Consider the following 144,179-nt stretch of genomic DNA (forward strand, 5'->3'; position numbering starts at 1 on the left):
TTTTTGATGATATTCTAATTCATTGAGAAGGACCTGTATACAACACCTCAACAAAGCTTAGTACATAAATACAGCACTAAAACCAAGCTCAGTACATATATACATCATAACAACCAAGCTCAAAACATACGTACATTTACGGAACTTGGTTTTGGTGTTGTATATATGTACTGAACTTGGTTCTAGTGCTGTATTTATATGCTGAGCTATGTTCTGATGCTGTATATATGTACTGAGCTTCTCTTTGGTGCTGTATATATGTATTGAGCTTCTCTTTGGTGCTGCATATATGTATTGAGCTTGGTTCTAGAGATGTATTTATGTACCGAGCTTGGATTTGGTACTGTATATATGTACGGAGCTTTGTCCTGGTGCTGTTTTTATGTAGGGAGCTTGGTTCTGGAGCTGTTTATATGTACTAAACTTGGTTCTGGTGTTGTATTTATGTACTGAGCTTTGCTCCGGTGCTGTATATATGTACGGAGCTTGGTTCTAGTGTTGTATTTAAGTACTAAGTTTGGTTCTAGTGTTGTGTTTATGTACTGAACTTGGTTCTAGTGTTGTATTTATGCACGGAGCTTGGTTCTGGTGCTGTATATATGTACTGAACTTTGTTCTGGCACTGTGTATATGTATTGAGCTTTGTTCTGGCACCGTATCTGTGCATTAGCCGGGAGATTTGTTGTGGCTTACTGTGCACGCTGCACTGTCCTCCACCCTTCTCACAGTGCACAGCCTAACTAAATAGGCTCAGCACGCTTACGATATTGAATGTGTGCATATACGTCTATACGCAATGGGTGAGTTCAAAATAATACGTGTGGGTAGGAAGGTACGGATGCTCATGTAATTATATACAAAGTGTGGAAATCCAGTTAAACATTCTGGACAGGGAATTTCTTTATTTAGAGTCCACTTTATAATAGGATGTATATTGAAATTGTTTTATCTGATTACTAGAATAATTTTCCATGTCGCCATAAATCGCAAACCCCCCCCCCCCCATCGTATATCTTTTTCAGCAAAACAGAGAAACTGTTGTAAAAGATTTGAATCCCACCCCAGGGGGAAAGGAGATGTCTGGAAAGAAGTTGGGGGGAGGGGGGAGCCAGACTGAATATTTGCCCAGGTGCAGGAGAACCTAGCTAAGCCTCTGTTAAACCAATTGCAAATTTGGAGAGGTTAAAGATTAAACATACTTTTTAAGGATGTGGTGGGATTTCATTATCCTACAAAACGGTCGACAAGCAAATGTTTTGTAGAATATGAAAATAAATAAATATACGTTTTTAGAATATGAAAAATTCCAACCACTTACATATTATGAACAGTTTATATTGGAATTGAACGAAATACTAATGGATTGTTCCCTTAAACTGATAAGACTGATCATCACTTATGAAGAAAACAAATTAAAAGACATCCAGATCCAGGAAACACAGAAATCAATTAAACAGTACACATTTTATCCACATTTTGAAGATTTAAATAAAAAAATTACAAGACGACATAAAAAAATTATGACACTATCATGCAAACCAAAAAAGACCTAAATTTAATACAGATTTACATTATTGCAACACAAATACAGAGTACACTCCGGACGTCAATACGGATTTTTCTGATATAGACTATACTTCCACAAGCCATGATCACCAGCGGAAATGATTGTATCAGCATAAAACTTTAACCACTTCCCGCATCCCAACATCCATTTACGTGATGGTGATCGCGCAGGCACTGAAGTCAATTAACCGCCTAAAAATCAATAGCTATTTCCTGCGGCATTTAAATGGTTTGACAAAAGGAGGGGATCTCCTTTTTCACCCATCGGCTGTTCGCGTTGCCATAACCGTCCATCGATGGGTTGCCATTGCAGCTGGGAGCCTAACAAAGGCCCCGGGGCATGTCACATGACTGTATGCCTTTCGTGCCATGCCAGAGGCACTTCCTGATGGAGTGCCTGTCAGTTTTACTCAGAATACCAAAGCATTATATAAATGATCAAAAGATTACGCTGTGAAGTCCCCTAGTGAAAGTTTAAAATTATATTAAATACAGTTAAAGAAAGTGTATTAAAAAAAATGCACAGTAAAAAAAAATGTAATAAAACCATTTTTAAAATAAGATAAAAATACACAAATATGGTATCACCGTGATCATACCGTAAAGTTAATATGCAATTTTTACCGCATGGTAAATGCCGTACAAAAAAAAAACCAGCAAAAAGACAACGGCGGAATTGCTTTCTTCTCCACCCACCACAAAAAATAATAAAATACATCTCATTACACAAAAATCTAGACCTCAAATGACTTTGTTGACAAAAAATAAATAAAAAACTGACTCTTGGAATGCGATGATGAAACAATTGAGGTCATTAAGGCCAAAATGAACCTAGTCATTAAGGGGTTAGGGATGTAACATATTTTTCGGACTATAGGACGCACAGGACCATAAGACGCAACCATAAATTGTAGCATAAAAGAGGAGAAACAAAAAGGTTTTGCCTTTAACTCTATATTTCCTGGGTAATATTGAGACAATAGGGTACCACAGTGCCCCAATACAATGCCAGCCACAGTTCCCCAATACAATGGCTGCCACAGTGCCCCATAACAATGCCAGCCACAATGCCCCATAACAATGCCAGTCACAGAAATACAAGATATTGGCAGCTATAGTGCTCTCACCCTCCCATGAACTCACCAGACAGAGATGTGGAGAGGCATGGGTTAATGGTCTTGAATCTGCTCTTCTTGCTCTGTACATAGGAGGGGGCGTGGCTAGAAGGTCCTTGCAGATCAGTACCTGCACAGATTTACTGTGCTGTGTATATTAATGTTTGTGTTATCTGCTCACTGAACAGTGAGATGACAGAATTCTGTGTTAGGCTTCGTTCACATATGCGCTAGGGCTCCGTTTTGACTGAGCTTTCCTTCGGAACGGAGCTCTGATAGACACAAACGGAAACCATAGGTTTCCGTTTCCATCACCATTGATTTCAACGGTGACGGATCCGGTGCCAATGTTTTCCGTTTGTCTCAGTTGTGCAAGGGTTTCGTTGTTTGACGGAATCAATACCGTAGCTGATTACGCTATTGATTCTGTCAAAACGACAGAACCCTTGCACAACTGAGACAAATGGAAACCATTGACACCGGATCCGTCGCCGTTGAAATCAATGGTGATGGAAACGGATACCTATGGTTTCCGTTTGTCAGTAAGGGCTCCGTTCCGACGGAAAGCTCCGATGGAACGTCAAAACTGAGCCTTAGCGCAGATGTGAACGAAGCTTAAGATGCGACTGTTCAGCAAGCAGATAACACAGAGTTGCATTACACACAGCACAGGACATGCAGCTTCCATTACAGCTTCTTCACACAGTGGCAGCTGTATGCCTTCAGGAGATAAGACGTAGCAGAAGATTACAGCCCAGATTCTAAGATAAAAACTGCGTCTTATAGTCCAAAAAATACAGTAAATAAATTTGTGTACCTTTGGACTATAAAAATATACTTTTATATTGGTTCTGATTCAAAAGATGTTTTTGCAATGCTTCAAGTCCAGCAGAAGCGGAGAATGTGTTTTTCAAATCGACAATTTGACGAACATCTATTTTAAACCTTATATTTACAAGACTGCCAACAAACAAGCGATGATGCTAATCATATACAGTCATTTCCCTAAGGAATAGAATTTCAAATCCAGCACTTCTATATACTTTCCCAACGGCTGTTGAACTAGATTTAAAGTCCCTTTACAAAGAAACAAGTAATGCCGGATACAATCTAGCAACAACAGCGCTTAAAGAACCGAGAAACAAACCAAACATGATCATACGTTTGACTAACAAAAGTGGCACGGTGATCATTTTGTATAAACTCCTTTATGAACAACCAATTATTGGGATGTTTGAGGATACGACTCGTCTCCTACACGAAGATGTACAATTAGGCGCACAGATGTAGCCAAGTTTATCTAGACTCTGATAACTTGCTGCAGCGTTATATCACACAACAAAATCCAGTGAAATGCAATTGAAAAAGTCAAGTTAAAGTTTCTTGCCACTGTGTATTTAATGTGTTAAAAGTCAATATAAAGATGGCTACATCTGTACTCACAGTAAACAACCTGAACATTCTTAAATTTATTTTCTAATATGTCCTATATTGCAGATTCTCAGAAAATCCACAAATCAACTTTCCTCTGCCAGTAATATCAGGGATGGGATCTCTGTCAGAAAGGCCATGTGCTTGCCTAAACCATTTGTTACAACCACTTATGGTTAAAACACCAGGCTTTATTAACCCCTTCCCGACATTTGTCGTAAGTATACGTCATGGAAAGCCAGTGATTCCCGCAAAATGACGTATACTTGCAACAAATGAATGGCACCGGCTCAGAAGGTAAGTCGGTGCCATCATCCCCGGATGTCAGCTGTAGTGGCGGGGACTGAAGTTAGCTTCGATCCCTGCCATTAACCCCTTAAATCCAGCGGTCAAATGCAATCGCTGCATTTAAGGTGTTTGCAGCTCATCGTCGCCCCAGCAATGAAATCGCTGGGGTGTCGGTGGCTGCAATGGCAACCAGAGACCTAATAGTGGCCTCCCGGTCTGCCTAGTATGGAAAACTTTCAGCCCCCACCCGGAGGCAGGGCCTGACAGGCTTTCGTAGCAAGATGGAAAGATGGCGCCGGCTCAGGAGATGAGCCGGTATCATCAGCAGGGGATGTCAGCTGTATGTTACAGCTGACATCCACCTGTAACGGCAGGAACCAGAGCTAGCTCTGATCCCTGCTATTAACCCCTTAGATGCAGCGATCGAACGCGATCGCTGCATATTTGTGGTTGTCAGCAAATCGGCAGCTGTGCCCTGCAATCACACGACTGCCACAATGGCAACAGGAGACCCAAAAATGGCCTCCTGCTCTGCCATTACGGAAGCCGATTAGGCCCCGCCCAGAGGCGAAGCCTAATCGGCTTGCTGTCAGTGAATGATTGACAGATCTAATACATTGCACTACATATGTAGTGCAATGTACTGGAAAAAAACATCTGACAGTTTGACCTTCAAGTCCCTTAGTTGTCAAAAAGTGTGAAAATAAAAGTTGTAAAAAATCTAATAAAAGTTTAAAGTAATAAAATAAAACACAATCGCCCTTTTTCACTTATCAAGTACTTTATGATTGAAAAAAATAAATAAACCATACAAATTAGGTATCGCCGCGACCGTAACGACCTAGACTATAAAAATATTATGCTATTTATTCCACGCAATGAATAGCATAAAAAAACCACATAAAAAACAATGCTAGATTTTCTGTTTTTTGGTCACTTTGCCCTACAGAAATGTAAATAAAAAGTGATCAAAAAGTCGCATGTATCCAAAAATGGTACCTATAAAATCTATATCTTGTCTCGCAAAAAACAAGCCAGCATACAGCTCCATCAACAAAAAAATTAAAAAGTTATGGTTCTCACAACATGGCGACAGAAAAAAATTGTGAAAAAAGTTGTAAAACATAAAAAAGTGCTATAAATTAGGTATCGCCGGAATCGTACTGACCCGCAGAATAAAGTTAACATGTAATTTATAACACATAGTGAACACTGTAGAAAAAAACTAAAAAAACTATGCCAGAATTGGTGTTTTTTTTATTTCCTTGCCTCCCAAAAAATAAGATAAAAAGTGATCAAAAAAGTCTACCAAGCAAAATCTACGCTTCAAAAGCCAAATGGCGCTCCCTCCCTTCTGAGCCCTATAGTGTGCCCAAACAGCAGTAACCTTCCAGATATATGGCACTGCGACACCCGGGAAAACCCTTTTAACAATTTTTGGGGTGTGTATCTCCAGCGGCATAAGCTGGGCATGACATATTTGCCACTGAATTGGCATAGCTGGGGAAAAGTTTACATTTTTACTTTGCACCATCCATAGCGCATTATTTTATGGAAAAGACCTGTGGGGTGAAAATGCTCACTAGACCCCTTAATAAATGCCTTGAGGTGTGTAGTTCCAAAATAGTAATTTCTCAGGGGTTTCTTTTTATTATTTCACATAAGAGCCCTGCAATTGTGAACCAATACTTTGTAAGTCGCCAAATTAGGCCTCAATTTCGCATTGTACTCTTCCATTCCTGAGCCCTGTCGAATGTCCAGGCAAATGATTAGTGCCACACGTAAGGTGATTCTAATACTGGGAAACACCACATAATAATTAGAGAGCTGTCTTGTTATGGTGGCACAAGCTGGGCACCACATATTGGCATATCTATGGAAAAAATCCCATGTTTACTCTACAACATAGAGTGCACACTAATTTCTGCAAAACACCTGCGGGGTTAACATGCTCACTACACCCCTAGGTGAATACCTTGAGGGGTGTAATTTCCAAAATGGGGTCACTTCTGTGGGATTTCCACTGTTTTGGTCCCATAGGGGCTTTGCAAATGCTACATAGCGACCAGAAACCAATCCAGCAAAATCTGAACTCCGAAAGCAAAATAGCACTCCGTTCCTTCTGAACCCTGCCGTGTGCCCAAAAAGCACTTTATAACCACATATTGTGTATTGCCATACTCGGGAGAAATTGCTTTAGAAATGCTGGGCTTCTTTTTCTCCTTTATTTCTTGAGAAAATGAAAAATTTTGCGCTAAAGTTATGTCTTATTGGAAAGAAATAGAATTTTTATTTTCACTGCCCAATTCAAAAAAAATCTATGAAACACCTGTGGGGTCAAAATGCTCACTACACCCATAGATTAATTCCTCAAGGGGTGTAGTATCCCAAATGGAGTCCCTTTTGGGTAGTTTCCACTGTACTGGTACCTTAGGGGCTTTGCAAAGGCGACATGGTGTCAAGAAACCAATCCAGCAAAATCTGTGCTCCAAAAGCCAAATGGCACTCCTTCTCTTCTATACTTTGTAAATCGCCAAATTAGGCCTCAATTTTACATGGTACTGTTTCACTCCTGAGCCTGGTCGAATGTCCAAGCAAAAGATTAGGGCCACATGTAGGGTGTATCTAAAACCGGGATTAGAGAACTGTCTTGTTATGGTGGCACAAGCTGGGCACCACATATTGGCATATCTATGGAAAAAATCCAATTTTCACTCTGCAACATCGAGTGCACACTAATTTCTACAAAACACCTGCAGGGTTAACATGCTTACTACACCACTAGGTAAATGCATTGAGGGGTGTTGTTTCCAAAATGTGGTCACTTCTGGGGGGTTTCCACTGTTTTGGTCCCACAGGCGCCCAGAAACCAATCCAGCAAAATCTGAACTCCAAATGGCGCTCCTTCCCTTCCGAGCCCTGCCGTTTGCCCAAACAGCAGTTTATGACCACATATGGGGTATTTCCATACCCCAGAGAAGTTGCTTTACAAATGTTGGGGCACTTTTTTTCTTTTATTTGTTGAGCTAAAGCTACATCTTATTGAAGAAGAATTGATTGGGCAGTGAAAATAAAAACAATTCTAATAAAACACCTGTGGGGTCAAAATACTCACTACATACCTAGATGAATTCCTCAAGGGGTTTAGTATCCTAAATGGAGTCACTTTTTGGCCGTCTTCACTGTTTTGGTCCCTCAGGTGCTTTGCAAATGCGACATGGCCTCCGCGAACCATTCCTCATAATTTTAGCTCCAAAAGCCAAATGGCGCCCTTTCCTTTCTAAGCCCTGACGTGTGTCCAAAGAGCCGTTTATGACCACAATGGGATATTGTTTTACTCGGGAGAAATTGCTTTACAAATTTTGTGGTGCTTTTTCTCCTTTAGTCCTTGTGGAAATGAGAAAAAAATAGCTAAACCTACATTTTCTTTGAAAGAATGTCGATTTTAATTTTCACGGCCTACTTCCAATAATTTCTGCAATAATTCTGTTGGGTCAAAATGCTCATTATATCCCTAGATCACTTCATTAAGGGGTGTAGTTTCTCAAATGGGGTCACTTTTGGTGGCTCTCCACTGTTTTGGCACCGCAAGAGCCCTTCAAACCTGACATGAGGCCTAAAATATATTCTAATAAAAAGGAGGCCTAAAATCCACTAGGTACTCCTTTGCTTCTGAGGCCTGTGATTCAGTCCAGTAGCACACTATAGCCCCATGTGGGATATTTCCTAAAACTTCAGAACCTGGGAAATAAATATTGAGTTTTGTTTCTCTGGTAAAACTTTGTGTTCCAAAAATAATGGATTAAAAATGAATTTCTGAAAAAAAAAAATGAAATGTGTAAATTTCACCTCTACTTTGCTTTAATTCCTGTGAAATGTCTAAAGGGTTAAGAAACTTTCTAAAAGCTGTTTTGAATACTTTGAGGGATGAAGTTTTTAAAATGGGATGACTTATGGGGGTTTCTAATATAGAACGCCCTAAAAGCCACTTCACAACTGAATTGGTCCCTAAAAAAATAGCCTTTTGAAATTTTCTTGAAAATGTGAGAAATTGCTGCTAAAGTTCTAAGCCTTGTAACGTCCTAGAAAAATATAAGGATGTTCAGAAAAACTATGCCAATCTAAATATGACATATGGGGGATGTTAATTAGCAACAATTTTGTGTGATATAACTGCCTGTCTTACAAGCAGATACATTTAAATTTAGAAAAATGCAAAGTGCAATTTTTCACAAAATGTTGGTGTTTTTCACAATTATATACTAAATGTACCAAGCAAATTTTGACAGTAACACAGAGTTTAATGTGTCACGAGAAAACAATTTCAGAATCGCTTGGATAGGTAAAAGCCTTCCGAAGTTATTACCAAATAAAGTGAAAAATTTCAGATTTGAAAAATGAGGCTCTGTCAGGAAGTTCAAAAGTGGCCAAAGCAGGAAGGGGTTAAGGACAGCAAGAAGTTCTAAAAATAAGGGAAAGTTTTGTCTGAAGAAACAGATACAATTTTTTTTAACATGTGACATCACAGACCTTTACACATACATTTCACAGAACAAAGACCTAGTGGTGCTGATATATCACCTAAAAAAAGACAGCATTTACTCTCCAGATTTAAAGGAATACATATCTTGTTAGTTACACAATTTTTGCTATCACATAACTTCCTTGCATCTTATGAGACATTTTATTTTCAAATACAGAGATGCCAAATTTTTACCATCATTGGCTAATCTTTATGTGGCTTGGTGCAGTGACTACTGTATATGACTAATAACACATACTACTGAAAATATTCAGTCGTATGGTCATTATATAGATGACCTTTACATAGTGCGGAAACATGACACAAAATATTTCAGATATGGCGGCTCTAAATTATAATCTGAAGTTCACTTTTCATTGTGACTCCTCTGATGTAATGTTTTTTGATATCCACTTATGAGTGATAAGTGATACTATGAACCCCAATGTAATAAACTATTTATATAGCAAACCCACCTCTGGAAAACAATACTTGCTGCTTTCAGTTGCCATCCACTACATACCATTAAAAATGTACCAATTAGAGAATACATTAAAGCAAAAAGAACATTTTCACAAGAAAAATGCTCCTATCAGCAATTTAAGATCATTGACAGCAGATTAAGGAAAAGAAAATGCCACGCATCTTTTAACAAAGGCAAAATATATCACAGATACCAAAATAAAGTATGAATATATTTTTTCCAGAAAAATAAAAAAAATACCAGTGACTTTAATTTTGTTACCCAGTACAATGATAACTATAATCAAATAATCCAAGTTATACAAAAATATCTATCTACACTATATCAAAAAGTCTGTCTAAAAAATATCCACAAAAATGGATGTAGTTCCTCTGCTTGGAAGTCATGCCCCTAGGTAATAAACTTTCTCCTAGCCTATACACAACCATATGTACAGAAAATTACTGGTTGAAATTCTAAGTTGTTTTCAAATATGTCATGAACAAATGTGGCCTATGTAAATATTTAATGAAAGCTATAGATTTTAAATCAGCGCATACGAATATCATATATCCTATAAAATCTTACTTGAATTATAAATGACTACGCCGATTGTAGTGTATGCAATACATAATGCAATTTGCAATATTTTATACTAAAATTTAAACTGAAAGATCATATAGCTGAAAACCATTTTGGGTCCAGTTGTTCTACAGACACATATCATAACATCTCAGGAGCTTTCATACACTTGCGGGATAAATACATGGGTAGTGGTACAACTGACACTTCAAAAGTTGTTGCCTTAGAGAGGGAAAATAAGCTAAAAAGAGGAGGAGAAGGACGACAAACTGGTTTCACCAGAGAAGCATTCTGGATTCTACTTTAGACACTAGAGAACCTTATGTTCTAAATCTCAAAACAGACTTGATGTTTTTGTTTCTTTTAAATTTTTTCTTTCTTAATATAAGTTGACGATATTTGCCTATTTATGATCTTGTAGTGTTTATATGATTGATGAGAGACCATGCTTCTTGAAAAGGGCAATAAGAGTTCCTACTGTATGATATCAGAAAAAGGGAAGGGGTGATTGTCCGCTACATGTAGCAGTAATGCATTGGCATTCTATGGTTGAGCCATATACGGCTTGAAACGCGTAAGCTATGTTTTTTTTTGTTTGGATGTGCTGAAATACATTTTGGATGTTTTTATTGAATTGGATGTTGGAAACCTATTTTCTCTAAATGTATATACATCCTTCAGAAGCGAAGAATGGCACCAAGTTGATGTCTTTTCCATATTTATCATCGATTTATTGTTTACCTAATACAGAAATGGATTCGAGTAAAAATGGGAGATGGAAGACATTCCTAAAAAGTTTCTCCTTATTTTGGTTAAAAGACAAATAGACTATTGGCCTGGGTACATGTGTCAACAAACAGATTTTAATCTTGGTTGCAGAGTCTGCACCGAGGTTCCATCACCAAAGTACAGTACAATGCAAATTAATGACGTTTTAACCCCATTCATAAACAACGTAAAAAACCTACAGTGGCATGCTGCAGATTTTCAAATCTAAAAACCAATCTGTTGTGGATTATACCCACTCCAATGCAATTAGTAAAATCTGCGACTAATCTGCGACTAATCTGCAACAAAACCTGCATTTACCACATGACCCCACATTTTAGATCCCAGAAATAAATTCAGACCACAACTGATGGAAAGTGGACACATGGTGCTGCAGGGTGGGGAATAAGTATTGTGGTTTCCAATGGGAAAACAAAACTCTCTCTCTAACTCCCTAAACCCTGTTAAATGGCGCAGATGCATGTGCAGTGCAAACTGGAAGCCTGCCACATAACTCTGGGCTTCTATAGAACCTAGTTTAGGAAATGCTAATCTACATAGACCTAAAGATTTGAAAAAAATTGTCTGCCCAACTGTTGTGGGGTTTTGCCACAGACTTCACCAATTCTGATGTAAATAGGTCAAATTTATGGTTAATCTGCCCCAAAATGTGAATAAAAAAATTGGCCCCAGACTTTAGACCCCAAAAATGAATTCAGTCCTCAACTGGAGGAGAGTAGACACAAGCTACTGCAGGTCAGAAAGGCAACGAGCCAGCCATTGGGAAAACAAATTTGTTGTTGAATGGCGCTAGGGCATGTGCAGTGAAAGCAAGAAGCCGCTACCAGGGATCAGATGACGTAAACCTGAGAGACTCTGCCACAGAACTTTGGGCTTTTATGGAACCCAGTTTAGGAAAAACTGAACTACATAGATTAAGCTTAAATGGGTTTTCCAGCCACTAAAAATTGAGGGCCCATCCTCAGGATAGGCCAGCAAAGGCTGATGGGTCGGGGTCTGACTCCCGGGACTCCTGCTGATTTAGCCGTTTTGAAGGGGCCGCAGCGCTCGTGCAAGCACTGCTTCCCTTCATTTCTTCTTGGTCACTGTGAATCTTCGACACCCATTCAGCAACTATTCACAAGTACTGCAGCCTATTCTCCCCATTACCCAATCACTTCAATTGGAGAAAAGGCTGCAATACCTGTGAAAAGCCGCTAAATGCGTGTCGAACATTCACAGTGACCAAGAAGAAATGAAGGGGAAACAGCGCTAGTATGAGCGATGCGGCCCCTCCAAAACAGACGATCAGCGGGGGTCCCTTGACTCTGACCCCGACCCATAAGCCTTTGAAGGCCTATCATGATAGGCCATCAATTTTTAGTGGCTGGAAAACCCTTTAAGCTTAACCTGTAGTACAGCCATCATTTTTTAGTGGCTGTAAAAATCCCTTGTGGTTGTAACAGATTTTTTTTTTTTTAAAGTAATTTTTTCCCAAAAATGACATTACGGTTTTCTGCGAGCAATGGCTGGTATTGCACCATTCATTTGTATGAGCCTGGGCTGCAATACCAGACATGGCTCATCAATAACAGTGACACGGTCTCAGAAAAAAATAAAAGAAACTTTTTTTTTCCCTCATACAACCCCTTTAAAAGCTGCCGTGTAACTATTGTTAATTTTCTACTGAGACGAAAATGTGTTTTAAAGTCAAATATATTGTATTTTTCCATTTTCTATACAATAAAGTTACCCAAACATAATATTTTTCAACGGTTCTGCTGATGCAATCATGGATAAATGTTATACACACACAATTATTACAGGGGAAAGTATGATTGCAACAGATGTAAACATTACACATTGCACAAATCCCATTAACATTTTTTAAGACCAGCTGGTAATGTATTTGTTGTGCCCAGCCGTAAATCCTAAAATTGTGATTTAGCAGTGCTAAAATTCAGATATCTTCAAGTACATCATTATTGTAAACGGTCACTGGGGATTGTCATGACATTTATTGTTTCTCCATATATCACCTGACAATTCCCTGTTCTATTATATTATCCTAAGCAGTTTCAATATGATATTTCAAACTGTATTCTGCAGAAGAAATCGGTTTAATAATAACAGCTTGTTGGCAGCAAGTAGACTTGGCTGGTGTATATTTAAGAAATCCTGTGACATGATGTTGCTCTTATATAAAAAGTAAGCAAAGTTAATTTCACTAAAATGAAGACTGATCTTAAATCATGATCTTACAGGAGATTAAATGTTATTTGTGATTTTACCTGTTGCGTATTGAAGACTATGACAATTGCATTCCTGTTGCCTGCCATTCCACTACCTAATCATTTTATGGGACTTTAGTAGACTGAATGCCAACTAATGAATCAATGAAGGTCATTTTGCTAGGAGTCTTAGGCTATGTTCACACGTAGTGGATTCGCGGCAGATTTTCTATCTGGATTTGCGGATGGAAAATCCATAGCGAAATCCAGTAGAAGAGCAGTGGGTGAGATGGTAACAAATCTCATCAACACGCTATTAAACATTTTCCGCAGAAATAGACATACGCTGCAGATTATTAAATCCGCACCATGTCAATTTATGCTATGGAACACGTACGGATTTGTTGCAGATTTTTATCAATGTACATCCACAGGGGTCATATTTGCAGCAAAAAACACACCAAAATGTGATGTGACGTCATTCAGGTACATTATGGGCCCATAGAAATTTCTATGGGTGTCATATTACAGATCCATACAACACAGATACACAATACGTAAAGAAGCGTAATTGCAGGAGGTCAGGTATACAGAGACTTGCCATAGTGAAAAATCTCCTACAAAATCATCACGATTTGGTGCTGATTTTCTTCAGCAAATCCAACCCCTGTAGACGTACCTTAGACCTCATGCACACGGCCAGATTGTGCATCTGTGTTGTAGGGTTCTGTGATACGGCACCCATAGAAATTTTTATGGGCCCATACTGTACCTTCATGTGCTTCAAATTTAGTTTTATCACATGCGTTACTACAGAGGTATTCTATGGTGCCGTACAGAGATGCCATACGCTGGCACAAGGAATGCCTACAGCTCCGTACAGAGATGTGGGGACTCCATTTGCTAATGTACAGTATCAAGGAACACGACTTTGACATGTACATTAGGCATAAGCCAATAACAAAGTAAGGGTATGTGCACACTACCTCTTTTCAGATGTAATGGAGGCGTTTTACGCCTCGAATTACGCCTGAAAAGACGGCTCCAATACGTCAGCAAACCTGCCCATTGCTTGCAATGGGTCTTACGATGTTCTGTGCAGACAAGCTGTCATTTTACGCGTCGCTGTCAAAATACGGCGCGTAAAATGACGGCTCTTCAAAAGAAGTGCAGGTCACTTCTTGGGACGTTTTTGGAGCCGTTTTCTCATAGACTCCAATGAAAATAGCTCCAAAAACGGCCGTAAAAGCGCCACAAAAACACTGTGAAAAACGCGAGTTGCTCAAAAAACGTCTGAAAATCAGGAGCCGTTTTTTGTTAAGCGTGTGAACATACCCTAACAGTCACCATCAAAATTGTAATTTACAAAAGATATAAGTTGTCATTTTAAAGTTCAATCTTCTATTACCTGAAGTGAAAATTATTCGGATACCTCTTGCATAATTTATATTTCCTGCCGAGATTCAATATTAAATGAGCTACACATTTTAATGAAAAGGGCAAAAGTAAAATAACACTAGTATTACGTTTCTAATACAGACATTGTAGTTGCAATTGGTTGTTTATATGCCTCATCTATATGCATGGAATATCTACACAGATAAATTGTGGACATATCCTATATATCTATGGACAAGCCTATGTAAAAAAAAAACTAAAAAAAAACTTGAAACAGACAATAGGGTGACAAATGTTACAGTCCACTGGCTAAGGAAAGATTTTATTTCATCAAGTGATCTGCATATATTCAATGACTCATCATTCCTATTGCATGTGGCCAAATATCATCGATCTTCATGTTTACTACATTGCCCAGTAAATATATTCTTTTTATTGTGGGGAGTAAAAACATTCTTACTTCAAGCAGCATTAAAGTATGTATAAAAGTGATCCAATAGAAATCGGCAACAGCACAGGGGAGCCAAACTCGGTGAACAGAAAGTATTGTTTACCCCCAACAACATGCAACAGCCAAAACGGCTGCACAAAGCCTTTTTTTCTTGAAAATGGCTCTGTATAGCTGAAATGTCACATATTGTAGGAATAAAGACAACGCTTTCTATTCACTGAATTTGGCTCCTGTGTGTTGAAACTGATTTCAATTTCAAAATGGAGAAGGCATTCCCTCTAGATTCATTCTTCAAGTCATAGACCCTTGAAGCATATCTAATTTTTTAGAATAAGCAGTCATGTGTGTGTACATGAGGTATAACACTATTTCTGGCCATTTTTTAACTTGTATTTGTCATTTTTTTTTAGCAGTTTTCTCCTCTGCAGGCTCTCTCTCTCTCTCTAATTCTCATTTTAAGCTAGTGGGTGGAATCAAACTGCTATCATGTTTTCTATACATTGCACCCAGAGAAGAGTAGAATCCTGCAGCAGCATGGAGGACATTATACAGCAGTAATGAGAAGTGTAGCTGATAATCCAGAGCTGGGGTGATATATAACTCTAATCAGCAGCCTGTATCTCCTCTCTGTTCCTGCTCCCTTCTCCTGCTCTCAGACTGTGCTGATGCCTGTAACATCAGCACAGTGAATGATTTCACAACTGGCAAAATCATTCTAAAGCACCGGGCCAGAAAAGGAGCTGGGGGGGTGAGTATTTTTTTTTTTTTAAAACACCACCCTATGGGAGGCCATTAATTACGAACGTCAGGAGACTGGACAGTTGCTTTAAATACGGATACTAATCCTACTGCTTTTTATTCTTAGAAATACCAATAACATATCTGCCTTGGTTTTTTTACCCCCTAATTTTCACACCATAGACATATGGGATTACTCATAAGGCAGTAACAAAAACAAAACAAAAAAAAAAACTGTTCAAAACCAATGAGGATGTTGACAAAGATACAGTAAGTCAGCAGTGAAAATGATATAAACACAAGCATTGCTTATACTCAGAATGTTTTTTGATTTATTTGAAAATATTTCTTTTAGAATTTTCACAAAAACTGTCAGTTTATATGTAGCACAACAAAAATGAAAGAATTATTATTTTGACTTTTAATCATGCTTTAGTGGCATCATTATATTGCCTCAGGTTTTTGGTATGACTCCAAGTGAATGATTTTACAGTGTCTCTAGAATTTCCTTAGCTTATTAAAATCACTTGAATGAGATGGTAGTGGATGTGCATGTTATGTCATTCTTTTGTCAGTAAACTGCATTTTACTTACCTGGGCTGCATGTCAATCCAGTATATTGACCATAAACAATAAGTTCTGAATGCAAAAGAGATCTCTCACCTCTAAAATGTAAAGAGAATCTGTTTAATGCGTCCACATACTTCAAGTCCTTTAACAATACATGTCAGTTGTTTGAAAGTTTATTTGGTTTGAAGGATGCATTTGAAGTTTGATGCAAGTATATTAAACATCCTTAGGTCAGCAATTTAAGATGTCTTCTTAAAGGTCTACGGACTTCACTACATCGGGCAAGTTAAGAGAATATTCTATAAAGGCAGCCGTCTATCATGAAATTTTAGAGCACTTCATGCTTCCTTCTGCTGACAAGCTTTATGGAGATGCGGATTTCATTTTCCAGCAGGACTTGGCACCTGCCCACACTGCCAAAAGTACCAATACCTGGTTTATTAACCACAGTATCACTGCGCTTGATTGGCCAGCCAACTTGCCTGACCTAAACCTCTAGAGAATCTATGGAGTATTGTCAAGAGGAAGATGAGAGACACCAGACCCAACAATGCAGACGAGCTGAAGGCCGCTATCAAAGCAACCTGGGCTTCCATAACACCTCAGCAGTGCCACAGGCTGATCGCCTACATGCCACGCCGCATTGATGCAGTAACTCATGCAAAAGGAGCCCCAAACAAGTATTGAATACATATACTGTACATACTTTTCAGCAGGCCTACATTTCAGTATTAAAAATCTGAGACACTAAATTTGGGGTTATCATTAACTGTTAGCCGTAATCCTCAACATAAAAAGAAAAAATATAGAAAAAACTAGAAAGGTTATCCAATTAGATCACCTAGACAAAATGCAAACATTATTATGCACGGTGCCGTCCAAATAGATAGTATGCAAAAACAAAAAAGAAAACAGATATTGGACATAAACCAGCACACTCTAGGTAGGATTTTGTATAAAAAAGTAAAAATTTATTAATTAATTTAAAGTTTGAGTCAAGTCAATTAACCATATAGCTACATAGCATAGTCAAAGGACAAGAGTCAAAGACATACAAAGAAAGAAATTATATCTAAAAAGTATCATTTAACAGGATCAGCCGAGAAAATAATCATATCATGAATTACTAAATCCGAATCCAAGACAGAATACACAGTACAATATAATTACATTAAGCAATCAATATGGAACTTATTTAACAATCCAGATATACTTATCTATTTTTTGTGTATTGTTGCAATCGAGGTGCCCCTTCGATATATAGGTTGTATGTTCAGCCAAATAGGTGTCCTCAATAAGGATATGGTGAGCCTGTGTCCATTTGTCGTTGTTAGAAACACAGAGTTTCCCAAGCAACACCTCCAGTTGTAAGAAAGAAATCTCTTTTCTTTAAAAGAGAGAAATTATCAATTCCTCGGATTCGACCAGCATGGTCCAGTTTCAGCCACCTGTGTAAGGCGGAGCTCCACTCCCGGCACGGAGTAAACGGTGAGTTCCCGATTTCGTGCTTTAGAACGGGATAGATGAGGGAAATATGTTCCCAGTATTCCTCACCCAGCAAGGTGATCCAGCACCACCTTCTTATTTTGTCGATCTGTGCCCGTATATAATGATTCAATTTGCGGCACTGGACCAGATAGTATTGACCCAGCATGGATCAACCTGGGATTAGCTCAAAAGCAGGTACACTGGGCGTGACGTCAAAACACCCACGTGTCCAGATAAATTGTCATTGGCTAACGCGTTTCATCCACTCAGGGACTTCATCAGAGCCGGTATCCACAACCATTTGTTACTTTCTTTATATAGTGTCCACTCAAAGTAGGTAGAATTAATCTTCACCTGGTACCAGTAAAATTTTTGTTAGAAACTTAGGAATTCCGTACCTCACAATACACTGATGTATATACAAATATATTCCGCACTTATTTATGTTTAATAATTTCATATATGAAATCATATGTACTTCCTTATTCAACAATGAAATATTTTTTATGTGGGTTAAAGAACCACCTAATGACTTACATATATTTTTAGGATCAGGTAATAAAGCATATTCCTAAACGTTATCTATTTCCATTTATTGGGACTTTCTAAAATACAATCCTACACGAATAATTATTAATATAGGGTAAAATTATCCCTCATATCATAAAGTTATCATTTTTATAGGTGAATAGATACTCCATAAAGAAAAAACATTAAACAAACATAACTAAAATATAAATAACAGAACAAAAACAGAGAAAGGAAGAGGAAAAGGAAAAATTAAATTAAATAAAATAACAAAAATCAATTAAATAAAAAAAAAAACAAAAAAAATAGATATAAATAAAAAAGAAAAAGAAAAAATGCTGGAAATAGATCACTCTGTGTGTAATGATTCTATATAATATAGGAGTTTCAATTTTTGCATTGAATTACTGAAGTAAATTAACTTTTTGATGATACTCTAATTCATTGAGAAGGACTAGTGTGTATTTATATATATATATATATATAGTAGAATTAAAAAAAATATTGAGTTTAAAAAAGCAAATAAAGCGCAAAATCATTATAGCTTTTATTTGCCTAAATGCAAATGCACAGGAAATACTACACATTCAATTCCAAATGAAAACAATAACAACTTTTATCCAGTTTGTTTTAACCCCTTAATGACCGGGCCTGTTTGGGCCTTAATGCCCAAGCCAGATTTGTTAAATCTGGTATGTGTGACTTTATCAGAGAATAACTCAGCGAAAGTTTTGAATATCCAAGTAATTCTGACATTGTTTTTTCGTCACATGTTGTACTTTATTTTTGTGGTAAAAGTAGACTGATACGATTTACGGAAATTAATAAAAAAATAGAAAAAATTAAGAAATTTTGTAAAAATTATCATTTTTCCCTATTTTTAACGGCAATATGTCACATATGTACATACATACAGTACAATTTTTTTTATTAAATATATATTTCCATCTCTTTACTCTATTTTGGTAGCACTTTTGGAAAAAAAACATTTTTTTGTGCAATTTAGAAGACTTACAAGTTTAGTAATAATTTTATACATTTTGAAGTACATTTGGTTTTCCTGCACCAAGCCAGGTTTTCAGAGGCTCATAGGTGTCAGAATGGTGGAAACCCCCACAAGTGACCCCATTTTGCAAACTACACCCCTTAAGGTATTTATTAAGGGGTGTTGTAAGTATTTTGACCCCACAGTTTTTTTGTAAGAATTCATGCAAAGCAGGCATAAAAAAATATAATCTCACTTTTTTCATAAAAGTATCAATTTGAAGACCGATTTCTGTGTAAAGCGACCATAAGAATGAAGAAACACACCCCAAAATCTATCACCCTGTTTCTCCTGTTTTCAAAAATGCCCCCATTGAGACTCTAATGCATTGCCTGGACACACAGCAGGGCTTGAAAGGAAGGGAGCACCCGGAGGCTTTCAGGACTCATATTTTGCTTGAAAATGTTTTAGGCCCCACTGTATATTTGGAGAGGTTTTGAACTACCAGAACGATAGAAACTCCCCATAAATTACCCCATTTAGAAAACTAGACCCCTTAAGGTATTTATCTAGGGGTATAGTAAGTATTTTGACCCCACAGTTTTTTGCTAAATTTAATGCATAGCAGGTGAAAAAAAATAAAAAATCACTTTTTTCATAAAAGTATCACTTTGAAGACCGATTTCTGTGTAAAGCGATCATGAAAATGAAGAAACACACCCCAAAATCAATCACCCGGTTTCTCCTGTTTTCAAAAATACTCTCATTGTTGCCCCAATCTGCTTATTAGACGTGTGGCTGGGCCAAAAAGAGAGGGAGAACCCTTTGGCTTTCAGGGCACAATTGAATAAATTCTAGGCCCCATATAATGCATTATAGAGGCATTGAGCAGACTGAACAAAAAAAAAAACCACGCAGAAATGACCCCATTTAAAAAACTAAACCCCTAAAGGTAGTCATCTAGTGGTGTAGTGGGCATGCGGACCAAAAATTTTTTAAAGGAGGAAATAATGGGTATCATTTCAGACACTATGGGTATATAATGTTTTCTTCAAATTCTTATTACGTTTCCAGATAAAATAGAGGAGACGTGGTAGAAGGTTATTTTGTTAGAAATATGCCACATTAATAAATTTGTGCGGCACAGAATAGAAGTGAAGCCGTGTATTCATAACGGATACATGTCGCTATAGACGTATTTGCCTGTACTTATGACTATGTCTTGCTGAAGAAGCAGTTGGTGCCATTATGATGTCATTGTGGACAGAATTCTGTCCTAATATAAAATCAGTCAGAGAGGAAAAAATAAACTGTACTGGAGTGACGGGCAATATCTTCAAACAAATGGAGGAAAATGTATCCAACTATGTTGCAAACTCGAGTCTGTTCACTAGATAGAAGAACACCTGCAGGGCTGTCAAGGCAAGGTTTTTTTTTTTCAGTGACTGGTTGTACAACGTCTCTTTAGCTCCATCCATCCTTATGAGGGACGAATGTGCCAAGTGACGCGGTACACCATAACAGGCCCCTGCCCGGCAAGGTAGGAACCGATATGTGCACAAAACAACCAATCACCTACAGAATATATAGAGGGGCAGTGTCCAAAACCATCTATAGAAACAGTAAAGGATCACTAATCCCCAAAATGATGTCAGTATTTCCAGAAGAACCGTAACAAAGCCCATGGTGTATTGATAAGGAACAGCTCGATTATTAGAGATCCTCCAAAAAAAAAATATCATGCCCGTATCACGGTACAGAATTAGGAATGTAACAGCTGTATGTGGCAGGACCTAGTCATAAGAAAAAGGAAATACATCCCCAATTTATTCTTGTAACCATTGCTAAAATGCACGACTTCCACAAATTCAGGGGCGGCACGGGCCGCAGGTGTTGGATTTATCTACTAATAAATGCAATGCCCACATTTATTTTTTATTTCAAGAACACTTGTGGGGTCCATGTTCTGAATAGACAGATGTGGGCTCCTGCACAATAAACTCTATTCATTTGTGAGTGATCAAGTCCTGTATTTAATTGTCCAAGAAATGTATAAAAAAAAAAATCAAAAAAGGGGAAAATTAGTTTTACAGTCTGAAATAAATACTTCACTTCCTCCCCATGAGAATCCCTCCCTCCCTTGGAAAGCTCAGAAACGAAAAATAAAATATAAATAAATGAAATTGACTCCCTAAAAAGAATCCCCCCCACCCCACCCTTTTTGGTGTTCCCTAAATTATAGATAAAATTAATAATTAGAAACGGTGTGGTAGGTCTCAAAACAGGGGTAGTTGCACAGGCCTGGATTTGAAGGGCACATGGGGCAGTAAAACCGGGTATCCCTCCTCCTTCCATGTTTACTGCACACCCGGCATCTCCTTTGGGGGTATTCCTTACTCTCAGTGGCAGGGACGGGGTGAAGGAAGTGGCGCTCAGTGAGCCTTTTGACATTCTCTGACTCAAAGGAGTCTCCAGGTGCGGGGGAGTCAAACAGGAGGTGCTCTATAATTTTCTCCTGATACTGGAGGAAACTGAGCATTCCCTGGGTCTTATAGAGCACATAACTGTTGTAAGTGGCCATCTGGATAAGGTAGATCGCTAACTTTTTATACCAGGCCCTAGTTTTGCGCTTGACCAGGTACGGTTGTAGGACCTGGTCAGATAGATCGACTCCCCCCATGAACTTGTTATAGTCCACCACGCAGACCGGTTTCCTCTTATCAGAGGTAGCGCCCCTCTCTCTTACTGCCACTGTGGTGTCCTCGTGCACGGTGGAGAGCATGTACACATCCTTTTTGTCACTCCATTTTATCGCGAGCAACTGGTCACTGGTGAATGAGAGTGACGCACCCCTTACTAGTCGCCTGGACACCAGCTGTTGAGGGAAGCCGACTCTATTTTTTCGTACCGTCCCACAGGCCCCTGTATTCGCAGCATGGAGGGACTTATACAGGGGGACACTGGTGTAGTAATTGTCGGTGTACACATGGTACCCTTTCTGTAGGAATGGCACCATGAGTTCCCAGACAATTTTCCCACGAATGCCAATATCCTCTGGGCATCCTGGGGGATTAAGGTGGCGGTCCCTGCCCTCATATATAAAAAAGGCACAGGTGTAGCCCGTTGTGCTCTCGCACACCTTATAGAGTTTCACTCCGTATCGGGCTCTTTTGGAGGGGATATATTGGCGAAACGATAGACGGCCCTTGAAGGCCATAAGGGACTCGTCTACCACTATTTTTTGGCCTGGGGTGTACAAATTCAGAAAATACTCAGATAGGAGGGAGATGAGGGGTCTCAACTTGTTGAGGCTATCATGGCCTGGGTCACTTCTTGGGGGAATTTGGGAGTTGTCCGAGAAGTGCATGAAGCGCATTAGCGTCTCATAGCGCGTTCGGGTCATGACAGCAGCAAATACAGGGGTGCTATGGATAGCGCTAGTAGCCCAGTAGGAGCGGATAGACGTTTTTTTTACTATCCCCATATTTAGGGTAATTCCCAAAAAATTTTTCATTTCACAGACGGTTGTGGGGATCCATCCTCTGGAATAGTAAGAACTGGGATTTTGGGTGACAAATTGCCTGGCGTATAAATTCGTCTCCTGGACGATTAGTTCCAGGACCTGATCGCCTATAAACAAATTAAAAAAATTATAGGGGGTAAAATTTGTGACATCAGAGTTGATGCCTGGAGTCGCTGTAAATGGCGGAATTTGGGGGGAGAAAGAAACTGCAGGATCCCACATGGCGGGAGGGACTGCAGTACTAGGCCCGGCTCCTGACGCCTCACCGGTGACCGCTGCGTCCACCACCATAGGGCTGGGGGGTCCAGTGGCAGAACCAGAACTTGTGTCGCTTTCTGAGCCAAGTTCTGCTTCTGACGCAGTGTCTGTATCACTGCCGGAACCGCTAGAGCACAGCATGGCGTATGCCTGCTCTGCAGAGAACATTCTGCGGCTTCTGCGGTTCATTATTTTATAACACTAAACTAACAAGTAAATTTTTTTTTTTTTGTATTTTACATTTTTTGGGGATTTTTTTTATTTTTTATATAATATAGACACAACACTAACGTAAAAAAATAAAAAAATACGGTAAACCGCAGTTAATTACAGCAACTAAAACTAATTCAGCGGGGAAAAAAAAGAATTACGGAGATAACAAGTAATTACGGGTAATCTGGCGTGATTACGGGTAATCTGGCGTGATTACGGGTAATCTGGGGTGATTACGGACAATATCGGAACACGGGCGAGTACGTATGTGGTGTATTTCACAGTATAATACAGCACAAGATTTCTATAGTATTTCTCTCTCTCCTCTCACAGATCAACTACAGTGAGAGGAGGGAGGGAAAGAGCACAAATCTTGTGCTGTATTGTGTAAATATGGGACTATGGTCACTGTGATAGGTATATCACAGTGACCATATGATCAGGGACCAATTATCAGGGTCCCTGATCAGTTTCTATGTACAGGCAGAATAGCTGCCTTATGTCACTGCGCATGCGTGCGCCATTTTCTTTTTTTTCCCCGGCAGTTAGGAACGGGGGGGGCACGGGGGGACGACGGGGGACACGATCGGAGGCAGCAGGGGGCCTAAGAAGCAGTTTTTTTTATCTCCTCTCACCAAACATACATGGTGAGAGGAGATAAAATCATAATTTGCTGAGGCACATTTATTGTAACGGCGGTCGCCGGTATTCGTTGAATACCGGCGATGGCCGGTATGGGGACCGCAAACAGCGGTCCCCAGTCACTGCTCCCAGCCCTCAGCTACCTCCGGCAGCTGAGAGCAGGGAGCTAAACCTCCCCCCGGCGGCGCTATTTTATTCCGATGCCGCGACGTAAAAAGTCTATGGCATCGGAATAAAGCCCGTTAGTGACCGACGTAGAAACACGATGGGTCGGTCACTAACGGGTTAAAGAAAAAAAAATTGCAGTGCCAGCATTTTTCTTTAAAAACTGAAAAATGTAATGTATAAACTGAAAACTTTTTTTTTTAGATTTCACTTTACTGAACTAATATTTTGCCTCATAAACCACATTTTTGATGTCACCCCACAAGTTCTCTATGGGATAGAGGTCAGGGGATTGGGCTGGCCACTCCATTACCTCAATCCTGTTTGTCTGCTTACTGGTGTGTTCTGGGTCATTGTCATGTTGAAACAAACACCCATTTCAAGGGCATTTCTTCTTCGGGATAGGGCAACATGATCTCCTCAAGTATTTTAATATATTCAAACGGATTCATGATCGCTTGTATGCGATAAATAGGATAAGCACCATGGTATGAGAATCATCCCCATATCATGATTTTTGCACCACCCTGTTTTACTGTCTTCACAGTGTACTGTGGCTTGAATTTAGTGCTCGGGGGTCATCTGACATACCGTCTGCGGCTACTAGACCCAAAAACAAAAAATTTTGCAGTCCACAAAATGTTGCGCCATTTCACTTTGGGCCAGTCAATGTGTTACTTGGCAAATTTTAACCTATTCAGGACACTTCATTTTTTCAACAACAGAACTTTGTGGGGAGTTCTTGCTGGTAACTTGGCTTCACTTAATCGTCTTCTGATTATAGCAGTACTCACTGGTAGCTTCAGATCTTCTTTGATCTTTCTGGAGGTGATCATTGGCTGAGCCTTTGCTATTTTGGCGATTCTTCGATCCATTCGAACAGTAATTCCCACTTCCTTCCGCATCTTTCAGGCTTTCGTTGCCACGTTAAGGCATTTGAGATCATTTTAGCTGAGTAGCCTATCATTTTCTGCACTTCTCTATATGTGTTCCCTCTCCAATCAAATTTTTAATCAAAGTAAGTTTTTCATCAAAACCATGTCTGGTACGACCCATTTTCCCCAGTATTTCAGAAAGAAATGTACTATAACCAACATGTGCAACAATTGCCATCCTCATACCTTAAATAAGGGCCTAAATTTACACTTGTTATTCCACAGAATGAATGACTTCACCAATTTAACTCCTCACTGTAATTATCTTTCAATTCCTCAGAATGAGCACCATGCATGTCCTAATTTTTGGCTCAGTTTTTTTTCTACTACACTTACAAGTAAATTATTTGCTATGTAGAAATATAATCTCTACCAAAAACATTGATATCAGGTTAATGATGTTGAACTGCTATTTTTTGAACATATAAAAAACATTAGGAGCCGCAGCTACAAGTAACACAGAATTTCTCTGTAAGTTTAAATGCATAAGTGAAATATAAGTCCTTGAGACATTCTATTCGGTCAAGTTGTGTCTTAAGCTCTGTTCACATCTACATTTTTCTATTGACAGAGTTCCGCCAAGTTGTTTTTTTACTGTGTGCATCTGTATAGGAATGTGCAATAGACTATGCTATCCTATACAGTTAAAACAAACTAAAGCTACTCTTTTGGCATATGCTGGGTGCATAGGGGTCAATGGATATGTCCAATGTGTGCGGTGGGAGCTTTCGCGGAACATACGCCGACCAAAATTAAAAAAACCAAAATGTGAACAGAGCCTTAATTGTTTATTTCTGAGAAAGTTGGATGAGAAAATAAAAAATTGTCAAATCCATTTTATGCCCCTTATCTGGCAAACGTATATATTCCTGTTTTGCTGCTTAACTAGGCAGATTTTCTATCTAGGAGTCTGGAGAACCTAGGCAAAATGCCCTCCGAATCTGTAAGGCCATATTCACACACAGTAGAATATTGTGTCACATTTAAATTTTACCAAAGGGTTCCCCCTTTGCATTACAATGAGTGAAATCAGCAACATATAGGGAATGCTGTGGATTTGAAAATCAGCAGTATGCCCTCCAATCCGCACAGATTTTTTTCTGCAGGGTGTGAACGGGGCTTAGTAAAACCCTTTTTACTTGCATTGTACTGAACTTTGGCACAACAAATATGCCACACATTAATATGACCATATATATCATCAAACAGCTTTCTTAGAAACAGATAAAACTTCTATTCAGCCATCTCTTAGTTAAAAATACTTCCCAGAAGACAACACAAGTACTTATTCTCAGAATGGAAATGTTCTTTGAGAAATAGATGTGAGTTGTGTTTCACATGCATGCACAAACTTATTAGCCCCATCGATATACACAGGTTTGCCCATAAAGAAAATAAGCTAGTTTACAAAAGTATAGTGAATATATGGATAGTAAGGCTGGGTTCACACAACCTATTTTCAGGCGTAAACGAGGCGTAATTACGCCTGAAAACACGGCTCAAATACGTCGGCAAACATCTGCCCATTCATTTCAATGGGTTTGCCGATGTACTGTGCCGACGACCTGTAATTTTACGTGTCGCTGTCAAAAGACAGCGCGTAAAATAGCAGCGTCGTCAAAGAAGTGCAGGACACTTCTTGGGACGTAATTTGAGCCGTTTTTCATTGGCTTCAATGAACAACAGCTCCAAATTACGGCCGTAATGGACGCCTCGCAAAACGCGGGTACGAGCAATTACGTCTGAAATTACGGAGCTGTTTTCTCCTGAAAAGAGCTCTGTAATTTCAGCCGTAATTGTTGTTATCGTGTGCACATACCCTAATGGTTAGAGTGGTAAATGAAAACAGAATTCCTTTCGAAGTGTTTCCCGATGGACTACGGATGTATTCACATGTGTAGCTGTAATGACGAGATAGGGTCACAGACAGGTGAGCCCTAATCTACCCGCCACTCAGTCCCTGCCTACTTGCACGGCCCCTCCTAGGCGACGGCGTACAACTGGGCGACGGTCCCTACGCTCAATATGTGCACGACAGACAAACAGACAAGGGTACACAGAAGCTAAGGGAAACGGGGCAGTTGCCCACGGCAACACCGTGAGCAACAAGAGTAGTGAACAAGCCGAGTCAAACCAGGAGTGTACGAGGTACCAAACGCAGAGCAGGAGAGTAGTCAGTAAAGCCAGGGTCAATATGAAGCAGAGGTCAATAGTACAAGCAGCAGAGCCAGGAAACAGGCAGAATCACAGGCAAAGGAGGAGCAGGAAATGAAGGTATAAATAGACAGAGGGCGGGAGCTAGCTCCGTCTGGCCAGGCTGTGATAGGCTCTCCCACTTCTCAGCCTCCCAGCCCGAGTGGTAGATGATCGAGTCACTCTATCAGACTTAGGAGCAGGTGCAGACTGATTAACCACGGGCGTCGACACAGAAGCTGTGTCTGGCAGATCCTTTACAGTAGCATTATAAGATTTTCTTACAATCTTGACCAATCAAGATTAATGAATAGATGGTTGGTGACAAATTATTTGATATATGCTCAACTAAACAGCTCTGGTCCCATGGTATAAAAGAAAGTTTGAAACAATTGTTAAAATATTAAAATTGTCAACACAATTACAGGTAAACCAATTCTACAGATGGAGATAGGAGGACTTTCAGTTTCTTGCCGCAGTGTCCATTCAGGGAAAAGGCTGCATTGTTGTACACCAGTTAAAGTGAATGTCCACATTTTAACACCTACGGGCAGACTAAAGGGGGTTTTACACAGGATAATTATCGGGCTGACTAATATAACGCTCGTTGTCAATAATTGCCATGTAACAAAACAGATAAAAACAAGGGGACATAACAAAAACATCGAAAAAAGGCCATACTTACAAATGGACACAGGTCAGAAACACTGATGAAGGAGAGTGAGCAGGTGCTTTAAATAATAATAGCCACTCAAACTAGTCTTGAGGGGAGTGGCGTGTAGTGCATGGGATGTGTAGTAAAGAATATAAATGAATAGTGTATGTGCAAGTGATAATAATAGGGGTGAAATATAGGGGGCAGTAATGAGTAAAGTGCATAAATAAAAATAAATGAATAATGGGGTGCCAGTGTGTGAAACATGGAGGGATAGTGTGTAGGTCATGAGGCGCAGCGTGTATATCCAGGTAGAAGCCTATTTGTGACACCTTGATAATTTATAGAGCGGGCTATCCTGCTTACTATGCCAAACAGCACACCATGCTCTCCCAGCATCAAAGACCCGGCTGTGTCCAAAAGAAGCAAATATAAGTAAGAATGAAAAATACCTGGGATATTAGTAATCATTTTGGCCAAAAGGATGCAAGCTCGCAATCCACGGCAAGGATCTCCAGTCTTGCCAGTCCCTAACTCACTAAATGGAACTAAATGTTCCTGATACACAAACAAAACAGATAAAAACAAGGGGATCTATAACACAAAAACACAGAAGAAAGGCCATACTTACAAATGGACACAGACAGGTCAGAAACGCAGATAATTGGCATGTGTAAACAGGGGAACGATCAGCAGATGAACGAGCATCTGCTGGTCGTATCATTTTAAAAAAGTAAAAGATTATCTTTGTCGGCAGCACATCTCCATGTAAACAGGGAGACGCGCTGCCGACATGATAATAATGTATGGAGACGAACGATCAGAGTAATGACGGCTCGTCCCCATCCATAGCTCCGTGTGACAGGAGCAAGCGAGCGCCGATCAACGATGTCTCGTTGATGGGCGCTCGCTGTACTGGCCAAGTGTCAGCCGGTGTAAAGGGCCTCAACTACTGTGTCTGGGTCTAGAAAGTGTCAAAAAAAAAAGAAAGAAAATTGCCAAATTGATGGTGCAATTTTGATGTTTGCACCACACTAGACACTTTTTAAAAAGGTTCAGAAAGGGAGCATGGTTTGGCAGGAAAGGGGTCATGGTGTGTCATTCGCTGGGGCAACCACTAGCCACTGATGATGACAGGCCTAGCAGCCTAATTAAAAGGGGAACCAGCCTGCCATTCCTTGCCTGCAGATCAAGGTACCTACTTTGCTTGGCTGCTGTTCCTATTGCAAATTGACTCTGATCATATGATTTAGTTGCACCCTTTTGGATTTGTCACTTGGTTCCTGTCATTCTACTCCTGTTATTACCTCCTGACATGACTCCTGACTACAGTTTCATTTTATCCACCGGCTTGCTACATCCTGATTGTTATTCAGTTGAGGATTCCAGGCTACATTTCTACTTCAGTACAGAGCAAGTGCAAGTGCAAAATTAGCTTTTCGGTTAAACTATTGTGAAAAGTAAAATTGTTCCTAAACCCTTCACGACTGCTATAGGGCTATACATGTTCCAACTGGCGATGCCCCGTGCAGTTGTCACGTATATTAATGTTGGCAGCCTGGAGCAGGGTTTAATGAGTGCAGTGCTGCTTCAGTGTGAGCAGCACTGCACTCTCATGCCTGATGGGGCTTTAAGAGCCCTGGAATGCACCCCCTACTGTAGATAGCGTCACACACAATGCCCGCAAAATGCTGTGTAGATAGTGCCACCTAAGCTCCCTCTAGGAGCGTAATCCCCGGCTATTTATCTATTTATGGACAGTGACGTCAGGGCTCTCTCTAGGAGCGGAATCCCCGGCCGACATTCTGACCGGAGATTCAGCTACTGGAGAAGCCCCAGGCATCATAATTCATATATGGACAGTGACGTCAGGGGCTACTTCTGGAGCAGAATCCCCGGCCACAGCGCTGCCGACGCTCAGGCAGGCGATTCCGCTTTTAGAGTTACCCCTGACGTCACTGTCCATATATGGACAGATACATCAGCGACTCCCTCTAGGAGCAGAATCCCTGGCCAGAGGGATTCTGCTCCTATAGGGAGCTACAGTGGTGCTATCTACAGGAAGGGGGTGTAATTTACGGGGTGGAGCTGCTATCTGCAGGGGGTTGATGCTGTCTACAAAGGGTGCTATACACAGGGGGTTTAGTACTATCTACATGGGAACTGTGGTATTATACGGGCACTACCTACAGGGGACACTGTGGTGCTATCTACATGAGCACTGTGTGTGGCACTATCTACAGTAATGAAAAACCGACAGTTGATCCGTTGTTAACTGGCCATTTTTTTTATGTCGTGTGAATATAGCCTTGTAGCCTCCTCCACTCTCTGCTCACAGTGATCCAGGGTGATGGAGAGAGAAGCAGACCAATTGTTACAGAGCTGTACAGTGTGTATATATATATATATCTATCTATTTTATATATATATATATATATATATATATATATATATATATATATATATATCCATATAATATATAGATAAATATGTATAAAAAATTATCAATAAGTGTTTTATTTAAAAAAAATTGTGATGTCTGCTTATAATAAAAATTAAAAACATGGAATTAATTAAACTAATCTAGAAATTGAAAGACTGGTAAGTTTTGCAAAAAAAACCCACAACAAAGTAAAAATAGTTGAGATATTTAAAGCGGTTTCAAAGATATTATTGTTTAAAGAAGTGCATATCAGAAATGGAGAATTTTATCTGGACACAGGGGCATACATGACCCTTGGTCATGAAAGGGTTAAACAAAACTTGGTTTCACTCTATTTTAATGACCTGGAACCACTTGGTAGCCTTACAATTAACAACTACATTAATGGTAATCGATGTTGATTGTCATTTTGAAATAAGATGAATTAGCTCATTAGACATAAAAACTGCTTTTGTTGCAAAGAAAAATTTATATTGTAACATCAGGACAGCAGCCAGTTTCCTTAGCTAGGGGAGAATATTTATGTGATGAAAATATAAATTTTATTTGTATTCATTTTTTGTAACAAATAGTTCAAGCACTGTTAATGATGTGCACATGCATCATACACATAGTTCAATTAATATCTTAGTCCAAATAAAATGGGTTGCAGTAACTCAGAATAGTTATAGGACCCACAAAGTGTTTTTTCATTCTTCACAAGTGTCAGTTTTCAAAGGGAAGAACATAAATGTGAAGGCCATTAGGGCATAGATCAACATGGTTTCCAAGGAGCATGCATTCTGTCTGATGGAGTAGCAAAGTATATTAGAATATTGCCTGTCAAATGTGTTCTTAGTGTAAAAAAGCATATATTTGTGTGTTCATGAGTAAATACAATATGGTGCTTTTCATGAATATATTACGAAGGTTTCAAAGGATATACTCTGTGCAGGGCCAGGAACTCATGGCAGAAGTTTGTGCCCCTATATAGAAGTTAGGGCCTGTTTATGCCCCCATGAAGTTAGGCCCTCAGTTTGTGCCAACATATATAATATATATTGCCCTCTGCAGATAATGTCACAGTGCACTCTGTAGATAGCACCATAGTGGCTCCTCCAGGAGCGGAATCGCCGGCCAGAGCGTTGCCAACACTATGGCTGGGGATTCGTGTGCGTTTTTGGGCATCACGCACCCATTTAAGACAATCGGTGCGTGAAAATCACGGACAGTGCACGGACACCATCCGTGTGCTCTCCGTTATTCACGCAACAGTTGGTAAAGAAATGATGAGAAAAAGAAAAACAACACCTTCAGTTTTTCAGCGGACATAAAAATACGCGTGACATACGCGCGTAAAAACGCAGATGCGCACCGCACATATATGTCACACGGAACCGTAACGCAAAAAAAATGCTGTGGTTTTTTTGCGCGCAAAGTGGACACGTTTGTGTTAATGTTGAAAGTCAAGAGGGAAGCCCCTGTGGTGAATGACTTTTCAGTTGACAGGTTTAGACGGAGTGTATTTGCCTCAGTTTTTGACGCATTTTAGTCGCTGAAAAATGCGTCAAGCGCTTCATTAACCCCTTCGCGCTCAGCGACGTAATACTCCATCGCGCTAACTGTATCGTTAGCGCTCAGCGACGGACTATTACGTCGCGGGAGTAACGGCCATTTCGGCCGTCCTTCCGACACATACAGGAGCTGTGACAGCTGCTGTCTCGTACAGCAGCTGCCGCAGCTCCTACAGCGGGGACCGATCGCTGTGTTCTTCGCTGATTAACCCCTTAAAAGCCGTGTTCAATAGTGATCACGGCTTTTTAGGGGTTCAGCTACAATCGCCAGCCTGCTACGCGACAGCGGCTGGCGATGGTGGCTATGGCAACCGGACACCAAAACATGGCGCCCGGCTCTGCCATCGACGGAAGCCTAGTGGGTCCTGACGAAGTCAGGACCCACTATGCTTGCTGTCAGTGAGTAGCTGACAGTTCTAATACACTGCACTACGCATGTAGTGCAGTGTATTAGAATAGCGATCAGGTCCTCCTGCCCTCAAGTCCCCTAGTGGGACAAAGTAATAAAGTAAAAAAAAACTTAAAAAAAAGATGTGTAAAAATAAGAAAATAAAAGTTTTGAAAGTAATAAAAGTAAAAATCCCCCTTTTTCCCTTATCAGTCATTTATTATTAATAAAAATATATAAACAAACAAATAAACTATACATAATTGGTATTGCCGCGTCCGTAACGGCCTGAACTACAAAATTATTTTGTTATTTATCCCGCGCAGTGAACGCCGTAAAAGAAAATAATAATAAACCGTACCACATCCCAAAAAATGGAATAAAAAGAGATCAAAAAGTCGCATGTACCGAAAAATGGTACTGATCGAAACTACAGTTCGTTACGCAAAAAATAAGTCCTCGCACGGCTTTCTTGATGGAAAAATAAAAAAGTTCTGGCTCTTAGAATAAGGTAACACAAAAAGTGAATGATTTTTTACAAAACGTATTTTATTGTGCAAACGCCATAAGACATAAAAAAAAAAAAACTATAAACATCTGGTATCGCAGTAATCGTATCGCCCCGCAGAATAAAGTGAATATGTCATTTATAGCGCACGGTGAACGCTGTAAAAAAAATAGATAAAAAAACAAATAGTAGAATTGCTGTTTTTTAGTCACCACGCCACCTAAAAATAGAATAAAAACTGATCAAAAAGCCCCATGCACCCCAAGAAAACTACAATGGATTCCTCAAGGGGTCTAGTTTCCAAATTGGGGTCACTTTTGGGGGGTTCCCAATGTTTTGGCACCACAAGACCTCTTCAAACCGGACATGGTGCCTAATAAAAAGGAGGTCTCATAATCCACTAGGTGCTCCTTTGCTTCGGAGGCCGGTGCTTCAGTCCATTACCGCACTAGGGCCACATGTGGGATATTTCTCAAAACTGCAGAATCTGGGCAATACGTATTGAGTTGCGTTTCTCTGATAAATCCTTTTGTGTTATAAAAAAAATGGTATAAAGAGGATTTTCTGACAAAAAAATATGTAAACTTCACCTCTACTTTGCTCTAAATTCCTGTGAAACACCTAAAGGGTTCATAAACTTTCTAAATGCTGTTGTGAATACTTTGAGGGGTCTAGTTTCTAAAATGGGGTGTTTGATAGGGATTTCTAATATATGGGCCCCTCAAAGCAACTTCAGAACTGAACTGGAACCTAAAAAAATAAATAAATTAGGCAATACTTCGCTTCTTACATTATACTGATAATGAGCCGTGCCCACCCCGAGATGACCCCAGTTTTGACCGTTTGTATAAACGGAGACCCCTATTAGACCGTTTCAGTGCCCGGTTTTCCCAAGCATACACCCCCAAGAAGTGTATTTCTATTGATGAGTCCTTGGTGGATTTTAAAGGGAGGGTTCAATTCCGCCAGTACCTGCCTAGTAAGAGGGCAAGGTATGGCGTGAAGATGTATAAGCTGTGTGAGAGGGCATCAGGGTATACCTACAGATTTCGGATATATGAAGGGAAGGACACCAGTATTCAGCCCCCAGAATGCCCCCCCTTACTGGGAGTTAATGCAAAAATTGTGTGGGATTTGGTGCACCCACTGCTGGACCAGGGTTACCACCTCTACCTGGATAATTTTTATACCGGCGTCCCACTCTTCAACTGCCTCGCTTCCAGTCCTGCGGCATGCGGCACTGCTAGAAGAAATCTGAGAGGCCTCCCTAAGACTCTGCAGGCCAAACAAGAAGGGGTGACCGCAGGGCACATTCTAGCAGCAACATATTGTGCGTCAAGTACAAGGACAAGAGAGATGTCACACCAGTACCCATGTACCTGTACGAGGTACCAGTACAGAGACCCCTAAACCAGACTGCATCCTGGACTACAATAGGTACATGGGAGGGGTGGACTTGTCAGATCAAGTCCTGAAGCCCTATAGCGCCATGCGGTGTGGTATAAGAAGCTGGCCGTGCACATCATACAGATGGCATTGTACAATGTGTATGTGCTACGTCGATGTACAGGCCAGAGGGGAACTTTCCTGGAATTTCAAGAGGTGGTTATCAAGAACCTAATCTTTAGGGACCAGGAAGGGGGGGGCACCCAGTACTTCTGGAAGCGAGGCCACACGCATCGCACCAGGGCAGCACTTTCCAGGAGAAGTTCCCCAAACTGGCAAGAAGGGAAAAAGTCAAAAGAGGTGCAAAGTCTGCTATAAGAGGGGTATAAGGGAGGACACAATATATCAATGTAACGCGTGTCCTGAAAAACCAGGGCTCTGTATGAAAGAGTGTTTTAAAATTTATCATACATCACTTGATTTATAATTTACCCCAATTCTACTTACCCTGATGTACTCCGCACAGCTTATCCCCCATTATCTTTCCCTTCTGAGCCCTGCTGTGTGCCCAAGCAGCTGATAACAGCCACATTGAGGGTATTGCCATACCCGGGAGAACCCATATTACAGTTTATGGGGTGTATGTTTCCGGTAAAAATGCTCACTACACCTCTAGATGAATGCCTTAAGGGTGTAGTTTTTAAAACGGGGTCACTTCTTGGGGGTTTCAACTGTACTGGTACCTCAGGGGCTTCTGCAAACATGACTTCGCACCAGAAAATCACCAGTAGGCCAAATGGTGGTCCTTTCCTTCTGAGCCCTCCCATGGGCCCAAACGGCAGTTTATCACCACAAATGGGGTATTGTGGCACTCAGGACAAATTGCGCAACAGAATGGGGTATTTTATTTCTTGTGAAAATAAGAAATTTTCAGCCATAACTACTTATTATTGGAAAAAATTAATTTTGTTTTAATTCCCAGCCCAATTCAAATAAGTTCTGTGAAAAAACTTTGGGGTCAAAATGGTCACAACACCAATAAATGAATTCCTTGAGGGGTGTAGTTTCCAAAATGGGGTCACTTCTGGTGGGTTTCCATTGCTTTGATACCTCTGGGGCTCTGCAAATGCGACATGGCACCCGAAAACCAATCCAGCAAAATCTGGACCCCAAAGAACAAATAGCGCTCTTTTCCTTCTGAGCCCTCCCATGAGCCCAAACGGCAGTTTATCATCACAAATGGGGTATTGCCGCACTCAGGACAAATTGGGCAACAAAATGTAGTATTTTATTTCTTGTGAAAATAAGAATTTTTGAGCTAAAACGACATATTATTGGATTTTTTTTTATTTTTATTAATTCCCAGCCCAATTCAAATAAGTTCTGTGAAGAAACTAGTCACATTACCCATAAATGAAATCCTTGAGTGGTGTAGTTTCCAAAATGGGGTCACTTCTGGTGGCTTTCCATTGCTTTGATACCTCTGGGGCTCTGCAAATGCGACATGGCACCCGAAAACCAAACCAGCAAAATCTGCACTCCAAAGAACACACAGTGCTACTTCAATTCTGAGGCCTCCCATGGGCCCAAACTGCAGTTTATCGCCACAAATGGGGTATTGCTGCACTCAGGAGAAATTGGACAACAAAATGGGGTATTTTGTTCCCTGTGAAAATAAGAAACTTTGATAAAAAATGACATCTTATTGGAAAAAATTTAATTTTTTTCATTTCACAGCCCAATTCAAATAGGTGCTGTGAAAAAAACTGTGCGGTCAAAATTGTAACAACAATCATATTTGAATTCCTTGAGGGGTGTAGTTTCCAAAATGGGGTCACTATTCGGGGATTCCTACTGTTTTGGCACCTCAACACCTCTTCAAACCTGGCATGCTGCCTAAAATATATTCTAATAAAAAAGAGGACTCAAAATGCACTAGGTGCTTCTTTGCTTCTAGGGCTTGTGTTTTAGTCCATGAGCGCACTAGAGCCACATGTGGGACATTTCTAAAAACTGCAGAATCTGGACAATACATATTTAGTAGTGTTTCTCTGGTAAAACCTTCTGTGTTACAGAAAAAAATTTGAATAAAATTGAAATTCAGCAAGAAAAAGGAAATTTGCAAATTTCACCTCCACTTTGCTTTAATTCTTGTGAAATGCCTGAAGGGTTAAAAAACTTTCTAAATGCTGTTTTGAATACTTTGAGGGGTCTAGTTTTTAAAATGGGGTGTTTTATCAGGGTTTCTAATACATAGGTCCCTCAAAGCCACTTCAGAACTCAAGAGGTACCTTAAAAAAAAGGCTTTTGAAATTTTCTTAAAAATATGAGAAATTGCTGTTTAGGTTCTAAGCCTTGTAACGTCCATGAAAAATAAAATAATGTTAAAAAAACGATGCCAATCTAAAGTAGACTTATGGGAAATGTGAACTAGTAACTATTTTGGGTGGTATAACCGTCTGTTTTACAAGCAGATGCATTTAAATTCTGAAAAATGCTATTTTTTCACAATTTTCTCTAAATTTTGCAATTTTTCACCAATAAACACTAAATATATCGACCAAATTTTACCACGAACATGAAGCCCAATGTGTCACGAGAAAACAATCTCAGAATCGCTTGGATAGGTTTAAGCATTCCGATGTTATTACCACATAAAGTGAAATATGTCAGATTTGAAAAATGGGCTCTGAGCCTTAAGGCCAAAACTAGGCTGCGTCCTTAAGGGGTTAAGCTTTCCATTTACATCAGTTAGTACATACAAGACGATTTTTTACACAAGCGTTTCTAAAAAAAAAAAAAGCAGCGTCTTGTAAATTCTTTGGTACGTAAAGCTCGCCAAATATTCCCATAGTCTATGGGACTCCTAATTACGTGCCAAAAAAACGCGCAAAAAGCACGCTCAAAACGTGTATAAAGCCCCTTAAAAGACGTGTAAAAAAAACACTTGATTAAGCTTCCCATTTACATCAATGGGAAAGCCCGCCGTTAGTACATACAACACGTTTTTTTTACGTGAGCGTTTTAAAAAACGCATTGTGGAAAAAAGTAGCGTCTTGTCAATTCTTTGGCACGTAAAGCGCGCCAAATGTTCCCATAGTCAATGAAACTCCTAATTACGCAAAACGTGTCAAAAAACACGTAAAAAAAGGCACACATAAAAAACATATTTTACACGTCGTGTTTGTTATTTGAGCGGCGTGTGCACATGCCCAAATGGAATTATTTTTCATTGGCCTGTTTCTATTGCAGTGAAGGGAGAAGACAGAAGGCGCTGTAGGTGAGAAGATTTGTATTTTTTATATTACTAACTTTATTTTTTAACCCCTTCGCGCTCAGGTCAGTACTATTACGTCGTGCTGAGCGCATCGTTCGCGCTCAGCTCAGTAATAGTACTGACCTGAGTTAACACGGCGCCATCTTTCCCCGGCGCGTGTTTGAGCTGTGATACCTGCTGTTTCCGACAGCAGGCTATCACAGCTTAGTGTGCAGGGACCGATCGCGGTGGTCCCCGCCGATTAACCCCTTAAAAGCCGCGTTCAATAACGATCGCGGCTTCTTAGGGGTTAAGCTGCCATTGCCGGCCTGCTACACGATAGCGGGCTGCGATGGCTACTATGGCAACCAGAGTACTAACAATGGACTCTGGCTACGCCATTGACGGAAGCCTAGTGGGTCCTGACAAAGTCAGGACCCACTATGCTTGCTGTCAGCGAACAGCTGACAGCTCTAATACACTGCACTACGCATTTAGTGCAGTGTATTAGAATAGCGATCAGGGCCTCCTTGCCCTCATGTGCCCTAGTGGGACAAAGTAAAAAAAGTGTAAAAAAGTAAAAAAAAGTTGTGTAAAGATAAGAAAATAAAAGTTTTAAAAGTGCTAAAAGTAAAAATCCCCCTTTTTCCCTCATCAGTCCTTTATTATTAATAAAAATATATAAACAAATAAACTATACATAATTGATATCGCCGCGTTCCGTAACGTCCTGAACTATAAAACGATGTCGTTATTTATCCCGCGCGGTGAACGCCGTAAAAGATATAATAATAAACCGTACCACAATCCAAATTGTTTGGTCACTTCATCTCCCAAAAAATGGAATAAAAAGAGATCAAAAAGTCGCATGTACCTAAAAATGGTACCGATCGAAACTACAGTTCTTTACGCAAAAAAGAAGTCCTCGCACGGCTTTCCTGATGGAAAAATAAAACAGTTACAGCTCTTAGAATAAGGTAACACAAAAAATTCATTGTATTTTACAAAATATATTTTATTGTGCAAACGCCATAAGACATAAAAAACCGATAAACATCTGGTATCACCGTAATCGTATCGCCCCGCAGAATAAAGTGAATATGTCATTTATAGCGCACGGTGAACGCTGTAAAAAAAAAAAATAGAATAAAAAACAATAGTAAAATTGCTGTTTTTTAGTCATCACGCCTCTTAAAAATAGAATAAAAACTGATAAAAAAGTCGCATGCACCCCAAGAAAACTACAATGACTTCCTCAAGGTCTCTAGTTTCCAAAAAGGGGTCACTTTTGGGGGGTTTCCACTGTTTTAGCACAAGACCTCTTCAAACCGGACATGGTGCCTAATAAATTAAATTAATTAAATGTCACCTCTACTTTGCTCTAAATTCCTGTGAAACACCTAAAGGGTTAATAAACTTTCTAAATGCTGTTGTGAATACTTTGAGGGGGTCTAGTTTCTAAAATGGGGTGTTTGATAAGGGTGTCTAATATATAGGCCCCTCAAAGCAAGTTCAGAACTGAGCTGAAAACTAAAAAATAAATAAAAATGAGGCAATACTTCGCTTCTTACATTATACTCATAATGAGTCGTGCCCACCCCGAGATGACCCCAGTTTTGACCGTTTGTATAAACGGAGACCCCTATTAGACCGTTTCAGTGCCCGGTTTTCCAAAGCATTCACCCCCGATAAGTGTATTTCTATTGATGAGTCCTTGGTACATTTTAAAGGGAGGCTTCAATTCCGCCAGTACCTGCCGGGTAGGAGGGCAAGGTATGGCGTGAAGATGTATAAGCTGTGCGGGAGGGCATCAGGGTATACCTACAAATTTAGGATATATGAAGGGAAGGACACCAGTATTCAGCCCCCAGAATGCCCCCCTTTACTGGGAGTTAATACAAAAATTGTGTGGGATTTGGTGCACCCACTGCTGGACCAGGGTCACCACCTCTACCTGCATAATTTTTATACCAGCGTCGCACTCTTCAACTGCCTCACTTCCAGTCCTGCGGCATGCGGCACGACTAGAAGAAATCTGAGAGGCCTCCCTAAGACACTGCTTGGGTAAACACTCAGAACGGGTGGGAGCAGGGCACAATCTAGCAGCAACATATTGTGTGTCAAGTACAAGACACGGGAGATGTCCTTGTATTGACAATACATGCCCACACCAGTACCCATGTACCTGTACGAGGTACCAGTACAGAGACCCCCAAACCTGACTGCATCCTGGACTACAATAGGTACATGGGAGGGGTGGACTTGTCAGATCAAGTAATGAAGCCCTACAGTACTTCTGGAAGCGAGGCCACACGCATCGTACCAGGGCAACACTTTTTAGGAGAAGTTCCCCAAACTGGCAAGAAGGGAAAAAGTCAAAAGAGGAGCAAAGTCTGCTATAAGAGGGGGATAAGGAAGGACACAATATATAAATGTGACGCGTGTCCCGAAAAAGCAGAGCTCTGTATGAAAGAGTGTTTTAAAATTTATCATCCATCCCTTTATTTTTAATTTACCCCAGTTTTACTCGCCCTGATGCACTTCGCACAGCTTACCCCTCCTCATCTTTCCCCTCTTAGCCCTGCTGCGTGCCCAGGCAGCTGATAACAGCCACCTGTAGGGTATTGCCGTACCCGGGAGAACCCACATTACAGTTTATGGGGTGTATGTCTCCGATGGCGCATGCTGGGCACAATATATCGGACACTGAATTGGCATATATGTATAGAAAATTGCAAATTTCACTCTGCACCAACTGCTGCACATTATCTTTTACACAACACCTGTGGGGTCAAAATGCTCACTACACCTCTAGATAAATGCCTTAAGGGGTGTAGATTTTAAAACAGGGTCACTTTTCGGGGGTTTCAACTGTACCGGTACCTTAGGGGCTTCTGCGTACAAGACTTAGCACCATAAAAGCTCCAGTAGGTCAAATGGTGGTCCTTTCCTTCTGAGCCCTGCCGTGTGCCCAGGCAGCCAATAACAGCCACATGTAGGGTATTGCCGTAAGCGGGAGAACTCACATTACAGTTTATGGGGTGTATGTCTCCGGTGGCACATGCTGGGCACAATATATCGGACACTGACATGGCATATATATCGAGAATTGCAAATCTCACTCTGCACCATCTGTTGCGCATTATCTTTTACACAATACCTGTGGGGTCAAAATGCTCACTACACCTCTAGATGAATTCCTTAAGGGGTGTCATTTTTAAAACGGGGTCACTTCTCGGAGGTTTCAACTGTACTGATACCTCAGGGGCTTCTGCACACATGACTTAGCACTAGAAAATTCCCAGTAGGCCACATGGTGGTCCTTTCCTTCTGAGCCCTCCCATGGGCCCAAACGGCAGTTTATCACAACAAATAGGGTATTGTCGCACTCAGGACAAATTGGGCAACAAAATGGGGTATTTTATTCCTTGTGAAAATAAGAAATTTTGAGTCAAAACTACCTCTTATTGGAAAAAATTTTTTTTTTTTAAATTCACAGCCCAATTCAAATAAATTCTGTGAAAAAACTGTGGGTCTAAATGGTCACAACACCCATAAATGAATTCCTTGAGGGGTGTAGTTTCCAAAATGGGGTCACTTCTGGTGGGTTTCCATTGCTTTGATACCTCTGGGGCTCTGCAAATGCGACATGGCACCCGAAAACCAATCCTGCAAAATCTGGGCTCCAAAGAACACATAGCGCTCCTTTCCTTCTGATCCCTCCCATTGGCCCAAACGGCAGTATATCACCACAAATAGGGTATTGCCGCACACAGGACAAATTGGGCAACAAAATGGGGCATTTTGTTACCTGTGAAAATAAGAAATTCTGATCAAAAATGACATCTTATTGGAAGAATTGTCATTCTTTTAATTTCACAGCCCAATTCAAATACGCGCTGTGAAAAAACTACAGGGTCAAAATGGTAACAATAACCATAAATGAATTCCTTGAGGGGTGCAGTTTCTAAAATGGGGTCAGTTTTGGGGGATTCCTACTGTTTTGGCACATCAACACCTCTCCAAACCTGGCATGCTGCCTAAAATATATGCTAATAAAAAAGAAGCACCAAAATGCACTAGGTCCTTCTTTGGTTCTGGGGCTTGTGTTTTAGTCCACGGGTGCACTAGAGCCACATGTGGGACATTTCTAAAAACTGAAGAATCTGGACAATACATATTTAGTAGTGTTTCTTTGGTAAAAGCTTCTTTGTTACAGAAATAAAATTGAATAAAATTGAAATTCAGCAAGAAAAATGAAATTTGCAAATTTCACCTCCACTTTGCTTTAATTCCTGTGAAATACCTGAAGGGTTAAAAAACTTTATAAATGCTATTTTGAATACTTTGAGGCGTCTAGTTTTTAAAATGGGGTGTTTATGGGGGTTTCTAATACATAGGCCCCTCAAAGCCCCTTCGGAACTGAACAGGTACCTTAAAAAAAAGGATTTTGAAATTTTCTTAAAAATATGAGAAATTGCAGTTCATGTTCTAAGTCTTGTAACGTCCAAGAAAAATAAAATAATGCTCAAAAAATAATGCCGATCTAAAGTAGACATATGGGAAATGTGAACTAGTGACTATTTTGGCTGATATAACCATCTGTTTTACAAGCAGATGCATTTAAATTCGGAAAAATGCTATTTTTTCAAATTTTTCTCAAAATTTTGCAATTTTTCACAAATAAACACTGAATATATCGACAAATTTTACCACTAACAAAGCCCAATGTCTCACGAGAAAACAATCTCAGGATCGCTTGGATAGGTTTAAGTATTCCGACGTTATTACCACATAAAGTGAAATATGTCAGATTTAAAAAATGGGCTCTGGGCCTTAAGGCCCAAACTAGGCTGCGCCCTTAAGGGGTTAATCCTGCAGGTTCTGCTCAACCATTTGGACTAGGTTGTAGATATGTTGTACTACTTTGATGATCTAAGTTTAAAAAAAATAAAAAAATAAAATGGTTAACGAGGGTTGTGCGGGGGAGTTTTCTTTTTTAATATAAAAAAATATTTTCTTAGGGTGTATTCAAACAGTGTGTTTTTGCAGTGTTTTCACAATGCAGGCGAAAACCGCATCTAAAAAATTGTGGAAAAAACGCATGCGCTATTCGATGTGGTTTTCAGCCCCGCTGAAAAACTGTACTGCGTGAATAGTAGGCCCAGTTCACACAAAGTTTTTTGCAGGCAGAAAAAAACCAATGTGCCTCCGAATTCCTCTAGGAATTTTTAAGCCGATTTTAAACTGACTACACTTTTTCCCGCTGTTTTCGTCAACAGACATTGAAGCCAACGCAAGAACCATGGGAAAAACCGCCACGAAAAACGCCTCTGATTAGATTTTAATGGGAGGTCAGAGGCGGAAGCCGCAAGAAAGGAAACATCGTATTTTTTTTCCCGTGAGCGGTCAAAAGCCACCTGGAAAAAACACCTCTTACTCCCATTGACATCAATGCAGGGAGATTTCGGGGGTTTTATGGCGCCAATTCCGAATCGATTTCCGCATCAAAATCAGCGCCAGCCAGCTCTGTGTGAACAGGGAGTTATGTTTTAATACTTTATTACCACCTTCATAATGGCAGTTGTCTGTTTGAAGATGTCCATTACTAACGTGGGGCTTAGTGTTAGCAAGTAAAATGGCTATCGGTTAGCCCCCATTACCTGGGGGTATCGAGAAGAGTGAAGTACGATCCAGTACCGGACCATCTGTAGTAATGGCAGGGCACATGGGCGGCCACAGGCTGGTATTACTAGGCTGGGAAGGGTCAAAAAAAGTGGCCCTTTCCACCCTGGTAATGCTAGGCTGCTTTATTGCATCTGGCTGGTTATGAAAAATGGGGGGGACCCTACATCGTTTTCATCAATTTATTAAAAAAAAAAAAATAAAAAAAATAAAAACACGACGTGGGGTCCACCCCACATTTTCATAACTAGCCAGATACAATAAAACAGCCGCAGCCTAGCATTACCAGGGTGGAAAGGGCCACTGTTTTTGGCCCTTCCCAGCCTGATAACCACCAGCCTGCGGCCGCCCCTGTGCCAGCCTCTTCCCGATACTCCTGGTGACGGTGGGTACCGGGGTAATAATGGGGGGGTTAGTGCTAGCTTTTTTACTGGCCAACACTAAGCCCCGCTTTAGTAATGGACGTCGTCAAACAAAACTACTGCCATTACTAAGGTGGTAATAAAGTATTAAAAAAAACAAACACGAAAATTAATTGTTTATTGAAATAAAAACTCCTTCACATAAACCTCTTTCACCATTTCATTTAAAAAAAGAAAAAAAAAAAAAAGTAGATCGAAGTAGTCCCACGAATCTACAACGGTCCAGTGGAACCTGCAAAAAAAATAAAAAATAAGATAGTAATGTGCCGCTGCATCTTTATTCCTTGCTCCTACTGTTTGTCACTGGTTCATGTCTTTAGGGATATATACTGTAATGTGACGATACCACTATGTTTTATTCAAGGTGCAACCTGCCTCTGTTAGATACACAGTGCAGACTGCAGTAATATCATTGCTTAGTACAAGTGCGGATGCACGAACATTGCCACTATTGAGTCTATGACCTGCTGAAAATCTGAGGTGTATGTATAAATAAGCTCATAAATTTGCTTCAACCGGATGTAGAGCTGATTTTCGATGGTTTATGGATTTTGCTATTTTTCAATGCTTAATTTCTATTATGGATATTACTATTTATATATATATATATATATATATATATATATATTTTTTTTTTTTAAATATTTTTGTATAGGATATTTTTTATTTATTGATATTTTATAATTTTTAATAATCCAAATAGTGCTGCCGTAATCCGGTTAGATACCCCTGGGGTTACCCCGTTGGTATATTAATTCAGCCTAGTAGATGCCGTTAGAGGGTGCTCTCTGCTTACTGCATCTACAGTAAAGGAAATAAGTATTTGATCCCTTGCTGATTTTGTAAGTTTGCCCACTGTCAAAGACATGAACAGTCTAGAATTTTTAGGCTAGGTTAATTTTACCAGTGAGAGATAGATTATATATATAAAAAAAAAAAAAGAAAAAAAAAAAAGAAAATCACAGTCAAAATTATATATTTTTATTTGCATTGTGCACAGAGAAATAAGTATTTGATCCCCTACCAACCATTAAGAGTTCAGCCTCCTCCAGACCAGTTACACGCTCCAAATCAACTTGGTGCCTGCATTAAAGACAGCGGTCTTAAATGGTCACCTGTATAAAAGACTCCTGATCACAGACTCAATTAATCAGTCTGACTCTAACCTCTGCAACATGGGCAAGACCAAAGAGCTTTCTAAGGATGTCAGGGACAAGATCATAGACCTGCACAAGGCTGGAATGGGCTACAAAACCATAAGTAAGACGCTGGGTGAGAAGGAGACAACTGTTGGTGCAATAGTAAGAAAATGGAAGACATACAAAATGACTGTCAATCAACATCGATCTGGGGCTCCATGCAAAATCTCACCTCGTGGGGTATCCTTGATCCTGAGGAAGGTGAGAGCTCAGCTGAAAACTACACGGGGGGAACTTGTTAATGATCTCAAGGCAGCTGGGACCACAGTCACCAAGAAAACCATTGGTAACACATTACACCGTAATGGATTAAAATCCTGCAGTGCCCGCAAGGTCCCCCTGCTCAAGAAGGCACATGTACAGGCCAGTCTGAAGTTTGCAATTGAACATCTGGATGATTCTGAGAGTGATTGGGAGAAGGTGCTGTGGTCAGATGAGACTAAAATTGAGCTCTTTGGCATTAACTCAACTCGTCGTGTTTGGAGGAAGAGAAATGCTGCCTATGACCCAAAGAACACCGTCCCCACTGTCAAGCATGGAGGTGGAAACATTATGTTTTGGGGGTGTTTCTCTGCTAAGGGCACAGGACTACTTCACCGCATCAATGGGAGAATGGATGGAGCCATGTACCGTCAAATCCTGAGTGACAACCTCCTTCCCTCCACCAGGACATTAAAAATGGCTCGTGGCTGGGTCTTCCAGCACGACAATGACCCGAAACATACAGCCAAGGCAACAAAGGAGAGGCTCAAAAAGAAGCACATTAAGGTCATGGAGTGGCCTAGCCAGTCTCCAGACCTTAATCCCATCAAAAACTTATGGAGGGAGCTGAAGATCCGAGTTGCCAAGCGACAGCCTCGAAATCTTAATGATTTACAGATGATCTGCAAAGAGGAGTGGGCCAAAATTCCATCTAACATGTGTGCAAACCTCATCATCAACTACAAAAAACGTCTGACTGCTGTGCTTGCCAACAAGGGTTTTGCCACCAAGTATTAAGTCTTGTTTTCCAAAGGGATCAAATACTTATTTCTCTGTGCACAATGCAAATAAATATATATAATTTTGACAATGTGATTTTCTTTTTTTTTTTTTTTTTATATAATCTATCTCTCACTGGTAAAATTAACCTAGCCTAAAAATTCTAGACTGTTCATGTCTTTGACAGTGGGCAAACTTACAAAATCAGCAAGGGATCAAATACTTATTTCCTTCACTGTATATATTATTGTTCTAGGGCTAGATAGCTGTGCTGTATTAGAATGTAAGCCAGTCTGTGCTCTTCGTTTCAGCTGCTGGCTGCTAAGCCCTTATAAGGGCTGATGCCTCGTACCAGTCGGTCACAGAGCTTTCCCTACGCGTATCCTTGCTGTCAGTGTTATCTGCCGCAATTCATCAGGGGCCTGCAGATGGTAAGTGTTATTATTCATTATTAGCGTACAATGCATAGAACGGCATTCAATCATGCCGGACGTCAGTTCAGTTTGCTAGCCACAGTTGGCGGCAGAACGCTCCACAATTTTTCCTTCCCTTTTCCCTTCCATTGGTTGAACTTGATGGACATGTGTCTTTTTTCAGCCGTACTAACTATGTAACTATGTAAGGTGGAGAGTCCACCCCCATTGTGATGTGTTAGCCTATCGTGAAGCCTGGCACGTTCAGCAAATCACTCCCCCTGTCTGGGGGCTCGTCTGTCTCAGCCAATCATAGTGGGCTGGAGACCTGCTTCCCCAGTGTGACGTGAATGGGGATGATTGGCTAGACAGAATGCACTACGTGTAGTGCACAGGTCCCTACCATACTCCCTGACGTGAGAGCCAAGGGAGGGGCCTGGAATGACTTGCTCTGCCTATCTGTATCCAAAGTGCCGAACTGTCACTCAAGGCTTTCCTGCACATACATGGTAAGGTGCAAAGTATTAAGTATGTAATTCGAATTACATTAGTTGTGTGAGCAGGTTTAAATGCTATTATTATCCTAAGCTTCTGGCTACACTTGACGTTCTTATTTGTGTAATGGACACACAGATACTGTATACGGAAGGGTATATATCGATAAATATAGATTGGCCTTTACTTTGGGACTTGGACGGGAATACAAATGCATTATGTGTGGTTATTTGCGTACTTGTGCATTCTATTGTTGTAGATGATATATAGACACTGAAGGGGGGTATAATACGATGTTCTTATATGAAACTGGTAAATGACATGTAGTCATTAATGCCTTGTAGGCTCAGGGTCTGTAGCCTGTAGATCCATCGGCATTCTTTCTGTAGAAGGAATTTGTCCAGGTTTCCTCCACAACTAGATGATTTGATTACCTCTATTATTTGAAAGGAGATCTCCGCCACCCTGTTTCCATGTCTTTCTCTCATATGCCTCGCGAGGCATGTGTCCTCTTCACGTCTAATGTTTCCTATATGGTCCAGCACCCTTCTTCTAAATTCCCGGATGGTTTTTCCCACATAGTTTAGTGGGCAAGTGCATGTAGCCATATAGACTACCCCTTTAGACTTGCAGTTTCCGAATTCCCTATTGGAGTTGACTTGCCCCGTAGATGCACTCCGAAAGTTATTACTTTTTGTAACGTGCTGGCAGGCTCTGCATGATCCACATCAAAAAGTCCCTATTGGAGGGTCAGGCAACCAGTCCGTTCGTGGGGAATCTTCCGTAAAATGACTATGGACGAGGCGGTCCTGGAGGTTTCTTCGTCTAAAGGTAATGAGTGGGTAAGGTGCCACTGCCTGGTTGAGGTCACTGTCCGCTCTCAGGATTTCCCAATATTTCTTGAAAATACTTCTAATCTCCTGGTGTCGAACATCATAGGTGCCTACCACCCTAATTTTATTCTCGTTGTTCTCTTCCTTATTAATGGCCTGTGGGATCAATAGATTCATTCTGTTGCGTGACAACGCATGTTAGTAAGCCTGTCTCAAGGTTTTATCCGGGTATCCCGTCGTTTGGAATCTCTTCCGTAGATGCCTAGATTTGCTCATAAAATCACCCAGTTCTGAGCAATTTCTCCTTAACCTAAGGTATTGTCCCTTAGGGATACCTTGTTTTAAAGGAATGGGATGGTGGCTATCCCAGGCTAGGAGGCTGTTGGTTGCTGTGCTCTTACGGTAGAGTGTGGTAGTAATTTTGACTGATTCAGTTTTGAAGATGGTAATATCTAAAAAGTTGATCGATGCTTCATGTATCTCCGAAGTAAACCTCTTTCACCATTTCATTTAAAAAAAAAAAAAAAGTAGATCGAAGTAGTCCCACGAATCTACAATGGTCCAGTGGAACCTGCAAAAAAAATAAAAAATAAGATAGTAATGTGCCGCTGCATCTGCATTCCTTGCTCCTACTGTGAATCACCATGTAGTTACACGGCGGTTCACAGGAGCAAAGAGCGACAGAGCAAAAGTGCTTGCCGCTGTTCCTTCAAAACAGCTGCCAATCAGCTGTTTTGAAGGAACAGCGGCGAGCACCGCTGCTCCGTTGAGAACCCCCCCACACACACACTGACCCCCCCAAACATGCAACCGCGCAACACAGACCCCCACACACAAAACCACGCACGTACCTTATCTGCATATTTGGGGGGGGTTTGTGTGTGTGTGGGGTGAGCCCTCCACGGAGCAGCGGTGCTCGCCGCTGATCCTTTAAAACAGTTGATAAGCGGCTGTGAAGGATATACTGATGCTCCGTCGAGCGCCCCCCACACACCCCCAAAAACATGCAACTGCGCCATACACACCCCCCCCCACACACACACCTTACGTCATGTTTGTGGGGTTTGTCTTTGTGGAGGCGCTAGCCAGAGCAGGGATGCTCGTCCCCCCTCGATGGAGCAGCGGTGCTCGACGCAGATCCTTCAAAACAGTTGATAAGTGGCTGTGAAGGATCAGCCTCTGATCCTTCATAGCCGGCAATGAGCTATTTTGAAGGAACAGCGGCGAGCACCGCTGCTCCGGCAACCCCCCTGCCACACACACACACAAACCCCCCAAACATGCAATCGCGCCACACACAGACCCCCACACACAAACCCCCAGTGAATTAAAAAAGTGTTAATTAAAAAAAACCATTTCATGTGAAACAATAAAGTACATATAAAATTAGATTAAATAAAAAACACAAATTAAAAAAAATATAAAAAAATTAATGACACCTTTCCATTAACTACCAGACAACAGGTGCAATGGCGACTGCTTGGATACAGTTCCCGAATCACCCAATCAGAGGCTAGAAAAAGGTGGACCTCTGGTGAGATACGGCTACTTAAAATCACATGCCCAACTTAACCAGGCAGTACGTTTTCATGCCCTGAACAGGATGATCCTATCATGGAAGTGTTGCGGAAAATTAAGAATAGAGCTTTCGCTACACCAGAACAAACTACTATAACTGTGAACAATAATATAAGTCTTGAGAAATGTACGGAGATCTTCCCACCAGTGTAATAGTAAGATGCATCAATGGCCCACACTTCACATCATGTTTATCGCACTAAAATGGAGGTATACACCGGGAAAAGGCTTATTACTCTTACTGGTAATCTGTTTTTCACAAACCGGCGACAGCACCCCTGGAGAGGTCTTTCCATTCGATGGACAGGAAACCTGAGAAGATAAAAGTGGACACACCTCACAACATACCCAGTCTTTTGCAAGAACTCAGGATTATCAGATTAACAAGTTAAATATTTATATCATTATATATATATATATATTTTTTTTTTTTTTTTTCACACAAGCCGAAAACAATCACCAAAAACTTGCAAGAATATTTACAATAGTAGAAGTACACAATATGTCTACTAGGATATATATTGCATGTGTACATAACTTTATACTCTTACATAGAATCCATAAGAAAAAGACTGGGGGTAATGTCATGGGTTAGTGAAAAACCGATTACTGGTAGGAGTAGTCAGCCTTTTACCCCTAACCTATGACAGCACCCCTGGAGATGTACACTAGAATAATACTAATTAGGGTGGGACTACAACCTGAAAAGGACTTTCCTTCCAAAGGCCAAAGTCAAAAACATCATTAAATTGTTAACAGTAGTGTTTGAGAAAAGTATGAGGGGAGGACCAAGTTTCTGCTTTACAAATTTGGTCCAATGATGCATTGGCCCTCTCAGCCCAAGAGGAATTGTAACAATAGATTTTCCAAGGATCTGCTTTATTAATAGGATCCCGATCCACCCCAGCAAACCTAATAAATGCCTTCCATACGCTGAGCTAAATGTTGGATGTTACTTCCCTCTTGGCCAGGAAAAAGAGAGTAATTAGTAGAACAGACAGGCCCCTGACGGTGCATGGCTGGGCCCTGGGATAGATCTGGTCTGACTGGAATGATCCATGGCTGCTCTATAGCCAAGTGAACCAGGGGCGTCTTGGCCTGAATGGGGCTGTCGGAACAATCGAGGCTTTGTCTTCCCCGATCTTTATATGTATCCACAGGAGAGACAGTGGAGGAAAAACATAGCATCTCTCCATAGCCCAACAATGGCCCAATGCATCTACTACTACAGGATTGTCCCAAGGATTGGGAGAAAAGAACCACTTGAGCTTCCGGTTCGGCAGCAAAGAGGTCTATTGAGGGGAGCCCCACTTTGCTGTTATCATTTGAAGCACTTCTGGATTTAGTGTCCATTCTGACTGGCTTATTTGCACTCTGCTTAAGTACTTTGCTATCTGGTTGTCCCGGCCTTTGAGGTGTACTGCTGAGAGCAATAGAAGATGTTTCTCTGCTACTGGAAAAACTCGATAGGCCCATAAGCAAGCTTGATCTGGTTCCCACTTGTTTATGACACTCAATTTTTATTTAAAGAGAAGGGGGGAGAGAAAGAAAAAAAACAAACCAAAGCATCCATACAGAAAATAAAATTTCTCAGCAGTACAACAACAATTACTGATCCAAAAATCTTTAAATAATTCTATAAAATAATAATAATTCTACGCATATCAGTAAGTAGATAAAATACATATCCAGTATATCACTGCTATAAGTAAGTTCACTACATATGAGCTCTCCAGCCAAGGTCGCCAATGATTGTACATTTTAATCCTGGATAATCGATCTCATGCGGTTTTCCAATTTCAAGCAATCACCCTATGGAATGCCGTTAAGATATGTGCGTAAATCCAGCTTAGTTTATGGGGATTATCTAAACCCAAACACAATACTGCCACAGAAGGACAGGTCCACCACATATGCAATAAGGTTCCTACATGCCCTCAGCCTCCCCAACAAAGGGACTGCTAATTACAGATCACACGGGCTAGTCTTTCAGGGGTAAGATACCAACGAAGCTGTATCTTCCTATTTAGTTCTGCATGGTTTATACAGTTTGAGCATTTAAATCCACCAGTATAGAGCAGTTTTCCATTCTTCTATAGAAAATGTACTCTGAAGTTCCTCTTCCCACTTAGTCATAAACCCAGCTTTATCAAAAGGAGATTGAGACCCTAAGGAAGCATACGCCTCAGACAGGCCTCTTATGGCAGATCCCTTTCCCAAGAAAAAAAATAGAAAAACAAGTGTATTGGGAATTACCTTGTTCTAGGTCAACAGATGATAAAAAAAGGTCGGATTTGTAAAAATTGGTAGAACAGTTAGGGAAGAGAGAATTTCTTATGTAAAGTATCGAACGGGACTAGATTATAAAAAAAAATGGGCCAAAGTGGTAATCCCTTTTCTAATCTATTCTCCAAGACGTAGTTAAGGTCTATGATATTCCATAGCAAGTAGAGGAACCTCAGATATCGATAGATTGATAAATTTCCTATTGAAAAGAGTAGACCTCCATATAAAACAAGTGGCTCTCATAGTGTATAACGGCAGCCGGAAACGAAATGGTTTTAAAAATTGAGCAGCTAAATAGGATTTAAGATATTGCCCTTTAACGGATTCTTCTTTTCGCGAGGTCACGCTGTAAATGACCGCTTACAGCGAGATCACGCTTTCTGTGCTGTAAGTCCCACACAAACGTTACCGAAGTGTCGGGATTGTGAATAGACATCACGTCCTGGCTGGAAGCGATGTCGATTTACTGTTAAGATACTTCAGTAACGTTAATGTGTATGTATGTGACTGCACATCATGAGCTAGCAAGATCACTATGTGCAGAGTAAATGAATGGAGAGAAGTGTATGACGCGGATTGGTCAGCGTCATACACTTCTCTCTACAACGCCCACTTGGTCAAAAAGTAAAACACACCCAGTTGTTTATTAAGAAAGTCATTAGTATAAAGCTAATATAGGTCATAACTCCGTCAAAAATGATTGTATTTCTAAATAAAAAAACACTGCTGTAATCTACCTTACAGCGCCTATCACATTATGTAGAAGATAGGCCACTTATAATGTGGTGACAGAGCCTCTTTAACCATTGTTGGGAATTGGTCTGTGTCCACCATTCTTTCATTTGGTGAACTAAGCTAGCCTTATAGTACTTAATGAGGTCTGGGACCCCATCCTCCCTTCCTGATAGACAGATATAAAGCAGACTTATTAATTCTTGCTTTAGAAGAACCCCATATGAATTTCAGTGTATAGGACTGAAGTTGTTGGAGAGCTTGTATAGGTAGGCATAGGGAGACATCTAAATTTATAAAAGGATCTTAGGTAGAACAAAATTTTTTACCACATTTATTCTCGCAATCCAGGACAGATTGGGAATAGTTAACATATTCAGTCCACAGTTCTGCTAATAAAGCCTGAAAGTTAATATTGATCAGATTCCCCATATTTTTTGGCAACAGAATTCCCAAATATCGAATGTGATCCGCAAATCCCTTAAATTTGTGCTGCTGAAATATACTATATCGTTTGGTCTGTTCCGAAGTACAAAAAGGTAAAATAAGAGCTTCTGAAACAATCAACTTGTAGTAAGATGCAGAGAGTTTCTAGGATAGATATAACATTTGCCAGGGAACCCTCTGGTTGAGTCAGATAAAATATCATCGGCATATAAACCAATAGTGTATGCTTTTCAGAGCCCACTTTCACCCCCTGTACCTCCTGTGAAGACCTAATTTTCTCTGCCAGAGGTTCTAGAATAAGGGTGAAAACTAGAGGATATAGTGGGCAGCCTTGACGAGTGCCGTTTCAAATACTAAATCTCTTGGAAATAAAACCAAAGGACAAAACCCACACTGTAGGGTCAAAATATAAACCCATCACAGTGCTTTATTGTCCAGCAAATACAAATTTAAGTAGAACAGCTCTCAGGAACCTCCAATGTACTCTATCAAAGGCTTATTTGTTTATATAAGTACTGCTGTAGTGTTGTGTAAATAAATCTTTGCATCGTGACCCTCTATGTCGGGAAGAGCTATCTGAATAGGTTGTAGTATCGCATAAAGCTCCTTGAAATTTGAGGATTTAACTGGGGACTCCAGAGTCCTTAGTGGGAGCAGTTTAAGTGGGATCCTCAGCCCCAGGAGCTTGCATCCGTAGTTATATTTACTGCCTGAGATGTTTCCCAAGGAACTCCCTTCACCTGTTGATCTGTAGCCACCTTACGAGCGACAGGCAGGGAGAGGGAGAGAGACACAGAGGGACAGAGAGAGAGAGACACAGAGGGACAGAGAGAGAGAGAGAGGGACAGAGAGAGAGAGAGAAAGAAAGAAAAGGCAATCCAGAGTAAGCTTGCTTGGTTCTGTTGCAATTTTTGAGGATATCCAACTGTACAGGGTTGGGCATAAATTGAGCCCATTTTACTGCTGAGATTGCATGACGTTAAAAGTCCCGGAGCCAACATTGTATGCCTGAAAGATGTCAAATGGGAATGGAATAACTCGGATACTCTCACCAATACTCTCTCACTCACCAGAAGAACCTTGTCCTGCGGAGGGGCATCTGATTGGTTGAATCGAAAATAATTCCTAGAAAAACAAACCTCTTTGATGGAACGAGTTTTGATTTTTTCAATTTAGTTCCAGCCCATGCTCGATAGGATCGAATAAACCGCCATCAGATGATTGTTTAATGAATCTACAAAATTCCCCACTATCAAAAAATCGTCCCGATATGGAAACGCAGAATATATTGTGTTCTGATAATTCTGACATCTCTGCTATTAGCTTAGTAAAGATCCTTGGAGCCTGAAAAAAACTGACAGTGAGTTATGACCTTATTACCACAGCTACCCTCAGAAATGTCTGATGGGGTTGAGATATTAGGACATGGTAGTAGGCATCTTCCAAGTCGACCGAGGCCATTACACAATCTGGAAAAAGGAGATTTACTGTGGAAGATAGACACTCCATACAGATTCTTTTGTAGGAGAAATACTTGTTTAGCTCTTAGATTTATAATTACTTGATAGGTACCATTGGGGTTCTTTTACGAGAAATAGGGGGAATAAAATCCCCTGCCTTGCTCTTCCAAAGGGACATGAACCAGAACCTCCTTCAGAAGAGAAAGAACCTCTGATTCTATAATGTCCTGTTTTAGAGGATTTTTTTTTTTTTGTGGAAACAGATCTGCTTGGGCTATTGCTGGTGAATTCTATGCAGTAGCCTAAAGCTATTATGTTTAGGATCCATTCATTTGAAGAAATTCCATGCCATTGCTGGAGAAAAAAATGTTAGATGACCTCCCACTTTTCCTCTGGCGTCATGGTTCTTTGTTTCTGGAGTCATTTTTGGGAGTAAACAAAAAGCGGTTTCCTTTTTTTTTTTATATTCCTGGTTCTGACTTTATTGGATCTTGCAAACTTGCAGGGACGAAAGGAACTAAATTGATTTACTGGCATGGGAAAGCCCTTTTGAAAAACTTGGATTTAGATCCAGTGTCCAATTTCCATGATTTGAGCCATTATAGCTCTCTTGGCAGAATTAGATCGGGCAGAAGCTTTAGCAGATAACCTGACAATCTACTGAAGCGTCTGCCAGGAAATCCGCTGCCCTGGCCAGAACCAGTTTAGAGGATAGAATTTTTTCTCTTTAGGTTTTATCTCTTATATGTAGTTCCAATTGAGAAATCCATATTCTCACAGAGAACAGGCAACACAGGTGGCAGCTATGCCAGGTTTAAAGGCTGTGTCGGAGGTCTCCCAGGTTCTTTTAAGATAATAATCTGCTTTTCTGTCCATAAGGTCAGATGAGTCAAGGTCTGCAAAAGGGAAATTCTTCCAGACTTTGCCACTGGAACATCTATCCTAGGTGCTTTATCCCAATCCCTTGAAACAACTTCCTCTAACGGATACTTCCGTTTTAATATTTTAGGTACAAAAAAAAAATTCTGTCAGGGTTTTTTCATTCTCTTAAACTGGCCAAATCTTTTTATGTATGGGAAAAAAATATTTGTTTTCTAGAGCCTAGGCCCTTGAACATGAAATCCTGTACGGACCGGGACTCTATATTCATGGTCGCCCTTAAGGACTTTAGCAGTTAGTCCGTATCAACGGGAAAAAATTCTCCCCCCCCCCCCCCCAATATCATCATCCGAGGGTATATTAGTACTGGAGTATAGTTCACCATCCACTGCTACGTCTTCATCTAAAGAAGAGTCTGACCTGCCTGTGCACCCTGAGGAAGTACTTGGAAAATCCCTCTTTTAAAATGTGTTTTAGGGAACTTTTAACCTCAGCCCGTACAATCTGTTTAATACTAGAGGCTAAACTGGAAGATTCCTTCGTCATGACAGTATTTAAACATGGTCGGCATAAGGACTTCGTGTAAGATGTAACTGACTTATTTTTACATATTCTCGATTACGAGTTTTAGCCACCGCTTCCTGGGTCCCTCTCGAACGCCCTGAAAATACATATAACAAATACTTAACAGAATATTTTGTCCTACCAGAGATGTACTGGCCTGCAGGATCTGGAGGCCTATGAGCGATCCATGCGCCCTGCTGCTGGATCTGACATCATGGTATCGCAGCACCACGATCCATCTTGAATTTCAGCCTAAGTAGGCGGAGGACTGGCCGGGTCCAGCCCCAGACCTCGGCACGCGATAATCCCCTTCTCCCCGCTATGGTTATGGTTAAGCGCTTGCTGGACATACTGCGTCACAAGAAGTGACCAAACATGCGGACTGGAAGTGCACTAGAAACGCCTTCCTTTACCAGCGTGACGGAGGACAGTCGGACTAATGGACAATATTCAGTACTTTGAGATAATCATTTAGCTAAAAATTATTTTGAGGGTTGTAAAAAAACAAAAAACAAACAAGATGTGCAGAAAAAGATTAAATAAGTTATATTTAGTAATTACTACATGATAAACAACCAAAAGGCTTGACTTATGTTAACATAACTTAACAGAAAAAAAAAATCATTGTAAATTACATTCATTGAAGTCTGACGAGATGTAACCTTGTAATAAGGATTTAAAGGGGTTGTCTCAAAGACATTTGTGGTATATTATTAGGATCCAACCACTGTATATACCATTTATCCCTAGAACAAAGCGGCAGCGGTCCTATGAAAGCCCCGTGCCAATTAATTAGCCATCGACTATAATGGTCTGACCCCCATTAATCTTATATGGGTGGCGTATACTAAAAATATGCCAATGTCTTTCATGAAATAGAATAACTCTCAATAAAATGGTTATTATGTAAATGGTACCTTTAAAATAAAGGGGGAAAAAAATCACTAATAAAAGAAACCATATCACTCATAACTTTTCTAAATAACTAACAAATTATATAAAAAAAGAGTTAAACAAATATTGAGAAAAAATACACAATTAAAAGAACACAAAAACTGTTCTACTTTTTATTTTTTAATATATTTTTAGAGCCAAAATGTATTTGAACTTTGTTTTACTTTTTTTTAAGATATCTTACATAAAGTGTTTACCCACTAGTAGCAATCATCGATCTTCTGGTTTGAATTCCCATAACCTAAAAACCTACATCTAAAGTAACAGGGTTGGTGCATGTGATGGACCGTGCTATGAAAATTTAGTTCACATACATGAGCACACACTACATGCATGAAAGTAACATTTCACTAAAACTAACCATGCTGTAAAATTACCAATTACAGTATACTGGACAAGTTTCAGTATGCTATTTTTACAATGTGAGGAGTGACTGTATAATATATATATACACACACACATTAAAAAAAAAGAAAATATTATTCTAGGGAATGAAGCAAGTAGACATAATTTACCAAGCTCCTGATTCTGCTACATACGCTACACAAGGTAAAAAGACAACATATAATGTGTACAGCAATGTTCTCCAACATTTCCTTGAGAGTAGAGTTTATTATTCTCAAACATAGCTATTTTAAAACCTAAAATACATATTATTGCCAGGAGAGAAGACAATTTTTTAGCACTAAAATATTAAAATTATTCGATAGCTAATTCAAAAGCAGAAAGTTTAAGTTATATTAGAAACAAAAAAACTTAAAAATCATCGCAAAACTTCAAGTATTACACAGGAGCATTTTAAAAAGCAATAACAATTCCTTCATATTAATTTATGGAAAAATATAATAACTTTCCAGAAAAATCTTGTATTTTGAGTGAATTCTTCTTGACTTATGCAAGAGGATAGGCATCTACAGTGATTCTATCTCATGCAAATGCATGGTTCAGTATTTACAAAATACAGATTAAAAGTGACAGAGTAAGTCTTCGTTCACATCTGCGCCAGGGTCCCGTTCCGACTGAGGTTTCCAGTGGAACGGGACCCAGACTGACACAAACGGAAACCAATAGTTTCCGTTTCCATCACCACTGATTTCAATGGTGACGGATACGGTGCCAATGGTTTCCGTTTTGTCTCCGTTGTGCAAATGTTCCGTCGTTTTGACCAAATCAATAGCGTAGTCCACTACGCTGTTGATTCCGTCAAAACTACGGATCCCTTGCACAACGGAGACAAACGGAAACCATTGGCACCGGATCCGTCACCATTGAAATCAGTGGTGATGGAAACGGAAACTATTGGTTTCCGTTTGTGTCAGTCTGGGTCCCGTTCCGACGGAACTTGACCTCGGCGCAGATGTTAACGAAGCCTTAAATACAGAAATGAGGTTTGTACTAAAAAGTTAACATTAAAAATGTACACAATACATGAGATTTAAAGCAATCTGCTGGCCAAGCTGCTTTCATTTGCAGCATGCAGAGAATGCACATAAAAATAATAAAACGCTGTAAGGGAGCGAGGAGGGGAAACAAGCCCAGGTCTCCAAAATTGAGTTTTATCAAATGACTAGTAGTTGTCCATTAGCAGGGTTTCTAAAATGTCTTGTGTTTATGAATTAAGATAACTCATCTCTTGGAGAAAAATAATCTTTCACTGCTTTTAAGAATGTTTTTTTTCAGGAAACAGGCGTTTTAGACCTTGTACTTCTCCCTTTATTTTTTATGTCCGCAGGTGAATTTGAATTCACTTTGTGATTCTTTTTATGTTGCTCCAAATCTTTCTTTTTAGCAAAGGCTTTACCACAGGTTTTACATTTAAGCAATGAGAAGTTTTTGGTCACCTTAACTTCAATGCCTGAATCACCTCCATAATTTTTTTTGCTGGAGGATGAGGACATTCCATCTTTTTTTGAAGAAGCTTTTTTACCTTTTTCTTTTTTGTGACATTTTTTTAGAGCATTATCCATAATACATTCAATTGGCTTCTTAACGGCTCGACTTTCCAAGTTTGCTGTTATTTTAATCACAGCACGCTGTGTCTTTTTGTGGACTACTGTTATGTGCCGAATAACATCACGTTTCCGGCGCGTCTCATACGAGCATAGAGGGCATCTGTAAAATTTTACAAAAATGCAATTTCCATCTGTATGCAGTTCAATGTGTTTTGCCAGGTTCTGCTTGGACGTGAATTGTCGTTTGCAGAGTTTACAGTAAAGTTGCTTGAAATCAAAGCCAGCTGATAGTTTAGGCTTTCGACACTTCTTTTTGTCACTGGCAGGTGAAGAACCAGTTTTAGGAGAATCACCATCGGACTTTGTTTTATTTTTTGCTGTAGATGCACTCTTTTTTTCTATTGTTGCCCCCTTAGATTCACTTTGAGGGGAACTTGTTCCAGAACTCGATGAGGAGTCTTCAAGTTTTATTTTCCCATTTGTGATAGCGACATGTTCATCTGACTTGACATTATTTTCAGATTGAGTTGTCTTGTGTACTATCTGCATATGCTTCTTCAGTAAGTATTTTGAGGTGTATCGCCTATTGCAAACAGGACAACTAGAGGATGCGAGACTAAAATTTGACTTTGGGAAAGATTTTTTGGAAGGGGAAATAGTCTTAACTCCTTTTTTGGGAGTTACAATTCCAGAATTAACATTTTTAACAGGTTTTGCATTACTTTCTGTTGTGATATAATCTCGTCTCATACCTTTGTGAACTTCATCAATGTGTCTCCTGGTATTGGCCTTTGTCGCAAATGATTTCTGGCATATGTGACAACTTTTACCTGTTGAATGGATTATAGTGGAAAAACCTTTTGAAGACGACAAAGTTGTATTTCGTTGTATCACAATGAATTTTTTAATATCCTCCAACTTTTTCTTGTGTACTTTTTTAATGTGACGACGAATGCTCCTTCTACAGTTAAAATCCTTTTTGCAAACTCGACATAAGAATGGATTGCTATTGCTAGCTTTCTTAACAGATCTTGCAACAAAACTGGGAACATGTGGATCGTCTTCATTTGAAAAACTAGAAGTTGGCTCCACTGTAGCATTCTCAGAAGGTAATATCACTGTTTCTGGAGTCAATGATGGTTGAGAAGCAGGGACAGACTCTTCCTCTTGAATATCAGAAGATTCAGACATATTATTGGCATCCAGGTCTACTTCACTAACAGGCTTTACAATCTGAAAAACTGCATTCTGATTTGTCTGAATAGCTTCTAATTGTATGACAACCTCTGGATTATTTGCCCTTGGGTATACAGACTCCAGTAGATCTGTTACTACTTGACTTTGATTATTCCCATTTGGAGGATCTAGATCAATACAAAAAAATAGAACATGAGATCTTAAATATAATAGCAATAAAACTAGTGAAGATAATTCCTGATGTCTTGAGGTGATTTTATTGCAAATGCATATTGTGTCATGATTTTTTATTATGAGCTAAAGTTGCTGATCATTTACAAGTCAATACCATCTCACACTAGAGATGACCTTTCATTAAATAAATGGCTAGAGCTGGAAAACAAGTAAAAACTGCCTTATCTCTTTAGCAATAACTGTGTTTTCTACGAATTTTGATATTGGTTATTCATGCAGGCATATATATGTAAAGTTATGGCACAGAGAGTAAGTTTGTGGACTCCATGAACAATGTTATGAAGTGCAGCAGGGCCACACATCTTTATTAGCAATGCTGAGACTGCGACCAACTAAATATCTGTACACCTTGATAGCATCCAACAATTTAAAGCAATTGTTTACATTTTGTAACTGGTTCTTTTGGACCCATAGCATAGAATCATGAAAATTAGAGAGAACCTTTCACTTCCCCATACATGTGCAGCATGTAATGGGGAGGGCTGCACAAACCCTGGGGCACTTTACATTTTTTTCTACCTCCCTCCGTTATTTAGATATCGGTGCCGTTATATTTGGCGCCCGATATTTAAATAACCCCCTGAACAGTCAACGGGGCGTGTACTGGCAAGGGGGCGTGTTACTATGGCTGTGACACTGTCCAATCAGATATGGACAGTGCCATAGCAGGAGACAGAGAGTGTGCGATTGCAGTCTTTTCACCCGAACAGTCAAGGGGGCGTGTCAGTGCTACGGACAGAGCTGTGGAGAGGAGAGCGCGTGCTCTCATCTCTTCAGCTGTTGTGAGAGATCAGTCTTGTACTTTGTCTGCCAGACTCGCAAGGGGGCGTGTCACTGCTATGGACAGTGTAAGGCTGGATTCACATGAGCAGATTACGTCCGTAACGGACAGAATCTAATTCGGCCGCAAGTCCCAGACCGAACACAGTGCAGGGAGCCGTGCTCCTAGCATCATAGTTATGTACGATGCTAGGAGTCCCTGCCTCTCCATGGAACTACTGTCCTGTACTGAAAACATGATTACAGTACTGGACAGTTGTCCCGCAGCGAGGCAGGGACTCCCAGCATCGTACACTATGATGCTAGGAGCCAGGCTCCCTGCATTGTGTTCGGTCCGGGACTTGCGGCCGAATTACGTTCCGTCCATTACGGACGTAATATGCTCGTGTGAAACCAGCCTAAGAGCTGGGGAGCTCTTACACGGTCTGTAGCAGTGACACGCCCCCTTGCCAGTTCGGCAGACAATACAAGACTGATCTCTCGCCAGAGCTGAAGAGATGAGAGAGGGCTCTCCTCTCCAGCTCTTACACTGTCCGTAGCAGTGACGTGCCCCCTTGCCAGTTCGGCAGACAATACAAGACTGATCTCTCGCCAGAGCTGAAGAGATGAGAGAGGGCTCTCCTCTCCAGCTCTTACACTGTCCGTAGCAGTGACGTACCCCCTTGCCAGTTCGGCAGACAATACAAGACTGATCATTCGCCAGAGCTGAAGAGATGAGAGAGGGCTCTCCTCTCCAGCTCTTACACTGTCCGTAGCAGTGACATGCCCCCTTGCCTGTTCGGATGAAAAGACTGAAATCGCACAATCTCTCTCCTGCTGTGGCACGGTCCATATCTGATTGGACAGTGTCACAGCCATAGTAACACGCCCCCTTGCCAGTACACGCCCCGTTGACTGTTCAGGGGGTTATTTAAATATCGGGCGCCAAATATAACGGCACCGATATCTAAATAACGGAGGGAGGTAGAAAAAAAATGTAACGTGCCCCAGGGTTTGTGCAGCCCTCCCCATTGCATGCTGCACATGGATGGGGAAGTGAAAAGTTCTCTTTAAAAGATGCAATAGAAGAACCCTCAAACTCAAAAGGCACCAGAGGTTTCTTTAACTGTAAACAATTTAAAAGGATAAGTTCAAGTTTCACCAAATACAGCTTATTTATTGTATAATAAAAATGTATGTAAATTCCTACTATACTTTGTATCAATTGTGCACAAATTTTTTAAGGTCTTTCCTTTGTTCCAATAAGTTGAAATCCTGTCCTGGGTATGCGCTAATCACAAAGGTGCATGGCTTGTTACAGTACAGTTTTCAGAGCTCTATTGTATCATTTGTGTGATCACCACATGACCAGGACAGGTTTTACCATTTAAAAAAAATTAATGAAGAGTCTAATTTAATAACTACAAGCAGAGATCTTCAAAAGTGTAAAGTATTGATTTACAGGGTATACTAGAAAACTGCAAATTGTCCATTATACTATACAATGAATAAGGTTTATTTGCGAAAACTGGAATATGCGGAATACTTTAACATATCCTTTCCAAAAATTCCATTTATGCCACAAAAATTAATACAAACACATTATAAAGGTTATCACTACTTCCAGAAGCTTAGTATAAGTCATCACTACTGTCACTATAAGTTTACCTCTCCTTCCGTCAGATGAAGAGAGGATCGATACATTAAAACGGAAAGCAACGGTTAGAATTACCATTTGATTTTTAACCGTTTCCGTTTAATGTATCGACCCACTCTTCCTCTGACGGAAGAGAGGTAAACGTATAGTAACGCTAGTGTGAAAGAAGCCTTAGGATAAACTTCCAACGTGTTCTTTTGTTTCCATTGCAGCAAGCTCACCTTCGGCCACATGGAGCTTGGATACACAGTAAAACTGCTTGTGTGTGATCAGATTGGGCAATCCACGGAAAAGGCTGCGGCAAGATCTACATTCAAATATAGTGTCTACTTCTCGAAGGAGCATCAGTCTAAGCTGTTTGGTGCCTATAAAGAAAAAAAATCTATATATACATAAAGCAAACATAACCCCAAATTATCCATATACTGTATAAACAGATACTGTATTCACTTACTGTAGCAAAGTCTCAAGACTATGGGGAAAGCCTTATTGGACGTGATCATTTAAAAATTAAAAAAAAGAGCAAAACTAACATTAATTCTTCTTTAATAGCGGTAAATAGCTTTATACATGTTTTCTACTGATAATGTGCAATTGTGTGTCTAAATTGCACTTTTATTGTTATTGCGTCGTCTAGTATAAAAAACCCATTTTCATTTAATAGAAGGGATCCTAATTTCTTGGTGGGGAAGAGAACGTCTACAACAGGGGTGTGAAATCTTTGGCACTCCAGCTGTTATGAAACCAACTCCCAGCATGCCCTGGCAGCCTAAGGCTTTATTATTCCAGCCAAAGGCTCTCAGGGTATGCTGGGAATTGTAGTTTTACAACAGCTGGAGTGCAGAAGGTTGTTGACCCCTGGTCTACAAAGATCATCTCTCGATCTAGAGGACCTTTCCTGCATTACACAGACAAGCAATTGGATGTTAAGGGACATTGTGTAAAAGTCCTTTTACACAGGCTAATTATCGAGATAACGAGTGTTAACAGAACGCTCATTCCCGATCATTGCCCTTTGTAAACAGGGCAACGATCAGTCGATGAACGAGCAAACTCATTCACTGGCTGATCGTATTGTTTCTTCAGCAGAAAATATTATCGTTCTCGGCAGCACATCTTCTTGTGTAAACAGGGAGATGTGCTGCCAACATGATAGAAATGTATGGGGACGAGCGATCGTACTAACGATTACTTGTCCCCATACATTACGGATCATAGCTCCTTATGAAAGGAGCAAATGAGCGGTGATCAACGAGCTCGTTGTTACGGCCAAAATGGGCGGGAGTAAAAATACCAGAATGCTCAATTTTGTCTACAGGGAAATTGAACTTACTGCAAGTTTTCCACACAGATTATAGCTGACCACAGGGTGTCCCAGCAGGAGGACACTTTCTCATCAGCTTATTGTTAAAGGTCTCTTCTAGCAAGTAAGGATTGTCCAAAGCAGATAACCCCTTAAAGTAAAATCAATCACAGCACGAAACTTAAAGAGGCTCTGTCACCAGATAATAAATGCCCTATCTCCTACCTAATCTGATAGGCGCTGTAATGTAGATAACAGCAGTGGTTTTTATTTTGAAAAACGATTTTTCGAGCAAGTTATGAACAATTTTAGATTTATGCTAATTAGTTTCTTAATGCCCAACTGGTCATTTTTTAACTTTTGACCAAGTGGGCATTGTAAAGAGAAGTGTATGAAGCTGACCATTCAGCATCATACACTTCTCTTCATTGTCCATCTGTGCTCATAGCACAGCATGATCTCGCTGTGCTGTCACTTACTCTCACAGTAACTTTACCGAAGTGTCTTGAGAGTGAATAGACATCACCACCAGCCAGGATGCGAAGTCTATTCACACTCCCGACACTTCGGTAAAGTTTCTGTGGAACTTACTTACACAGCACAGCGTGATCTTGCGAGATCACTCTGTGCTGTGAGTACAGATGGACATGAATGGCAGCACAGCGTGATCTCGCGAGATCACGCTGTGCTGTGAGTAAGTCCCACAGAAACTTTAACAAAATGTCGGGAGTGTGAATAGACATCGCGTCCTGGCTGGAGGCGATGTCTATTCACTCTCAAGACACTTCAGTAAAATTACTGTGGGAGTAAGTGACAGCACTTGTGAATACAGATGGACATGAATGAAGAGAAGTGTATGACGCAGATTGGTCAGTGTCATACACTTGTCTTTACAACGCCCACTTGGTCTAAAGTTTAAAAACGCCCAGTTGGGCATTAAGAAAATAACTTGCTCAAAAATGATCGTTTTTCAAAATAAAAACCACTGTTATCTACATTACAGCGCCAATCCGATTATGTAGGAGATAAACTAGTGACAGAACCTCTTTAACTTTAAAAAAGATTTGGATCTCTGGGCCTTTATGCAGTATATGCAAATCACTGACCTTTTGTATAATGCTTGCAAGGGTCTCTCAAATTGCTTTACTGTGCCTGAAAACAACACTACACAAGTGCAGTGCAGAAAATGACATACATCTTACAAAATGTCCATCGTACATAGCACATGTAAAGGGCTGGAGGTTTGAGTTTCAGCATAGGAGCAGGTGTCATGGTGGGAAGTACATTAGTTTTAAATTAAATGTTACGCACACTTCCACTTTAGGAATAATTTTGAGTAATTTATTATTGACTTAGACATCCACTAATATGCCGTCACTATATGAAATGCTCCCATCTGCTGTAGAATTTGAAACTACTAAACTGAATTTCAAATGTGCTCACAGTAAAGACTATATAGCCCTGTTTATGGGAACCTATCATTTGTAAAGGACAATTTACAAATTGATGGCTAGTCTGTAGTCTACTGAAAATTGTGCCACTTTTCCACCCACCCGCATTTTTCAGCTCTCTTCAGAAAGAAGTGACTAGGTGATTACAGCAAAACACATTGGGGGGGATGTATTAAGACTGCAGCAGACTTAACTGAAAACAAGCTGGAGTGGGATGCAACAAATTTATTATGGAACACATCACTTAGTGGGGATCTCAGCGGGATAGGCCCTTAGAGATATGTGAAATGTTCAAATATTTTTAAGAGGTGTAAGAAGATTTATGAAAAGACAGTGACCCTTAAAGACAAAAGTAATATACTATGCCTAATCTCATATCTATTTTTAGGAATCCATGATATTATGGAAGAGTTTTTAATACATATTAAAACAATTAAGTAAAAATTAGAATTATCATACCCGATCTGAAACATTCAATAATTTGAAGTATGCCAGATTTTGAAGTCTGAACAGGCTGTTGTAATAAAGATGGGTCTCCAGGCTCCACAACTTTCTCTGTAACAATAGAGAACATTCAGTGAAACATATTAATAGACAGCTTATCAATCTTGTCGTTTTTTACATTTTTGCAAATTTGTTCATGACATACAGATTTTCTAGCAGTAATTTCTAGCATTTAGGCCTCATGCACACAAACGTAAAAACGCCCGTAATTACGGGCCCATAGCCTTCTATTAGCCAAGGGTACCTTCCCGTATGCTTACGGGAAGGTGCCCGTGCCGTTGAAAAATATAGAACATGTCCTATTTCAGGCCGTAATAACGGCACGGGCAGGCCCATAGAAGTCTATGGGGCTCCCGTAATTACGGGTGGCTACGTGTGCAACCGTAATTACGGGAGCGTTGCTAGGCGACGTCAGGGGATAGTCACTGTCCAGGGTGCTGAAAGAGTTAACTGATCGGCAGTAACTCTCAGCACCCGGGACAGTGACTACCGCTGGAGTTAATAGTATTAAAAGTTAACTTACCCAGAACTCTTCTTTTTCCTCCAGTCCGGCCTCCCGGGATGACATTTCATCCCATGTGACCGCTGCAGCCAATCACAGGCCAATCACTGGCTGCAGCGGTCACATGGAGTGCCACGTCATCCAGGGAGGTCGGACTGGATGTCAAGAGAGGGACGCGTTACCAAGACAACGGTCGGGTAAGTATGAATTTCTTTTACTTTTACTGCGGAAAGGGCTGCCCCTTCTCTCTATCCTGCACTGATAGAGAGAAGGGCTGCCGATTAGTGCAGTGCAATTTTGCAGCGAAAACGTGCCCGTAAATATGGGTGGAATACAGGTGACACCGGACCGTATTTACGGGCACGGGTCTGTAAATACTGGTGCAATACGGGTCAAATACGTGTGACCAAGGACCCGTATTTACGCCAGTATTTACGGGAGGACAAAAATACGTTTGTGTGCATGAGGCCTAACAGTGTAGACACTTAACCCCTTAGTGACCACCAATACGCCTTTTCACGTGAGTCACTAATGGGCTTTAGGCTAGGCTGACGCCTTTTCACGTCAGCCTAGTCTAAGTCCTGCACGGGTCTCCCATGCAGGCAGGAGCCGGGGCTCTGCTGTCTGATGACAGCTGAGCTCCTGCTCCAACGCCCGCGATCGAAGTTTACTTCGATCGCGGCCGTTTAACCCGTTAAATGCCGCCGTCAATAGCGACCGCGGCATTTAACTTTGTTTACAAAGGGAGTGCGCTCCCTCTGTCACCCATCGGCGGCCCGCGAATGCAATCGCGCGTCTTCGATGGGGTGTCATGGCAGCCGGGGGCTTGATAAAAGCCCCCAGGTCTGCCCTGGACATATGCCTGTTAGGACGCGCCGGAGGCACGTCCTAACAGATTGCCTGTCAGATTTACACTGACAGGCAATAATGCTCTGGTATACGAAGTATACCAAAGCATTATAGCAGCGATCGGAACATCGCACAGTAAAGTCCCCTAGTGGGACTAATAAAATAAGTCATCAAAGTGAAATAAAGATTATTAATAAAAAGTACAGTAAAAAAATAAATAAAATCATTTTTTTCCATAAAAAGTGGTTTTATTTAGTAAAAGTGTAAAAAAAAAAAAAAAGTACACATATCTGGTATCGCCGCGACCGTAATGACTCCATTAATAAAGTTAATATGTCATTTAAACTGCAAGGTGAACACCGTAAAAAAAAAAAGCAAAAAACCATGGCGAAATTGCAATTTTTTTCCATTGCCCCCCAAAAAAGTAATAATAAAAATGAATCAATAATTCCCATGCACCCCAAAACAGTACCATTCAAAACTACGTCTTGTCCCGCAGAAAACAAGCCCAAAAAATCACTACATTGATGGAAAAATAAAAAAATTACGGCTCTTGCAAAGCGATGATGCAAAAACAAATAATTTTAGTTCAAAAGTGTTTTTATTGTGCAAAAGTCGTAAAACATAAAAAAAAACTCTACATATGTGGTATCGCCGTAATCGTACCGACCCATAGAATAAAGATCACATGTTATTTACATCGCACAGTGAACGGCGTCAATTTAAAAACGCATAGAACAATGGCGGAATTTCAGTTTTTGTTTATAATCCCCCCCAAAAAGGTTAATAAAAGTTAATATAAAAATTATATGTACCCAAAAATGGTGCTATTAAAAAGCACAACTAATCCCGCAAAAAACAAGTCCTCATACAGCTATGTAGACAAAAAAATAAAAACGTTATAGCTCTTTGAATGCGACTATAGAAAAACGAATAAAATAGCTTGGTCATTAAGGCCTAAAATGGGCTGGTCACTAAGGGGTTAATCGAATCTCATCAGAATATGCTGTCCTATTTAGGTGGGCTATTAGACCAAACACTGAAACATATTGTGCCGTTTGGTTAGTTATTGCTAAGAAATACAGTTCCCCTTCCTATATAGATGAAGATACATCAGGCCGTCAAACATTTATGAGGGGGCAGGCTCACATAACGAGTAGTCCACTGTATTCTTTCTTAGGCTTTGTACACATCTGTGTTTCTAATTCAGTTGATCTGCTCTATCATAGGAGCAGAAGAAAAACAACACCATTGAGGGATCTGTCGCACGAAGGACACCAAGAGCGCCCTGACGGAACCCATTGATTTTGTATTTCCATCATGGCGTCCGCCGTTTTACCGGAAAAATAGCTTAGCATGCTGGGCTATTTTTTCCAGCATTTTGGACCAGATCTGCGAAGGAGGCCCCTAATTGCGCCTCCAACGCAGATGCGAACATAGCCTTAACAGCTTTTATACAAACACAATATTATTTTTCTGCTATCTGGTAGAATAGCTCAGCAAACCAGTCATAATAATACTATTTCTACCTACAGCTGCATTTTAGTATCATGTCTGTCAGTGTCTGTGCAGGAACATCTCAGCATCATGTCTGTCAGTGTCTGTGCAGGAACATCTCAGCATCATGTTCATCAGTGTTGGTGCAGCAACATCTCAGCATCATGTCCGTCAGTGTCTGTGCAAGAACATCTCAGCATCATGTCGGTCAGTGTCTGTGCAGGAACATCTCAGCATCATGTTCATCAGTGTTGGTGCAGCAACATCTCAGCATCATGTCGGTCAGTGTCTGTGCAGGAACATCTCAGCATCATGCCCGTCAGTGTCTGTGCAGGAACAGCTCAGCATCATGCCCGTCAGTGTCTGTGCAGGAACATCTCAGCATCATGCCCGTCAGTGTCTGTGCAGGAACATCTCAGCATCATGCCCGTCAGTGTCTGTGCAGGAACATCTCAGCATCATGCCCGTCAGTGTCTGTGCAAGAACATCTCAGCATCATGTCGGTCAGTGTCTGTGCAGGAACATCTCAGCATCATGCCCGTCAGTGTCTGTGCAGGAACATCTCAGCATCATGTCTGTCAGTGTCTGTGCAGGAACATCTCAGCATCATGCCCGTCAGTGTCTGTGCAGGAACATCTCAGCATCATGCCCGTCAGTGTCTGTGCAGGAACATCTCAGCATCATGTCGGTCAGTGTCTGTGCAGGAACATCTCAGCATCATGTTCATCAGTGTTGGTGCAGCAACATCTCAGCATCATGTCGGTCAGTGTCTGTGCAGGAACATCTCAGCATCATGCCCGTCAGTGTCTGTGCAGGAACATCTCAGCATCATGCCCGTCAGTGTCTGTGCAGGAACATCTCAGCATCATGCCCGTCAGTGTCTGTGCAGGAACATCTCAGCATCATGCCCATCAGTGTCTGTGCAGGAACATCTCAGCATCATGCCCGTCAGTGTCTGTGCAAGAACATCTCAGCATCATGTCGGTCAGTGTCTGTGCAGGAACATCTCAGCATCATGCCCGTCAGTGTCTGTGCAGGAACATCTCAGCATCATGTCTGTCAGTGTCTGTGCAGGAACATCTCAGCATCATGCCCGTCAGTGTCTGTGCAGGAACATCTCAGCATCATGCCCGTCAGTGTCTGTGCAGGAACATCTCAGCATCATGCCCGTCAGTGTCTGTGCAGGAACATCTCAGCATCATGCCCGTCAGTGTCTGTGCAGGAACATCTCAGCATCATGCCCGTCAGTGTCTGTGCAGGAACATCTCAGCATCATGCCCGTCAGTGTCTGTGCAGGAACATCTCAGCATCATGTCTGTCAGTGTCTGTGCAGAAACATCTCAGCATCATGTCGGTCAGTGTCTGTGCAGGAACATCTCAGCATCATGCCCGTCAGTGTCTGTGCAGGAACATCTCAGCATCATGTCTGTCAGTGTCTGTGCAGGAACATCTCAGCATCATGTCGGTCAGTGTAGGAACATCTCAGCATCATGCCCGTCAGTGTCTGTGCAGGAACATCTCAGCATCATGTCGGTCAGTGTCTGTGCAGGTACCTCTCAGCATCATGTCCGTCAGTATCGGTGTAGGAACATCTTTGCATCATGTCGGTCAGTGAATGTATAGGTCGTCTCTAAGACGGTGTACACCTGAGTTAGATGCACCATTCAGAGCCTCTGTTGAGGATTCCATCTAGTGCTGGACAATATTGCACAGCACGGAGTGCGATTTTGTCCGGTAAAATTATAGCAACCCGATGGAACTCATGGAAGTCATTAAGTTAATTTGGACGCAGTTAACGTCCGTCATGTGGCGGATCAGGCACTTCTGCTATTTTTGTTTTTGTGTTCTTATGATGGAACAGGAAAATGGAAATAATAATGCAGATATGAACAGAGCCTTACATTCCCCTTCATGTCTACTCTATGTTTGTGTGTTTTTTTAACAGTTAACTTTATTAGCAACATAACATCACCTAGACAAAGGCAGTCATTTTATAAATAGACAGGCAGAAAAGTAAATATAAGCAGTATTAATCGTTATTCCAACAGCAGCCCTATTCCCTTAGCCCTGTCTTCTATATTGCCCCAACACATGTATGTCATGTAACCCCTGTTGCTAACTGAATGCCAGGTGGTCACATGAGATGTGCGTGTGTGTGGTCACATGACTGACGCCATGTTTAGTCCTATCCAGTTAGCCATTGAATTACAAAGGACTAATCTGTGGGATAGACCATTCTACTGTGAAGAGCTAGGGACCTACTGCACGTGTAAGAAAGGTATATGGGAAGAATTTCTAATACAAGTACCGTATTTTTCGGACTATAAGACGCACCCAGGTTTTAGACAACAGAAAATAGGGAAAAAATTATTTCATATATTACTACTTTTACAAAGAAAAAACTATTTGTTAAAAAATTATTCTGTATTCACCAAATTCTGAGAGCCATAACTATTATATATTTTTACATTGATTGAGCGGTGTCAGGGCTATTTATTGCAGGACGAGCTATAGTTTTTATTGGCACCATTTTTTGATACAAACGATTTTTTGATCACTTTTCATTTCATTTTTTTTAGAGCTAAGGTGAATCAACGATTCTGGGGTTTTACATAAGATATTTTTATGCCGTTCACCATATTAAATAATGATATATTGTAATAGATCTGACTTTTACAAACGCAGTGATATCAATTTATATTATTTCTTTATTTTTAATTTTTTACATTGTGCTTGGGAAAAAATGGGAGAAGGTTTTTATTGGAACTTTTAATATTTTTTTTACACTCCTGAAAATTGATGTAACTTTTTATTTTATTTTTTTTACACATTTTATTAGTTCCCCTAGGGGACTTGAACCAGCATCGTTAGATCGCTGGTACAATACACTGCAATACATGGATACTTTACTGAAAAAGCGTAAATGTCCTTCATAGAAAAACCCTTATAAATTCCGCGGTCGCTATTGGCCGCGGCATTTACCTGGTTAAACTGCCAGGAAAAACACGATCTCTGTTCCTGGCCATTAGAGCAGTATGTCAGTTGTAAAACACAGCTGACACCTGCAGTGTATCGAGCAAGCTCAGCGACTGAGCCCGCTCCAAACATCATCCCCCCAACTCCATGATGTGCCGGCACATCATGGGTCAGGAAGGGGTTAAGTAAGGAAGTGGTCAGGGCGCAGTCAGGTCCCTTGAATGCCGACTATAAGACGAACGGACTTTATTAGCAAGATTTATTCTTGCTAAAAACTGTGTCTTATAGTCCGAAAAATACGGTATATTAGGAAACTGTATGATTTCCAATTAAATAAACAAAAGCCTGACAACCCCTTTAAATGGAACAGAATAGCCAGATGACAGATTTGCTTTATAGTTATTGTCCTTTTTCAACAAGTTAATGTTATTTTTTGTCTAGTTAAAAGTCATACACTTTTCCCAATATATTTTTTGTATTAATTCCACACTATTTTCACTATGTTGCTTTTCAGTAGGTGCTGGGATTGGTAGAAGGCACAGTTCTGATATATGTACTGTAATGAGCCGTGCACTGGCAGCTAGCTCAATACTCTCCCTTGATAGCTGTGAAGTACAGTTACGTCACATGTCGCCAAGGGGTTGGGACTAGGGTTTGGACAATTGTATGCTTCCAACTTTGTGGGAACAGTTTGGGGAAGAATCTTTTCTGTTCCAACATGCCTGTGCCCCAGTGCACAAAGCAAGGTCTATAAAGCATAGTTGGGTGAGTTTGTGGTGGAAGAATCTGACTGGCCTACACAGAGACCTGACCTCAACCCTAATGAACACCTTTGGGATGAACTAGAACAGAGATTGCGAGCCAGGCCCTCTCGTCCAACATCAGTGTGTGACCTTACAAATGCTCTTCCAGATGAATGGGCAAACCTTTCCAGACACACTCCTAAATCTTGTAGAAAGCCTTCCCAGAAGAGTGGATGCTGTTATTGCTGCAGAGAAGGGACCAACTCCATATGAATGCCTATGGATTTAGAATGGGATGTAGGTGTAATGTATAGGTGTCCCAAAACATTTGTCCATGTAGTGTGTATATACAAGCTTTTCTTCCAAAAAACGCACCACTCTTGTCCATGGGCTATGTCTGGTATTGCAGCTCAGTCTCATTCAATCGACTAATCTGCAATACAAGACACAACCTATAAACAGAGGCTTGGAAAAACAAAAAACGTTTTCTAATCTAAGACAACAACCTCTTTAATGCGGTATTACATATTCAATTTTTTGCAGGAATTTATTCAAATAACATCTTGGCAATAACTTTCACTACTTTTGCACATTACAACGTTTAATGGAATAGTTTTTAATGTCGCTGCATGCCAAGAGCCATAACTTTTTTATTTTTATGTGGCCGTATGTGGGATTGTTTTTTTTGCAGGATACCGTATTTTTCGGACTATAAGACGCACCCAGGTATTAGACAACAGAAAATAGGAAAAAATGTCATATTTTACTTCTTTTACAAAGAAAAAACTATTGGTTAAAAAAAATTATTTGTTCAGTTTCACCACATTCTGAGAGCCATAACTTATATTTTTCCATCGTGTGAGCGGTGTGAGGGCTTATTTTTTGCGGGACGAGCGTAGTTTTTATGATCACCATTTTTTTGGTACACATGATTTTTTTTTTATCACTTTTTATTTCATTCTTTTTAGAGCTATGGTGACCAAAAAACAACAATTCTGGGGTTTTAATTATTTTTTTTTTACACCGTTCTCTGTATCTCTGAGTCAAATAATGCTATATTATAATAGTTTCAGACTTTTACTGACACATCAATAACTATTTTTTTATTTTTACTTTGTGCTTGGGGAAAAAGGATTTTATTTTTTTAACTTTTAAACATTTTTTACAATTTTTTTTATTAGTTCCCCTAGGGGACTTGAACCAGCAATCATTAGATCTCTGGTACAATACACTGCTACGCTGTTTCCGTAACTATTATTCAGTTCTATGGGCGTTACAGGAACTGCGTAGCTCAGCGGGTTACACTGTTTGCGTAACTCGACGACGTAACCAGCAAGTGGCCGGAAGACAGTGGAGCCGGGTAAGATAGAACGGGGCCCCGTTCTAGAGATAGATGAGGGTCCCATATGTCATAAATGTCTTTCATGGAAAAACCACCATAAATGCCGCGGTCGCTATTGACCAGGGCATTTAACTAGTTAAATGGCCAGGAAAAGTGCAATCGCTGTTAATGGCCGTTAGAGAAGTGTGTCAGAAGCTGACACCTGCAGTGTATGGAGCGGGCTCAGCGCGTGAGACCGCTCCATACATCATCCCCTCCCCGCTCCATGATGTGCCGGAATGTCATGGGTCGGGAAGGGTTAAGTAAGGAGCGGCCAGGGGGTCTGGCGCTGCCAGGTCCCTTGACTGCCGACTAAAAGACGCAGGGACTTTAGATTTATTTTTTTTTTTTAAACTCGTTTTATTGAAAGAATTGTACAATACAAACGTCCATAGTACATGACAGGAAATAAACACATTTATGTATTCATACACATTTAACACAGATGCATAGTAGCTATGGTGGTATTTAACATGTCATAACCCAATAGATCACATAGTTAGCCCTCAGAGACAACACACTAACATCCCAACGGGCAAAATACTTTCCCAGGCCAGTTTGATTTGTTCCATATAAATATAGAGATCTTATAAGTAACCAGTCATGCAACACTCGTCCTCCTCAATGCTGCATCAACTGGTCCCTCATGTCTGTAAATCTGTTCGGAGTATACAGGGTACATGATGAATCACACCAAATCTGCCATATTTTATAAAATTTACCAACACACCCTCTTTTCTTATATAATACTCGCTCATATGGTATAATGGAATTGATCAGCGATTTCCATTTCATCACCCTAGGAGGTCTCTGATCCATCCACCGAAGTGCGATGGTCTTCCTTGCCATAAACAACACTTCGCGCAATAAAATACGCATGTGAAATGGCCATTGATCTTCAGGCAGCACCCCAAATAGACAGATCTTAGGTGAAAAGGGGATCGGCTGCTTCACCACTTCCTCAACCACTTTCAACACCTCCCCCCAAAAGGAGGCCACCACTGGACAATCCCAAATCATGTGCCAGAAATCAGATCTGGGAAAACGGCACCTGTGACATTCAGTGCTAGGATATCTGCCCATTCTATGCAATCTCACCGGCGTGAGATAACTCTGATGAACTATAGCTAATTGGATCATTTTGTTATTTGCCGCCGGTGACACAGACACAGGAGATGAAAGTATATCCTCCCATTCCTCCTCTGTCAGATCAGGTATCAGGCTCTCCCATTTATCTTTTACCGGTAATTTGACATTGGCCAGTTTAGCATGTATAAGGGCCGTGTAGACCGCAGAGATCAGCCCCCGGGGGCCCTGCGATTTAAAAACTCCAATCAAAGGGAATCGGGAGAATTCTTGATCTGACCTAGGGTATTGACTTGCGAGAGCATGTCGCAGCTGCAGATATCTATAAAAACTTTCCCTAGGAATTTGGAAGTCCTCTTGCATTTGCGCAAAGGATTTAAGGACATTATCCTTATACACATCCCCAATTCTATGTACCTCAAATCCATCCCAAAATGAGGGGGCCTGCCCCTCCATTAGATGTGAAAGAAGGGGGTTATCCCATAATGGCATGTCCACTTGTACATCCGTATATGCATAAATTTGTTTGGCCACCGTCCATGCCTGCACGGCCGCCTTGTGGATTGGGAGCATTCTTTTATAAGTTCCCGGGGAGCTTTCTATCACTGGCCAAAGGTGCACTAGATGCAAATATGCAGCGAGGTGCTGTTCCCTCATTGGTAACGGGTCCGACCCAGTCCATAGCTGTAAATATCTCAACTGCCCAGCTAGATAGTACATAAACAAATCCGGTAGTGCCAATCCCCCCTCCTGTTTGGGTCTCTGCAGAGTAGCCAAACTAAGTTTGGATCTATTGGATCCCCATATAAAAGCCGGGAATAATGCATGTAGGGTTTTAAAAAAGGCCTTATATACCGGTATGGCTGCGTGCTCCAGAACATACAGACATTTTGGGAGAATAACCATTTTAATTAAATTTACACGACCCGTCACTGCCAGTGGAAGTGCCCCCCACACCTTGAATTTGAGCCTGATATAGTCTAACAGAGGCAGTATGTTGGTGATTCGGTCATACCTATGATCTCTGTTTATGATAATACCCAGATATTTAAAGGACGACACTACCTGCAGGCCGTGCTCAGCTTCCGCCCACCCCACTTCCTTCAAGGGCATGAAAAATGATTTGTTCCAATTAACATGTAGGCCAGAAAATCTACCGAATTGGTTCAGGATTTCAATAGCTAGCCCCAAGTTGTCTCTCGGGTATGACATATACAATATCACATCATCGGCGTACAAACTAATCCTCTCCTCTCGTGCTCCCACCACTATTCCCCTATATTCTGAGTGCGTTCTTACACGTATCGCTAAAGGCTCAATAGCTATTGCAAACAAAAGCGGGGAGAGAGGGCACCCCTGCCTGGTACCTCTACGGAGGTGAAAATAAGGGGACATTATACCATTAATCAAAATTTGTGCCCTCGGATCCTTATACAAGATTTTTACCCATTTGATGAATATCGGACCAAAACCAAACCTCTGTAATACTTCAAACAGATACACCCATTCAACAGAATCGAAGGCCTTGGCCGCATCAAGAGATGCCATTGCCCAATCCTCCTTTAGTGCCTCTCCTATTTGAGTCAAAATTTGAACCTTGCGTATATTATCAGATGTGGATCTCCCCGGCATAAACCCTGCCTGATCCGAATGAATGAGTTGTAATATCACCTTGTTCAATCTATTTGCCAGTACCTTTGCAAGTATCTTGTAGTCTAGATTCAGTAATGAAATAGGGCGGTAAGAACTACATTCACTAGGGTCTTTGTCAGGTTTTAGTAACACTACAATTGTGGCATCATAGAAACTGTCCGGTAGTTTCCCCTCCCTCCGGGCATAAGAATACATAGAGCATAATGGGGGAGTGAGCTGGTCAGAGTAACGAAGATACACCTCCAATGGTATCCCGTCTGGACCCGATGCCTTACCCTTTGACATATCCCTTAATGCCTGCGTAACCTCATCTTCCGTGATATCGAGTTCTAACATATCCCTGCCTGCCTCATCTAACTGCGGGAATTCCAAGTCCTCCAAGTATGATACACACTCGGACCAATCATACGTAGGCTGTGAGGAATATAGGTCCCTATAGAATTGAGTGAATCGAGCCGCTATACTAGGGGTATCGGTCAGCTCACGGCCTTGACTGTCTTTAACCTTTAATATTGCTGAGCTCTGAGAACTGTGGTGTATTAAATGAGCTAGCAATTTACTTGATTGGTTTCCCAATTCAAAATAGGTCTGCCGAGCAAAAAACAATTTCCTATCAGCTTTTTCTTGTAGTAATAATAAGTATTTGCGGCCCATCGTCAGCCATGCATGTTTATTCGCTTCAGATGGGTTTCCTATATACTCGCGCTCCAATGTTTCACATTGCTGTGCCAACTGACCCTCTTCCTTTGCCGCTTCCCTTTTTATGTAGGAGATTGTAGATCGCAAGCAGCCTCTAAGGTAGGCCTTCAGGGTATCCCATAAAATATTAAGATTATCACACGAGTTATTAGTATCCTGAAAAACCTCCAATTGATCTGGTATGCGATCCTGCGGCCCTATCAGGGTAAGCCAGAATGGATGAATTTTCCAGCTACCAGTCCTCACAGGCCCTGGGTGAATGAAACGTGCAACCATCGGAGAGTGATCTGACACTCCCCTTACTTCATAGGACACATCCGTTACCATCGGGACCATTAGAGCGTTCCCAAAGATATAATCTATACGAGACAAGGAATTCCTACCGATAGAATGACATGAGTACACCTTTACATTCGGATGTTTGCACCTAAATATATCTAACCAACCCATTTCTTGAAATAGCAAATTCAACTCTGTTGGAGACACCGATGTATCCCCACCATCCATCACACCTCTAAATCTATCGCATTTGGGATCCATGACCATGTTAAGGTCCCCCATGCCCAGTACCGTAGCTTGTGGGTAAGCGGCAGCAAATGCGGCAGCCTCATGTAAAATTCGTATATTTGCCGGAGGAGGAACATATAGGCCCAACAATACAAATGGTATAGTGTCGATGTAAGCATGTATAAACACATATCTACCTTCCTTATCCACTTTAACCTTAACCGCCTCCCACCTCAGAGATTTGTGGATTAATACCGATACCCCCCTGGAGTAGGACGTATGGAAAGAGTGTGAGGACCATTGGATCCAGGGTCTACGCAATAATCTCGCCTTGTCTGGGATTAAATGCGTCTCTTGCAGACATATTATAGAGGGATTAAATTTACGGATACATGCAAAAATGGCTGCCCTTTTCCTCGGGGTACCCAGCCCCCGGACATTCCAAGACACAATCGATATAGACGCCATTAATGAGGCCGGAAACTATGTTTGCCTCGGAGGGAAGATGGCTCCCGACTCCTGCATATTAACCATATACTTTCCCTAGTGACTTTTCCCCACCTTCTGTGTACTTTATGACTTTTTAGACATTTGTATTCATAACTGAGTATAATTTCGCCTAAATACGGCATTAAAAACATAGACGACAGAACTAACATATAAACAGTAAATTGTATCGACAATGCGCGATGACACATAGGCCATTGCCGAATCATGCCCTCCTCGTGGCACCAAAGAGTAACGGGGAAGGCCCCGTGCTATTAGGCAGCATTAACGTATCCTTCCCTATCTACACCTTCAAACACCATAATACATTTTAAGCCCTTTCCATAACTTCGTACAGGAGGATAATAAATCCAGCAGCAGTTTAAACAATATATCAGCAATATTTAAACGTAATATGCGTCCTGCGCATATACCCGGATCTCTCCTGCAGTCCTTCAACTGGGGCCCCTTCTTACTTCGGCCGGATCACTCCTTCCCACTATAGGCCAAGCTCCATGAACCGAATGGTAACAGAATGAAAGTCCCGACAGTCCATTCAAATGAAATGGGGCGGAGAAGAATGCCCCTCTTCCAGGGCCTCCGGAACCATTCACCCGCCGAATAAGACTTCAAATTGGGTGTACCATAACATTGGAATCCCTCCTTAAACACAGGAGATCAACCAGCAAAAGAAACCTTTTAGCCTGCATCAGGCGCAGAAGAAACTCCAGCATCATCTTAACTTCCAGCACTTTCCAACCTCCCCCTCCAAAGGGGTCACACTCGGCGGGGCGATCTCCTCCCTCTCACCCAGTCGTCGGCTTCCAGCGGAGAGTTAAAAAAGATAGAACGGTCGTTATCCACTACCCGCAGCCTTGCAGGATACGCCATAGAATATGGGATATTGAGATCCCTCAGCCGCCTTTTCACCGCCATAAACGTAGCTCTGCGCTTTTGCAGATCAGCCGAGAAGTCCGGGAATATGGATATAGCAACGCCATTATATTTAATACCTTGCAGTCGGCGGGCTTGACGCAGGATCATGTCCCTGTCGTTACAATTAAGCAACCTGGCCAACATCGGCCTCGGAGGAGCCCCAGGTGGAGGCGGTCTTGCCGGTACTCTGTGCGCCCTTTCTACTGCAAAGGCCTGCGAGTAAGGTGCATCTGGCATTATCTCTTTCAACCACTTAGATATGAATTCGCCCGGATCTTGGCCCTCCGATTTCTCAGGCATTCCTATTATCCGGATATTATTCCGACGCAGCCTATTTTCCAGATCATCATTTTTTTGTTTTAATAACTCCGTCATGGATTCCAGATCTGTAATCGCACGAGGCATGGCCGCCATCCTGTCTTCCACCCCAGACACTCTGTCCTCCACATGTGTCACTCTTTCTCTCAGGGTCTGCATATCTTGCCTTATGAGGCCTATATCAATTTTCACCTCCTCCATCTTACCAGTCAGCGAGGTCTTGCATGCTGATATGGCTGCCAGGAGTTTGTTCATCACCTCTGTCGGAGTAGGTTCCGGTTCTGTCTCCTCCACCACCGCTGAGGAAGAAGTCGACCCGCCAGGCGTCTCACTGCCCTTTGAGCGCTGCTGCAGGGAAGCACGGCCGCCATCTTTGATTTCTTCCCGGGCATAACTCTGTAGCTTTTCCGCGGCCGATTGACCTCTCGTGGGGCCCATAACTCCACTCTTACCACCCGACTGCTGCCTGGATCTCCGGGACGTAATAATGAAGGTAAGGAACGATCAGGATAGTCACAGGATCAGTATAGCACGGAACCACAGCGGAGCTCTCAAGTCATGCGACTGCTCCCGTTGCGCGCCAAGCCACGCCCCCCGGGACTTTAGATTTATACTTGCAAAAAACTGCGTCTTATAGTCCGAAAAATACGGTAAATTTAAAAAACAGAACAAAAAAAACAACAATTATATTTATAACCGCCCAATGAAGTATAGGGTGCAAATCCTCATCAGACTAGTGAACTTCAATAACAGCAGGAAAATGCAATTATATCCACTACCAGTACCCTGGTAGTGGTCAAAAGAAAAAAGGATCTAATTATTTACCAGATGCAAAGTTGAGAAAAACTCTATGGAGTAGAGCTGAAAAGTTTCATTTGGTAAATAAATACATCGTTTATTTTTTTCACCACTATCGGAGTGCTGGGGTACATATAAATTAGTGATTAACTTATTGCTTGGGGGAGGAATGGGGAAAAAAAGCAATTATGCAGTTTTCATTATGTTGTTCACTTTGCGGTTTAAATAACATGTTAACCTAATTATATGACGTGGGTTTTATGGAAAAAATAATAATTTTAGTGTGAGCAATTTATTTATTTATACATTTTATTATTTTTTAGATAAGGGGATTTCACCAAGCGTTTGCTTCAAAAACGCTTTGATATATTCAGTATATCAAAACATTATTGTCCATCAGTGTAAGGCTGGGTTCACACGACCTATTTTCAGACGTAAACGAGGCGTATTATGCCTCGTTTTACGTCTGGAAATACGGCTCCAATACGTCGGCAAACATCTGCCCATTCATTTGAATGGGTTTGCCGACGTACTGTGCAGACGACCTGTCATTTACGCGTCGTCGTTTGACAGCGGTCAAACGATGACGCATAAAATGACTGCCTCGGCAAAGAAGTGCAGGACACTTCTTTGCAACGTAATTTGAGCCGTTCTTCATTGAAGTCAATGAAGAGCAGCTCAAGATTTACGAGCGTCAAAGACGCCTTGCATAATGCGAGGAGCTTTTACGTCTGAAACGAGGCAGCTGTTTTCTCCTGAAAACAGTCTGTCTTTTCAGACGTAAAAGCCACTTCTCGTGTGCACATACCCTAAAACTGATGGGCAATCTCTTGGGTCATGCCTTTAACATATAGATATGGCAAGCCTTTTTGATGCCTCCTGCTGCCATGACAACCGTTGGCAAACCACGATCACATTACAAACAGAGGAAGCCCCCTCCCCTCTGTTAAACGCCTTAAATTTCTGCTTTCACTACTGACTGCGGTATCTAGTGGGTTAAACAGCCGGGATCAGTTATCTCCAATCCCAGCCATTGCAGCAGAATGTCGAGGTGCAGGAAGTTAGTCCTCACTACGACGAAGTGTTACATCATGGTTCAGGAAGGTGTTAACTATGCGACGTTCAATACTGAGCGGTGTACCTGAGTTACTGCCGTCATGATGATCCGTTTGACAACACTTGTCAGTTAATAATATTTTTTGCGTGGGTGATTTTGTTTCTTCCGTCTCCATTTCATGTTTGCTCTGTTAAAAAATTAACAATGTTGAATTTTTAAAAAGGTCCACTTTTCATTTTTACCAACACAATAAAATATACAACTCAAATATACACATGCAATTTGAAGTCACATGCAAGGATGCAGGTAAACTAGGACAAATTCAGTGAATACCTTGTTGCGTAAATAGTGTGTCTTCCGGGGTGTTATGGAATTTTTTTCCATGGTTTAATTTAATGAAGAATTATTATACTTGCTGCGACAGACTGTAAGAGAAAAGTATATTTTATGTAGTCACCAGGAAACATGAGACGACTATTTCCAAGAGAATCTCCATTGGGTTGATAAACAAGGAAAGGAGCGCATGCAAAATTTCTGAACAGGAGGACTAGATGAGCAAATCTCTGAAAATGTATCTCATTGGCAATTTGTTGATGAGTGAATTTTCTTTTACAGAGCCATATTTGCAAAATATACATTGAAGCTGATATAATAGTGAATGTGAAACTACGGATCCATGTTCTGTTGTATTTGTGACAAATATGGCTCCAAAATGTTTAGTGATCTCTTATCAGGACAGATTTTAGTGATCCTGAGCAGAATACTTGTGCTGGATTCCAGACATAATGATGCATGCATAGATTTTTTTCTGAGGTAGTTTCCTCTCTACATTTCACTAAAGTTTACATGGATAGAATAGTATGCAGAACGTAGGGCTGAAATACACCCTTAACCCACTCCCGCTCCTTGACTAACTATTCCGTCATGATGAGTGCATCGTTCACGCTCCATGAGGGAATGGTACGTCACGGGAGGAACAGCCATCCTCCCGGCACACAGGCGCTGTGACAACTGCTGTCTCATACAGCAGTTACCGCAGCTCCTTCAGCGGGGACCGATCACGGTGGTCCCCGCTGATTAACCCCTTAGAAGCCGCGTTCAATAGCGATCGCGGTTTCTTAGGAGTTAAACCAACAATGACGTCTTGCTATGTGATCGCGGGCGCCTATGGTTGCTATGGCAACCAGAGGCCTAACAATGGCCTCCGGCTATTCCATCTACAGAAGCCTAGTGGGTCCTGACAAAGTCAGGAACCACTATGCTTGCTGTCAGCGAGTAGCTGACAGGTCAAATACACTGCACTACGCATGTAGTGCAGTGTATTAGAATGGCGATCAGGGCTTCCTGCCTTCAAGTCCCCTAGTGGGACAAAAAACAAAAAGCTAAAAAAGTTGTCTAAAAAGAAAAAGTTTGAGAACAATAAAAAGTAAAAATCCCCCCTTTTCCCTTATCAGTCCTTTTATTATGAAAAAAAAAAATACATAAATAAACTATACATAATTGGTATCACGGTGTCCATAACGGCCTGAACTACAAAAGTATTTAGATATTTATCCCGCGCGGTGAATGCCATAAAATAATGATAAACCATACTAGAATTACAATTTTTTGGTCACTTCACCTCCTAAAAAAATGGAAGAGAGATCAAAAAGTCGCATGTACCCTAAAACAATACTAATCAAAACTACAGTTCGTTACGCAAAAAAACAAGCAATCACACGGCTTTCTTGATGGAAAAATAAAAAAAAGTTATGACTGAAATTTTTTATAAAAAGTTTTTTTATTGCGCAAACGCCATAAGAAAAAAGCTATAAACACATGGTATCACCGTAATCGTATCGCCCCACAGAATAAAGTGTATGTCATTTATAGTACATGGTGAATGCTGAGGAATACAAAACAATAGTAGAATTGCTGATCTTTATTCTCCATGCCTCTTAAATAAATAGAATAAAAACGGATCAAAAAGTCACATGCACCAAATGGAAACTACAATGAATTCCTCACAGGGTCTAGTTTCCAAAATGGGGTCACTTTTAAGGGGTTTCCCCTGTACTGGTACCTCAGAAGCTCTGCAAATGCAACATGGCGCCCAGAAACCAATCTAGCAAAAACTACATGCCAAATAGCACTCCTGTCTTTATGAGCACCGCCGTTTGTTGAACCAGGAGTTTATTACCACATATGGGGTATTGCCGTAATCGGGAGAAATTGCTTTTCAAATGTTGGGCTGCTTTTTCTCCTTTATTCCTTGTCAAAAAATTTTTTTTTTTACCTTTTATAGGAAAAATTTGAATTTCAATTGCACAGCCTAATTCCACAAAATGCAGCAAAATAACTGTGGGGTCTAAATGCTCACTATACCCCTCACTAAGTTCCTTGGGGGGGGGGGGGGTGTAGTTTGCCAAATAGGGTCACTTTTGGGGGGTTTCCACTGTTTTGACACAAGACCTCTTCAGACCGGCATGGTGCCTAATAAAAAGGAGGCCTCAAAATCCACTAGGTACTCCTTTGCTTGAGAGTCCTGTGCTTCAATCTATTACCACACTAGGATCATATGTGGGATATTTCTAAAAACTGCAGAATCTGGGCAATAAATATGGAGTTGCGTTTCTCTGGTAAAACCTTGTTTTACAGAAAAAAAACTGAATAAAAAGTATTTTCTGACAAAAAAAAAAAACGAAATTTGTAAATTTCACCTCTACTTTGCTTTAAATTCCTGTGAAACGCCTAAAGGGTTAAGCAACTTTCTAAATGCGGTTTTGAAAACTTTGCGGGGTCTAGTTTTAAAATGTGATGTTTTATGGGGTTTTCTAATATATAAGGCGCTCAAAACCACTTCAGAACTGAACTTGTACCTAAAAAAAAAAAAAAAAAAAAAGAGGCTTTTGAAATTTTCTTCAAAATATGAGAAATTGCTGCTAATGTTTGTAACGTTCTAGAAAAAATAAAAAAAATGTAAAAAAATTATGCCAACGTAGACATATGGGAAATGTGAACTAGTAACTATTTTGTGTGGTAGTACTATCTGTTTTACAAGCATGACAGGTTACAGCGAGATTACGCTTTGCTCTGCTGTAAGTACCAAACAACCGTTAACGAAGCGCAGCTATTGTGAATAGACATCCCATCCTGGCTAGAAGGAATGTCTATTCACGGTCTATACACTTCAGTAACGTTAATATGTCAGTATAAGACAGCACATAGTGAATAACGCAGTGTCACTATGCGCTGACTAAATGAATGGAGAGAAGTGCATGACGCTGATTGGTCACTGTCATACACTCCTCTGTACAACACCCACTTGGTCTAAAGTAAAAAAACGCCCAGTTGGACATTAGCGAATTAGCATAAAGCTAAAATCGCTCCTGGTAAAAATAGATCGTTTTTTTTTTCTTAATAAAAAGCATTACTGTCACCTACATTATAGCGCCCATCTCCTTATGTAGGAGATAGGACACTTATAATGTGGTGACAGAGTCTCTTTAAGGCCCAAACTAGGCTGCATCGTTACGGGGTTAGAAATGGAACTTGGTCTTGCATATGTACAAGAAGTTCCACTTAGGATGTACTGCAGGTATCTCAATATGAAGCAAAACTATACCAAAACAAAAAAAACTAAACCATGCAAAAGTGGAGCAAAGCTACTTTCCCCAAAAACTTTTACAAATAAACGAATTGTTTGACTATGCATTGCTGTAAACATATTCAAATATTACAATGGCTCCCAACATAGTCACATGAACTGTAATTCTTAAAAGGATCGTACAGGTTTAGAAAAAAATCTGTGCAAAACGTTAATTAGGCTGTCGTGAAAAGGCGACTGCCTAGAATAAGGCCCCTTAATGACGGCCCTGAAATTGAGTGGTTAATAATCCCACACAGATGGTGACAATTTTTTTAAACAAATTGTTTTTATTTTGTAAAAGTAGTAAAAGATAAACAATATAAATTTGGTATTGCTCTATTCGTCTTCACCTGCAGAATTACATTTCAATAATTTAACCACAAGGTGAATGCCATAAAAATGAACCCCGAAAAAAAGGAATTGCTGTTTCTTTTCTATTCCACCCCACAAAATAATTTGTAAAAGTTTCCGAATGCATTGTATGTACTGGGAAAGTTTTCAGACACTCATTTTTTTTCACATGGTTATGTTGAGGCCTTATGCTAAAATAAAATTAAAGTTTTTCCCCCCATCATCCTGCACTCAATATCCCATAATGACAAAAGTGAAAACAGAATTTTTTGAAAAGAAAAAACTAAAATATTACAGTGACATAAGAATTCAGACTCTTTACTCAGTACTTAGTTGAAGCACCTTTGGCAGTGATAACAACTTCCAGTCTTTTGGGGTATGATGCCACAAGGTTTGAACACCTGGATTTGGGGATTTTCTGTCATTCTTCTCTGCAGATCCTCTCAAGCATCGTCAGGTTGGATGGGGACCGTCGGTTGACAGCCATTTCCAGGTATCTCCAGAGATGTTCGATTGGGTTCAAGTCAGAGCTCTAGGTGGACCACTCAAGGACATTCACAGAGTTGTCCCTAAGCCGCTCGTGTTATTTTTTTTGCTGTGTGCTTAGGGTCATTGTCTTGTTGGAAGGCGAACCATTCAGTCTGAGGTCCAGAGCGCTCTGGATCAGGTTTTCATTAAGAATATCTCTGTACTTTGCTGCGTTCATCTTTCCCTCAACCCGGACCAGTCTCCCTGTCCCAGCCCTGAAAAAAATTATGCCACCACCATGCTTCACTGTAGGGATGGTATTGGGCAGGGAATGAGCAGTGTCAGGTTTTCTCCTTGGTTTCATCAGACCACAGAATCTTGTATCTCACAGTCCGAGAGTACTTTAGTTGCTTTTTTGCAAACTCCGGAACAGGCTTTCATGTGTCTTTTACTGAAGAGAGGCTTCTTTCTGGACACTCTGCCATAAAGCCCAGATTGATTTAGTGCTGCAGTGATGGTTAACCTTCTGGAAGTTTCTCGCATCTGCACACAGGATTTTCGGAGCTCAGTCAGAGTGACCATTGGGTTCTTGGTCACCACTCTTGAATCAGATAATGTTTTTATTAATTTTTCAACAAATCAAAACATAAATACATTTCAATTAGCCCCTAAAACCCACCACCCACCCCCTCCCCGTTCCAGGCATATTTCTACATTGTACATCCAATAGTAATACAGTATCATAGGTGGCTACCGCGCAGGATAGGGAGTCGAAGGCCACATAAGCAGAATCAGGAATCATCACACATCATGGATACTTACACATTTCAATATGTTACATATAACACCCAGAAAATAACATTTCTTTATCTGTTCCCTAAGCTCGGGAGGTTCAGTGTCGTAGGGAAGTCACGTATCCTGTCCCTGTGTGATAGCTTTTCAAATTTTTTAGGTACTTTTTGTTGACCTAACACGGCCCTTTGGTTCATTAACATAACATTTACTTTTCCAATAAACTCAGCTTTAGATGGAGATACAGGTTGTATCCAGTGAAATGCTATCAGTTTCATCGCTACATTCAGAAGGCGTCCCACCGCCGTTTTGCCCTGTGTAACTAATGGAAGTTCTCCCACATAACCTAAAATATAGATACAAGTGTCTCTGGGTACACATATTGAATATGCTTTAGCTATCATTTCCAAAATTTCTGACCAATATTCGTGCAATTACACGCAATTTAGGGCTGGGCAATTATGACCTAAATCAAAATCACGATTAATTGAACAATGTAACCTCTATTATGATTATTTAGGCCATACAACATTTTGCATACCATTGAATATTTATCCCCTGAGCCTGCTGTATACTACTAGTTTATAATATTTCCACCGAGTCTGCTATATACTACTAGAATATAATATACCCCAAGTCTGCTGTATACTACTAGTATACAGAAGGTTTAGAGCCAGGGGGTATATATACAGCACATAGATTATACAGCAGGCAGGCGCAGGGGGTATATATTACATACAGTAGTATACCATTCTAACACTTGGCTGAGGCATCTCAAAGTCAGGTTCTTCCAGAATAGTGTGTTCTTAATCTTCGAGGTCCTTCTACCCAGCTTCTTTTCAGCATCAAGAAAAGTACACATACATTGTAGAGTAGCAGAATTTATAAGAGAGGAATCACAGGCCTGTTTCACATACTGTATGTCACCAGAGGTGGTTAGGCCATGCTCAGTGTGCAATGTCAGCTGCCTCTCTGCTGCGGTCACCGCTCACCCCCCCCCCACAGTCCCCATACTTTCTGCTTTGTTCCGTCAGATGCCTCCCTGCTGCGGTCGCCGCTAATCAACCCCCCGCGGACAGTCCCCTTACTTTCTGCTTTGTTCCGTCAGCTTCCTCTCTGATGCGTTCTCCTCTTACCCCCCCCCCCCCTCCGGACGGTCCCATGCTTTTTGCTTTGTTTCGTAAACAAAGAAAGTATGGGGACTGTCCGGGGGTGAGGGGCATCGACGGCTGACCAAAACTAAGTGGACTAGCTGTAAATAGTGCAGTGACGGCACCGTGCCATGCGCTGCTCGTGTGGGGAGTGGGTGACCACTCTTGGCTCTGGCAGGGCCCACCGGCTGATTTGGTGGGTCTGCTTGTGCCTCAGCCGCCAGCCTGAACGTAACTGATAATCCCTGCACTCCAGGCAGCCATACCTTCGGCGTACCGGAGCAGTAGCTTCGATGCCGTCACATTGATCCTATGCAATATAGTAATTGTAGCATCTTGTATACTCTATGCAGTATGTGTAACTGTGACAGCCATGCACCCTCCCCCAGAGATACAGTAGACCGCTTCTAGAATATCATTCCACTGATCCGCTGTAATTCCTAGTTTATCCTCATCCCATTTATGCATCCTAACCAAAGGGAATGTCTCTAAGTATTTATACAATAATAGCCTGTATAAAGCCGATGTAAGGCTTTCTTTTGACCTGAGCTTCATACGCGTGTCTCAATTGTAAATACCTGTAAAAACTGTCGTGGGATATAAAACTCATCCTGTAACTGTTGGAAAAATTTAAAGGTATCTTCAACTAACAACTGTACCACCCTCTCCAGTCCCAAGGACTGACAATATACAGTGCAATTCAACCCCTCAAATTCCACTAGTGAGTGATTATTCCACAAGGGTGTGTCCCAGACCTTCTGAATCAGCCGCAATGTCGGGAATATCGACTGTCTCAAGCCAAATCCCTCCCTTTCTAAGGCCGACAGCAGTGTACCCTTACCAGAAAATGATGTAAGGATAGCCGCCGATAGCCCTTCAACCTGCTCATCCTCCCAACCTTTCAAGTGTTGACCTTGTGCTGCTAAATAATATAACCAGGGATTTGGGAGAGCAAGTACCCCTTCGTCCTTGGTAAGACTCCAGACGAAGCCTCGGGTGGCCTTTTTTCCAAAGGAGATCCCTAAAATATGTGTTAATCCTGGGGAATTATGTAATACATAAAGTAGTTGTGGCATTAGCACCGTCTTGATCAGATTGACTCGCCCGATCACTGAAAAGTACAATTTACAGCAGGCCAATTTGTACATAAATTTCTGAAGCAAGGGTTGGAGGTTCAGATCTTCAAAAATCTCTCACAGCAGCTGTTACCTCAATACCCAAATATCTAAAATCATTGGACACACGGGACAGGCACCCCTCCATTTTCCACTGTGTGTTCTATCGGATCCACCGGTAAAAGGACAGATTTGTGCCAGTTCATAGGCAGCCCTGGCATAGTGACAGATTCATCAATTAACGACATAGTGGCCAACAGGGATGATCCAGTTTCCCCTAGAACGAGCAAGGCATCATCAGCATACAGAGCAATCTTATTGACCACCTCCCCATATTTGAATCCCTGAATAGCCACGATCCTCAGGACAGTGAGAAACTTTTGGACATCCCACCATTGGCTCGAATACGGGCTCGGGGGCCCGGACTACAGCATCTTAATCGATTAAATAAACCCCAGACCAAAACCCATACATCCCAACACTTGCAAAAGGTAGTTCCATTCTATGCTGTTAAATGCTTTATGTGCATCCAGTGAGAATATAGCCCTATGTCTCATATTATCAGATGGCACCTGGAAACTAAGAAATAAACAGCGGATATTAACAGAGGTTGATTTTTCGGCCATAAATCCCACCCGATCTGAGTGTATAACTGTTGATATAACCTTGTTCAATCTATTAGATAGGGCCTTAGCCAGAACCTTAACATCAGTTGATAGAAGTGATATCGGGCGGTACAACTCGGGAAGTTGGGGGTCTTTTCCCGCTTTAGGTAATACCACTATGACCGCTTCTCTCATAGAAGGCGGCAACGTCGCTTGTGCCAAAGACTGCTCAAACACCTTTAGTAGCTTAGGTACCAATATTTCCCCATATTGCTTATAGAGTTTCGTGGGGAAGCCATCTACCCCTGGTGCTTTTTCATAAGCCATATATTTCACTGCATCTTCCAATTCTACCAGGGACAAGGGGGATTCTAATAAGTTTCTATTCTCATCCGATAGCTGTGGCAGGTTCGCCTTCACTAGAAATGTCTCAATCTCTTCACTAGATACAGACACCCTTGATGTGTACAAAGAGGAGTAAAATTGTTCTAACACATCTTATATATCACCATCCCGTTAGGGTGTTTAAGTGAGCTAATACAAGATTGGCCCTTCTGAACCTTTGATATCATTTACAACATATGTCCTACTTTCTCCCCTTCTTCAAAGAATCGCTGTTTAGCAAACTGCCGTTTCGTATCAGCCATTTCTAGCAAACGAGGTCTCAAACCCTCCTGAGCTCGTCGCAGCCTAGCCTGGGCACCTTGCATAGGGTTCAAAGTAGGTGTGAGCAATTAATCGAAAAATTATCTAAATCGAAATTCAGAACAATTAAATCGACATAATCTTGCAAATTTCGGTTTTATCAACTATTTATTTCCGGTTTAAACCGTATCTGCATCTTCAAGACGCAGATACAGTTGAATCCAATGGTACAGCAAGGGACCTGCTCTACCATTCACTATGCATCACCGGACGCAAGGCAGCGACATCATCACGCCTGTTTGCAACATGCTGCAAAGACCAGAAGGATCTCCTCCACTCGTCGTTGGTATGGGGTTAGGGGACTATGTATATTATTATTTTTATCAGGCACTGTTGGGGGCATTATACTGCATGGAAGTCAATTAAAGCATTATACTATGGGGGCAGCTATGGAGGCATTATAATGTGTGGGGGCAGCTATGGGCCATTATACTGTGCGGGGAACTTTACAGCGGCAATATACTGTGTGGGGGCAGTGTCAGGGGGTATATTATATATGGTAGTATACAACAGGCTCAGGTGATATTGATTCAATGGCGTAGCATGCAAATAGGGGGAGTGGCATGCAAAAAGGGGGTGGCCTAATGAATCGTTCAATAATCATAATCGAGGTTACATGTTCAATTAATCGTGATTTTGATTTAGGACATAATTGCCCAGCCTTAGTTCAAAACACATACAACTTGAAATGAGGGAGGCAGAGGCAGTAAGGTTGAATCTAGCTCCCTATATTTAGTTTTGACTATGCGAATAGATTTATTGAGACTGCCTCTAACATACACCTTCATGGCATACCAAAGCAGATGAATAGAAGCCATCCCCTCACGAAGCTCAAAATATTTCAATAGGCATTTTTGTATAGCTGCACCGATCACCCCGTGCGACAGCCAGAAGGGATTACGTTTCCACAAAGTGAATCCCCTGCCCATGAAAGACATCACCACCTTCAGAGGGGAGTGGTCAGAGAGGGACCGCTGCAGATATTCTACAACATGTACTAGCAGTAGGAGTAGAATTACCCAGTGCTAGGTCAATTCTAGACAAGGAGGTACACGCGGAGGAGCAACGGGAATATGGTCTCTCAGATGGAAATCGGATTCTCCAGATATCTGCCAAGGCCACCTCTCCAAGCAATACCCCAATGGGGTGTCACCGCTGGTCCCAGCAATTGGTGGTACACCCTGCATCTATCTATAGTAGAATCCAAGATGTTGTTAACATCCCCAATGATAATACTCGGTATTTCTGGCCTTTTAGACAGAAATTCCAACACTTTCTTCAGAACATTAATGGAAAAAGGAAGGGGTATGTAAATATTGACAATGATAAATAGTTGGTGACAGATAGCCCATAGAATACAAATATATCTGCCCTCTTTGTCGGTATTCCTCAATACATTGAAAGGGTGTACTTTTATGTACTAAGGGATTGACACCCCGAGAGAAATTAGAATAGACTGCATGACTGTCAAATCCCACTCACGGCTTCTTCAAGTAATGTAAGCATTCTTCCGTGACAGGGGTCTCCTCAAGACGGTATATGGCCGGTTGGTATCAAAGTAAATATTGAAACACCCCATGGCGCTTAGTAGCATCCGGGAGCCCCCTCACAATAATTGGAATCTGGTTAGCCATATCTGCATTGCGAGTCATAATAGTTCCCCATCTAGGGCCCCTGCCCCGCCACCCCCATTTTACATATACCAGGAACAAAGTATACCCCAAACATAATCCTTAAACTATTAAAACCTAAAACCTTGCATGCACCTGCGGAAGAGTGGGCATACAACAACAGTCATACCTGACTGCACTTTGCAACCGCGCCATATTGGCATCAATAGTATCAGCATAGATAAAACATTCAACATTATCAGAATAGGTAGAAAGGCGAAGCCCTCCTGCCCATCTTACCCTTCCATTTCGGCACTCGTCCGAGGGGGTAAAACTAAATAACATGTATATAGTCAAACCATCACAAAGTGTAAATGAGGTCCTTTCGGACCTGCAAGTCCAACGCCATCTTTCCAACTCTCTTCTCGCAACTGGGATCTAGGAACTCCAAAATGTTTGTGTAAGACAAAGATCGTCCAGGAGAGTGTTGCTCTTTCAGTTGCCCTTCATGGAGGCCGATACATTTCAGAGCTTCAGCAGACTCCTCGAAAACAAAGGAGTGCGGCCCAATGCCACTATTCTCAATTTGGCGGATATAGCATTGAAAAAGTCACTCGCAGTTGTCGGAGGGTCCCTTTAATATCCATGAATTTGGCTCTCCTCCTTTGGACGTCTGAGGTGTAATCCGGGAATAGAGAAATTCTGCATCCATTAATGGTGAGCTCAGGATGAACACGAGATTTGAGCAGCAGTGTATATCGGTCCCTGTATTGCAAAATTTTAGCCAGAATAGGCCTAGGCAGGCGTCAATGGTCTCATAGGGACTCTATGAGCCCTTTCAACTGCATACAAGGAGGAAGACTCTGCTGTGCCAAATTTCAACACCAGCCATTCTTCTATGAACTCTGTAGGATTCGCTCCTTCCTCTTTTTCAGGTATGTCTACAATTCTGACATTGTTGCATAACAGCCTATATTCAACATGGTCAGTTTTAGACCATAGAGCAACAGCGTCCCGGGCCGTTTTTTTGTCCATTTTTTTAAACTCTGGAATGATCATCTTCCAGCATGGATACTCTAGCTTCCACCTTTGTGGTTCTCTCAGTAATTGCTCATCCAGTCTCATGGTAGCAAATTCCTCTCTCAAGCCTCTCATCTGCATGACAAGACAACAGAGTTATCTTTTGCAATGGCTCACATAACATCTTTGAGCGTGGGCTCCATTACATCTTTCGCCCTCCTCCCGCCTGCCGTCTCCTTGCTGTTGCCAGGAGGCTCCCGGCGTCTCCTCATCTGAGGATAAGGCTGCCGAGTCTGAGCCTGAAATGCCTTCATCGAGCATCCACTCGCTGATCTCCTGCTCTGCCAAAGTCACCATGTGCCCTTCGGGCAAACTGTTGGGAGCTCCACCATTCCCTTCTGCTTACTTGAGGAGGCCAGGCTTCTCAGCAGCGCCGGGGCGCCATCTTGGAGTTTGCGGTCTTGGCTGTTTCACCTGGGTTTTCCCTTTCCTCTGCATCTATGGTGTGCATGGTGCCGTCTATTCAGGTCCGGCCACTCTGGAGGCACAAATAGGTTTGTTTTGTGGGCAGTTTGACGACAGTGTCTCAGGATTCAAACAGGATAAGAAGCAGGAGGTAAGATGCATGCGTCCTACAGCATGCTCAGTCACGCCACACCCCCCCCCCCCCTCTTGGGCACCTCTCTTACCAAGGCCCTTCTCCATGATTACTTAGTTTGGTGTGATGGCCAGCTATAGGAAGAGTCTTGGTTGTTCCAAACTTCCTCCATTTAAGAATTATGGAGTCCAGTATGCTCTTGGGAACTTTCAGCGCAGCAGAATTTTTTTGTACCCTTCTACAGATCTGTGCCTCCACGCAATCCTGTCTCTGAGCTCTACAGGCAGTTCTTTCCTCATCATGACTTGGTTTTTGCTCTGATATACATTGTCAGCTGTGAGACCTTATATAGACAGGGGTGTGTCTTTCCAAATCATGTCCAATCAAATGAATTTACCACAGGTGGACTCCAATCAAGGTGTAGAAACTTTTCAAAGATGATCTAGAGAAATAAGAGGCCCCCAAAGATAAATTTCAAGTGTAATAGCAAAGGGTCTGAATACTTGTGTCCATGCAAAATGTGGGTTTTTAAGTTTTATTAAGTTTGAAAAAAAAAATCTAAAATTTAGTTTTCGATTTGTAATTATGGGGTATGGAGTGCAGAAAGATGGGGAAAAACTTGAAATTTTTTTTGTATTTTAGCACAGGGCCTCAACACAACAAAATGTGAAAAAAAAGTGAAGGGGTCTGAGGAGTTTCCGAATGCACTGTAATACGGTACCATTGAAAAACTACAACCACAAAAGAAAATTCGTATGGTTACGTCGACAGTTATGGCTCTTGGAATGCAGTGAGGAAAAAGGCGAAAATGAGGGGGAAAAAAGGCAGTACATAAATCTTCAACCTATTTCATCTGGAGGTTTTCCTCATTTTAGTCTATTCCTAAAACAATTCTCTTATGCCATCACAGAATCTCGAGACTGATTTAACCCCTTTAGGACACAGCCTGTTTTGGCCTTGTGGACACAGCCTATTTTTTCAAATCTGACATGTGTCACTTCATGTGGTAATAACTCCGGAATGTTTTTACCTATCCAAGCGATTCTGAGATTGTTTTCTCGTGACATATTGTACTTTATGTTAGTGAAAAAATTAGCATTTTTCTAAATTTAAATGTATTTGCTTGTGAAACAGATAGTAATACCACACAAAATAGTTACTATTTAACATCCCCCATATGTCTACTTTATGTTTGCATCATTTTTTTTCACATACTTTTATTTTTCTAGGACGTTACGAGGCTTAGAACTTTAGCAGCAATTTCTCATATTTTCAATAAAATTTCAAAAGGCTATTTTTTCATGGACCAGTTCAGTTCTGAAGTGGCTTTGAGGGCCTTATATATTAGAAAGTCCCCATAAATCACCCCATTTTGAAAACTGCACCCCTCAAGGTATTCAAAACCACATTCAGAAAATATTTTAACCCTTTAGGCGTTTCACAGGAATTAAGGCAATGTAGAGGTGAAATTTACAAATTTCATTTTTTTTGCCGAAATTCATTTGTAATAAAAAAAAATCTGTAACACAGAAGGTTTTACCAGAGAAACGCAACTCAATATTTATTGCCCAGATTCTGCAGATTTTAGAAATATCCAACATGTGGCCCTAGCGTCCTAATGGACTGAAACACCGGCCTCAGAAGCAAAGGAGCAGCTAGTAGATTTCGGGGCCTCCTTTTTTTAGGAATATATTTCAGGCACCATGTCAGGTTTGAGGAGGTCTTGTGGTACCTAAACAGCCGAAACCCCCCCAAAGTGACCCCATTTTGGAAACTACACCCCTCAAGGCATTTTTCTAGGGGTATAGTTAGCATATTGACCCCACAGTTTTTTTGCAGAATTTAGTGGAATTAGTCTGTGAAGATGAAAATCACCTATTTTTCTGTGGAAACATAGAATTTTTTCATTTTTACAAGGAATAAAGGAGAAAAAGCACCCCAAAATTTGTAAAGCAATTTCTCCCGATTACGGCAATACCCCATATGTGGTAATAAACTGCTGTTTGGTCCCACTGCAGGGCTCAGAAGGAAGGGAGCGCCTTTTGGATTTTGGAGCGCAGATTTTGCTGGATTGGTTTTCAGTGCCATGTCGGGTTTGCAACGCCCCGGAGGGACCAAAACAGTGGAAACCCGCCAAAAGTGACCCCATTTTGGAATCTACACCCCTCAAGGAATTTTTCTAGTGGTATAGTGAGCATTTTGGCCCCTCAGGATCTTTTTTAGAGCTAGGGTGACCAAAAAAACAGCGAATTTGGCGCTTTAAATTCTTTATTTATTACAGCGTTCACCGTGCGCAATAAATTACGTTTTAATTTATTCTGCCGGTCGGTACGATTACGCCGATACCAAATGTGTATAGTTTTTTTTAAGTTTTGCAGCGTTTGCACAATAAAATGAAGTTTCTATAAAATAATTTATTTTCTGGGACACGCTATTCTGAGCCGTAACTTTTTTATTTTTTCGTCAAAAAAGCTGTGGGAGGTCTTGTTTTTTGCGGAACGGGTTGTAGTTTTTATTGGTACCATTTTGGGGTAAATGCGACTTTTTGATCACTTTTTATTCTATATCTTGGGAGGGGTGGTGACCAAAAAATAGCGATGCTGACAGTTTTCCGTTTATTTTGTTTGCCGCGTTCACCGTGCGGAAAAATTAACATTATAGTTTCATAGATTGGGTCGTTACGAACGCGGCGATACCAAATATGTGTACTTTTTTTTAACGTTTTCATTTTTTCCCTATAATAAATGACTTATTATAGGAAAACAAAACCTTTTATTTTTACACTTTTATAAAACATTTTTATTAACTTTTTTTTACTTTTTGCACTTTATATTTTTGTTTATTAACTTTTCTTTTACTTTTTACACTTTCTTTTTTTGACCTGCAGCTCTGATCGCTGCTAGAATACATTACACTACCTAGGTAGTGTAATGTATTCCAACTGACAGTGTGACGTCACAGTCACTCTGACAGTTGGTCTACGAGGATCAGCAGAGGCTGATCCTCATAGGCTGACATACATGGCAGATCTGGGGGCCGTTGTCTGGCCCCCGGGTGCCATCACAAGCATCAGAAGCCCCCACGATTGCATGGGGGCTGCTGATGCGCTACAAACCCGCTACATGCAGAGATCGCAATCGAGCCCCGCATGTAACGGGTTAATTGCCGAAATCAGCGGCGATGAGCCGCTGATCGGCAACACTGGAGAGTGTCAGCTGTCGGGGACAGCTGATCTCCAAGTTCCCGATGCACACTGTCGCCGACAGTGTGCATCGGGAACGGCACAGTGACTTTCTGTCACTCTGACAGGAAGCCTATCAGGACCAGCCGAAGGTTGGTCCTGATGGGCTTCTGTCCATCGCAGACCCGGAAGCCATTGTTTGGCTTCTGTTTGCCATACTAACTATCGGCAGACCCCGCGATTTCGGACCGGGGTCTGCCGATATGTTAGAAACCCCTAAAATTCGGCGATTGCACCCGATCGCCGAATTTAAGGGGTTAATGTGCCGAAATCAGCGGCAAAGGACCGCTGGCCGGCAAGAGGGGAGTGTCAGCTGTCGGCGACAGCTGACCTCCTGGTTCCCGGTGCACACTGTCGCCGACAGTGTGCACCGGGATTAACTCAGTAACTGTACGTCCTCGTGCGGGAAGTAACTTCCCGCAACGACGGACAGTTACGTCCTGGTGCGGATAGGGGTTAAAGAGGCTCTGTCACCAGATTTTCAAACCCCTATCTCCTATTGCAGCAGATCGGCGCTGCAATGTAGATAACAGTAACGTTTGTTTTTTTTTAAAAATGAGCAATTTTTCCCAAGTTACGACCATTTTTATATTTATGCAAATGAGCCTTTCTTATGTCCAACTGGGCGTGTATTGTGTGTGTGTGTGTACATCTGGGCGTTGTTACTTGTTTTACTAGCTGGGCGTTGTGAATAGAAGTGTATGATGCTGACGAATCAGCATCATCCACTTCTCTTCGTTACCACCCAGCTTCTGGCAGTGCACAGACACGCAGCGTGTCGTCGCGAGATCACGCTGTGACGTCACTCACTTCCTCCCACAGGAACTTCATTGCGTCGGATGAGCGAGGACACGCTGTGTGTCTGTGCACTGCCAGAAGCTGGGTGGTAATGAAGAGAAGTGGATGATGCGGATTCGTCAGCATCATACACTTCTATTCACAACGCCCAGCTAGTAAAACAAGTAAACACGCCCAGATGTAACGAACACAATACACGCCCAGTTGGACATACCTTTAAACACGCCCAGTTGTACATAAGAAAGGCTCTTTTGCATAAATATAAAAATGGTCATAACTTGGCCAAAAATGCTCGTTTTTGAAAAAAAAACAAAAACGTTACTGTTATCTACATTGCAGCGCCGATCTGCTGCAATAGCAGATAGGGGTTTGAAAATCTGGTGACAGAGCCTCTTTAATCTCGTTTGGTCAAATACATCTGGCAACTAAAAAAATTCTGGGAAAAAAACAAAAACACATAATTTGACCACAATGTGTGAACACACCCTTATGTATCGCTTTAATTTCCATTAAAAACTGCTCTACCAAAAGTCTCCAATATTCCAGCCAGGTTTAAGGGACTACTCAATCTTAGCACAGTTTTCATGGCGTGTTTTGCTGCAGATTTTGATGCAGAAACCGCATCACAATCAGCACCAAAAAACCGCCCCAAATATCCCTCCATCGATTTCAACGGGAAACAAAGGCTTTGCTTTTTCCTGGGTGTTTTTTGACCGCTTGTGGAAAAAAAGGGTTATGTCACAACTTGGAGCGGTTTCCCATCCACTTGACAGGAAACCTGAGGATGTAAAAAGGGACACACCTCTCCACACACCCAGTCTTTAGAAAGAACTCAGGATGAGAAATAGTTTAGTTTATATTGTCGTTTTTTTTTTGTGCCACCAAAGTGAAATTCCCTCACACCTTTATATATACAGTATTTACAAGGAACCCCTTTGTATTTATGTTAGCGATCTACCTTATGAGGACTATATGCCACAAACAATAGGGAGGGTAACAAAGGGGTGCTGTCATAGGTTCTTGAAAAACCGGATTACCGGTAAGTAATCAATCTTCAGGAATTTTGTGGCAGATTTGACCTGCCTGCACTTTCTGTGACATGCTTTTCGCAGCGTCCATTGAGCGCGACCATTGAGCGCCGCAGGCAAAAAACGCAGCGAAAAACACTTTTTCTGCCTTCAATTTTTTTCCATGGGAGGTCAAAGATGGAACTGCAGGAAGAGCGGAATTTCAGATGCGGAAATCAGCGGCGGTCTTTGCGTGGTACCGGCGTCCTGTGATGATGTTGCAGGCCATGTGACCGCTGCAGCGGTCACATGGCCTGCAATGTCATCCCAGGACGCTGGACTGGAGAAGAAGCAGGGAACTCTGGGTAAGTAACTCTGGTAAGTTCCGCCGCAAATGTCGCAACACACTTTGTTGTGAGTTTAAGTACCCCATTGAATTCAATGGAGAAAACCTGCAACAGAAGAGCAGCGATTTCGCAACATTAATTGACATGCCGCGGCTGAAGAAACTGCACCGCAGGTCAATTTGTGGGTTTTTTCAGCGGCTTTTTTCCGCTGTGTGGGGATGAGATTTGTTAAAATTTCACCTACACTGTAATACGCCTACTGTAATACACTGCAGATTTTCCGCAATTAATCTGTTGCGAAAAATCCGCAGTGTTTACGCCATATGTGCTCCTACCCTTAGAGAATTCTGAGTTAATATAAGAGTCCTCTGTTCAGGATCCTAATATCTTGGCCAGAATGGAGAGTGTTTAGGCTTCGTTCACATCTGTGTCGAGACTCCATTCATGGGTTCCGTCTGAGCTTTCTCTCAGGGGAACCCATGAACGGAATCCAAACCATAGGTTTCCGTTTGCATCACCATGGATTTCAATGGTAACGGATCCAATGCAAATGGTTTCCATTTGTCACCATTGGTTAAGGGTTCTGTTTTGACGGAATCAATACCATGGTCGAGTGCGCTATTCATTCCGCCGAAAAATCGGAAACCTTACACAACGGTGGCAAATGGAAACCATTTGGACCGGATCCGTCACCATTGATATCAATGGTGATGCAAACGGAAACCTATGGTTTCCGTTTGGATTCCGTTCATGGGTTCCCGACGGAAAGCTCTGACGGAACTCATGAACGTAGTCCCGATGCAGATGTGAACAAAGCCTTATAGAGTCGTCTCTCTCTGTGGAAAATCTATCCGGTCCTTCATGACACAGACAACGCATTGATTTAAATGAAAACTGCGTAATGATTAATTTCCCCTGTGGTGGCGCTGCAGGAAAACGTAACACTAAGGGTATGTTTACACAGAGTTTTTTGCAGGCAAAGATTTTGGGCTGGAAAAATCAGCGCCAGTTTTTTTTAAGTGGTTTTGTACCACAGGCGTTTTTTGACGCGTTTTTTCCCTATTTCTTCAAAGGGCAAAGGAAAAAAATCGGTGAGTGGTTTTGGACATAAAACGCGTAAAAACCGCGTCGGCCGTTCACTGCATTTTTTACGAATCCCATTGATTTCAATGGGGTTTTTGAGGCGGAAAACGCATTAAGATAGGGCATGTCGCTTCTTTTTCCCGCAACCATTTTTTTCTGCTCGCCGGAAAAAAATGCCTCCACCTCCCATTGAAAACAATGTGAGACAATTTCAGCTGTATTTCCCCCGGTTTTTGCCGCGGTTTCCGCGGCAAAAAGCATGTCAAAAAGCTCTGTGTGAACAGGGCCTCACTGTAAAGTTTCTCCTCATTACAGTTGACCGCTAGGGTTCCACAGACCCTTCTAACAAAAATTATTCAAAGCAGACAGATCCTGTAAAAGAAAACTGCACCAGGGGACTTCATGACCATAAACACAATGATACATTTATATCAATAATTAATCCAGTTTTTGATGGAGTTTCCCTATACACCTTTAGATCTTTTTGTCCATTTATCAGGGTCTAACAGAGAAATCACGTTCTAAGCACCACAGTGACACCTTGTGATACAGTCGGTGCCCATAGTTTACAAGGGAGGCCAGTTGAGGGTGCACAAATGAAGCATTACATGGTACCTATACAAAGGGATTGTCGACTATAGAATACTTGGACACGCTAAGTCCATAGAGCGGTTTTGTGCTTTCACTAATTGTGGTTCCCCCTCTATGTTGTCCATATGCCCATATAGGGAATATGGAGAGGTAGGGCTGGGCGATCAAATAATTTCGCCCTCAAGGGCTGTCACAATTCTGTTTTTTAACAGAATAGTTGAATCGATACTGTAGTCGTACCGTGCTGCAAGGGGAAGCTCCGCCCCGTCACTTTCTGGTTCGTCCCGTCCCTGCTTCCCCATCGAGCAGCTGTTCTGTACTGAACAAAATGATACAGTACAGAACAGCAGTTCGGTGGAGGAAGCAGACTTCTAGTATAGAGCCACACAGGGTGGCATCACCTACAGGGGGCAGGGTGGCATCACCTGCAGGAGACTTGGTGGCATCACCTGCAGGGGGCTGGGTGGCATCACCTGCAGGGGGCTGGGTGGCATCACCTGCAGGGGGCTGGGTGGCATCACCTGCAGGGGGCTGGGTGGCATCACCTGCAGGGGGCTGGGTGGCATCACCTGCAGGGGGCTGGGTGGCATCACCTGCAGGGTGCTGGGTGGCATCACCTGCAGGGTGCTGGGTGGCATCACCAACAGGGGGCTGGGTGGAATGATCTACAAAGGGCTGTGTGTGGCAACAAATTTAATTGAAATTCATCCGATTTTTAAACGGACAGGGAAAAAAACGGATGCAAATCGGGTCCAAATCGGCCGGTAAAAACGGCCCGGAACGGAATCGGATGCAAACCGGCCGGGAAAATCGGCCAAAAACGGCCGATTTTCCCGGCCGACACTCGGACCCTGTCGTGTGAATGAGGCCTTAACCTGTTCCCTGCCGGGGAACACAGAAGTTATAATGAATTAGATAGACATTTTTCCAATTGTATTTATAATTTTAAAAAAAAGTATTTGCAGAGGTTAAAAGTTGTGAAGTTACGTACAGTAAGGCGGGATTCACACGACCGGGTCGTTCCCGAGCCCGAGTGTCGGCCGGTAAAATCGGCCATTTTGCCCGGCCGGTTTGCATAAAGTTATGCATCCGTGCCGGGCCGGGCAGATCCGGACAGTGACATCAGCGGCAGCTCCTGAAGGGGAATCCCCATGTATTCGGGGATTCCGCTTCAGGAGTTTCCCCTGATGTCACTGCCCAGATATGGACAGAGACATCAAGCGCTCTGTCCAGGAGCGGAATCCCCGAAAACACGGGGATTCCGCTCCTTCAAGGAGCTAAAGTGCGGCTAGCACATAGCAGAGCGGGGAGATACCTCCCTGCTCTGCTATAGTGGCGTCGCTGCAGTAGTAGCAGCCGCAGCAGCTGCTGCTACTAGCGGCGCCATCGAAGGTGTCGCCGAGCCAGGGTGCTTTTAACAAGCAGGGGAAGGGAGCCAGCGCAGCGCTCCCTCCACCTGCTGTACACCCCGGCCCTGCAACACAGTGTACAGCGATGCCATTCGTCAGAATGGCATCAACTCCTCCTCCTCACATGCACTCTGCGCTGTGAGGAGGAGATAGAGCGCAAGCGCCGGGAAACCCGGCCATCACTCGGAACACATTCCGGTGATGGCCGTGTAATACCCGGCCCCATAGACTTCTATGGGAGCCGGGTGGCCGGGTGCCCGGGCAAAGATAGAGCATGTCCTATTTTTTGACGGCCGGATTTCCCGGCCGTCAAAAAATCGGTCGTGTGAATAGCCCCATTAGGGGTCTATCATTCCTAATGCAGCCGGGTGCCGGCCGATTTATGAACGGCCGGCACCCGGCCGGGAAACCCTGCCGTGTGAATGAGGCCTAATTATAGCAATATATGTTAAAAAGTTATTTATATAAAGAAAACGTATTAAATCATCTCCTGGCATTACTGTTAAATAAACAGAAAAAATAAATAAGAAAATCAAGATTCAAATCGAAAACCGCCCAAAGTGTTGAAAAAAAATAAATCTAGATTTTCTTTTTTGACAAAACCGCCCAGCCCTATGGAGAGGGATTATACAGTTGAAATTTGCCATATCAAACTGTTCATAAGACACCGGGCAGGACATTCCACATAACATCTTTAACTCCTTCCTGCGCAGACATTTTTCAGATTTATATTTTTTCCTCCTCACCTTCCAAAAGCCATAAAAAATTTTATTTTCCCATTGATATAGCCCTATGAGGGCTTGATTTTTGTGGGACGAGTTGTAGTTTTTCATTGTACTAGGAAATTCTTTGCAGGGTGGAAAATGAAAAAAACAATGATCCCTCCATAGGGTGGAAAATGAAAAAAACAATGATCCCTCCATTGTTTTTTGCTTGTCATTTTTACTACGTTCACCTTACAATTAAAAGGGTATGTTAACTTCATTCCGCAGGTCAATACAATTAGGCCCCATGCCCAGTTTTTCCTTCAGGGTGCTAGCCATTTTTCTGATGGCTAGCACACTGACCCATTCATTTCAATGGGGCCATGCACGCTTCAGTTGTTTTGAAGGTCCCGTTGCTCCGTTCCAACAAAAGTAGAGAATGTCCTACTTTGGTCCGAGATTCCGTGACCGTGAGGACCATGCAAGTCAATGGGGCCGTCAAAAAAACTGAAGGCACACGGAAGGCATCCGTGTGCGACGGAGCTGTTGCCTAGCAACGGCCGGGCAGAAATACAGTACAGATATATTACACTAATCGGCAGCCACTTGTCTCTATTCATCACTGATAGAGAGAAGAGGCTGCTGATTAAAAATAAAATAAAAATCAGTTCATACTTACCCGGTCGTTGTCTTGGTGACGAGTCCCTCTTCTTCCTCCAGTCCGACCTTCCTTTCTGACGCGGCAGCCTGTGATTGGCTGCAGAGGCCGCTGCAGCCTGTGATTGGCTGCAGAGGCGGTCACGTGGGATGAAGCGTCATCCCTGGAGGCGGGCCTTCTGATGTCATCCTGACGTGCGTGACCGCCACTTCAGCCTGTGATTGGCTTCAGCGGCAACATGGATGAAACGTCTTCGCTGGAGGTCGGACAGGAGGAAAGTAAGTATGAACTGATTTTTTTTATTACATTAAGGGGGGATTCACACGAGCGTGTATTCGGTCCGTGCGGGCCGCGTGGTTTTCACGCGGCACGCATGGACCAATACAAGTCTATGGGGCAGTACAGACAGTCCGTGCTTTTTGCGCAGCGTTTGTCTGCTGCGCAAAAAGCGCGACAGGTTCAATAACTCTGCGTATTTCGCACATCACGCACCCATTGAAGTCAATGGGTGCGTGAAAATCACGCGCACCACACGGAAGCACTTCCGTGGGACGAGCATGATTCGCGCAACAGCAGTGAAAAGGATGAATGAAAACAGAAAAGCACCACGTGCTTTTCTGTTTCCGAACATCCAAACGGAGTGTCTTTGCGATGAGCGAAGCCGGACAAGCGTACCGAACTTCACCGGGTTCGGCCAAACTCGTTTTGGCCGATCCCGGCAAAAAAATTATCGGTACGCGACGTCAGGAGATAGTCACTGTCCATGGTGCTGAAAGAGTTAAACTGTTTCAGCACCATGGACCGTGACTTCCGATCCCAAAATACATGAACCTGTAGAAAAAAAAAACCGAAGTTCTGACTTACCGCTAACTCCCGGCTTCTTCCTCCAGTCTGACCTCCCGGGATGACAATTAAGTCCAAGTGACAGCTCCAGCCAATCACAGGCCAAGCACAGGCTGCAGCGGTCACATGGACTGGCGCGTCATCCAGGGAGGTGGGGCCCGATGTCGAGAGGCGCGTCACCAAGGACGCGTCACCAAGGCAACGGCCGGGAAGTTCTCAGTAAGTACTAACTTTTTCTTTTTTTTCTACAGGTTTTGCGATATTGTGTTCGGCATTCACTGTCGAGGGTGCTGAAAGAGTTAGCTCTTTCAGCACCTTGGACAGTGACGGGCGTCGACTAGCCTCATCTCTATGATGGCGGCTGCGCGAAAATCACGCAGCCGCGCATCAGACACGGATGACACACGCAGCTGTCAAATGGTTTTTGCGCGCGCAAAACGCTGCGTTGTTTGCGCGCGCAAAAACGCAACGCTCGTGTGAATCTGCCCTAAAATTGTATTTTCCGAGCTCCGAGCATGGTACTGTCCAGGGTGCTGAAAGAGTTACCGCCGACCAGTGCAGCTCATTAACTCTTTCAGCACCCTGGACAGTACCATGCTCGGCGCACGGAAACACGGAGTGCACACGGATCCGTCACAAACGGCCGTGAAAACTGTGTAGGAAGTGTGCACGAGGCCTTACAGCGATACCAAATTTCTGTGTTTTATATATATATTTTACTACTTTTAAAAAGGAAAAAACGAATTGTAAAAAATAAGATTTATTATGTGTCGCCAAATTCTGAGAGCCATAACTTTTTTTATTTTTCCTTCAACTGAGCGGTATGAGGGCTTATTTTTGTGAGAGGAGCTGTCGTTTTTAATGGTACCATATTGGGATACAGGCAAGTTTTTGATCACTTTTTATTCAGTTTTCTGTGAGAAATAAGGGGACCAAAAAAACAGCCATTTTGGAGTTTTGTAAAAAGTAGTATAACATTAAAAAAATAATAATTTGGTATCGCATTGTTGGCCTCTCTGTTGTTCTGCTCCATCAGAGGTGTTTCCATTCTACCACGAACACCACCAACGGCTGACGGTACCAATGGACTTTAATGGGTTCCGTCATATTTCCGTTGGGGTGTCCGTAGTTTTACCAAAAAAATATAGTACAGCATGCTGCGCTATTAGTTCTGGTATTTTCGGATGAATCTGTTACAGAGGGCCATAACGGACCATCCAATACAGATGTGGACAGGCCCTTCATTATACTCATAAAAGGCAAAATGTCTAACAGGCACATCTAAAAACAAATAGCAGGCGGCACGCTAAGTGGTTAGCCCGACCCATGGTTTGGCTTCTCCGGCTTCTTCCATATGTGCCATTGATCTTTTACAGGTATAATACATTTCTTTGAGAGTGCATATCATTTCGAACCACAAGCCCTAGTGGAACTACACAGAGCGCCACCTGTGCAGGTACATACCTACTTGTCGATGGTATACAGATCATTCCAGATCAGAACAACTATTATCCAAGGAGACTGGATGGATTTGTAGTAACTCCGGCTGTTAGACATCATGAACAGGACAGTTTCTGTTTTGCGAACAGCAAAAACACGGATGACAGTGGCTTCACTGTGCTAGCCATTTTTTTTGCGGTCCCCAATACTAGAATAGGTGAGATGGACCGAAAGCACGGACATGAATATCTAGCTATCATTTGGAGAACAGACACACGGATCCGCAACTTTTTTTTATATGTGCATGGCCTCATAGAAATGAATGATTCAGTATGCTAGCCGCAAAGAAAAACAAATCAAACACTGAAGAAAACAACAGCCGTGTGCATGAGCCCTTAGAGCGGTAGAGTGCTCGGACCTCCACCGATCAAAACTTCTCACGTCACTATGACATGTCATTCTTTTTTTTAAACTTTAGTTACCCTTTAACCTGCCATTGTTACCGCAAATTCAATGCTGCAAAAACTGCATTTTTTCAATTACACCTTGCAATAAAAACGTTTACAATTTTCTCAAAACAATATGTGGTACAGTAATTGTGCCAGTAAAAAATACAACTCATCTCATAAATAACAAGCCCTCATATGTCTAGATCTTCGGAAAAATAAAAAAGTCAGTTTCCGGAAGGCTGGAAGGGAAAAATGAAAACAGTGAGGCGCCAAGCCATTATCTGACAGCGTGGGAACAAAATTTTGCGAATTGGATAGAAGTCACTATGGACAAAACAGGGTTGTCAACTGCCGGTAAACTCGCAATCGAGGGGGGGGGGTCTCAAGTAAAATTGACGTCACGCGTACAAGAGTTGTTATTAAAGGGGTTGTGCCAGAATCAAGATTTACCACCTTTCCGCCGGCTAGGTTTTAATTGTCTGATCGCTGGGGGCCCCACCGCTGGAACAGGGGTCACGAAGACCTCCAGTACTTGCTCTCACAACCACGTTTACTAAAGTCGGATACGTTGTCAGGAGAGCGCTTTGTGCTCTGGTGCCATTAGATCACAGGACACAACTCCGCTGTGGGAGGTAGTAGGTCTAGATGGGCTTTCACATCTGGAAGTATGTTTCGATTTACTGAGGGCAAGTACAGATTTAAATATGGTGAATTAAAAATCAAGCCAGTTCTAGAACTTTTTATTAAGAGATGGTTGAGCTATAATAACAGAATTTGCATAACCCTAATCAGAGTTGAAGTTCATTATGCATTTGGTTGACTTGTGCTGCTCTCCCTGGGGCATATGTTACTCATGAATAGTCCACATCAGGCGGCAGTACAATGGCAGGGGCCGGCTGATGGACCACAGACGTGTGGATGGCGCACTCATAGATGGAGAGCGGATCATGCGCTCCAGCCTGTGATCATTGCGCACACAGTACAGGAGAAGCGCTCTGCGTCCTGGCTCTCCCGGGCGATCTACAGCAGGATGGTACTATTTATCACCAAGTAGGTATCGTGCAGGGCAGAGGGGTCGTACACCCGGACTATCTGCCACACAGCAGTCCCGCTCTGCACCCTCCTCTCCTGTGCGTGACAAATGGCACGGGCTGCAAGGAACCCAAGTGGTGCCATGAAAGGGAGGCCCGGGATTGATGCGTGGTGCCAGCGGCAGCAGGTGCAGGCTGTCTGTACTCCCGCTGTACTATCCACAGAGGAGAGGGGGGCGCTCGCTGGGGGTCTGCACCAACCATTATACCCACGGAAGGCCAGACAAGGAGAGCGCGCCGGGGCGCATCAGGCGCAGGGAGCCGCTATATAGGGGAGGGAGCGGGGGTAAGAGTACGGCTTCGTGAATGGCGAGTTATTGTTATTACCTCAGGCTCTGCCGATGAACTCCGGAACATGACTCTCACCAGAGCGCAACCGAGACAGACACCGAATGACGCGATCTCACCGTGCGCAGTGCCCCGCCAGCCAGCCGACTCTCCAGAGCAGAGGAGGAGGAGACAGCGCGTCATCAAGCGGCGCCCGGCCAGGAGCCCATGGCTCTCTGAGTTACACTGATAAATATACCTCCTTTAGAAGCCGCGTATAAGGGGGTCACAGGCTGCCAGCTCTAGTACCACTCGGCGGGCAGCGACCACTGACCGCACGCCTCTTCTGTGAATAACTGCGCGCCATGCCAGGCAGTGCCGCTCCACGGTCACTCCAGCTGCCTGCCAGTGGCTATTGTAGGGCACTCCGTTATCACCCAGTGCTGTACAGGAGCCTGGGCCAGTTACTCCAGCTTCCCTGTGCACTCCATGCTATTACACCTAGGACCTGGCTTCTCATATAATAATGGATCCTCCAACAGTGTGATGTCTATGAGTGCAGCACCAAAGTGGATCAAATCCTTTGTTTCCCCGCTATAAATCTCTGCGTGACCGACAACTTCATCAGAATAGAATTAGCTCCAAAGGAAAGGTAGAGAGAGGTGTCCGCCACCCATAGGCTCCCACATTAAATAAAAACGTATACTGCGCAGTATATATATATATATATATATATTTTTTACAGCCTTTTACGCTATTCTATACAGCAGGGGTCTATGGATATGATGCGGCCGGAGCTATACTGGCACATGCGCAAAACCTAGGAGCTCTGACGCTATGTGAACAAAGCCTAAGAAATCTTTCATATTTGAGTCGTTACTCAGTACAACGCTAAAGCCCCGCTCACTGTTCCTGACACATCTGTATGTGTTGAAAAAAGTGGTGCGCAAGCTTCATAAATATGGTGTTCAGCGTACATCATAATTCTCTAATTATATATTGATCCTTTCCTTTTTTTAGAGGGAAGAATTGACGCCCTGCTGCATTGTCATCGCCATTGTAACTACAAAGCTGTGGGCAGCTGTAGTTGGCAGTTGCCAGTAGGTCATAGGGGGAACTAGTGGCATCTGCAAGTCCATTCCAGCAAAAGAGTCATTCAGTACATCTGCTTAAATGAATAAGTATACAGGTCAAACAAAAGTACAAACATCTAAAAGAAAATAAAAAGCAGGCTGCGGTTGAACATTTGGTACAAGTCCAAATATTTGTAGTGTAACGGCCTGTTCATATCAGCATTCGCTTTCCGTTGATGGGTACCGTCGGAGGGACCCATCAATGGAAAGGCAAACGGAAACCATAGTTTCCGTTTGCGTTACCATAGATTTCAATGGTAATTCTTCCGTTGCTAATTGCTTTTGTTTGTCTCCGTTCCGTAAGGTTTCCATTTTTTTGGGATGGAATCAATAGAGCAGTAAACTGCGCTATTGATCCTGTCAAAAATACAGAAACCAGAGGCAGGGCTTAATAGAAGAATGTCAAAATCACAATATACTGCAAATACATTAGTATTGCAGTATATCGTGCAAGCGATCCAACCATCGCTGGTTCAAGTCCCCTAGGGGGACTAATAAAAAAAATATTAATAATAATATAAAAAATAACCTTTTCCCATATTCCCCATAAAGCAAGGTAAAAAGAAAAAACATTTACATAACTGGTATCGCCGCCTCCTTACTGAACTATTACAGAATAGCATTATTTAATCCTCCCATTGAACACTATAAAAAAATGAAAACGCCAGTATCTCTGTCTTTTGATCACCTCATCCACCATAAAAAAATTGAATAAAAAGTATTATGTATCCCAAAAATAAACCCTCACAACCCTCAGAATATGCCGACACAAAACAAATGTTATTTTTAAGAATTTTTTTTTCCTTGTAAAGTAGTAAAACATTAAAAAAAAACCGATACAAATGTGGTATCGCTGTAATTGTATTGACCTGCAGGCTGAAGTTAACATGCCGTTTTTACCGCACTGTGTAAAAACAATGGAGTAATCACTTTTTTACCCACGCCACCCAACAAATATTTTTTTCCAGTTTCCAAGTAAATTATATGGCACACACAACGCTACAACTCGCAAAAAACAAGCCCTCATACAGCTATATCGACAGAAAATTAAAAATGACAGCTTTTGGAAGGTGGGGAGGAAAAAGCGTATATGATTATCCGAAGATGGCTGTGAAGAAAGGGGGTTAAGGCCTTATTAACATACACTACAGCAGTAAAGAAATATTGATGAAGGTCTAATATACGACCGAAACGTTGCACTAAACCTTGGGCATCAATTTTTGATCAAATAAAACCAAAAGATTTGCTAAAATCATTACCTTGTGTGCCGAATATTTCTTTACTACGTAATTGGGTTGGGACCCTATTCGTGCACCTACCGGATCTTGTGCGCTCTGAACCACTACGTACACTATAGCAGATGCACACAACTCAATGTGATATTGTCTATAGAATAAAATCCTACTCCTCTGTAGTAAAAAATGTTTAATTGCCTTTCATTCTACTTAATTCTATAATGATTTTGCCCCATCTAACTTTACTGCCATGGCAGACAGCCTCGTATGTTTATTGTTTACCATCCAAACCCTTTTCTCCACTCCAGTCTGGTTATTATATTCCAATCCTTGCCAGGCTTGAAGCTAGATTTTTCTTCTAAATTCTTTGTGGAGCTATTTCTCTACTTCTATTATGACTTGAAATTTACGTCTCGTTTTTCCTATTATTTTTTTGTAATACATTCTTGCCTTCATCTCTCTTCCCGATCACGATGTAATGTTCTCACAATGTATATTTGGATAATTTTCTTCCAGAAATGCTGTATTTTTTTTTTAGAACTTGTTTGTTTCTAGCTAAACCCAACACCAAATAAAATATAATATAAATATACAGTATTTCCTATTGTATTTTAGATGAATAATAATCTAATTGAAACTTCGCCTTATTTATAATTAAGACTTTTTTTCTACGAATAGGTTTTCCAATGTTATGTATTTCTAAAAAGACAATGCTGTTGCTGTGTACATGGGAATTTATTAATATGAGTTGAAACTGTCAAAGTAGTTGCTTTCTGAAGATAAAATTTAATTATTTTTTTTATAGATTTCCATATAGCAGTGTGTTGAAAGGCATATCAAATGTTTACATGCAGCAATTCTAGAACAAAGTGTTGGTTGAATTTAAGACTTATGTATTTTGAAATATGAAACAGGTTTTCGCCAGGACCGACCTGTTCTGCACTAATCTATACTCCTTATCATTCAGATATTCATATAACAAATACGTACATTTACAGGTGAGTCATTTTCCTTTAATTGCACTTGCCAACCATTAGCGCATTAGAGGATCATTTAATAGTTTATTAACACCTTTAATTATGCTGATTTTTCCCTGTTGTTGAATCTATGACAAAATCTGCATGTGTTACAAGTGGATCTTTTTTTTTTTCTTTGTCAAATTTTTGTGAATTGAAATTAATTCTATAAACATGCAGTGTAGTTGACATGTCAGGCGAATCAGTCAGTACAATTATTTAGAAAATCGTACGACCTGATCGCCCCTGAATGACAATTCAAAATTATAAAGTATAACAAGTTACGTAAAAAGAAATAAAAACTTTCAATAACAAGTTAAACAATAGGTACACAAGATTACATCTTAAAAGAACGTTTTAAACAATGAGGTAAAAAAGTAATTCTTATACAATGGATTACATTTTAGTTACCCCCAGATGTGGGAGAAAAAACTAAATGTATACAAACCATTAGCCATCTTACAAAGGGCATGTGAAGGTGCAAACAACTCTGCGTATAAAATAAATAAAAGTCATTACATTTTTAATCGGAAGTGTTTTGGAGACGTGTCGATTTCCAGGCAACCCATAAGGACCACAGGTCAACAAACATCTAGCGTGAGTGAGATTCTAAACTGGATAAGTTCTCAAGGCGGATAATGTGTTTAATTTATCCATGCACGTCAGGACATCCCATTGGCTCTTTACTGAGCCAGCGTAGCTGAATTAGAAGCTTCGCAGCAATAATCAAAAGGCTGGATAAATTGTATTTGGAATGGTTACAGTTCTTTGAGGGTAAACTCAGTAAGACCATTATGAGGGATAAAGATAACTCTGAGGAGCAGATACTATTAATGTTTGATTCTTCTGCTTTCCAAAATGGGGAGATTGCTGGGCAATCCCACCATATATGGTAGAGGGAGCCCGGGCTTCTACCACATCTCCAGCATACATTGGGTTATCTTGGGAACAACTTAACTACTACATGAGAGCAATACCATCTGGTCAGCAGCTTAAATTAATTTTCCTGAGTACTTTGAAAACCCAAAGAGAGCATTTCAAAATCTGGGTCTTTCTCCCATGAGACTAGAAAGTGTGGATTATGTGGTGCAGTAGTAGTTATAGCATATTGTACAGTTTAGAGATCAAGTGGCTTGATTGAATATTAAAAAAACAAAAGGGTCTCAAGCCATGTGAGTTCTTGCTGTGCTTAAAAGTAACTAAGGAAATATGTGCAAATTTTAGCAGAATTTGAATACTATAGCATGGACCAAGTAGAACCCATGCATCTCGAATCTATAGAGGGAACTGTTTGTTTCTTGAGAAGATTACTAAGGGTGTGTTTACATCAGCATTTGCTTTCCGTTGATGGGTTTCGCTGGAGCTTTCCTTTGGAGGAACCCATCAACGGAAAAGCAAATGGAAACCATAGCTTCCGTTTGCGTTACCATTGATTTCAATGGTAATTTTTCCATTGCTAATGGTTTCCGTTTGTCTCTGTTCCGTAAGGTTTCCGTTTTTTTTTTTACGGAATAAATAGCCAAGGTGGATTGCAGAAGTCTTGAAAAAGAATGGTCAACACTGTAAACGTAGAATTTTTGCATAAACTAGATGTATTTGTCAATAAAAGTTTAAAAACATATGAAATGCTTATAATTGTTCTTCAGTATACCACAGAAACATCTGACCAAAATATCTGAAAACACTAAAGCAGCAAACTTTGTGAAAACCAAAATTTGTGTAAGTCTCAAAACTTTTGGCCAGGACAGTACATCTAATGTGTATGGCCATCTTAACCAATCCAGGGCCGTTAGGGCAATGTTTATAATGTTTATGCTCCATTTAGTGCATTATTGAGAGAAATTGTCATGAATGAATCAAAATTGTATTGCTTGGTAAAAAACATATATCAGGGAGACCAGGCCTCCAGACTCCTTGTGGAGGGTGAGCTGAGCTGCTTATAAGCTAGTCGTTAATTTGGTGTGTTTCCAAAGAAAGTTCGAGAATAATCTCTGAACTGCCACAAAATAGTGAGGGAGAAAAATCTGAGCTACATGGAGTAGCTAGAAGAACTTTGGCATGATTTAGATCTTTTAGAAGATTTTTTTCGGCCCATCCAAGGTATCATCATTGTTCTTTCAATTCTTTACGTTTACTAGTAACCTTTTTTAGTAAAGGAAGTTAGTTCAGTGAATAATGGTCATGAAGGTTATGTGATAGCTTAATCCCTAAATATGTCAAACTAAACTTAAAGGCATGGTGTTGCCCGAAAAACATGTTTGTTTTTTTTTTATTAAACATTTAGTGTGTGGGTGATTAAACATTGTTCAAATTTTTTTTTTTTTTTTCACGAGTCAGGAAATATTATAAATTATTTCTAATTTATAATACTACCCATTTTTGGTCACTAGATGGAGCTATTTCCCAAAATTGCAGCATTGCAACATTGGGTTAAAAGCTCTCGCTCTAGTGAGCTCTCAGCATCCCCCCCTCCTTTATCCTGGCTAGTGCCGGGATAAACGAGGGGTTTGAACGGTGTAACCTCCTACACTGTGTGTCGCCATTTTTTGAGCTAACACACAGCGTAGTAGGTTTACATACAGTAGTAAACACACACAAACTCGAACATACATTGAAATCTCTTACCTGCTCCTGCCGCCGCGGCTCCCTCCGGCCCGTCCGCTCCGTTTGCTGCCGCTGGTCCAAGTGCACAAATCCGGAAGCCGCGACCGGAAGTAGTAATATTACTGTCCGGCCGCGACTTCCGGTCCACAGGAAAATGGCGCCGGACGGCGCCAATTTCGAATTGGACTGTGTGGGAGCGGCGCATGCGCAGTTCCCACACAGACGCCGTACACGGAAGTCAATGGGACGGGAGCCGTTCGCAGTCCCTATGGGACTGTGGCTGCCGTATTCCATGTCTGTATGTGTCGTTAATCGACACAGACAGAAATGGAAAAAAAATGGCAGCCCCCATAGGGAAGAAAAAGTGTAAAAATAAGAAAAAGTAAAACACAAACACACAAATGAATATAAACGTTTTTAATAAAGCACTAACATCTTTAACATATAAAAAAATTATTTGTGATGACACTGTTCCTTTAAGCCATACAAAAGGGAATTTGGCTGATAGTTCTGTTACAGTTTTAAAAGGGGTTTTTATGCCTAAGGGTATGTTCACATGGCTTATTTTCGACCGTTTTTCGGAAGCAGAACGACTCCAAACATCTGCCCATTGATTTCAATGGCAAAATTGGCGTTCTGTTCCGACGGGGCGTTTTCTTACGCGGCCGTTTTGAAAAAAACGGCGTGTAAAAAGACGTGCATGTCACATCTTTAGACGTTTTTGTAGCCATTTTTCATTGACTCTATAGAAAAAAACGGACGTGAAAAACGCGAGTTTGCTTAAAAAACGGCTGAAAATCAGGAGCTGTTTTCCCTTGAAAACAGCTCTGTATTTTCAGACGTTTCTTAGTAAGCGTGTGAACATACCCATTTAAACAAATGTACTCTGAAATTAGATAGTGATCCAAATAGATCAAAGAGGTCTTAAAGGGCAGCAAAGTCCAACGCAGACTTAACTTTGCCTTCTTTCTTACCATGAGCATGAAATTTGTGTTTTATTCTAAAAAAAAAAAAAAAGCTGGCTGATTTAATATTTAATAATTCTTTGACAGAATTTCATACAAATTTCTTGTTCTGTTATGGCTTAAGATCTTGTGTGACTGCTCTAATTTTGGCTATCTGGGCCAACAGAAGAGCCCATCGCTATAACTTCCCCTCTAATATAAGCCTTATGAACGATGACTATTTCATTTAGTTTCCATGTCCTCTCCCGCAGGGGTAATTCTAGTAATAAAATAAATACGTGCACCAAGGCGTGACTTGAAATCGTAATGATTTCTTTGGATGAGAGGTGGATTTGGGGGAATTAGACTTTTGGAATTAGAAAAAATAGTAAAATCTTTTGTTTCTGTATGCGATGTGCTCAAAATATCAACTAGACCTAAATTTGATAGAGGTATCTAGATGCTCCTGAGAGCACAAATGGAGAAAGTGGATTTTTTTAGAAGATGAGTCCAGCAGAGAATTGAGGGAGATGTTAAGGTCTCCTCCCAAGATTAGGAGGCCCTCAGCAAAGGCATCAATTTTAGTGTCTATTTTTACCAATTGTGCCCTTGTTAGGTACATATAAATTGCAGATCGTGATTAATGAATTGGACAAGTGACCCTTTTAATAGCAGATATCTCCCTTCTATATCTGAGAAGGAGTGGAGCAATGAGATTGAATGAATGTTGTTTACTAAAGGAAATACTAACCTCCTAAATTCGGGCTGGTAGAGAGAAACCATTTGTTGTATTAGGAATGTGTCATAGAAGGAATATGTCCATGACCAAAATGTGTTTCTTGTAATAGTAAAGCATCAACCTTTGCTTTCTTTATCAGACAGAAGATCTGACTTCTCCTTGCAGGCGGGTTATAGCTCTTTACATTAAAGGTAGTAAAATTACCTAATGGTAAAGACATGATATCAATAGAAAGATAGTTGCAAGGTGTAGGAAATCACTGTGTACCCATATAACTGATAAACTGTAACACTGAATACTTAACCTCTTCACGTGCTGCGCCGCAACTGTACGTCCTGGAGAGGGCTTGCTTCCCGCACTAGGACGTACAGTTGCGGAGCGGTTCCTAACGGACAGTGCCCAGGAATCGGGAGGTCAACTGACACTACAGTCTTGCTGGTCAGCGGACCATCGCCGCTGATTTTGTCAATTAACCCCTTAAATGCGGCAACCGATTGCAATCGGCGCATTTAAGGGGTTTGAAGCACATCGGCAGCCCCCACGAAGTGATTGTGGGGGCTGCCGATGTTTGTCGTGGCAATCGGAGGCCTCCGGGTTGCCATGTATGGAATCCTAGGAGGAGGAGTCGGAGGCTGGTCCTAGGCTTCCTGTCAGTGTGACTGTCACGTCACAATGACGGTTAGAACACATTGCACTACGTAGGTAGTGTAATGTATTCTAGCAGCGGTCAGAGCTGCAAGTCTAAATGTCCCCTAGAGGGGCAAGTAAAAAAAGGTAATAAAAATGTTTTAAAAAAGTGTAAAAATAAAAGTTCTAAGTTTATATAAACAAAAATTTTTATAATTTCTATAATAAGACTTTCATTAGAGGAAAAAAATTAACACGTTAAAAAAAGTACACATACTTGGTATCACTGTGTTCGTAACGACCCAAACTATAAAACTATAATGTTATTTTTTCTGCACGATGAACACCCCAAAAAAAATCAAAAAAAAAATGACACCAGAATCGCTATTTTTCGGTCACAACCCCTCAAAAAATAGAGAATAAAAAGTGATCAAAAAGTCGCATGTACCCGAAAATAGTACCAATAAAAACTACAATCCGTCCCTCAAAAAAAAGCCCTTAGACAGCTCTTTTGACTAAAAAGTAAAAAAAGTTATGTTTCCCAGAATATGGTGACAGAAAATAAATAATTTTATAAAAAAAGTGATTTTATTGTGCAAACGCTGCAAAACATAATTTTTTTTTAAATTGTCCTTTACGGTGAACGCCACAAAAAAATAAACGAAAAAACATTGTCAGAATTCCTGATTTTTGGTCACCTAGCTTGGAATTTTTTTTAATAAAAAGTGATCAAAAAATCGCATGTACCCCAAAATGGTACCAATGAAAAATACAGATTGTCCCGCAACAAATAAGCCCACACATAGCTCCGGTGGTGAAAAAATAAAAAAGTTCTGGCTCTCTGAATATGGCGATGCAAAAGCGGATAAGATCGGGCGCCATTTATCAGTGCGACACTGGCCGCACATCTGCAGATTATTATTTATTTACCCCATTATTATACCCTCTTATTATGCCCTGATGTACCTGCACAGCTTACATATGCCCCCACATTATAAACTGAAATACCAGTAAAACCCCAAACAACTACTACCAAGCAAAATCTTCGCTCCAAAAGCAAAATGGCGCTCCCTCCCTTCTGAGCCCTGCAGCGTGCCCAAACAGCAGTTTGCACCCACATATATGGCATCGCTATACCCAGGAGAACCCACTCAGCGTTTTAGGAGGTATTTGTCTTCAGTGGCACAAACTGGGCACAACATATTATGCACTAAATTGACATTTCAGTGGAAAATTGCAATTTTCACTTTGAACCATCTGCTGTGCATTGACCCCATTGCGCACTATGACTTAATAGCACGTCATGGTACGGGGGTTGATGTATGGATCCGGCTCACGTGCTGAGCCCGCTCCATACGCTGCGGGTGTCAGCTGTGTATTACAGCTGACACCCGGGACTAACAGACTAGATCAGCGATCGTGCTGTTACAGAAGCCTGTAAAAATAACAATGATCGCTGGTTCAAGTCCCCTAAGGGGACTAATAAAATGTGTAGAAGAATTAAAGTTATTAGTGAGATTTATTTTTTATTTTTTAGAAGTTCATAAAACCCCCCTTTTCCCATTTTTCTTCTAAAGTAATGTAAAAAAAATAAACAAAATTTGTATTGCTACGTCCGTAAAAGTCCGAATTATTACAATATACCATTAATTAACTCGCCCGGTGAACATCGTAAAAACGTAATTTAAAATCGCTGTTTTTTTGTCACCTCAGCTCTCAAAAGAAATGTAATACAACATTTTGATCACTTTTTATGCACCAAAAGATGGTACCAATAAAAACTACAGCTCGTCCCGCAAAAAATAAGACCTCCCACCGCTCAATCAACCGAAAAATAAAAAAGTTACGGCTCTCAGAATGTGGTGAAACAAAACAATTTTTATTTTAACAAATAGATTTTTCTTTGTAAAAATAGTAAAATATAAAATAAAAACGATATAATTGTAATTGTATTGAGCCGCAGAATAATGTAACCTTTTTGTTTTTACCGCACGGCGAAAGCTGTAAAAACTAAACCCCCAAAAAATGGAATCAGATTTTTTTCCAATTTCAGGCCGCAAATTAATTTTTTCCAATTTCCCAGTACATTTTATGGTACTTTGAATGGTGTCAATAGAAACTACAACTCCTCCCACAAGAAATAAGCCCTCATACCACTCTACTGACGGAAAAATAAAAAAGTTATGGCTCTTGGAAGGCGGGGAGTGAAAGACGAAAATAAGAAAGCAAAAAATGGATCAGTCCTGAAAGGGGTTAATTAATTTCTAATGAAAAAAACGTATGACCACATGTGGGGTATTGCTTTACAAAAATTTGTTGTTTTTTTCGCCTTTATCCCTTGTGAAAATTAGAAAATTCAAAATTTTACTGGACAAAAATGTGATATTCATTTTCACAGCCGAATTCTAATAAATTCTGCAAAAGACCCGTGGGGTCTTAATGCTCACTATACCCCTAGAAAAACTCCACTGTTTTGGTCCCTCCAGGGCATTGCAAACGCGACATGCCACCAAAAACCAATCCAGCAAAATCTGTTCTTCAAAATCCAAATGGCGCTTCATCCCTTCTGAGCGCTGCCATGGGTCCAATCAGCAGTTTATTACCACATATGGGGTATTGAAAATGCTTTACAAATGTTGTAGTTGTTTTTTTCCTTTTATTCCTTGTAAAAATGAAACATTTTAATTCTTACAGACTAATTCCAATATATTTAGCGAGAAATCTGTGTGGTCAAAATGCTAACTGTACCCCTAGATAGTTTCCAAAATAGGGTAACTTTTGGGGTGTTTCCACTGTTTTGGCACCACAAGACCTCTTCAAATCTGACAAGGTGCTTAAACTATATTCTAAAAAAAAGAGACCCAAAATCCACATGTGGGATATTTCTAAAAACTCAATAAAATATTGAGTTGCATTTCTCGGGTAAAAACTTCTGTAGTACAAAAAAAATGTATTAGAAATTAATTTCGACAATTTTTTTTTTTTGTAAATTTCTCTACTTTGCTTTAATTCCTGTGAAACACCTAAAGGGTTAACACTTTGTGAATGCTGATTTGAATACCTTGAGGGGGCAGTTTTCAAAATGGGGTGATTTATGGGAACTTTCTAATATATAAGGCCCTCAAAGGCACTTCAGAACTGAACTGGCCCTGAAATAATAGCCTTTTGAAATTTTCTTTAAAATATGAGCAATTGTTGCTAAAGTTCTAAGCCTTGTAACGTCCTAGAAAAATAAAAGGACGTTTAAAAAATGATGCAAACATAAAGTAGACATATGGGCAATGTTAACTAATAACTATTTTGTGTGGTATTACTGTCTGTTTTACAAGCAGATACGTTTACATTTAGAAAAATTGACATTTTTGCAAGTTTTCTCCAAATTTTGGTGTTTTTCAGAAATAAATACCAAATTTATTATCCAAATTTTTTCACTAACATAAAGTACAACATGTCATGAGAAAACAATCTCAGAATCGCTTGGATAGGTAAAAGCATTTTGAAGTTATTACCACATAAATTAACACGTCAGATTTGAATAAATCGGCTGTGGCCTGAAGGCCAAAACAGGCTGGGTCCTGAAGGGGTTAACTTGCAAGACATCCAACTTGCAAAAATGCAGAATTAGCTGCCATCTTAGTTGGCTAGGTAGAACCATGCTCCGATATGAGTGACTGGGAGAGGGGGGGGGGTGTTGGAAAGAAATTTGTAGGCAGAAGAAATTAAGCCTGATCAGATCGATGACCGAAAACCCATTAAAAGTAGTCATGTAGGAAATTTGTCAAAAAGGGGTTATAAAGAGAAGTTGTTAGGAATGGGGAGATAAAAGGAGGGGAAAGAAGCATTAAAATATTACAATAGTCACTCAATTAAAGTCAAACCACAATATAGTATGAAAATGTGGAATCATAGTTCGACAGCGGACTAAGCAGTAGGAAGAATCCTAGGCCATCAAAGTCCTCCCAAAGCAAAGTATACTTTTTGAGGTTACTTATATAGTCTTGGGTATTTAAGGCCTGGGCTGGAACGTTTTTAAACCTAGGTGACTTAGTCTTGACTAGTATAGACCACGTTTCCAAGTAGTATCCAAGAAGGAATATCCAGTGGATCCAATTGGAGCGGTTCCCATATTGAGTAGAGGTCCTCCGGGGTTCTAATAGTGAACCTCTTCCCTTCACAAGAGAATTAAATCCTGAACGGTTATAGCCATCTATGAGGGATTTTGAGGTGGTGTAGTTTGTCATTTAATGAGAGTGCTACGATTTTGCAGGGCGAAAAGGACTAGATCCTGGGAGAGCTGGATATTAGCGCCTTCATATAGGACGTCTCTCCGTTCCCCTGCTTTGGATAATATTGCTGCAGTGTCAGCATAGTTGAGGAAACCACATACTACATCTCTCGGAGTGTCATTCTGTGACGGTTTGGGTCTTCGTGCCCTATGTACTCTTTCAATGAGGATGTAGGATGCACGGTCAGGTCCTAGGAGAGAGTACGATTCTGTTAGGAGCCTGATAACTATATTCTTTTTCCTACTGCCGTTCTTCTGATCCCCCCCACCCCCAAAAAAAAATAATAATAATAATTAAAGCATGGTTAAGTTGATACCTCTGCAAAAGCACTTTACTTTTTAGGCCCCTTTCACATGTAGTGTATTTGTTTCCATCTGGATTGGTGGGTTTGTGGAGTGATGAAGGCTTGTCATATGGAAGGCTCCCGCAGTATCCTCAGGGTCCAGGCTTGTAAAGGGACCTTAGGAGAAGGCCCTGGGCTTGTGATGAGAGTGGCCCCTCTTGGTGAAGTCCTCAGTAGTATAGTTGTAAGGAAGCAGCAGGCCTCTGAGACCAATCAGCACCACTCTAGAAGAGTGGATAATGCAGGATGCAGCTTCACAATGATAGCTAGGCCACAAGATTGGAGAGCAGCCCCAGTGGACTTAACCCCTTCAGGACGCAGCCCTTTTTCACATTTTTACTTTTGTTTTTTCTCCCTACCTTTCAAAGGCTATAATTTTTTTATTTTTCCGTCTATATCGCCATGCGAGGGCTTGTTTTTTCCAGGACAAGTTGTAGTTTTTGATGGCACCATTTATTGTACTGCATAATGTACGGGGAAGCTGAAAAAAAAATATTTGTTGCGTGAAATGGGCAAAAAACAACGAATAGGCCATATTGTGGGGGGTTTTGTTTTTACGGAGTCCATCAGGCGGTAAAATCTACATATTCACCTTATTCTACAGGTTGATACGATTACAGCGATACCAAATTTATATGTTTTGTTTTATGTTTTACCACTTTAAAAAAAACAAAAACATTTGCTAAATAAAAAAAAAACCTTTGTGTTGCCATATTCTAAGAGCCATAACCTTTTTTTATTTTTCCATCAATTTAGCGATGTGAGGGCTTAAGTTTTGCGGGGCGAGCTGTAGTTTTCACTGATACCATTTTGGGGTATATGCGACTTTTTGATCATTTTCTATTTCATTTTTTTTAGTGCTAAGGTGACCAAAAAAACAGCAATTTGCGTGTTTTATATATATATATTTTACAGCATTCACAGAGCGGGTTAAACAACACTATATTGTGATAGTTCGGACTTTTACGGATGCGGCGATACCAGTTATGTTAACTGTTATTTTTTTTAACATTGATTTAGGGGGAAAATGTGAAAAGGTTTTTTTTTTTTACTTTTAATACTTTATTGTTTTTGGAACATAACAAAAATCTTTATTTAACTGTTTTTTACATTTTTTTATCATGCAGCGAGCATTGGATCGCTTGCATGATATACTGCAATACTAATGTTTTGCAGTATATCGTGATTCTGACAGTGTCCTTTGAAGCCCTTTGTAACCGGCCGATCGTGCCGCGGGGGGGGGGCGCCCCCCTGAGTCTAACACTTTAAATGGCGCGGTTGCGGCATTTAGGGTGTTAAGCGGGCGGAATCAAAGTGAACTTTGATTCCGCTCATTGCAGGGAGGTGTCTGCTGCGTGTAACAGCCGTCACCCGCTGTTTATCGAATGAGCTCAGCCCATGACCTCGCTCCATACTTCCTCATCACGTACAGTTACGTGATTTTGCGTGAAGGGGTTAAGGTCCAATAGATTGCTTTTTGGGCCTTGTAGAGTGTTGGGTCCTCTAGGCATCCCACAGGGAGGAGAATCACTCCAAAATAATCGGCGGCAGAGTGCGGCGTAGTCTCGATTCTTACTGGCCAAAAATTTAGACCGTGGCTTTACCCAGCGGACCAGGCCTCAATTCCCAAAGCGCGACTAGAAAGGTTAAATACCTCTCAAAGTTTTCAGAGGCTCCAGTGGGTACTGTAGAGCTGTTTGAAAGGGGCTTCAGGGTGAGCTAGCGAAGCTCTGAGAGAATGGGTCCTTCCGGTATCACACATAGTCCACCCCCCCCCCCCTACTGTCTACATGTAGATTTTGATGCAGATTTCAACCTATACATCGCAAAGGGTGAAATCTGTGGTGAAAATCAGTAAGAAATGTAACATTCTGCGGATTCAAAAATCTGCAGAATGGCCTCCATTCCACGCTGATATTGTTCCGCTACTTGTGGATGGGTTTTTAAATATGTATTTTACTGTAAAACTTTGAAAATTTTTAGTACGAAATACGCACTGAAAGTCTGCAGCAATTTGGCAGCATGCGAATGCACCCTAGGTTTTTTAGCCCTTATTCAAATTGGGGCGTTGAATGCTCTAAACAAACACACACAAAAAAACTCTGCATGCTTTTGTGCACATGTCCCTTCTGCAGAGTCTGCACATGGACATGACTCTATTTATTCCTGAAGCAATCATGAGAATATGTGATTCAAGGGGACACGGCTTAATATGCAACACACTTCCCAAAAAATGCTAACGTTTTGATGCAAAAAGTGGTGTAAATAAATAGGTGGTATAACTTTCCGCTAAGTGTTTAGCAAGATCCACAAAATGTATCATACTTCATTCACCACTTGACACATTTTCTATCTGCCTTGTCTAGTAAAGCTGACCCAGTGTATGCATTAAAATATTGGCATATAAAAGCAAGTTACAACTGTGCTCCTGCATTTTTTATTTTTTTTTGCTTGTTTTAATAAGTGAGTTAAGGACAGGCTCACTGAGTGCATATATGATCATGGCTGGAAGCTCTTGGGTCATTTGATATTTATTTTAAAACCGAATCACTAAATCTGACCTTTGCCTACTCCAGTCATAAAACTGAAATATGTTTCTATGATAAACCAACCAATATCAGATTCATGTAGGAGAAAGTTTCCATAACTCGTTTGTAGAAGGGCTTTTAAAAATAACTGGCATCGTAGAACACTAGATTTCACTGCGCTATATAGTACATGCTGTATTCCTGTTACCTAAATGAGTGTTTTAGCAGCATGTTCATATGCTATAAACAACTTCCAGCCAATTTACATACAGGCCATTATACATTCAAATACTGTCCCCTATATGTACCCTAAACTCTTCATTACAAAATATCTGACCTTTAAGCACATGCATCCTAGTGTCATGAATATTGAGAGCTGGAAAAGACTAAGGAGTCACAAGAGAAAAATTCACCTTTTTAATAAAAGTAGCTCTATTTGGATTATAAATATTTTAAAGGCAACTCAGTTATTATTAAAGAATGCCCTTTCATTTTATAGCTGTAATTTAGTGCGCTCATGTCCTCCGTGATACAGTGTATGAATTGAGAACAGAATGGTGTAACAGCAGGTACAGATGCCATTCCAAGTGGAATACAGAGAAATCACCGTAAATTAAGTAAGCTTTCACGTTTTGCACTAGTACAAAATACATTGACTGGCAGGATAGTGTTAATTGATGAATTAAAATACACTTTATCTGTAAAGCAGTTCATTATGAGACGTTATGAGTGAGCAGGACCAGTTTTAAACAAACTGTGGCTCTTGGCAAAGTTAAAAGTGGGGCCCCAAATTCTGAATTAGGGCCTGCTCACATCTGTGTCAGGGTTCCGTTGAGAGCTTTCCATCAGGGGAACCAAAACCAAACGGGTACCATAGCTTTCCGTTTTCATTACCATTGATTTCAATGGTAAAGTTTCCGTTGCAAATGGTTTCCTTAGCCTCCGTTCCGTAAGGTTTGTTTTTTTGGTGGAAACAATAGCGCAGTTGACCCTTACGGAACGGAGACAAATGGAAACCGTTTGCAATGGAAACATTGCCATTGAAATCAATGGAATGCAAATGGAAAGCTATGGTTTCCGTTTGGCTTGCGTAAATGGGTTTCCCTGTTGGAACCCCGATGCAGATGTGAGCACACCCTTACTGTATCAATAATGCAGTCAATTTAGAAGGCGCGTGCAGAGAACTGCATCACTGATTTCTAGCAAGTCCAGGAGTGTTGCAAGTCACAAAGCATGTGTCCCCCCTCTCACACCCAAAAATTATCTATACACATACACAGTAATTAAATCATACCACTATACCAGATGAAATATTACCTGCATACTGTTACTAAATAATACCACCGTACTGTTACTGAATAATACCCACGTACTGTTACTGATATAATACCGCCACACCATAACCACATAGTGACGGAATAAAACCCCCATGCTGTTACTGAATAATACTGCTACACCATAACCACATAGTGACGGAATAATACCCCCATACTGTTACTGAATAAAAACCACTATACAAAAACCTATATTACCACCAGATAGTGTCCATATAGTGGTAGGTGCCAATTATAAACAGGAGCTCTGCAGACGATATAAGTATTACACAACATTTATATCCAGTGACTCACAGGTGATGTTTTCTCTGATTAGAGTTGTTCACTTTCCCTTTTTATCCCAATCCGGCCCAGCGCACTGTGACGACTTATTCCAGCCACGACTCGTCTCTGCAGAATTTGACACACAGACATGTTGGTTTCTCGCTTTTCAAGACTCCTTCCCACCTATACCACATCCTCTAAACAAACTTGTAACAGTCACAGTGCCCCAGATGGTAATAATGATCCCTCAGTGCTCGATACAATAAAAGTGCACCATCAGTAACTGTGCCCCCTATAGTGCCACACAGCCCCTTGTATATAGTGCCACACAGCCCACCCTTTGTATATAGTGCTACGCAGAAATCCCCCCTGTATATTGCCACACAGCCCCCTTGCTTGTATATAGTGCCAAACAACCCCCCCTCTTGTGTATATAGTGCCACACAGCCCCCTCTCTTGTGTATATAGTGCCACACAGAACCCCCTTGTATATAATGCTACACAGCAATCCCCCTGTATATTGGCACACAGCCCCCCTCCCTTGTATATAGTGCACACATAACCCCTCCTTGTATATAGTGCCACACAGTGCTCCCCTTGTATATAGTCTCACACAGCACTCCCCCTCGTATATAGTGTCACAAAGCGCTCCCCCTTGTATATAGTGTTGCACAGCCCTCCCCCTTGTATATAGTGTCACACAGCGCTCCCCCTTGTATATAGTGTGGCACAGAGCTCCCCCTTGTATATAGCGTCACACAGTGCCCCCTTTTGTATATAGTGTTGCACAGTGTCCCCTCTTGTATATAGTGTCGCACAGCACCCTCCCATGTATATAGTGTCAAACAGCACCCCCCCCCCTTGTATATAGTGTCACAAAGCGCTTCCCCCTTGTATATAGTGTATATAGCTTCCCCCTGTATATCGCCACACAGGCCCCCCAAAAAATTATTTGTACTGACCTTGCCCTGTTCCTGCGACGGACGGAGCGATGCAAAGCTTCTTGGCTGGATGCCAGAGCGGCGTGAGGCAGTGACGTTATCACGCCGGCCGTGCAGGGATTCTTCCCAGAGCCTTATAGACTGCAGGCCTAAGGTGGCCTGCAGCTTATAATATTCATTTGTATCTGCGTCCTGAGGACGCACATACAAGTGAAAGTGGCTGTCGCTAGCACCGGGGCCCCCTCCGGTGCTAGCAACGCCACCGGGTATAAGGGAGACGGTGCCATGTTATGGGCTGGGCGGCGCGGACCCTGTAGCAGCCGCAGGCAGGGGGCCCTAAGAGGATGAGGGCCCTGGGCAATTGCCCAGTTTGCCCCCCCTAACGCCAGCCCTGTGAGTGAGTTCAATTTACTATAGTGATTTAAACAATCTATTTCAGCTGTATAAAAGAAAACATCATAAAATATTAAGTCAAGCAAAGAAATGTGCATTGAATATTGGAGCAGATTTATAATAATTGCTTTACAAGCAATTTTCCATCTGCAAAATGACACAAATCTTATCAGACAAGCACCATATTCATAGAAACTGCACACAGATATACATGAATTTGGCACAAATACTATATATTGGTGTAAGGGCTTATTCACACGAACTAATGGGATAATCAGCCGTGTCACGACCAATTTTTTTTATTTTTTAAAAACTGCGGCTGCGTTAAAATCAATGTACTTTTATGGGGTTATTCACACAGCCGTTTTTTAACGGACCATGTGAATGGCCTGAGAAAAAAAGGACATAGTCTTTGAGGGTCTATAGTCTATACTTCAGGAGGATTGGCAAGGTCAGTGTAGTAATGTTCTCAAAGTTTTAGAGTCAGGGTTCATGTCCAGACCTCCTTATTCCTCGAAGCCCTTGCCAAAGCTATATTCTAAAATATGGCGAGGAATATACTAGGATTTGAGGGTTATCTGGAGGCAACTCCGATATGGAATAATTGTCACCTGCAGCAGGTTTTTTTTTTCACTAAAAGAGGTACATTTTTGGGTTAAATATGGGATTACACAAATGTCACTTTTATTTGAAAATGGGAGGTTAAAAACCTTTCAAGATCTCCAGCTAGAATTTGGTGTTCCAAGCTTTGTCTGGCTAATATACTCTCAATTGTTGCACGCTTGGAATTCCACTAAAGATAAGAGTAAATACAAAATTAAACCATTTCCTATAGGTGATATTCTGTTAAAGAATACCTTTCACCTGCCCATACATGTGCAGCTGAGTGCAGCATGTAATAGGCAGGGCTGCACAAACCCTGGGGCACTTTAAAAAATGTTCCTAACCTTCTCCGTTATTTAGATATCGGTGCCGTTATATTTGTTGTCCGGTTTTTAAATAACCCCCTGAACTGTCAATGGGGCATGTAATTGGAAAGGGGGCGTGTAACATCGTTGTCACACTCCAATCCGCTACGGACAGTGTCACAGCAAGAGCTGGAAAGAGGAGAGCGTGTGCGTGCGCATCTCGGAGCTGTGCGAGCATGCGCACGCATGCTCTTATACTTCAGTTCTCAGCAGATAAGCTGAACAAGACTGATCTCTCGCGACAGATCACACAGTCTTGTCCTTGTCTGCGAAGAGTGAGTGAGAGTGTCCGCGCACAGCTCCGATGCCGCTGCTGAAGGTACTCTGCCGCCATAGAACAGAAGAAGAATTCAGAATTCACATTCTGTCCATAGCTGATTGGACAGTGTCACATCGATGTTACACGCCCCCTTGCCAATTACACACCCCATTGAAAGTTCAGGTGGTTATTTAAATATCGGGTGCCAAATATAACGGTACCGATATATAAATAATGAAGAAAGATAGGAATTGTTTTTTATAGTGAGACAGGGTTTGTACAGCCCTGCCTATTACATGCTGTACTCAGCTGCACACGTATGGGCAGGTGAAAGGTTCTCTTTAAATAAATTAGAATTGTAAAGGGGTGATATCACTTTGTTATAAACACTTGTGTTTAGGAAGTAAAAATAAATGTCAGTTTACTAATAGAAATAAATGGGAAGTGGATTTGGGCTCTATTTCGCAGTTAAAATGGGTATCTATCCATAGGACTGTTTCGTGAGTATCACTTAATGTTCCTCCCCGTTTTTCACATTGTATGGTGATAAATAGGTTACATTATACTCCAAAGAAACTAGTTAAAATGGGTTTCAGAACGATGATTGCTTGCCCAAAGTGTGGTACTCCTGATGCAGATCTTGTACACTTTCTATAGATATGTCCTAAGTTACATCGATATTGGATGCGTTAGAAGGTTTGCTCCACTTTGTTTGGAATTTGACTGTTTTGGTTCTGCTGGGAGACTTTGCTATATAGATCATCAATCATAGTAGAGTCTAGGTACAGTTCATTCTTCAACTATTTTTTTGGGGCTCGTCTTGAGATCCTTAAAAAGTGTCATTTAGGACTTTCTGGAAGGGGCAAGTGTACAGGAATCTTCTTTATGAAAAATCACATTTTGCGTTGATAGAAGGATGCTTTGTGGTTAAGTGGAAGCTTTGGTCCACATTCCTAAATGAGGGAGAAAAATCCTGTGTCATGAGTGATATTTAATATCTATGTATTTTTATTTTAAAACTTTTTTTTTTCTTCTTTCTTAACTCCAATCAGGTCTTGGGTTTGCTGTTGTATACATTTATCCTTGCGGATTATTTTCTGATGTGTTGCTGCTAACTTTTTTTTTTGTTTGCTGTGCTGTAAGTTTGTATATTTAAATAAAGAAGTTAAACAGCAAAAGAAAAAGTCTTAGAGGGATCTGGGAGATCGGGTCCCGCATGGATGCAAATCGGCGGTGAAAAACTGCAGTTTTTCATGACCAATTTGACACCCATTTGTGTAAATAAGCCCTAAATCCTCCCATTTATTAAGGTATAGAGCATTGTAGTAAAGACCAGCATTAAGGGCATATTCACACGTAGCAAATATGCTGCACATTTTTTGTCCGGTTTTTCGGGCGTAAAATGCTCAGTGTATTATAGTAGCAGCAAAGAGGATGAGATTTGATTACATCTCATCCACACGCTGCGGAAACAAAAAAAAACGGAGAAAACGTTGACAAACAAATGTTCGTATGAGGAATATGGACTATTGGACCACCGATTCTGATTCCAGTAAATCGGAAGAAAATATGCCATCTTAGCAACAACAAGCTACAAAGTATGACTCTAATGGAATTCCGAATGTATTTTTAGAAGACGAGCTCGGAGAGGCGGGAGGGGCAGAAAGAGGAAGAAGGAATGCGTCTATGGGCAGAAAAAGGAAGCAGGTGTCTTGGAGGCAATAGAGAACCCTCAGAAGGGAACTAGCAACATAATTCACTTGTATAATTTTGTTCTAGATAAGGACTCCATCTTTATTTTATCGAGAGAGTTGAACTTTTTGTACAGCTTGATCCTGTCGACTTTGAGATAGAACTTTTTAAATCTGTAAAAAAGCTAAATCTATATAAGTTGTTTGACTGAATCCGTAATGCTGAAAAACAAAGGAAAGAAGGGGAAATCCCTGTTACCATTGGTTCTTTGGGTTTCAGCATTCCTGGTTCCCTTTCTGACGAAGATAGACAATGTGCTGAAGTTTTAGTCAGTCTGTCCTCTGAATCCACTTCTGCCTCTAATTTAATGACACTGAAGTTGGTGAATTTACTGGTTGTCTTAGATCAAGATTCTCTCCCCCCTTGCACCAGGGGTTCTTTAGAGATTTTCTATACCCAGGTACTTAGGGATGCAAGGGCCTTGATATATAACAACTGCTTAACCCCTTAAGGACGCAGCCTTGTTTTGGCCTTAAGGCTCAGAGCCCATTTTTCAAATCTGACATATTTCACTTTATGTGGTAATAACGTCGGAATGCTTAAACCTATCCAAGCGATTCTGAGATTGTTTTCTCGTGACACATTGGGCTTCATATTCGTGGTAAAATTTGGTCGATATATTCAGTGTTTATTGGTGAAAAATTGCAAAATTTAGAGAAAAGTTTGAAAAAATTGCATTTTTCAGAATTTAAATGCATCTGCTTGTAAAACAGACGGTTATACCACCCAAAATAGTCACTAGTTCACATTTCCCATATGTCTACTTTAGATTGGCATCGTTTTTTGAACATTCTTTTATTTTTCTTGGACGTTACAAGGCTTAGAACATAAACAGCAATTTCTCATATTTTTAAGAAAATTTCAAAAGCCTTTTTTTTAAGGTACCTGTTCAGTTCTGAAGTGGCTTTGAGGGGCCTATGTATTAGAAACCCTGATAAAACACCCCATTTTAAAAACTAGACCCCTCAAAGTATTCAAAACAGCATTTAGAAAGTTTTTTAACCCTTCAGGCATTTCACAGGAATTAAAGCAAAGTGGAGGTGAAATTTGCAAATTTCATTTTTCTTGCTGAATTTCAATTTTATTCATTTTTTTTCCTGTAACAACGAAGGTTTTACCAGAGAAACACTACTAAATATGTATTGTCCAGATTCTGCAGTTTTTATAAATGTCCCACATGTGGCCCTACTGCGCTCGTGGACTAAAACACAAGCCCTAGAAGCAAAGAAGCACCTAGTGCATTTTGAGGCCTCTTTTTTATTAGAATATATTTTAGGCAGCATGCCAGGTTTGAAGAGGTGTTGAGGTGTCAAAACAGTAGGAATCCCCCAATCGTGACCCCATTTTGGAAACTACACCCCTCAAGGAATTAATTTAGGGTTGTTGTTACCATTTTGACTGCACAGTTTTTTCACAGCACGTATTTGAATTGGGCACTGAAATGAAAAAAATGTCATTTTCTCCAATAAAATGTCATTTGTGATCAAAATTTCTTATTTTCACAGGGAACAAAATACCCCATTTTGTTGCCCAATTTGTCCTTAGTGTGGCAATACCCCATTTGTGGTGATAAACTGCCGTTTGGGCCCATGGGAGGGCTCAGAAGGAAAGGAGCGCTATATGTTTGTTGGAGTCCAGATTTTGTTGGATTGGTTTTCGGGTGCCATGTCGCATTTGCAGAGCCTCAGAGGTATCAAAGCAATGGAAACCCACCAAAAGTGACCCCATTTTGGAAACTACACCCCTCAAGGAATTCATTTATGGTTGTTGTTAGCATTTTGAGCACACAGTTTTTTCACAGCACCTATTTCAATTGGGCTGTGACATTAAAAAAATGTCATTTTTTCCAATAAGATGTAATTTTTTACCAAAATTTCTTATTTTCACAGGGAACAAAATACTAAATTTTGTTGCCCAATTTCTCCTGAGTGCATCAATACCCCATTTGTGGCAATAAACTGCAGTTTGGGCCCATGGGAGGCCTCAGAAGGGAAGGAGCGCTGTGTGTTCTTTGGAGTACAGATTTTGCTGGTTTGGTTTTCGGGTGCCATGTCGCATTTGCAGAGCCCCAGAGGTATCAAAGCAATGGAAACCCACCAGAAGTGACCCCATTTTGGAAACTACACCCCTCAAGGAATTCATTTATGGGTAATGTGACCATTTAGACTCCATAGTTTCTTCACAGAACTTATTTGAATTGGGCTGGGAATTCAAAAAAAATATATTTTTTCCAATAATATGTCATTTTAGCTCAAAAATTCTTATTTTCACAAGAAATAAAATACTCCATTTTGTTGCCCAATTTGTCCTGAGTGCGGCAATACCCCATTTGTGGTGATAAACTGCCGTTTGGGCCCATGGGAGGGCTCAGAAGGAAAGGGGCGCTATGTGTTTGTTGGAGTACAGATTTTGCTGGTTTGGTTTTCGGGTGCCATGTCGCATTTGCAGAGCCCCAGAGGTATCAAAGCAATAGAAACCAACCACAAATGACCCCATTTTGGAAACTACACCCCTCAAGTAATTCATTTATGGGTGTTGTGACCATTTTGACCCCATAGTTTTTTCACAGAACTTATTTGAATTGGGCTGGGAATGAAAACAAAATTTATTTTTTTCAAATAATATGTAGTTTTGGCTGAAAATTTCTTATTTTCACAAGAAACAAAATACCCCATTCTGTTGCGCAATTTGTTCTGAGTGCCGCAATACCCCATTTGTTGTGATAAACTGCCGTTTGGGCCCATGGGAGGGCTCAGAAGGAAAGGACCACCATTTGGCCTACTGGGGATTTTCTAGTGCGAAGTCATGTATGCAGAAGCCCCTGAGGTACCAGTACAGTTGAAACCCGCAAGAAGTGACCCCGTTTTAAAAACTACACCCTTAAGGCATTCATCTAGAGGTGTAGTGAGCATTTTGACCGGAGACCTACACCCCATAAACTGTAATGTGGGTTCTCCCGGGTACGGCAATACCCTACATGTGGCTGTTATCAGCTGCCTGGACACACAGCAGGGCTCAGAGGGGAAAGACGAGGGGGGATAAGATGTGCGGAGTGCATCAGGGTAAGTAAAATTGGGGTAAATTATAAACCAAGGGATGGATGATAAATTTTAAAACACTCTTTCATACAGAGCTCTGGTTATTCGGGACATGCGTCATATTGATATATTGTGTCATCCGTTATCGCCCTCTTATAGCAGACTTTGCACCTCTTTTGACTTTTTCCCTTCTTGCCAGTTTGGGGAACTTCTGGAAAGTGTTGCCCTGGTACGATGCGTGTGGCCTCGCTTCCAGAAGTACTGGGTGCCCCCCCTTCTTGGTCCCTAAAGATTAGGTTCTTGATAATCACCTCTTGAAATTCCAGGAAAGTTCCCGTCTGGCCTGCACATCGACGTAGCACGTACGCATTGTACAAAGCCATCTGTATGATGTGCACGGCCAGCTTCTTATACCACACCGCATGGCGCTGTAGGGCTTCAGGGCTTTATCTTACAAGTCCATCCCTCCCATGTACCTATTGTAGCCCAGGATGCAGTCTGGTTTGGGGGTGGCCTTTCCTTCATATATCCTAAAACTGTAGGTATACCCTGATGCACTCTCACAGCTTATACATCTTCACGCCATACCTTGCCCTCTTACCCGGCAGGTACTCGCGGAATTGAACCCTCCCTTTAAAATGTACCAGGGACTCATCAATAGAAATACACTTCTCGGGGGTGTATGCTTGGGAAAACCGGGCACTGGAACGGTCTAATAGGGGTCTCCGTTTATACAAACGGTCAAAACTGGGGTCATCTCGGGGTGGGCACGGCTCATTATCAGTATAATGTAAGAAGCGAAGTGTTGCCTCATTTATTTATTGTTTTAGGTTCCAGTTCAGTTCTGAAGTTGCTTTGAGGGGCCCATATATTAGAAACCCCCATGAAATACCCCATTTTAGAAACTAGACCCCTCAAAGTATTCACAACAGCATTTAGAAATTTTATGAACCCTTTAGGTGTTTCACAAAAATTTAGAGCAAAGTAGAGGTGAAGTTTACATATTTTTTATTGTCAGAAAATCCTTTTTATACCATTTTTTTAATAACACAAAAGGATTTATCAGTGAAATGCAACTCAATATTTATTGCCCAGATTCTGCAGTTTAGAGAAATATCCCACGTGTGGCCCTCGGGCGGTAATGGACTGAAGCACCGGCCTCCGAAGCAAAGGAGCACCTAGTGGATTTTGAGGCCTCTTTTTTATTAGGCACCATGTCCGGTTTGAAGAGGTCTTGTGGTGCCAAAACATTGGGAACCCCCCAAAAGTGACCCCAATTTGGAAACTAGACCCCTTGAGGAATCCATTGTAGTTTTCTTGGGGTGCATGCGGCTTTTTGATCAGTTTTTATTCTATTTTTAGTTGGCGTGGTGACTAAAAAACAGCAATTCTACTATTGTTTTTTTATTCTATTTTTTTTACAGCGTTCACCGTGCGCTATAAATGACACATTCACTTTATTCTGCGCGGCGATACGATTACGGCGATACCAGATGTTTATAGTTTTTTTTTATGTCTTATGGCGTTTGCACAATAAAATACGTTTTGTAAACAATCATTCACTTTTTGTTACCGTATTCTAAGAGCCAGAACTTTTTTATTTTTCCATCAATAAAGCCGTGCAAGGACTTTTTTTTTGCGTAACGAACTGTAGTTTCGATCAGCACCATTTTTAGGTACATGTGACTTTTTGATCTCTTTTTATTCCATTTTTTGGGAGGTGAAGTGACCAAAGAATTGTGATTGTGGTTCGGTTTATTATTATTTTATTTTACGGCGTTCACCGCGCGGGATAAATAATGAAATAATTTTGTAGTTCAGGTCGTTACGGACGCGGCGATACCAATTATGTATAGTTTATTTGTTTGTTTATATATTTTTATTAATAATAAATGACTGATAAGGGAAAAGGGGGGATTTTTACTTTTATTACTTTTAAATCTTTTATTTTCTTATTTTTACACATCTTTTTTTAACTTTTTTTTTACTGTATTACTTTGTCCCACTAGGGGACATGAGGGCAGGAGGCCCTGATCGCTATTCTAATACACTGCACTACATGCGTAGTGCAGTGTATTAGAACTGTCAGCTACTCACTGACAGCAAGCATAGTGGGTCCTGACGATGTCAGGACCCACTAGGCTTCCGTCTATGGCATAGCCGGACGCCATTGTTTGGTGTCCGGTTGCCATAGTCACCATCGCCGGCCGCTATCGCGTAGCAGGCCGGCGATGGCAGCTTAACCTCTAAAAAGCCGCGATCTCTATAGAACGCGGCTTTTAAGGGGTTAATCAGCGGGGACACAGCGATCGGTCCCCGCTGCAGGAGCTGTGACAGCTGCTGAACAAGACAGCAGCGTCACAGCTCCTGTATGTGTCGGGAGGACGGCCGAAACGGCCGTTACTCCCGAGACGTACTATTACAGCATGGAGCGCGAACGATACAGCTGCCATGACGTAATAGTACGTCAAGGAGCGGGAAGGGGTTAAACAACATTACTGTAGGTGAGAATAGAGCCTTGGAAAACTTAAATCTTGTAGGGACATAGTTATAAAACCGGCTGACAAGGGGAGAAATATTGTATTGATGACCACAGATTATTATTTAGAAGAAGCCGAAAGACAACTTAATGATCCAGTTTCATAAACTCCCAGGTTATCCTATTTTTAAGTACCAAGGACAGCTACAAACATTGTTGCATATTAATGTAGAGAACGGCATATAATATATGAAGTTAGCTGAGAAACTATACCCCACTCACCCACGTAAACCTAATTGGTATGTTCTACCGAAAGTCCACAAGAATAGAGAGCGCCCTCCTGGCCGCCCTATTGTCGCTGGGATACAGTCAGTGACTGAACCCTTGTCTAAGTATGTTGATTGGATTTTAGGCCCATCTTGGGGGAGATCCTCTCATACTTGAAGGATACCAACGACATTCTTGTGGCTTTGGAGGAATTTGAGTGGTGTGAGGGGTATAAACTTGCTTCTATTGACGTCGAAAGTCTCTACCCTAGAATTCCACACAATTTAGGTATCACAGCAGTTAGAAAAATATTGGAAAATACAGAAAGAAATTATAAATTGCATGTCTTATCTTTTGCGGAGGCTTTCTACGGTCCGCACAACCTCCTGCATATATATGTACGGAGAAATTCTACGATCGTGTGCATGGGGCCTTACCATATGGACAATTCATTAGAGTTAGACATATTAATGACAGTGAACAGACCTTTCTCCAGCAGGCGTTCGACCTCAAGGAACGCCTTCTGGAGAGAGGCTATTCCAAAGAATCACTAGACGTTGCTCTTAATAGGGCTTTGGAAAAGGATAGGTCTGATTTGTTTCATAACGCCACAAAAACAATAAATGAAAGGTGAATAAACTTAAGAGGGAGCAGAGATTTACCTTCTCCTTCCAATTTAGCTGCCTTGAATCAGTAATCGGGTCAACTATCAATAAAAACTGGCACATTATAGAAAGGGATCCTGAACTCAGAAATGTAGCTATTAACAAACCACTTATCAGTTTTAGACGCAGCAAGAACATCAAAGACATTCTAGTTAGCAGTATGATAAAAAGTGATTACGAGACTTGGTTGGAAAGAACTGCCCCGAATGGGAATTTTAAATGTGGCCAATGCAACCGTTGTCGATATCTCCTTAAGGCCCCATGCACACGACCATAAAAATTGTCGGTAATACGGTCCGCAATTATGGACCCATTCAGTTCTATTGGCCGCAGACATCTTTCCGTATCACTACGGATGGGTGTCCGTGCCGTAGAAATGTTCCGAAAATTATGGAATATGTCTGTCCATTTGCATTTTATGGGCTGTGCTCCCATACTTTGTATGGGAGCACGGCCTGAAAATGCGGGCGGCCGTCGGTGGCCGGCCGTGCCTGCAATCGCGGGCCGTGGTTACGGCCATGTGCATGGGGCCTAAAACCAAATAGTTGAATATAGGAGGCATAGACCTAATGGTACGACAATTCATAAATTGCAAAACTATATTTGTACTGTACATTATCTTTTGCCGATGTGGATATTTCTACATTGGCAAAACGACACGATGTTTACATTTTAGGTTTCGTGAACACTGCCATTCTATTGTAACAGGTGAAGGAGCACCGAGGTTAATAGAACACGTAAGAAACACTCACGGAAGTAGATCAGATGTTCTTACATTTGCAGGGAAAGAAGGAGTTTAATTACCTTATGCAGGAGGTGATCGTAATAGATTTCTTCTTCACAGAGAAGCTAGGTGGATTATTACAACTAATGCGCTAGGCAATTTTGGACTTAATGATCGCAATGACTTGAGTGTGTTTTTATGGTTCTGTCTTTTTAAATTTGTATTGTGTATATATGTTTCTATGGCAACCTGCGTGACAGACGTATATAAGGAACGTGTAATGGCAGGAAGGAGGTGAAGGGAAAGTGAGCCCTAATCTACCCACCGCTGTCTAAGTGCACAGGAAAACAAACAGGGAACACGCAAGGGAAGGGGCAGTAGCCACGGAACGCCACGAGGAAACGGAGCGGCGAACGAACAGTCAGGACCAGGACGAAGTGAGTACACCCGAGCGGGCACGGAGACAGAAGCAAGCCAGGGGCAAAGCAAAGCAGGTCAAGCAGAACTGCAGCAAGGCAGAAGCACGGCAGAAGCAGGCTGGAGCAAGCAGCAGTGGGGCCAGGAATCCAAAAGAATTACAAGCACTGAGGGAGAGAACAGGGCAGGTAATAAAGGACAGGGGGCGGAGCTAACTCCGACAGACCAGGCCGCGATAGGCTCTCCCACTCCTGAGCCTGCCACCCTGGTTGGTGGGAGATGGTGTCAGTCGAACAGGTCTGGCCTCAGGTGTGGATTGATTAATCCCAGGAGTATAGCTAGATGAAGTACCTGGCAGATCCCTAACAGAACGTGTGCACGTATGATGTCATCAGAAGGCTTGAGAAAGTGTGGTACGCGAAACAGCTGTTGCCTGTCTCCGTCCTCCCCCAACACTTTTTTTTTTTTTTTTTTTTTTTTGAAAAACAATTTTTTTTTTTTTTTCAAACATAGCAAATTACAACAGATCAACACCAAATACATTTATCAAAAACAGACATTTTACATTGGATAGCATTAAGTAGAAACAAAAGCAAGGTCTTTTTTAATACAACTCATAGCAATGATCTACTGTGCAGTTTCCCTTCTGTCCAAACTCCATTTTGCCGTTGTGAATCCTCCCCTCTCTGATACCATAGTCTTTTGACTTGTTATCCTTAGTTTACCTTATTTAAGTGCCAAGACCTATCTTCGTTAAGCCCTTTTTAATTTGCCCAAAGTCCCTTTTAGATCTTCCGTGAGATACCACTTTGTGTACTTAAAGCTATTTACTACCTCCCCAATCTCCGCATCTGGTAATTGTTCAAGAAAGGGCTTCCATTTCCTAAAAAAGCCTGCTGTCCTTTCCCCTTTGTGCTTTACTGCTTCTATCTTGTCTGAAAACAGACAAATTCTCATTTGTTGTGTTATTTGTGTTAGAGTCGGTATGTCTGATTCCAGCCATTGTCTCAACAAACACCTCTTAGCTATGATAAGTATGATATGTACTAGGGGGGGATGTCCCTCTCCCACCTTGTCAGTTGAGTTCGCTTGGTGAAAGAGAATTTTCATAGGATCCATTGGGAGTACGGTCCCCCATAGCGTTTGTATGTAGTCTAATACTATTTTCCAGTATCGCTGAGTCTCCGGGCATGACCATATGCTATGATATAGATCTGTGCGTGGTTGGTTACAGTTCGGACATGCTTGCAGTCTGTCGAGATTGTCTACATTGGGTGGTATATTAAAAGCGTAAATGGCCGCATACATTAGTTTGAATTGTGATTCCTTCCACACCTCATTTACTACATGTTTTCGGACCAATTCCCACCCTTTCAAGATGGAAGTATTTATGTCTGGTATGTTCAGTGTGCGTCTCCAGTAAGGGAAATGGTTCCCCGGGCTTATTTTTGTGTATAAATCTTTAATTGTTTTATAAAGTTCTGACAACGACTTCCTATGTGTTCCTTCTCCTATGATCACATCAAAGGAATTATCTACAATTTCTGGTTCCAGGTTTCTTACTAATTTAGTACAGAAGGACTTCACTTGCAGATACTGTAAGAAATGGCACGGTGATATCCCAAACTCTCCCACCAACTCAGGCAAAGTTTTTAATCTAGGTTCTGTGGCATGCAAAACGTGACCTACTGTCTGTATCCCCTGTTGTTTCCACGTGGTGAAAAGGGAGCTGGAACTTCCGGCCGCAAAATCTATATGAGACCACAGTGGCAGATGCTTGGAGAGCTGGAATGATAACCCCAACTTTTTCCTCACTTCCTTCCAACATATAATAGTGTCTCTCAATAGTAAAGAGCCCTTCACATGACTCGGGAGAGATGCTAGCTTGGTGTGTAGTAATGCGGTGAGATCATATTTTACTGCTAGCGCACTTTCCAGTGCCCAATTTGAATAATGCTCGGTGTGGTGCATCCAATCTAAGACATGCCGGAAGAGACTGGCCACATTATATCCCCTCAGATGCGGGATATTTAAACCCCCCTGCCAATGATAGCCATGTAGTTTAGCTAAGGAGATGCGAGGACGTTTATTCCGCCATATAAATTTTGAGATAGCAGTATTAAAATTTTTAACATCTGTATGTTTCAAGAGAACAGGTATAGTTTGTAGTGGGTATAATAATCTTGCAAAAGATATCATTTTAACCAAATGGCATCTCCCAAACATTGAAAGCGGTAATGTCACCCATCTCTCCAGTTCTCCTTTTATTTTACAAAACAACGGTTCAAAATTTAATTTATAAAGGGATCCTGGTGATTTCCCTATCTGAATCCCTAAGTATGTGATGTGAGTCTTTGCAACCTTAATGCCTATTTCCTGGATTTCTCGATCCCTAGAGAGATTATACGCTGACAAGCTCAGTATTTCACATTTATTTGGGTTTATCTTGAATCCCGTAAAGGATCTGTAATGTTGAAACAATTCAAAGATTCCCTGTAGATGCTGTGCTGGATGCGAGAGAAAGAGTAGTATGTCATCCGCGAAAACTGCGGTTTTCACTTCTTTTCTCCCTATTGCTATACCAGTAAACAGATCCTCCCGTTCTAACTCACGTATTAATGGTTCTAACGCCAGGTCAAAAAGTAGGGGTGACAGAGGGCATCCCTGACGCGTTCCCTTGTGTAGTGTGAAAGTTTGGGATCGAAATCCCGGCGTGCACACCGCTGCCGTGGGAGTATTATACAGTGCTTTTAAGTACATTCGGAAACTACCTTTTAGATTAAATTTATCTAGCACCTTGTTCAGCCATCGCCACTCAACATTATCAAATGCCTTTTCAGCGTCTAGCAGCACTAACGCTGGATGGCGATGGCCAAGCCTTGATCTCATCCATGACACCCAAAACCTTCCTAATGTTAGTCACCGCAGCTCTTCCCTTAATAAATCCCACCTGGGATGACCCCACCAGCTGGGGCATCAGAGCTGCAAGTCGATCCGCCATGATCTTGGATATCAGTTTCAGATCTTGGTTTATTAGTGAAATTGGTCTATACGATCCTGGTTGTGTGAGGTCCTTTCCTGCCTTGGGTATGACTTTTATGTATGCAGTATTTGCCGCTGCTGGTATGTCGACACCCTGTAATAATGAATTGAAGTAGGCCAATAAAGTTGGGGTTAATTGTTCTAACAATATTTTATAAAATTCAGCCGGGTATCCATCAGGCCCCGGGGCCTTCCCATTTGATAAGCCTTTTATAGTTTTTTGCAGCTCTTCTAACGTTATCAGAGCATTCAGATTTTCTAGTTGCTCCGATGTCACATTAGGTAGATCTAAATTTGAAAGGAACTGGCTCCCCCTTGTGTCTTCTACTGACAGATCTGTTTCGTATAATTTCTGATAAAAAGATCTTAAAGTGTCATTTATTTTCCTAGGGTCAGTGTGTAAATGCCCTGTGTGATCTGCCAACTTTGTTATATGTGTCCTTGGGCGATATCCTCTTGAAAGCCCTGCCAGCAGCTTCCCTGCTTTATTTCCAAAGCGAAACAATTCGGCTTCGTAACCAACACTTTTTTTACGAGCAATAAAGAAAAAAAATACGTCAAAAGTGTGTGAGTGCGGCTCCTTTTTTTCCTACCTGTTGTTATATTTATAAACTTATCTGTTGGAGCTGAGCACCTCCCTTGACTTATACCGTGTTACCTGTTGCGTCTCCTAGGCAGTGATCTGCCGGACCCCTTGAGAACTACTGATCACAGCAGTGCCGACTTATTTTCTCATACATTGCATGTTCACAAACTGACCTGCGGTTTAAGGTTTAAAATCTGCAGCCTGTCAATTTCTGGCACAGCAGATTTGTTACGGATATTCCCAATTGAGATCTTCTTAATTGAGAATTTGCAGTAATGATGACGCATTTTCGTGGCAAATTTTGTTGCAGAAATCTCTGCGTCTGTCCTATTCTTTTTAAATGGGGCTTCCAGAAATGCATGCACATGTTGCAGAAACAACCACATTCAGATATATTTGATGGATTTCTGTAAATGTCTGCAACAAATGTGTAAATTCACCCTTGATGTAAATTTATATCAAATGTTTCTCCTTTGTAAAAAAAAAAAACATTGTACAAAGACACTTTGATTCCTTCTCAATTCCTTACTAAACAGCTATTTCAGGAGATCCTTTGGATTGCAGCCTCAGATGAAGCATTGGTCACTGGGGATAAAAATGCATTTGTCCTACCGTTGAAATAAATTTTTTCTATATCCTTCCACAATTCCATCAACTACAACACTCCTCTATAGCACTGTTTTATTCTCATCTTACTGGTTCGTGAATAGAATGCCAGAGCAGCAGCTGCAAAGCTTGCAGTGTTCAATGCAATTTTTCTCTGCAATTTTTTTCCAATATGCTTTTATGTCTACCACTTAAAACAATATAAAGCAATTGTACAATCATGTTTACATGTAAGGGTGAGAACACAGAGAGCGGCAGCCGCACACCATCAAAACCATGCCCACATGCGGTAGTGAATAGCTGCATGATTTTGCAAGTGGAACTGTGGTGTCACCGGCAAAATAAAGCTTCTGTAAGCATGGTTTCGCCTGTGTGCGACTGGCGCGCTGTGTGTTCTTACCCTAACACTGTTCTACAGACGAGCTGAGTCAAGAGAACACAATAAAACGAAGCTTGGCAGTGAGTCAGCCCACAAGCACAGACCGGAAACTTCTCTGACAGCTTCTTGCTCCCCTGTACACTATGAGTTTGCATCCAGAGGCAGAATTATAAAGTGTAAGTGATGTGCTGATTCTTTACATTAACAGATATGTGCCAAGGTTTCCTTTAAGGTAATATCTGGACAAAAGATGAAAAAACTGCTATTGTCTGGAGTGGAGGTGCGGATCCACGCCAGTTTTCTGGATGCTTCTGCCTGTACTCTCAGGTCCTGGCAAGCAGTTGTCATGACCCCCCAGTAAACCTGTATAGGAAGTAGCTCCCTGCAAGCACACGCGCAAATACCCTTTTAATTCTTAAAGGCTATCTAAATCTTTGAAAGTTTTTTTTTTTAAATAAAAATGTGTATTAGTGTGTGCTAATAAACTTTTGTAAATATATTTTATTAAAAATAATTGTTACTTTTTAAGATACAGCTTCTCTGTATTACGCCTCGAATTACGCCTGAAAAAACTGCTCCTTTACACCTACAAACATCTGCCCATTGCTTTCAATGTGAATTACGATGTTCTGTTCCCACGAGCCTTTATTTTACGCGTCGCTGTCAAAATACCGCGTAAAATGACGGCGCGTCAAAAGAAGTGCAGCACACTGCTTGGGACGTTTTTGGAGGCGTTTTTCATTGACTCTATTGAAAACAGCTCCAAAAACGGGCGTAAAAAAACGCCACGAAAAACACTGCGAAAATCGCGAGTGCCTTAAAAAACTTCTGAAAATCAGGAGCTGTTTTCCCTTGAAAACAGCTCCATAATTTCAGACGTTTTTGGTTAAGCGTGTGAACATACCCTAATATGTAGCTGCCTCTTTCAAGGGACCAAAGGTAATTGGACAATTATCTCAAAAGCTATTTATTGGGCTGCATGGGCTATTTCCTCATTAATCCATCATCAATTAAGCAGGTAAAAGGTCTGGAGTTGATTCCAGGTGTTGCATTTGCATTTGGAAGCTGTTGGTGTGAATCCACAACATGAGGTCAAAGGAGCTCTCAATGCAAGTGAAACAGACCATCACTAGGCTGAAAAAAATGAAGAAATCCATCAGAGAGATAGCACAAATGTTAGGATTGGCCAAATCAACAGTTTGGTACATTCTTGAAAAAAATTCTGAAGTGTTCAGGAATTACTTTCTGCTCAGATTCAACCAAATGCAGCAAGGTTGATTGGACATCGCTTCACAGTACAGATGGACAATGACCCAAAACATACTGCGAAAGCAACATAGGAGTTTTTTAAGGCAAAGAAGTGGAATATTCTGCAATGGCCAAGTCAATCACCAGATCTTAACCTGATCGAGCATGCATTTTATTTGCTTAACCAGTTCAGGACCGGGCTATTTTGAGCCTTCAGGACCAGACACCGTTTAGCCATTTTTAGCACGCGTTCGTTAAATGGCTATAACTTTTTTATTTGTTGGGCTAGCGACGTGATTTTTGCGATTGTTTTTTCCGTAGACAATGCAGGTTTCTTTTTTATCATTTTTATACACATCCTTTTTGCTATTTTAGAATTTTTAGGCTTAAAGTTTGAAAATAATAGTAAAAAAATAAGCTTTATTTAAAATTCAGCTATTTTTTTTTGGTAATAACATAGTTTTACCCTAAAATAGACCTTTTATTTGTGATCGTCATTGTCTACTGGAAATTTTAATATGTTACATGTCCATATTAGGGTAATTGTCTCAGGGCTAGCGGTACGACAATGATTGGTGGGGGGAACTTTTTTTGGGGGGTTGGTATTTTATGTGTATTTATTATAAAAAAATTTTGCACTTTACTTTACTTTTATTTTTTTATTACTATGGTCTGTCCCTCAAAAGTCAGAAAAGACCTTTGGGGGACTTTATATATATTTTTTCTTTCTTTTACACCATCTTTTTCCACTGTAACTAGGGCTGCCCCAGTTACAGGGGAAATCAGCCCTCTCATAGTGACTATTGTCACTAATAGGGCTGTGCTGGGTCTAGTAAGACCCAGCAGCAGTCTGCCACAAACGACACCCGGCGATCATGTGACCAGTCACATGATCAACGGGACCAATAGAGACAGCGGTGCGGCCGCTGCCTCTATTCCTATCCACAGCGCTCCATTGAGCGGTGTAGAAGAGATCAGAGAGGATAGAAGCAGCAATCGCACGGGCAGCCAGTTGAAACCCGCGCCGTTAATAGTCTAAGGCGCGGGTTTTAAGGACCCTGACCGCTGGCCGTAAATACACAGCCAACGGTCGGGAACCAGTTAAGATAAAACTTAAGGACGAAAGACCCACCAACAAGCAACAACTGAAGACCACTGTAGTAAGGGCCTGGCAACCATCACAAAGGAGGAAACCCAGCATTTGATGATGTCCATGGGTTCCAGACTTCAGGCAGTCATTGCCTGCAAAGGATTTTCTACAAAATATTTAAAAAAAAACAACATGTTTTATTTATGGTAATGTTAATTTTTCCAATTTTGGGCCCCTGAAATGAGGAGGCTGTGTAGAAAAATGCTTGCAATTCCTAAACATTTCACAGGATATTTTTGTTCAACCCCTTGAATTAAACCTGAAAGTCTACACTTCAATTGCATCGCAGTTGTTTCATTTCAAATCCAATGTGGTGGCATGCAGAGCCTAAATCATGAAGATTGTGTCACTGTCCAAATAATTCTGGAGCTAGTCACTATCACATCTAAATCACGGAGGACCCGCTGTCAATGAACCCGTCAGGACTGCGGGACTGACTGATTCAGTGAATAGCGAATGACACAGCTGTTCTGTATAGAAAATACAGAGCAGCTGTATCTTAAAAAGTAAAAATAATTTTTAATAAAACATATTTACAAAGTTTATTAAAACACACTAATACATCTTTTTATAAAAAAAAAAAACACTTTCAAACATTTACATAGACTTTTAAAGAATAGGAGGGCAAAGCAATAAGTTTATTTAAAAAAATTATCCCTGCCTACGTCACCCCACTGATCTGAGCGCATTTAACCTCTTCCCGCTATTGGGCGTGACTGTACGTCCAGATTCAAAGTGCGTTCCCGCAATAGGGTGTACAGTCACGCCCTGTAGATAAAGCGGGCATAGGAGCTGTGCGCGCTTCATCTTCAGCGGCTGTCAGCTGTCATACACAGCTGATATCCCGCTGCAACAGAGGCAATGGCAGTTACTGCCGATCACTGCCGTTTAACCCCTTCAATGCGGCTGTCAATGGCGTCCGCCGCATTGAAGAGGTTGACGGAGGGGGCATCCCTCTGTACCCCCCGGCCCTCCCCGCCTACATAAGTAGTGCAGTGTATTGTACCGGGGATCAGAAGACCAGATCTTCAAGTCCCCAGGTAAGTGTAATAAAAAAAGTGAAAAAAGTTAAAAAAAATGTGAAAGAAAAATAAATAAAAGTTTTAACTAATAAAAACAACAATCGCCCTGTTTCCCTGATCAACTCGTTTATAATTAGAAAAAAAAATTAAAACATGAAAAAAAAACTATACATAATAGGTATAGCCGCGTTCGGAACGGCCGGATCTATACATATATCACATTATTTTTACCACACGATGAACACCGTGATTTTTTTTTAATAAAAAACAATGACAGCATTTTATGTTTTGGTCATCGTGTCTCAAAAAAATTTTAATAAAAAGTGATCAAAAAGTTGCAAGTAACGCAAAATGGAAAGTACAGTTTGTCACGCATGAAACAAGCACTCCTGCAGCGATATCAACTAAAAAATAAAAAAGTTATGGCTGTCAGAAAATGGTGACACTAAAACATGATTTTTTTTTTAGAGAAGAGTATTTTTATTGTGGGAACATAGTGAAACA

At 41.3% G+C, this 144,179-nt stretch overlaps 1 protein-coding gene across 3 annotated transcripts; it reads right to left on the reverse strand.

Moving 5' to 3' along the window:
* Positions 1–57,481: 57,481 nt before the first annotated feature.
* ZNF800 (zinc finger protein 800) lies at positions 57,482–107,197 on the reverse strand. 3 transcript variants are annotated; one of them, XM_075857180.1, is made up of 6 exons: positions 106,747–107,197; positions 80,800–80,902; positions 65,183–65,278; positions 62,424–62,454; positions 62,191–62,334; positions 57,482–59,486 (listed from the first exon to the last, which is right to left on the reverse strand). In XM_075857180.1, the coding sequence occupies exons 2-6, from the start codon at positions 80,815–80,817 to the stop codon at positions 57,847–57,849; spliced, it is 1,929 nt and encodes a 642-aa protein (XP_075713295.1). In that variant the 5' UTR covers positions 80,818–80,902; positions 106,747–107,197; the 3' UTR covers positions 57,482–57,846. The 3 variants fall into 3 exon arrangements, with proteins under 3 accessions (XP_075713295.1, XP_075713294.1, XP_075713293.1); XM_075857179.1 differs by lacking the exon at positions 62,424–62,454 and adding an exon at positions 81,049–81,140 and having other exon boundaries at positions 106,747–107,196; XM_075857178.1 differs by lacking the exon at positions 62,424–62,454 and having other exon boundaries at positions 106,747–107,196.
* Positions 107,198–144,179: the final 36,982 nt, after the last annotated feature.

This window comes from Rhinoderma darwinii, chromosome 3 (genome assembly GCF_050947455.1).
Source record: "Rhinoderma darwinii isolate aRhiDar2 chromosome 3, aRhiDar2.hap1, whole genome shotgun sequence".
In the NCBI taxonomy this organism is placed as follows: domain Eukaryota; kingdom Metazoa; phylum Chordata; class Amphibia; order Anura; family Rhinodermatidae; genus Rhinoderma; species Rhinoderma darwinii.

Bases quoted from the DNA above. Each gene is read 5' to 3' on its own strand.
- ZNF800 (XM_075857178.1), bottom strand. From the start codon at position 106,890: ATGACGCGCTGTCTCCTCCTCCTCTGCTCTGGAGAGTCGGCTGGCTGG. The intron at 80,903-106,746 runs GTAATAACAATA...ATTTTTTAACAG, and splicing joins GTTCATCGGCAGAGCCTGAG to AGCAAACATGAAATGGAGAC. The intron at 59,487-62,190 runs GTGAGCTTGCTG...GTATTGATCTAG, and splicing joins CAAGCTCCATGTGGCCGAAG to ATCCTCCAAATGGGAATAAT.